Consider the following 108,082-nt stretch of genomic DNA (forward strand, 5'->3'; position numbering starts at 1 on the left):
CATGGTGCAAATCCCCGCTCAAGCCCTGCCCTTCTGCAGAAGCAGAAGCACAAGCCCCAGTACCCAGGCTGTGCAGAAGCCACCACCCTGCACTGGCGGGTTTTCTTTGGGGTCTCTGCAAACTTACTGCAAAAAACACATTTTTGCCCCATTTTTTCCTGATATAAAGCTATTTTCCAAAGAACATGTGTTGAGCTGGGAGGAGCTTGAGCAGGTTTGCTCCCACCATCCTGTGCTGAGGTCGTGCCGCCCGGCCCGGGAGCTGCATTTGGCTGCCCCCCGCTTTCTGCTATTAAATGCACCCTGATAAAGCACATGCCGTGAGGACATCCCCAACGCTGAGGTTTGCATTCACTCGCACATGGCAGTGCCAGCCTCACTGGCTGCCAAACAGACCACGAGCTTCCCCGGGCGAAGCAAGCAAGTAGGAAGGACCAGCCCACAGCGTCCGCTATTGCCAGCGACCCTGCTTCTGAGGGCTGTAAAAAAGCATCTACCCTCAGCAAAACCAAACTTTATATTTTCCTTTTGCCTTCCTAAAACTTAATGGTTCCTACATCACTTTAAAATAAAGTTTCGAGGGAAAAATTTTCTTCCGAAGCAAAGACTTGGACCGTCACAAGTCTGAGTAAATTTTTATGTCCGAGCTATAAAGTGCTGGTAATGGAAATGCTGACAATCCTTTAGCCACAGTGGTCCCAGCTGGCCACTCTGATAATAAATTACATGAAACGAGGAGTAAACAGAACTTTCTGATTCACCAGGGCTCTGTTCAACGGAGCGGTAAAAAGAAGTTGGATTTTCAGCACTGCTGTGTGTGGTTTTTTCCCCCAGCTTCTATTTTGACCCAATGGCTGGAATGTTTTAAATTAGTGTTGGGTGTGTGTTGAGATTTTATACTGTGAATATTTCAACATATATGAATCTTTAATATACCGCTGCTCAGCTTAGCTCAGGAAATTTGAAAATTATCGTGTAGCGACGATACAGCTTTCATAAAAACATTGTTTGTTATATGATGTACCAGCAAAATAACAAGCTTAAATTTGTCATAGTACTGGCTGCATGCTTGCAATCAATTTAGCTTTGTACAAATGCAAAAATGTTCCCCTTGGGAATGTGCTAGATATCAGATTTTTCCAGTGCCTATGGAACACTCTAAAGGGATCAAAAGTGACCCAAAACAGCATGCATATGGATGTTTCGCTGCACAGTCCATTAAAATGTTCCCAATTTAAAATACTTTTGGCCAAACAAGTAAAAATGCCTTAATACCCTCAGCACAAACTGGAAAAAATGGGGATCATCCAGCTTCGGAGCAGTGAATTCGCAGGTTACCTGGGTAGGGTCCGGCACAGCCAGGCACCGGCGCTCAGCCACGAGCATCTCAGCTGCACAGCATATGCTAATGAGTTTCATTATTTAATAATAAACAGCAACATTTAATTAGTGCAACCATTACTATGCATGAAATACTTTAATTACACTGAAGGCTGGTGGAAATAAGCCAGTTTGGGGTGAAGTTGAGTGGGAGGCTCAGCTGTCATCTGCGCACTGAAACGTGGCCATCAGCAAAGACAGAGACGGGGTTTTGCCTTTGGTGCCTTCACTCACAGGTTAATTATACACTGAAATCGCTTCGGTTTGGGTTTTAATTGGCCGAGGGGGGGCATTCTCAATTTCCTCTTGGTTGCGTCCACAAGAGGTTGTCGCTGCTGTTGGGCGAGGAAGGGTGTCATCGGCGGCTGGCTCCAGCTGCGCCCGTGCGAGCACGCCAGCGCACAAGCGTGCAAGGCGACGGCAGAAAGCCCCTCTCTGCGCGACCGTGGGTCCTCTCGGATGGTGCAGAGACACCGGAGTTTGGAGGAAAAGAATGAAGAGTTTTAGTGCACAAAATGTCAAGACTGATATTTCACCTATATTTTCAGGCTATCACAATGATTTCCAGCGATTGCCTGCCTTACTCTAGATTAAACTACCCAGACAATTAGCAAAGGTGTGTGTAAAAAAAGCAAAAGTAGTTGCGGTCGCAGCCATTGTTTTAAAACACGCTGGGTGAAGACAATCCATGGGTCCTTCTCCAATTAACCACCAGCTGCCATAGAAGCTGGCCGAGGCTGGCCCCGGCACCGTCTGCTCGGTGTGGCAGGTTCTGCACAGTGACGGTGCAGGCTGAATTCACGAGCCGGGACTTCAGCCCCGTCATTCTCTTGCACCCTGCATGCCAGAGCGTGCAGCCTCCCTGCAAACCATCCACATTGCCCCCAGTTCCTTCCTCTTCCCTGGCACTTTTTTTCCTCCAAGACGCATCTTCAGACCTGCCCCCATTTTTGGCCAGTTTTCCCTGGCCATCTGCAGGGCAGGGCATGGGGCTGTTCGCCGGCACAGGGCTGCGGACATCCCTGCGGCCACGCGGATGCATGGCTCCAGCCTTCATCTCCTCCAGCATCCCTTGCCCAAACAGTCACTCCCCATCCTTCAGCTCAGGAGGTGTCTAAGTGAGGGATTTGTAGCTTTCCAGAGCGGTCCATCTGCCGTGGTGGTTCCAGGAGGAACACGTGTGAATCCACACATAAATAATACCTTGTGTCATCACTGGTGGAGACATTAGTCCTTGGTACCCATGCGGCAGATGGGCTGGAGGAGTCTCATCAGCGTCCTCGGTGTTGCCAAGCGGCTAAGTGGCTGCATGTGTTGTCACTACGCAGGAGATTAATTTTGGGACACTGCATGTTGCCGGCTGAAAAAGCGGTGAAGCGGTCAAACTGGAGTGAAATTACAGCTCACGGTTTATCTCTGGCTGGATAAATTGAGGCAGGATGTGAACCCAGGATGGAGCCTGCCAGAAACCATCACTCGGGTTTTCCTTCCCTCTGAAGCCTGTGCTTGTACATCCACCTGCCCCAAAACCCAGAAGGAAGCTTTAGTGCACAAGAGTGAAAAGTATCTTCCAGCTTTGCCAATGTTAGATTTGCTCAGAAATTTTTCCAAAAATTTTTTGTCAGTTAATCAAATCTTTCATGGTTAATTTTATTCACTACATTGCTGTTCTCAAGACAGTATTTTGAAATCGCTTTACTTTTATTTTAGCCTTTTCTAAATCAGAAGTAGCCATTTAAAGAAAAAAAACCACCCCCAAACCAACCAAAACCACGTTTAGCAATAACATACATGTGAAAAAACAGATTACAATGAAAACACTTGAAAGAAATTGAATTTTTTTAACTTTCTGGCATGGGTCAGGGACATTTCAAGACCTTAAAAATGTTCGTGGAAGGAGAAAAGTACCACCTGCCCAACTCCCTTATGATGCCGGTGTCTAGAAATGGGTGATATAGTGAGAAATGTCTATGATAGCCACTCCCAATGTGTCGGGTCCAAGGGTACCACCCAGCTGTGGGCTGGGCATGGTGCTGGCACCGAGGTCCATAGGTTTGTATAATACCTCCCACGTAGCCAGGAATCCACAGCTTTGCTGGTGGACGCAAGAAGAGGTCCCACCAGCTCTTCTGGTTCCTGCCTGGATGGAGCCTGGGGAGGGGAGGACACGAATAGCTCATCATTGTTGCACACCCATTAATTATAAAGAGCTTTTGACGTCCAGGCTGCACGTCCTGGTGCAAAGATGTGCTGGGCTGAGTGAGTTCGTGGAAGTCACCGCGGACGGCCGTGCTGGGAGCGGAGCGGCAGCAGCATCCGCCTTCTGCTCCTCCAGCCCGGGAGGGGAGGTATGGCTGCTAAAACCAGGCTAGCATCCCAGAAATGGGAATTTGCACATCCCAGCTGGCCACGCTTGCCCCGTCTGCCCTCTGCTCGGCTGTGGGACCGGATCTGCGGAGCAGAGGAGAGCTCAAAGTACGAGGCTGTATCTGTGTCCATTTCAACTCTGAGAAAATAGCACACGTAGCTTGAATTTCTTCAAAGCCTTCCCGGCTCTCATGGTTGCATTCAGCTGCCCAAGTCAATTGATAAAGGGGCATAAACAGCACTGGAAAAAAATCTGTCCTTTCCCTACTGACTCTGTTGTCAGTTGCCACATAAGTCGCAAAACCATTAAAATAAATTATAAATGTCTGGATTTATAACAAATTCATATTTTGCAAGTTTGAAAACTTCAGTTTCTTGTGGACCATATTTTCTTCCTGGAACTTTGTGCTTCTGCCTTTGTTCATCAGAAATGTTTTAGTCTTAATTTAACATTATTCTGTTGCTGCTTTGTGGACGAGAAACACATTGCTCTCTCCCCTGCTTGCATCTGCCACGAAAACAAAAAAGATGATATTCTGCACCTGTCCCTGCTTCACAACCAGCTGAAACGAAATTCGATTCAACAGTCGCTAAACAAAGTGCAAGCAATGACTCAGTATGGAAATAAGACTTATTTCTTTTTAACTCTATTATGTGACAGCACAAGAGAGCGGGCATGCTTTCTTGTGCGGTGGTATATATATGGTATGCCTATTTCAAAATCTTCTTCCAATGCTTTCTCAACAACTCTGAGACAAAAGGAAAAAATACTCTATTTCTCTCCTGCGCATGATACTGATGCACATCTGCTCTAGTCGCTATTTACATTTTTTAAACTTTAACTAGGCATGGTCAAAATACAAGAAAATGGAACAAAAATAGAGGAGAAGTCTCAAGTCCCAGGCTACAGCCAACCTGCACTTGAATTTTCCCAGTATCCACCAAACTTTTAACAGAAACTTATTTAATAGATGCCCAGAGGGGTGGCTTCCCCAGAGACTGTGAAGTCTCCATCCCTAAAGGTTGTCAAGACTTGGCTGAGCAAAGCCCCGGCTGACCTGGGCTGGCGCTGGCAATAGCCGGGGGCTCAGCAGGCTGCTGGACTGGATGAGCCCCACAGGTCCCTTCCAATCAACATTGCTAGGATTTTGATTTCCTGCTGCTGCTATTATTAATAAGGTTGACTCAAAATCATTGCTAACCATGGGGGTTATAAATACCGCAGTCTTTGTATGCCGCCGATGGTTATAATCTACCAAATCCCATCTGCATTGCAGATGCGGTGTGCTGAAGTGGCCTAGCCACTTAACTCTAATTGCAGGTTGGAGCTTTAGGCTTTATAAAGCCAAGGTTAATTTACTTATGATGACCAGATGATGGTGTTGCCTATTATTATCCGTGTTGTAAGGATATTCCAATGGTCCATTCAAAAGTGGGAGCCTGATGAGACGGGCACCTTCCAGACACACAGAATAAGTTTTTGCCTAAGGATGTTCACAGGAAAAAGAACCAACCCCAAAACTACTCCTTGCCTTCAAAAACAGACAAAGGAAGGGTGGAAGAAGCTAAAAACTATGTGGATACAGCAAACAGATCAGAGAGAGGCGTGATGTAAGGTACTTTGGTGATTTTCCATCTTCATTTGCCTCTGCTACAGAGTTTTCAGTGGAAAACAACCCTACTTTAAAAAAATTATAGAGAGAGACATTACTGGAAAAGAAATTGATGGTGGGCAAAGATAAAGCAGGACACAAGCAGGGAAGACAGCGAGGAGAAGAGAGGGCAGGAAAGGAGCATCTACTGGGGGCTGTTCATGGTCTTGGGGGTTATGGTGTAGGTGGGAGCCAGCAGAAGAACAAAGTGGGTCCCACTATTTCTGAGGAAACCCAACTGCCAGGGCTGGGTGACGGCTGAGTCCAGAGGACCAGGCAGCTCCCCAGAGGCTGATGCAAGAGTAGCAGAGATGCACAGGGGCCTTCCTTGCTCCATCCGACTCTACGTGCTTTGAGGAAGAAGCCGCTGGGAGATCAACTTGCCACGTGTCTATTTATCAGGCTTTTTTGACTAGAAGAGTAAGTATAGGGCTCTGCTGCTTTGGCCCTCCTCCAAGCGAGACCTTCAGTGATGGAAAGGTGAAGCGCCGTGCTGAATTTTCATTTCTGTTCTGATTTACTTCAACCATATTTCAGGCCACGTTTAAACCTGCATTTTGCTTTAACCATTCATATCTTCTCCTTGACCTTAGTCTCATGAGGGAACTTTCTCAGATGCTTTCTGGGAGTCCTGACTGCTGTGTTATACCCATTGACTATGTATAGTTCTAGTAGGAAGCGCACCTATATGTACCACATGTCCGCCACCTGTGAAATGACGATGGGTGCAACATATTGAAATAGTGCTCCTGGAAACATTTCAACTCTGAGGATGCTGGGGCAAGAACTGTGGAAACTTTAAAAAAATGTGGAAACTTCTGTAGCAAACTTACTAATATCTGCTGTCCACCTTAACCATTTTAGTTTCCTTCTTCACTCGGATTTCCACATTCACTAACTTTCAACAGAAGTTTGGTTTTCGAGTCTTTTATCTGTTCCCTGTATTAACCAAAATCCATTTTGTTACAGTGAATAAACCTAATACATTCCCAACCGCGGTAAACACAGCAATTTTTTTTTTACTGCATAATATAGCTATTTAAAAAGTGCTAATTACTTCTTTTGGAAAAAGTGCCTGAATGTTCCCGTTCCAGCACAGAACAAGCAGCATATGTACGGTGCTATCAAGATTGTTTATCTTCCCTGCTCCTCTATTCTTTATATTCTCCACTTCAGTTACTCTGAAGCCTGGCAGGCTCCATATAAAAAATAGGGTAAAGGATTTAAAAAGTAGCCCTTTCACAGCTGAGCTGAGTGTAAAATAGCAAGCAAAATAGTCTTTTTACTGCACAGTTACACCATCCTAGCGTGGAAAGCCATGGAAAGCCTTCCCACTTGCTGCCCTCACTGACAGGTCACCTTCATCCCTCAGAGAGGCGCTAACACAATTATTTCTCTTCCCATTTGCACAACATCAGAATTAAATGCATAAATATCCATGTTCTGAAGAGTATAGCTTGCAGGCAAAAAGACGGCGAAGGTCTAAGGACCTGGCTTTGGTTTACACCGTGTCATCCAAGCACACATGAAAGGAGGAAGAGGACTGCTTTTGGAAACCAGTCTTCCAGTTTCCCAACTTCATGTTTGAGTCACATCTCATAAGCTCTTAACTGCCTGTCAAAAATTAAATACGAGTAAAAAGTGTTCTTTGTGGCCCATGGAATGATGTACTTCAATAATCATGCTTTACAATATCAACTGGTCCTGTTTTGCTGCTTTCTGCCCATAATTTCATCTGAGAGCCCCCAACAGAAGTTCACTAGCCATCAGCCAGTGCCTCCAAAGCTTTCTATGGGTCTCAGGTTTATTGCTGTCCTAATGTTTTAGAAATAGGATTCTCTATTGAGAAATATAAGGGATATGGTGGCACTCACTTGCCCTAATTTTGTGAAGAATGAAAAATACAGGGACTTTCCTGGAGGACAGAGAGGCCACCTCCTTTTCCCATAAAATGCGAACGCTGCAGGGTACCTCCCAGAGACAGAGTCCTCCAATCCAGACAGCACGCTTGAGCCATAAAATAGCCTTGCCTTTCACTAGAAATGGCTTTGTGTCATTACAAATGGGAGGTAAAATCCACTCTAAAGTCTATTTGTTACAATAAAGTTCAGCTTGACCCGTTAGCCTTTTTTGAAGTGAAAAAATTATGCGTATTTTAAGTCAAAATGAGGCCATGGAAATGGCTCTGGACTTTTCAATAAAGACCAAGGAAAGGTCTTCAACGTTTTCCAGCCCATGTTCATAAACACATTGTGAGGAGCCACTGTTGGAGCAAACCAAGAGGTCACAACGGCAAACTGTCCCAGATTTGGAAGCCACTCAATCCTAAAGAACTGGCGTCAGGATACATTTCCATATGCTGCAAGGAGAGAAACTGCTAAAATAAGAAAACCTGGATTAACAGCTTGCAGTCTTGTGGCCAGGCCATGGACCGTGGTGACAGGTCAGGGACCCAGACCTCACCATGGGGAAGATGGGCACCGGGCGGAGACAGCCACCCCTGGGGAGACCCCATGTTGCATCGGTGCCTCTCCTTGTGTGGGGGAAGGCTGGGTTGGACGGGGGGCGATGCAAGGATGCTCGCTGCTCCTGACCAAACTCTAGAGAGGGCCAGTAACAAAAGGTGAGTTTCTCTTATGTTTGGGGACAAGTTCTAAAGGGCAACTCCAGCAGCTATGTCAGCTGCCACCGCAGCTCTGCATTCAGGGCAAAAGCCCGCGTTTCACCGGGATGTGCGCACAGCTGGCGGGCACATCTGCAGTCCGTTAGAAAATGCGTATGTTGAGCTCTGCCCTACCCACACGCTGAAGTCAGTGCGGTGATACACGGGACGAATATGTCTATTGTGCTCAACGAAGGAAGCAGGGACTGTTACCACTCGAGGGAGGACACGCTGCCTCCATCACCGACCGCGTTGTTATTGTGTTCCTCCCCGCAAACAGGACATGCAGGTATGAGTCAGGATGAATCAACTCACGCTGGTAGCAGGGGACAGCTTGCTCTGATTACGACCGGGCTGGCAGCTGGCCGAAGGACGGGCGGGCTGAAAAGCAGGTCTTGCTGGAGGCAGTGCTCCCCCATCACAGCTTTCTGCAACTCGGACAATGCCACAAGGCTAAGCAAAAGTCATGCGCACCCCTTGCTGCGTGGTTGCTCCGTAAAAAGGGCGACAAAGTCCCAGAAATTCACATTAGCACCCATAAGCTACCCCTTCCCTCTTTAGCAGGACACAAAACCGCCCCGAGCCTGTGGCTCTCTTTAAACTGTAAGCGAATTTCCAGATTTTTGCCTTCTGAAATAATAATTAAAACAACAACAAGGATACGGAAAGAGAGAGAAAACAGCCTGAGGTCTCAAGATCCGGTGGGCTCTCTTAAAAGACGTGTTTTGAGAATGAATGCTAATGTGCACATCTGTAAAAGCAAAAACCAAAAGACTCCCCTAATAAAAAACCCTGCAACATCCTGCTCACATTTGAATGCGCCAAGGATAAATGAAAGTCCATACAAATGTCATTCAAATTCATTTTGTTATAGTGGGTTTTAACCATTCTCTGTTTTGAAAAAGTATTATGTAGGTGCCCTTGCCACTTCAATGTGGGTTTTAATATCAAGGTGAAGTAGCTGGTAATTATTCTGTGCAATGAGACTACCTGCTGCTCAGGCTGAAAAGCATATTGAGATGTCAGACCAACGCCGATACCCCCCTCACCGCGCCATAGGTGGCAAGCCCAGCAGCTCCCAGCCAGTGCCTATACGGAAGTCAGCCCCCCACCAGAACAGCAATGCACCCAAAAAGACGCATACATCAAGGTATTAAAAAAAAAGCTTGCAAGTGCTCCAGGCGTAATTTTTTTTATACATTACACAGCTGTAAATAAGCGTTGGTAGCAAGAATAAATCATTGAAATGGGGTGTAAGTTGGAATTACAGAATCACAAAATCACTAAGTTTGGAAAAGACCTGTAAGATCATCAAGTCCAACCATCAACCCAACCCCACCATGCCCATTAAACCATGTCCCACAGTGCCACGTCCACACGTGACGTAGGGAGCAAGGCTCTTCCCTGCGGCCGAGGACGGCGAGCCATGGGCCGCCCATACCCTCTGCTATGGTACCACCATCCCCTGCTGCCTCACCGCGGCCTGAAATACTCATGTTTCACACACAGCTGCAACAAATATTGTCTATTTGTGCCACAGCTCAGAGGGGGTTTATGGTCAACATTTTAGGGGGGATTTTTTAAAAAAAGCATAATTTGTTATGGTTTTGAAGCAGCATACATAGCGAAGAAGTCAACGGAGCTACATTATTTCACATCACGTTGGGATTTGAAAATATTACTGGAAAACTTTATTTATTCCTGTGTCAACTATCTTTCTTAGGAAATGCACCTATGGAAAGTAGCGTGGCTAAATAAAGTAACAATGATAGAAAAAAGACGGCGAGTTTCCGAGTAGCCCAGTACCAGGTAGTTTTCTCCCATCCCGCTGGCTGGTAACAGCTCTCCTGCCCAGCGCCTGAAGTGACTCATGCCTTCGCTTGGCTCTATTTTAAGGCACCGGAATATCCAGCCTCTGCCTGAGATGGGCAATGGTTTTCTGTGATGTAGATCATTTGTACCTGTCAGCTCCAGCCGCTTTCCTGTTTGCTTTCACTAATAAAACGCCGACGTCAAGAGCGAGTTGTTCTGGTACTTGGATTTCAACATACGCCCTCGATGGGACCTCTTTATTGAGGTTTTTGTCTGTTCTGTGTCTGCTGTACCTTATTAGCCTCCTCCCCTTAAATAAAATCTGCCTTTGAAGCTGCTGGTGATCCTTTACAGTGAAAACCACCGTGGCACTTGATGTTCTCTTTCAGCTTCTGCCAACCTTATTTCCCGTGCCCGTGCTCCCGCGAACTTGTTTTCCCACGAGCTATAGAAGGAGCTTAATCTGCGTTATAAAACAGTATAGAAAAATACATATTAAATGGATGGAAATATTCAAGGATGAGCTGCGAGCCATTCGTGCAGCTCCTGTATACTTCAAAAAAAGGGCTCAGACGGAAAGCAGCTCTGATCCTTTAATTAACCCCAAAAAGCAACTGATGCAATGCAGCTCCTCCAGCAAACATCGCGTGTTAGAGGTTTTTTCTTCTGCTCACACCGCTCCAGCACACAGCGTATCGTGAATAAATAGGAATTCTTTTCAATAATGTTTTGCAACGAGTTACAATGGCAAATCACCGCGGGTTCAGCCGAGAACCGTGGCATTTACTCGGCTTTGTCTGCGCTTGATTTATACCCGTCAAAGACAAAAAGCAGGTTGTGTACGAACAGTGACGAGCAAAGCCGAGGAAGGTTTCAAGGAGAAATAAGCCAGGAGTGACGCACTGAATCTGAATTCTCTTCAGAGCAGCAAGGAACCCGGGCAGAAACGGGGAGATACCTCAGAAAGGATAATTTCCAAAGGCCGACAGGCAGCGGGTGCCTGGCCCCGTCGGAGGGGGCAGAACCGCGTCCCCTCGAGCTGGGAGCCTCACTCATGCAGCCAATGCCATGGGCTGAGGCCATTTCGGGGGTACCAGGGATGCAGCCCCGCCGGCGATCAGCTGCGCTGAAGAGATGATGCTTGCCGTTACTTTGCTCCGGCAAGAAGCGTCCGCACGCTGGGAGCGGACACAGCGGCTCTGGGTTACCTGCCCGGACGCTTGTGCAGTTGAATGTCAGGGTCTGGGAACACAATTTTCTAAAGGAAATTCATATTCAATTTTTTTTTCTCTCACTGTTTATCCAACTTGATAAATTACTTATTCAGAGTGAGTGAAAGGCTTTGTTTAAGACTTCCATCATTAATGGAAATTTTGTAGTGGTTGGCTACCCGTACTGCATATTGATTGACAAAACTCCTGAAACAAACCCCATTTTCAGAGAACCAGACATCGATCCAAATTACAAAGCCCAGAGGGGTGGCTTTGTCACGAAACGCCGAGTGAAAAACTACCTGTGAAGTTAGGATTGCACCAAAACTTTAATTTAGGGGCTATTTAAAGCCTTGGTTAATACTGTGCACACCCTGGGCAGCAAGGGCAGCTCTGGGCCCGGTTTCAAAGGAAAGCCATGGCGATGCCATCGCGTGTACGTCACACCACGGCCACTGTCCCGTCCCGGTGCGTGACTCACTCCCCAGCCCCCACGGGCTTCCATAATGCAGATTGCTGGTGACAATATCAAACTGTCCTCTGGATCTGTCTTGAAGCTTTAGCAAGAGCAGTTAAGAAGCAAATCATCCCCAGAGAAGCTATTATCTACTCATCTCATCATCCGACACTAATGTGAGATCCTGGCAGACTGCGACGCGCATCCGTCCTTTCCATTCAGAAGTGGCATGATGGGAGAGTTGCGAGTATAATAAATTGTTATGAATCCCTTTTCTCTCTCCCTCATCATGAGTACTTTGCCCTCCCGGCCGAGCAAAGGCTGTAAATCAACCCCACTGAAGAACTTCTTAGGTCTCTGCTCGGTAAAACAAAAAGATTTGTGGGAACAAGGCTTCAAGCTCTGGTAAACAGGAATTTCCAGTCTGAGCTGCCCATCGTGCTGTTTGCATGATGGTTTGACGCTGGCCGAGCCAAGCAGGGCTGAGCTGGTGCACACCTCTGGTCCTCCTTGGAATCTACATGTCCCCAATACTGCATCGCCCCATTGAAATCCCAGATTTGATTTATTCCCCTGATGTTACAAAGAAGCAGAAGGATTGGAAGCAGAAGGCTGTTGGTTTTTATATATATATATATATATATATATTTATGCCTTGCATTATTGCCTGTGGGAGCTACCTTCTTGTTAACATAGGCAACACCCTTTTAGATGAAGAACCGCAAAATACAGAATTTTAAATGTACACATTCCTATGAGAAGTATGGATCAAGTAACTTGAACAGAAGTCACTGCCTTCAGTATTAAAAAAAAATCTGTCCAGCCTCCTCACTGTTAATAAGAGATTTTAGAGTTTCACCTTACCTTAAACCAAAAATAAGTCTTGCCATAAATTCAAGACTTGTTTTTACTGCTTAAAATTACTCGGCGACACAACCATTTCAAGCCAGTGTAGGAAATTAAGGAAAAATTGTGTCTTCTTTAGTGAACAGTTTGAAAGATTTCAGTTCATCATTTATGTCAGTGGAGTTGTGGAGATATTTTTTCCCTAAGAAATAGTAAAATGTATGTTCTTGACACAGCCTCGCTCAAGAAAATGGTAAAACAACACACAAAAGGAAATGCTCAACATGGAAGAAAACAAGAATAAAGAAAAATTCCCCTATTTTGATTTTGTAATAGGTAATAAATGGATTTATTGGGGAGCTCAGGAAGCACCAAGCATCTCTCCTTGGGAACAACCACATCCGAGCCGTAGAGTTGGGCATGTTTGGGAGCGCAGGGTGGGCAGGGACCTCGGGAGACCTCCCGGACCTGGGTGGAGGCAGGCTCAGCCCCGGGGTCCCCCGGCCCCCGCCCCGCATGGGGACCATCTCCTGCAGCCTGGGCTTACAGAGCGGGGCAAAGCTCCCCCCGTTTCAGGGCTTAACTGCACAAGAAGAACCTGTGAGGACCCTGGTCTCCACGTGTCCATTTTTTCCCGACTTGGCACCTGAATTCAGCGCTCGCAAGATGATTATTCCGTGACTCCTTTCACAACAGCTCATCGTGCATCTTTCTCAGGCAAAGCTGCTCAGGCTCTGACAGTGCAATTTTCCCAAATGAATGGGAAGAGGTTCATTGTTAATGAAAAAAGAAGCCGACAAGGCACTGAATACAAAGAAAATCACAAAAAAAATACAATTGTTTTGGTCTCATCGGGAAGAGGCAGAGGGTAGCTATCAATCACCCACATGTACCCCCATCACTACCTTAGGGACCCCTGTAAAAAACATGAGCTGCTTCGTCCTGAACTATTTCTGGTAGATTTTGCAGGAAGAGGCATGGAGATGAAACTTCATCCCTGCCAGGGAAATCCAATAGCAATATTATAACACTGGAAAACACAATTTATTTCAAGCCTGTTAGAGAAACGCCCTTAAAAAGGATCTAAAATTGAGATGCGACCTGCTCCATGCTGTCCACGCGGATCAGGCTGCTGGGACACCCAAGTTGAAGTCAGCACCAAAATGACACTGAAATGAGCCCAATTTGCCAATAAAAACCAAGGATGGAGTTTCCAACCTGCTGCCAGAAAGACAAGAAGTGGCTCCCCTGAATTTCTTGGCAGTGATCCCTATTCCTGCAGAAAGGCTTGTGAGCCAGAGCTCCGCATTTTTCAAAGACAGGCAGCAGCAGCAGATATTTGATGAGCTCTATGAATAGAGTTGTTGATTCACTGGAAAATACAGGAAAAACTGGGGAAAAACAAATCAAATCAATTTAAACTGCTGACACATTTTTGTGTTGGTGAATGAAATGTAAAAAGTGTTTTGAAGCATCGCAATAACTTGGTGGCCCACACAGAAGAATAAATTTCTGATTTGATGTTAAGTATACTCAGAATAAAAATACCAAGTGTGATTTGGTACACAAAGCCTTTTTGAACAAAAAAACCCCCCCACTTTCTGGAAAATTTTTGGAAATGGAAATACTGAGTGATGGTTTTCAATGGGAATAGTTTGAGGAAAATGAAAATACAATTCATTAATTCTCTCATCTTGAATTAAAATATAGAAATATTTTGAATTAAGAATTTATCCTTACTCTTGTGCCAGGGTGTGTTATTCAAGGGCAACTGGACTACAGCAAAATGGAATTACAGTCCTAAACACTGATGCAACTTTCCCTTCCACTTTTGCCAATAAATGTGTATGTCTAGAGGTTTGGCCCAACAGATGCTGCAAATTGAACAGAACTCAGGGAACTCAGCTCCTGTTCAACCTTCAGGAGGCTTTTAAAGCTGCATTCACAAGAAATTATTCTGTTTGGGGGGTTTTCATTGTGAGATGAAAAACCAACACTGTTGAAGGGATAAAAATTCAGGTTTTGAACTGGAGTGCACGAGTCCTCCCGGGTCTCTGAGCAGGAATGACAGACTGTTAAGCTGCAGTAATCTACCTAAAAAAAAGTCTTGTAGGGAGATTACATTGTGCTGGAGTGATTTCCTTGCCTAAATGTCAGGAAAAGATTTTGTACTCTTCTAAAGATATATTTTCAGTGGCGTTTCTTCAACTGAAAGACTTTGCCAGTGAAAACCCGTGCGTGCTGCCAGCACACTTATAAACTCTCTGTACTTTTAAGCCAGCTCCTTTTAACGCATTTTACTAAAAGGTTCCTCTTTTAATGAATCTTATTCTGAGCATCCATTTGCAGTCGAGTTAATATAGAAATCAACTTTTTGATGCCGATGAGCAGCCGTCAGAGGTATCGCCGGGTCTCAGCCCATCAGGTCCGGTGTCCCACCGGCAGCGACCCACCAGGAGCCCGCAGCGGGCATCGCAGCGACCAAGGAAGGTTGGGGCAGGGCTCATCTTCTTCATGCGGAACAGGACAAGATAAGAGCATCATTTTCAGAATACCATTGTCAGGGTATTCTTCCCTAATGATCTCTAGGTGGAAAGAAAGGCAAAGAAAGTATAATCTGATCCGCAGTGAGAAACATTAAAATATCTTAGGCATAACTGTGGTCTTAGCATGTGGTTACCAAACAGAGCTAAGGGGTTTGGGTAGCCTGATTTTAACTTCACATGTTTGGCTTTCTCTTAATTTTACCCTTAAATGTGAACTTCCTAAATTTATGATGCTCATTTGGGAAATAATTAAAACAGCCGCCTCATGTATATTCTTTGAATCATTAAAGCAGGTCCTCCACCTCGGCTTCATCATCCCCAGGAATATTCATAAAGCAAACATACCCCAAACGAAGTCCCAACCTTTACTTAGAAGAGAAAGGAAACTTCCCCATCCTGTCGAATGTTCATGCCCACACTATTATTAATTACTTTTCTATACAGTAATCAGTCTCCATCTGAGGCCAATATTTAATGAAAGGCAACTAAGCATCAGAAAAAAAACCTGAAAATAAGTCTCATAAACCGCTGAAGCCATCGGTGGAAAGATCTGCTCCGAGGTGCAAGGTTTCTCCTCTTTTTCTCCTACTTCTTTCACTTCTCACCTGTCCTCGTAACACAAATCAGAGCTATTTTCTTGTTAATCCTGTAGGTGAGAAAGAGCGTGCCGCCGGTGGCTGCTGCCGGCGGAGAAGGCTGCAGCCCCACCAGCGAAGGAGCCAGCGCCCAGGGACCATCGCCTCCGCGACGGGCTCCGGAGGAGGTTGTGCTCCATGAAAACCCCTGTGAATATGCCCTGGCTGAAAGCACTGACGATAACACAGGGGTTTTTTTTCCTGTGCTTTATGCATACTCGTTCACTGAGCAGCTCAACCGGTTCCGCAGGGCTGCCGGCGCTGGGTGCTGCCCGGTGACCCAAGCCAGGGCTCAGCCAGGGCTCTCCCGAGGCTGGCGCTCGCTCTACAGAGAGGTTGTTTGCACGGGGCCGTGCTGGTGTTGTGTAAAGCGTGGTTACATGTAAGTTACGCTGCATTTGGATTTGCCACCTCCCCTTCCTCACTGAGGTTTTTTTTTTCCCCTTCTCTGTATGTCCCGGGAGTCTGTAAATAGTCTTCAGTCCTTCCCAGGAGGCTGCCTTTGCAACTGCACATAAAATGCGTTCTTTAGTATAAGATGTAGAGGGGGTTTCCCAGGGTCTGGCTGCACGAGATGGGACAGGGCAGGCAGTCCCTGCCCCGCACCGGCGAGGCTGGTTGGGAGCAGGAGCCACCGTGGCACCGCGCTGTAACACGGCAAGAGTGAATAAAGCTCGTCCTTCTGCTTGCTGCCTGTATTTGATTTCCACTTTGGGAAGCTTCCTCTGGGGTTGCTGGACAAACAGGAGAGAAATGAGCCAAGAGAAGGCCACTTCTCCTTGAAGCTTTGTTGACAAAATCGTTATTCCCATCTTCGTCCCATCGAACGCCTTTCAGGATGCTGAGCCCAAACTCAGTGCTTAGGAAATGGCATAATTAAGGTTGCATTTGCTCCCCTCAGATGTTTGCATTTTCATGTCATCTTTAATTACATGACTGCACCTAGTTTTTAGCAACGAACACAATCTCTGGCCTCCTTCAGTGCCCATACAGCCCATCTTCACTTCCAGGGTTCCCCTTCTTCCCCACCGCACGGTGCTCGGAGCGTGCTCCAGGCCGTGCGGTTACGGCAGCTCAGCCCTGAGCCAGGCACGTCCCCAGCCTCAGCACCGGGAAGGAACACCAAAGTCATGGCCCTTTCTTAGCGCTGCCAGGGAATGACGTGTTGGGGAAAGGGGGATGCAGCTCTCAGGGCACTGGGGCAGTGAAAGCATCCCGGGATGTGGGCATGTCCCAGCTACATCCTTCCATCACCCGCACGCGTGCCTCCCGATGCTCCCACAGCAGCGGTGCTGTTGACTCGTGCTTTCTACAAATTCCAGGGAAGAGAGAACCACAAAATTCAGGTGTCTAAATCACAAACCCTTGCTCTGTGTGCCATCCTGGATTTCCATTATGGTTCGTTTTGTATAGAAAAAAGACCATTACTTCTCTCAGATACAAAGTTATGGGGTTTTTTAAATGAAAATTAAATGAAGAGGTCTCTTCCATTCATCAAGTTTTGAAAGAAAAAGTAATATTCATTTAGACCTCACAAGCAAAGAAAAGAAAGGAAAAGCAGGCAGGAGCAGAGACGGCTCAGCCTGGCTCCCCAGGGCACCACTGCTCTCACAAGGGGTGACATTCCTGTTGCTGGGAGTCTTCCAGGTCAACAGAAAATATCCGTATAGGGAAAAGAGGCACACTCATCAGCGTGAAAATTACGTTTTCTAGATTCATAAGAATTACACCCAACAGACACACCAAGAAGTCATTCCGTTTCCGCTCTTCCTTAGCTTTGGGCAAAGAAATAACTCACCCATCCACACTCAAGAGGTTACTGAGAAGCTGTTTTATTAAGGCTCAGCCAGAAGATGGAAATAAACCTAAGGGTGGCTGAGAGAGCTGGGACCCGACCCCAGAAACTGCCAGGACGCAAAGCGACCTTCCGCAAAGGGTTCCCAGGAAACTTAACCAGGCCCTGGTTCTGCTGCCGTGCCTCTAATTTGAGAGGCTTTGGGAAATTCGGACGGTATCGCGGGGACCGGAGGAAATGGTCACACCAAGTTTCCAGCACACATGTGAGATTGGCTGGTTTGGCAATGCGCAGGTTGAAGTAAGAGTCCATCTCCTGCGGTCCCCTCAAAACTGCATCGATTGCATAAACCCTTCTGGTGTCACACCATGGGGTGGGCCAAGTAGGACACCCAACCACGCGGCCCAAACCTGACCACCTGTTTGCAAACCAACAATCTTGAAAACGTGACATTAATGCATATAAAAAACACCCAGGACGTAGAAATTGGAGAAAGTGAGGAGAATAAAGATTCAGATGTGGTGGAGGAGCCTTCACGCTGCTCTGTGGTGGCACTGAGCCATCGGGTCCCCTCGCACATAGCAACAAACGTGCCAAAAGCTTCAACAGGCTTTTTTTTTTTTTTGTCTCCTTTATATATATATAAAAAGAAACATTAAAGTTTTTAAGTTAAGCTTCATAGTATTAAAAATGCTTTTCCTTGTTGGGCGCTGCAGTGCCCTGGGGGCCTGTCCTGCGGTGCAAGCATGGTCTCCGTGCCGTTACGCAAGGTCTGCATGGTCCCCATGCTGCCATGCACGGTGTGCATGGTCCCCGGGCCATCGTGCAAGGCGTGTGTGGTCCCCACGCCACCGTGCAAGTCGTGCACGGTCCACGTGCTGCCGTGCAAAGTGTGTACAGTCCCTGCACAGGGCGTGCATGGTCCCTGCACCGCCATGCAAGAAGCGCAAGACAGCGGCAGCCTCTCGTGGCACCGTTTCTTGCACAGGGGGAAATCCCTGAGAGCTGCTGTAAAATCCTGCCGGTGCAGCTCCGGCTCAGCGGACGGTCCCGCCGAGGCAGGGCAGGCAGGTGCAGCAGGCGCAGAGGCCGAGCACAGCTGTCAACAGGGCCGAGAGCCGCGACGGCCGCTGGTACTTGAAGGCTTTCTTCACCTCGCCGCCGGTCTGGGCGACGTAGTCGAGGGTGCGCAGGACGTAGTGCTCCACGCTGTCAGCAGCCCCGTGCTGCTCGGCCAGCAGCCCCTCCAGCTGCAAGAAGAGCCCGTGCAGCTCCGCCATCTGCGCTTCCAGGTCAAGGAGCTGCCGCTGGCGCGCCTGGGCCAAGGCCAGGTGCTGCTTGGCCTTGAGCTCCTCCAGGTCCCGGCCCACGATGCGGGGCGCCTCGGGGCTCTCGGCCAGCCGGTCCAAGTCCTCGGCCCCCAGGGCGATGCCCGCCAGCTCCGCCTGCCTCCCGATCTGCTCCTTCAGCCTCTGCCGGTAGCGGCTCTCCCGGGCGTAGTGGCGGGCGAGGACGGTGCGGTACCGCCGCAGCAGCAGCCACAGCTGGGTCTGGCGGACGCGGGGGCCCGCTCGCCCCGTCCCCCCCTCCGGCACTGCCAGGAGGGCGCCCAGCTGGGGCTGCAGGGCCATGGCCTCACGGGCGAAGGCGGCTCTGGCAGCGCCAAGCCCCTGCTTCTCCCGGGCAATGCTCTCCTCGGAGGTGCAGCACAGCACCGTCTGCTGCGTCCTGTGGATGCTCTCGGAGAGCTGCTCCAGCCGGTCCAGCGCTCGCCAGAGCTCGGCTGCCTCCCGCAGCGCCCGGCCGACGGGGCTGGCATCATCCCCAGCGAAGGCCGGGTTGTCGAAGCACTGGGCATCCTCGTGCGGGTCCCCCTCGGCTGCGGCTCGCTGCCGCAGCTCCGCCAGCCGGTCCCTCATGCTCCGCACCAGCTGCCGGCACCATCCGTGGGACGGCGGCACATCAGCCCCGGGAGGGGAGGCGTGAAGCCGGAGCTCCCTGCGTCAGCGGGAGCTGTTAAAACCTTCCCTCCCAGTGCCCGAGCAAATATTGGAAGAGGAGGGCAGGCCGCCCTGCGTCAGCCGCCGGGCCGGACCCCACCGCACCGCGCCACCGGCGGGGAGGGGAAAGGGGTTTCGCTGAGAGGCAGAGCGGGAGGAAGGCGGCCTGGGGTGGGATGGCTGCCAGCACCGCCAGCGCCTGCGTCACGGGAGAGGCTCTCCTGGCTCAACTTCCGATCCTCCACGTCTTAAGACAAAGGGCTTTTATTCACTGACAAACAAAGAAACCCAAAAGTCCGGGCTCCCAGGGGCAGAGGAGGGGGCCGCCTGCCCGGCGCTCCCCCCGGCCTCCCCGCCTGCCACGGGGCCCCGTGGCGGCATCTCTGTCCTGCACCCCAAAACCAGCCTTCGAACAGCTTCAAAGGAAGAAAGGGCATGTATGCAAACATACGTTGCACTCCTTTTCAGACCTCATTGAGCCTTGCAAAGCAGCTTCAATGAGGATTTAATTATCGAAGGGCAAATCATCCCATTGCAGTGCCTATTTTGAATGGAAAAGATGGGATGGAGGCAAAGCTTGGCTTCCCCCTTCCCGTGAAGGTCGAGAAGGCTCCGAGAGCCGGAGGGTGCCCCACGGCCACCGACATGGCGGGCAGAGCCCTGCACGCGTGAAGCATTGCGCGAGCAGCTGACGGGTGGACGGAGGAGGGTGCTGCGGTGTTTTCCAGGCTGGAAATGAGCGTCAGGGTGACGCAGCTGTCCTGCACGTCAGGGCAAGGTTGTATTTAGTCCACACACTGCTGAAATGCATAAAAATCACAATTTAATTCTAAAACATCTGCAAAAAGTACCGTTAAAAAAAAAATACTTCTACAGAATGCCTTTCCAAAGTGCATTGGAAGAATAATTGAATTGTTCGCTACCACATCGACATTTTGTATCGTGTATTTTATAATATCTATTATCATCTATGACCTAAACACACGATGATATAAAGTATATGATATAACACCTGTGATATAACATCTGTGGGAGCGACCGCGAAGGGTGGCTTGATGAGGTAAAGCAGCTCTGAAGAGAGTGTAATTTCTTCTCGCTGATGCTGTTTGATGGATGTACTTAGCAGGGGGGGCTTCGGCATCTGTGCAGTCCCAGTTTAATTTTGTTCTCTGCAACTAACACGGCCAAGAAAAAAAAGTCCGTCTGTTCCTGGGGCCTGCAGTATGAGCATTGCGTTAAAAAGAAGATATTCATTCACGTCTGAAAGGAATTTCCATTTGGCCCTTTTGAATCGGCGCAACCGAATGAAATGTCAAATAAGTCAGGAGATTAAAGAGGGGAAAAGCCAAAATACTGTATTGCGAGAGCTGTACGGGGCAGGATAGGCTGTCCTTACCCAAATGCCTTGGAACAGCTATTTTTGAGCATTAAATCGTCTGCACGGGGTGGGATGCAAGGGCTTCAAAGCCTCCGGGCAGCGTCCGTGGGCAACGCAGCCCCCGAGGGTCCCCAACCCCTCCCCTATTTGGGACAGCGCGGGGTCAGCCTTATCGGACCTGGCAATTGAACCGCTTGCAGGTGACGGTCAGCATCTGCCCCCGGCCGAGGCGGAAGACCCCCGGGGCAGTGCCCAGCCTGCGCCGGCCACGACCCCCAGGCGGCTTTAAGCCAAACCCAGTGCCGTCCACCCCCGGCCGCAGGCGCTGCTTGCGTAGGAAAAGCCCTGTTTAAACGGTATTATCGCTGCTGTTTAACCAAAGGGCATGAACAGTGATGAAAAAGGAGTAGTTCTTTGGTTTGCGTTAAATACCCCTTAAAACTAGGTACGACCTCCTCCTCGAGCTGAATCTCACCGCCTGAACCGGCCTGTGTCCCGCTCCGGCGCTGCGCGGGGAGGCTCTGCACAGACCTGTCGCCCCCGACAGCACTTTTCACACAGTTTCCCAAGAAAAGCCTTAGCTGTTCCTCTCCTTTTGCCCAGGAAAACAGTATTTTGGAGCCAGGTCGGATGACAATTTGGGTGAGAGACCCCCAGCCCTTGCCTTGGGCCAAGGTGGGGGTCTCCGTCCCATCCTGCTTGAGATCTGCACGGCCTATAAAAGTTTCTATATCCAGTTTATAAAAGTTTCCTTTTTTCTAACTACAAAATTATCTAGTCGAATCAAAAAGTGATTTTCTTTTTACATCGAAAACTCAAAATTTTTTTGGGGGGTCTTTTTAATGTCTAAACTATTTAGTAAGTAATGCAAAGCCAACGTAAGAGTTTATCTTTTTTTTTATTAAGACAATCCCACAGCTGGAAAATGAAACATCCTAGATTACATCAGTGACTTCAAAAAAACTCTAGAAAAAAATCTTTACAAATTTACATTTGTACAATACAAAAACTAACAGCTCATTGCATATAAATATTACATTTGGTCTGCCAACAAGTGGCATCAAAATCCCTGAAGTATTCATTTAAAGGGACCTGAGATAGCGGATGTGAAGATATGGGCATAAATATCACCTGTTAAAAAAAAAAAAAAATCAATATAGAAAGTAGACATCACTCTAATAGATTTGTGCATTTTTGGAGTATTTTAAATCATCCAGAACATGAACTGGAGAGCCTAAATCACGTGAATTTCATCGCTCCAACATCAGCTGGTATTTCTAAATGAAGTCTGCTCTAATGACTCATGGAGGAATGAATAGCCTATAGTAGTATTTCTACGGAAAAATAATCATCAGACTTTGATTTCTGAGAATATCTGAGCAGCCACCACTCTCTGAGGAGACATTTTTAGGAGGAGAAACGGAGGATTTTGATTTTATCTGCCGAAGCGCGGTGCAGGCGCGAGGCCGGTGGGAAGAGCAACCCCTCCTGCGAATATTCCGGCAGGACCTCGGCTCCCCCGGCCTGCGGAGCGGCTCCTCTCGCCATCCCCTCTGCCTCTCACAGACCCAGAAACCGGGAAGAGATGCAGTGCTTGCCAATTAAGAAACCTAAAACGGAGGAACTGCTCTTAACTGTCCACCGGTTTAAGTATTTCCCAAATATTCACACATTTGTCAGTTCCCAAATGTGGCTGCAGTTATCTATCAGGAGTATTCACTCGTAAGCGCAGCACTGAGCTGCTCGGTTTTACTGTAAATTATTCTCACAAACTCTTACCAGGTACCCACATCCATGCACATAAATGTATTTAAGCACCATTTTTCTAATACTAGAGTTAAGGCTGTGACAGCAATTCCACTGGAAATCTAATTTTTCAGGGATTCATAGCACAGTTGTGTAAGTTTGCTGTGGGCTGAACATGACATATTAAAAATGTACAAGCTTCCAACAGGTCTTTGCATTTCTAATACTAAAAAAAGACAACTTTTAGACTAAATTTTGCAGGCTGTTACTTACTGTACATAAAGGAGGTTTGTTTTTTTTTTTTTTCCACTGTGTAAACCTCTGATATACTAATATTTGAAAATTATCTATCGCACATGCGCAGTAATTTTCTATAATACATACTTGTAAGAACACAATGACAGCTCCCTACAATACTAAATATAGATTTATCCGTGGATTGTTAACTGCTCCTTCAGTCTATCATGTAAATAATTAGCATTTTATAAAACTTTGCATGACGGTTTTTAAAAAAAAAAAAAAGAAGAAAAGGAAATCAAGAAGTGTAAACACACAAATACAGTTTTAAAACACTGAATTCATGACACAGACCGACGATAGCAGGACACTCCAAGTCAGGGCTGACAAGACATCCTTAACCCAACAGCTATTCAGTTTTCCCTCTCATTCACTGCTCAGGTGGAAGATGAAATATTAATCAAGTTCATATCAAAAATTAGCGATTTAAACTTGTTTTCTCATGTTAATACTCCGTGATTTTGAACGGCCGTCAAAACCATTGCTGAGACACCCAGGAGCGGCCTTTTCGCACGCTCGCCAAGGTTCATCTGGCTTTTTGCGGGCAAGAGAGCCTCAAACATTGTCAAAAGCAATACACTGTCGTTGGCCTTTCCACATTTTTTAAATTACTTGAAAACTCTCTGTACTATGCACCCGGCGTCGGCTCTTTTCAGTGCTCTGTGTACTACACAGTCCTTCCGCTTCTGTGCGGGAGAAGCGGCTGAGGTGTACGTTTAAGAAAACATTGAGGGAGAATTAAAATACGCAACAGGACGCAAAATTTTAAGCAGCCAAAAATCCTCCACAAATTATTTCTTCATGATTATATTTAGCTTGTTTATCTGCAGGGTGGGGTTGATTGGGGTAAGGGGGGTGGGTGGCCTCTGCTTAATTTATGGAGAAAGGAGTGATAGAAAGATAGAGAGGAGTGATAAAACCGCCCAGACCCTCCTAAGTTCAAGACCAACATAAAGGTTTCACGGGTTATTTAAAACAGAAACACCTCGCGAGGCTGGAAGCACACGACTTCTACAAGGGTTACATTAACCGCAATTCACATCGCAAGGGAAGACAGGAGTCGTGCAGTAGACATGGAGCACCCGCGTTAAGGGGTAGCAGGTGGAACTAAGTGTTGGTTTACGTCGCTGCGTGTAAGGCAGCAGAATGGGAGCAGTCCTGCCACCGTGCCTCCCCGCAACCACCGACATCAGAGCAAGGGAAGGCACGTGCTGCCCCGTCCGATCCGGCAGCATCTCCACGCGGGGTATGGGTGGCCACAGAGGTGCCGAGCAGCCGAGAAGCCAGCCCTCAAACTTTCCATCTTCATTAAATCCACCTCCAGCAATTTGGGAGTGTTGCTAGCAAGCAAAGTAAGGCAGAAATAAAAAATATGGAAAGTCTTGGGGAAAAAGAGGGATAGAGAGAATTAAATCTTACAGTCTAGCCAAAATAAAATCCATCAAGATACTGTAAGTTTCCAAAAAGGCGTCCTAAATAACCTACAGAGGCAATAAAGGGAAGCTGAAGAAGAGAGGTGGAGCATGGCAAAGAGAAAAACAAAAGGTGGTAAGAGAAAATAAAAAGCAGGCAAAGTTTGGGCTGAACTGAGTCAACAGCACATCACTACTGCAAAATACGCTTCGTCGTTCATGCCCTGGTCCGGGAAGAAATGGGAACGCTACAGAGACAGCCGATTTGCAGCCAGGAAAAATCTGAGAAGGAAGATGCACGCAAGACCTTCAGCTCCATCTCCACAGAGGACAGAGCGTGTGGGGCTCACGCTCCGCTGCAGGTAAAGCCCCTCCGGGCACGAGCCCTGTTTTCCAAGGTGTCTCCAAATGCCCTCAAGTGCCCCGGCAACTCAGGAGAGGGATCATGCAAGACTGCACATCTAGGGAAAACCCTGAAGCACCGATGCCCGAGAATTAAGCCTACGGCAGCAGAGGAACCCCTGGCCTGCCTGCACGCCTTGTTAGCCTTCAGGAGTCTGATACATCATCAGACCTTCAAACCCTTTTCTTAGGCAGACTCCGGGAGTATTTTTGTTGAAAGTGCACGGAGAGAGACTTTGCTCCTGGCTCTGCAACACACACTGAGCAGCGCAGCCTACTAGGAGCTCAGCAAGTTCATGAGATGCTGGCTGAGCACCCAGGTTTTGGATCAGGGAGCGAGATGGTACAAGGTTTAAAATCATTTTACTGCTTCTACTGCACCTCTTGGGTTGATACTATGTGTTCTGCAACCGTAAGTGGCTCTGGATAGGATCTGGGTTTTGAGAGAGAGCATCCAAGTGTACTACGAAATTATAATTATTCCACAGAAGGAGGCTATGAGAAATCAATTGCCTAACTCAGAGAAAGAATCCCGATACAAAACCAAGTTAAAATAACATTTCTAAAACCAAGTTATTTCTTTCATGCTTATCAAAAGGTTCTCATGCACAAAAAAAAGCTTTTTTTTTTTTTTTACAATAAGCAATAGTTCTGTTGTTCTAGCACACCCTGCTGTCTAGCTCTTAATCATGTAACACATTTGATTAATACTTACGCCACAGCAAAGTGATGCTTCACTGTCATCTTCACAGTACTTCATTACATAGAAAAGATACATTTAAGAACATATTTAATATCATTCTAATTGCTGCTAAAATACACAAACTTATAAAATGATTTCTCTGGAATCCACGTGTTTTATCTCTCCCCAACCCCTACACAAAATAAATAAGTAAGTGGATCTTCGGCTAGTCAGAAATATATGAAAAGCATTTCTTCTGCATTTCAAGGTTTTCAGGCTTTCGAACAGAAACCATAGTGTTTACATTAGCTCAACAGGACTGATCGAAAAGGGCTATGATTCTGACTATGAACTGATGCATACATGCTATTCCTGGTTACCATATGTAGAAGGACCCATCAGTCAAAGAAATAATACATTTCTTATAAATATATTTGTGTGTATATATATACATATACATGAGAGAGATGATAGGACAGGTGTTTATATTTTAAAGCCCAATACAGAACTAGGAGAGCCTCTGCACTTTCTTTTTTCCCCATCAAAACCCAACTGAATCAAGTCCAGAAATGGATTACGACCGATTCAAAACATTCCTTAAAAAATTAAAAGTGTGATTTTTGTACTGTACCATAAACTCGTATTAATGCTCTGAGCAATTTAGGATATACTCTCCTCCATCACAAAACTAAACCTCTGCATTTTTTCAAGTCATTTTGCATCTAACTAGAATTTTTGGAAAGCGAGAGAAAATAGCTAGTGCTTAATATAGAAAGTCAAAAATTAAATTCCTTCTGCATCTGAGAATATACATCGGTCACTCTTTGCTGCCTGAGGTTTTCCAGAATTATTGACCAAGCTGTGCACAGAAGAACCTAAGGATATTGGATGAAAGTTTAAAAAAAAAAAAAAAACAAACCAAAACCAACCTTGCAAAACTCCACCAAAACTTTGTAGTCTCTTTTTTCGTTTGTTCTCTCTGTGTAATCTAACTCGCTCTCTTAACCAAGCTAGAACTGTCAGAGTCATTCAGACAAGGGGAGAAAATTGCAGTCCCATATATATTCCAGCCAGACCCTACGACGTCAGAGGCTGCTCGCCTCCAGCTCAGCCCGCGCCAAACACCCGTTTCTGTTCACCGAGGAGCAAGACTACAAATGTCGTCATGTACTGTACTATCACTACCAAAATGATTTCTGTTTTCAAGTCAGCATTTTTCAGGATAACAAGAGTACAGTGCAACACGAATTCTCTTCTGGAAGCTTGAGATACAAGAGTCTGTCTGGAGGACGTGAACAGGAGCTTATCTGTACTGCCAGAGGTACCAGAGCTCCGTTCAGCTCCCTCATCACCTTCGAGGGGCAAATTAAACCAAACACAGATTTGCACCGAGCAAGTGGCAGCAGAAATGCGTGGGAGACAGTCGGCCTATCTGCACAAACAAATCACCATCTGCTGAAAACATTATGCTGCTGAAAACTCTGAGAATTACTTAGATTTGTTTTCATTGTGTCAGTATAATGAAGACATAGTTACTCTACAACTTCACGAGCAATTCCATCCCTCTACGCTCCTTCTTGCCTCTTCTTCAACACGTACTGAATAATAGCATCTATTTTCTTTTAAGTTTCCAGTAGTTGTAAATAGAGGTAGCTGAGCTACTATTAAAAATCACGTCATGCTTTGACGAGGAGGAACCTTTCAAATGTTGAAGTTACCCCTTAGCTGCACAATCTCTATTAATACTATAAAAATATGAGAGGACAAAAAGAAAATAGATGCAAGTAACTTTTGCATTTGGCACCTTTTGTCTAGATATTCATACTTCTCAAGTATTCTCTTTTTAATAAAGTTAATGCACACATAGGACACACCACATCAAAGGTTTGCTACATATTTACAAGGCACCAACCCTTTGTCACTTTTTACATGAATAAAGAACCGATAGAAAGCACATCAGGACCCCGTAACTGTAGTATAGACATACTTCAGTTCAGCACAATTCATGAACGTTTGGCCTGGGAAGATTAAAATAATCCAGATCCTTCTTACAATATAGAAACTGTAAACATTTTATAGCTGCCTTTAGGATTGGTGTATTGTGCAAAAGTTATAATTATTACTGTGTATAAGGATTTATGGCAGAAACCACATAAAAACTCTGTAAGAAGGTGCTATTTCTATAATACAAAAACAAAACAAGGGAGAGAAGTCATAATCGTGACGCAAAATGTCATGTTCTTATTGAGAAGCTGGAAGCCTCTTTAATGTGATGAACTCGTAGTGTGTGGGGAAGAATTTCTGTAATTTAAGGCCTAATGAATAAGGCTTGTTCTGACCAATGAAGTGTGGCGATCTGAAGTTTTAAAACAAACGCAAACTGACATAATGGAAAAGCACCACTGTGAAACGTGAGTGGAGTCCCCGCACAACTTGCTTGGTAGATTTTCTGGTAAAATCCCTGCAGTAGAAGGCCATTGAAGTTCTTTTAAAATTGTTCCAAAGTTTTTCATCTGTCAATAATTCCATCCCATGAGATGGCTGACCCTGGCTTTTTCTGTCATTTTCCGCACCCTGCCTGACCTGGAAGTACCAAGGTTCAAAGGATCCTCGGTGTGCACAAAATTGTCATTATCAGAATCGTCGTTGTACAAGACAGTTCTCCTGCCCTCGTTCCTTGTTTTGATTCGAGGCGGTCTGCTGAATCGCCCTCCAAACACGTTTTCGCCAAATTGTCCTCCAAACAGATTTTCAAATTCATCATCTGTAATTCGGGCACGTTTTGCCCTGGTGGCTCCTCGCGAGGCTCCTCTGCCTCCTCGGCCTCTTCTTCCTCCCCTGCCACCACCTCTTCCTCTGCCACAGCCTCTTCCGCCTCTACCACCTCTTCCCCCTCTACTCCATCTCCCCCACCTCCCCCATCTACCTCTCCTCCCTGTCCCTCTGCCCTGCCAATTCCGCTTCCCACCGGTGAGTTTTCTTTTGATTTTTCTTTTGGGTTTTTTGGATTGCACAACTTTGCTGTAGTCATGGTCTCCGTCAATGTAATCCTGATCTGTTCTAGATGTTGATTCAGAGTCTGAATCAGAGCCACTTCTGCTTTCGGAACTTGAACTAGATCCCGATTCCCCACTTTCTGATGAAGATAAAGCAGATTTTTCCTTTAATTCTCTCTTCTTCTTTTCCTCTTCCTCCGCCTCCTCCAGATGCTCATCTTCTTCTGATGCACTTATTAACTTCCTCTTGACTCCCGCCCGAGGTTCTCTGCCGTCACCATTTGTAAGTGGTCCATCAGGAGAGTGATCTAAGCAAACACAAAATAACCCTGTCGGTTATCATCATCACGCCTGAGCCCAACAGGATACAAGAAGTTGGATTCGCCTCATCTGCCTTTGAGGTGTGCTCTGGGGATGATCCAGCTCTGAACTACTCACCACAGACGACCTTTAAATGCTGTGGAGACAAACAGGTGCTCTAAGGGGAAAATTTATCAGACAAAGTAAACACGGGTCATCTGATCTGGAAGCAAGGACTGCAAACTCTCTTGACTCAGAGTTCAGTGAAGATCCAGTCAATAAAAGGAACTCAGAGTGACTAGGTTAGACACAAACATCTAACATTTAGTCACATGAATCCTACCTAGGGTGCCAAGGCAGAAAAAACTCTAAAATCCATTTCAAACCGATGTACATTAAGTAACACTCTGCAAGCAGTATTTATTCCCCATCAAATGCATGTTCTCAAAAGGCTTAGTCCAGGGAACGCTTGTGGCAAGCACAATCTCAAGACAGTAAGTAACCCAAGAAAGCTCACGAGGATTGCGGAACACCTTAACTTAAAAATATATAAAATATCTTGCTGGCTTGGGACCCAAAATATTACAGGTTTTCAGAGTTACGAATCTGACAATGAAGATTAAATATCTTCTTTAACATGGGATACAAAAAGCTCACCTGCAACACTGCTACAGCACAGTAGTACGGACTTGACAAAGGCTTCAGGGTTTCAGCCAATGCTCATTCAATGCCTACCTCAGTGGAAAGTCTGATTAACATGTCCCAGAAACAAAATACCAGTTTTCAAACAGTGTTTCCCTTCTAATCACAACCACTTAGTCTTGATTATGACAAAAATATTTAAAATTTTTTTTAAACTTTTTTTCGTCTTTGGTTTCAACTTGATTAATAAAAGGACAAGGTTTTGGGGTGGGGATTCTTTTGGTTTGGTTTGTCTTTTTGTAGCTCCTGAAGTAACTGTAATTCTCAAGAAATTTAAGAGCAATCAAGCTTTTCCATCTGGGGAAATTTTAAAGGACTTCACTGAAGTGCATGTGGCATCTTGTGCATGCCACACTTCAGACAAGAGACGACAGAACTGTAAAGTAAGGTAAATTCAATTCTTTAGTATGGTTTGGGATACAGCGTAATGCTAAACTCGGGCAAGAATATCATGAGCATCAGACAGAAGCAACATCTTCCATTTCTAGTGAAACCAGTCATTCAAAGAATGGAATACCTATTATTTCTCACCTTGTTTCACTGGTGTAGATTTACTCCTGATTGGTCTACTTTTCCCTGGATCAATGGTATTTCCACTTCGGTTCTGTGCATTTGAGCCTGAGGAAGATGGCTGGCCTTCCATCTCTTCACCTGTGGCTGATCCCAGAGGTTCTTCTGCTGTATCTGAAACTTTAGACAGGACACCACCAATGTGACACAGTAATTTTTATCCTCTATTTATAGGGTTGGAATGCAAGGCATTTTTGGGAAGTGTTGTGTCACCTGAGTTAATAGCCCAAGTCAGCAGGTTAATCTCACCAAGCTGCCTCTGCAGTCATGAAGAGACAGATTCCTCTGGGGTATAATCCAAAGTAAGCTTAATGTATTTGTAATCGCTGTGCGAGAGAAGCCCGTATACAGGAAGTCCAGACTCTTATCACTAGATTAATTCTTACCAAGGACAGACCCGGGTTCCCTATTCTCTAACCCTTACTATAACTTACCAACAGCTGGAGGGCCAAGTTCAGCTAACACAATCTGCAGGCAACGTATTCACATGACCTTGCTACTTGCTCTTTCAACAGGTGGGTTTTGCACGTGTCTCACAAATATAAGATTTAAACTGAACATTAAATATCCCTCAGCTTTTTCATCATTCTGCACATACAAGTTGCTGCAAGAGAAAGGATGCATTTTAGAAAATGTCTCCTCACCGTGAGATGAAACTGAAGAACTAGTCCTAGTCAAAGGCAGTGAGGTATTCTGGTTGGGTTTAAGTTGAATCTTCATTTGCTTCTGTTTCCCTTTTGGGCTGAAGACACAAAATATCCCAAAGAGATGAAACTGTTAGTACCAAAAGACCCAAACACAAAACCAATTTCCCCTGCAAAGTGTCTGGGTTTTTTGCAGCAAATGCATAACACAAATGATCTCTTCCCAGTACTTACACAGATGTAGTAATACTAAAAATAGTGACAATATCATTCTGTTTGATAAAGGGATATGAGTTTGCAAGAACAAGATTTTATCTCACCTTCTAAAACAAATACTCAGTTTACTTAGGTAATGTATCATAAAGAAGTCAGAAAAGTATTATACAACACTTTTTTCAACAGTTACTAAGCAAAGGCAAAAAGAAACTTGCTCTTCCATTTTCTCCAGAGGGAATATTTCTAATTATATAGTCTTTCACTTACCAGAATTATGCACAAACTACAATCGAGCATGGAATTTGAGCTCATGATTTTATCACCCAAAAGAGCAACTGCATCAGGAAATGAGCAATACTGTTACTGACTGCTTACTCACAAAGGCATGTCTACCACTGTCATCTCAAATGACACTGATAGCAAGTCTCGCTATCATTATGTTACCTAGATGCTCTGCTTGTTGACGGTGAACTGCTACTGCTTCTTAGCCGTTTTCGGTACCGTGGCCTTTTCCTCTTCTGACATTGCATTGCTGACTTGTACTCAGAGATGATATTTTTCATATGATTTTCAAATAAGGCAGATAGTCGAAGTGTCATGCTGTAAATCTGAAGTGAGAAAGCACGGTCATACTTATTAGAAGTTGAATAACTAGAAGATCAGCAAAAAATATCATACAGATGCCCAGACTTTGTAGCACAAAAGAAAAATTCACGGTGACATTCAGCTATGAGGTTCTTTACAGATAATTTCCCTCTGTGGTACATGCATATTCTCGCAACAGAAAAGAGTTTTCATAAAAGGATTTAATTACTTACAGTACAAAATTTCTCCAGAGTTGAAGGAAAATGGATGTTGAAGGAAAATGGATATCTAGATGACTGAAATACAGTCTCCTTTTTTGATCTCCATGAAGCATGGAAACACACCATAAGGTAACTTGAAGTACCAAGGGAAAAACAATTGAACTTTGCTGCCCCCTCACCTTTGTTTTTTGCTTTAATTCCCTAGTGACGAGTCCTTACACCACCCCTACAGAGCTGCACACAGAAGCCAACTAAAATGTCCTCATTCCTAACTTCTGTAAGCCAGACGTCAAAATCTTTAATCCATTTTCCTGTCCTCTTTCTAGGCCTTGCCTCTGTGTAGCCTCATCCACAAATTCACTCATGGCTATTTCTCCATATTTCAGGCTGTATTTACTTCTGTTCAAGATTTTACCTTGGATGTGTATGAGTTATAACAAATAGTTCAAACCAGCATAAATAAACCGAAGTTCTTGATTCCTTCCCCATACCCATACCCTTCTGCTGCATCCAGTCTTCTGAAAATTGTGTAAACACCATCAAGAAGATGCTATCATAATCTTATACTCTGATCTCTTCCCATTTCTTGCAGTCTGTCTGAATATAAAGTCTCTTTGGTATACAGCTTTCTTTACCTTCATGTAACTTAATTTTTGCCCAGACCCTTATATTTTAGCAATGTCTCTTTCTTCAGCTCTGATACGTAGCACCCTGCCCTTCTCGCCTCCATTCAGGATGCTGTTGCAAAGATGGTAAAATGGGCTAGAAAACCTCAGGCTGTTACACGCATGTGGCAGTAGACGAACCTGCAGTGGCAGAAGGCCCAGATGAGTGCCCCAGCCCTCCAGCAAGGATCATCTCACTGAGGCACTTCACAATATTTAGGCAAATGGATATTGATGGGCCACTCTATTAAAGTAATTTGGGAGTTGGCTCACAAGCTGTTCAGTTATTAATACACAGGGAAGTTCCCAGGGAGCGTGCAGCAGTAACTAACTCACCAAGTTTACTCTGATATCAAACACACATAAAACACCCTCAAATCACCCGTCTTCTTGCAATCCTCTACATACTTCCTTTCTAATAAAGTAAGCAAAAGTTACTGATCTTTATCTTCAGACCTTACCCGCAGCCCACCTTTCAGCCCTTATTCAACACCAAGAGTTCAATCTACCTTCAGCGGTGGCAACTTTCTGCTTTCTCTCACGCTCGCTAACACTCGGCTGGAGGTCCCCTCTCCCACAGCATCATCCTACTTCAAGCTTACTCTCATCACCCTGCTTACACAAAACAGAGTAGTAGTTATTCCACTGATGAGCTAAGACTACTACTCCTCAAGCGATGAGGAAGGTCGCACAACCTCCTGCTTCCTCCCATCCAGCACCGTTCACACGTGCACTGAAAGCTCTTTGCAGCACACTCCGCTCTTTCTCCTGCTTGACAGCGCCTAGTGTAATAAAATCTTGTGTCACACCATGTCAGGTGCCACATGAAAATTTTACAGAAATATTAAAATTCTATGTATTGTTGTGCTTTAAGTAACAGTAGCTCAGTCTAGCCCCAAATGGTATGCATTTCTCAATAGTTTATAAGTGCTCCTGTTCCTACATACGAATATTAGGCAACTTTGTAACCAGCACTCTTATCTATGCTAAATAATGTGTTTCATCACAACTTAAGCATCTTATTTAATATGCAGCTTTTCCTTATAATAATAAGGTCATTACAACACCAATTCTCTTTAGCGTCTGGAAGTACAGGCAAAATTCTTTCGGCTTTTATATTATGAAGACATCAACCACTTGAATTCTATTTTGCATCAACAGTGGTAAAAACTGCATCTGTGTCCTCCTGCCACTTGTGATTTTTTTAAGCATAAACAAAATATCACTAAAAACCACTGGAAAACTCTAGAATCATTTGATCATTTAGCAGCTTAGGAAAAGCTGACAGGCAATACACCACACAGGAACACATATCAAACATAGCCATGTTTACATGATCAGTCATACACTTAGTCACTTTACCTAGCTCATATAAAAAATACCTATATTCTAACATTTTGATCTCCCCTTTCCCTCTTGCCATATCTTGTTTAGGGCTCCAACCCAATACATCTTTTCTGCCTACACAGATTCCTATTCCTGCATGCAGAAAAAAAAAAGATTAGCACCTAGACACACAGGCAACACCATACGAAAATCTTGCCAAGTATACTAAGTAAACTAGAAAAAAGTTAAGTATCATAATGCACTCAGTAGAAATATTGCATAATACTTGCATTAACAGTAGATTAAAAAAAGATCCTACTCTCTATATATGCAGTTATTAAGCTGATAGCCTTGTTTCCAGCAATAAATTATTGAAAAAATAAAAGCAACTGGTGATCAGTTTTCTGCTACAAATATTCAAAGAAATAGTTGCAACAATAACCACACAATTTCTCAGAAGCTTTCAGTTCTGAAAGTTCAGATGAAAATGAAATTCAGAAGTGATCTGCATGAGCAGAACAAAGCAAATTTATAACCATAGGTCCCAGAATTGCCATATACTACTTATTTTTATTTCACAATGGAGTGTTTTGCTCTCCAGATACAGACCTTATTTCATGCACTGTATTCACCATGTAGGGTCAGGGTCTTTGTAAAGAAGGGATTAAAATTTATTACTTACTCGAGACTTTTTATTAGGAGTGTAAGCTTTAGAGTTGCAGAATATTAAACGAATATCTTTGTAGAATTCCAAGGGACTAGTGTAGTTTCCTGCCTCCAAGGTTTCTTTCACAGTGCTGAAGTCCATAGGAGTGTCTACAATATCTCGATAATCCTGTAAGAATATACAAGAAAATAATAAAGGCTGTCAAATCCTACAGCAATAAAAACACCTAAGTGTTCGTCCACAACAGTGGCTCTCAAGTAATTATTTCTTCTTGAGAGTTACTGCAGATAATTCTCTGAAAACATCAGTGCACAGAACGTGGTGCATTCCAGCTCAGAAAAGGAGAGGTTAGAAACATGCCCAGCATGGATGTTTTGCCAAAGGATGAACAATAGGCTTTTTTAATTTTGAATATGGAAGTTGTACTTACAGGATAGGAGAAGAGATCAACGGGCTGTCTAAAAGGTTCTGAGTCCTCTCTTTCATAAATCAGGTTTAACAACTGCTTGCATTGCTCTTTCCAAGCATCAGGACTTGTTTTCATGGGCTGCCTTTTTAGTCGCCGTCTTACCTGCAGGGGAAAAGACGTATTTCATAATTTTTCAGAATATTCGGATTTTTCACTTTAAGTTCCTATTAATTTACTAGTGTTATGATTCAAAGCAGGTTTCCACAATTAAAAACAATATTGTAGTAAGATTAAAGCATAGGTGATGGCACAACAATATGCATTATGCAAAATGCAGAAACATGCCTTTTCTGGTAATATATAAACACTGAAACCCATGAGAGACATGCAATATTTCAGATCCAGGCTTGCTGGTTTTCAGAGAATCACAGAATCATTAAGGTTGGGAAAGACCTGTAAGATCATCAAGTCCAACCATCACCCCAACCCCCCCATGCCCATTAAACCATGTCCCACAGTGCCATGTCCACATGTGTTTTGAACGCCTCCAGTGATGGTGCCTCCACCACCTCCCTGGGCAGTCTCTTCCAATGCTTCACCACTCCCTCAGGAAAGAAATTTTTCCTCCTATGCAGCCTAAACCTCCCCTGGTGCAACTTGTGGCCATTTCCTCTTGTCCTGTCACTTCAGAGAAGAGACCAACACCCACCTCACCACAACCCCCTTTCAGGTAATTGTTGAGAGTTTTGTCAGCTTTCATCCAATTTTGATTGAAAATTGAATCTTTCAAATCAAATTAAAAAAAAGATTCTTCAGCGTTTAAGTAAATTTTCCTGCACAGTAACTTCCTTAGTCTGCCAACACTTAAATACACATGCAACTGTATTCACACACTTAGTTCTACAGACTATCGGCTATGACAAATTTAAACCATTTCAGACCTAAAAGAGCATTTCAGTACCTGGTCTGTCTCCCTTCACAACCTAGACCAAGCAGAAATGTTTACTCACTCGTCTTTTTCCAGAGGAAGTTCCTGGAGCGTCTGAATCTACATCTACTTCTGCCACCTAAAGGCAAAGGTAGTGATTACACACACGCATGCTTGTATGCGCCCTCAGCAATGGAAAAAGGGTTTAAAACCAAACACCCAACAACAAACACAATTTTGAACGACTCAAATGCAATGAATGGTTCAAGCAAAACAGAAACTAGCTTCAAACTAGAACTTACATAACCTAAAAATAAAATATTAGGTGGGTAAGCTGTTTCATCTCTTTTCCAAGTTTGCTTCCATAGAAATTCTATATGAACATGCAAGAAATACGAATGGTTTATTTTCAGTCCTTAAGATCCAGCTAAGTCGCAGTCTTGCAGACCTGGATTCCCCTGCGTAAATGTTCACGCCCTGAGCAGCTATACTGAGTTTATTCAGGTTTCATGCAGTATCTTACTTACATTAAGTATATATAATATTCTTTTCAGAATCTGGATTTAGAAGTTACAACAAAAACTCCTTTGTACACAGCTTTCTACCACTAATTAAAAATAAAGAGGAGAAGTGGTTGCTTGAAAGTTCCTACAAAGAATCTGACAGTAATTTCTCTCTTGCTTTAAAACATATTATAGACCAAGATATACTCTTAGAAAGACTAGAGAGAAAGGAAGGTGATATCATAGCAGTTTTGGACCCTTCTGATCACTGCTTGACACGGAACAGATGAGATTCACAACTGGCACAAGAAGGCTGAGTTGGGAAAGGAAGGTCTGCTATTTAAGTCAGGGAAATCCCCCATTTTCTTCGAAACACTGTTTTAATAGTCTGTGAAAATAGATGCCGTTGTTATATCTTCAGTTTTACAAAAGTAATTAAATTATTACATTGTAGTGTAGACTTTAAGTTTCAATACAAATCCAAGGAAATAGCACCAGCCATATGCATATAGGTGTTCAAGCAGCATCAGGTTTAACTTAAATATTTCAAAACCACAACAATAGAGTACGTCTTGGGGAAGGGAGAAAGGAAGAAACCTCCTAACTAAACTTATATTAGCTCATGTATTAGAAAGCAACACCGAAAAAGTAAAACAAAACCAGTGACTTAGGTTATAACAGGTCACTTCTTTGCAACAGAAACAACACATTTCAAAATGTTTACAAACTGTGTTTAAGGGAGGAAGGTGTAAGGAGAGAGAAAAAGTTAAAGGAAGTGATATCTAACCTGGTTTCTACCTGTCATTTCACTCCACGGTACAACTGATGGGAAACGACACAGAATTACGTAAGAAAACCAGCTCTGCTGCCTCGCTGACAATAGGAGAGCTGTTGTCCTTCTGGTTCGGCAGACTGAGTAAGAGCCCCAGTTCATATTCCCCTTACTTACTAATACTTCCTCACACAACAAACCCTCATGTACTGAGAAAAGATTAAAGATAGGCAGTTCCAAGAACCATTTTTACTTACTTAAGGGAGCTTATTGCCCCAGGTGAGCATCACAAATGGCCTTAATAGGATCAGTGCAACTACCCATAAAATAAAACACTCAACAAAAAAATCTTTACTCAAACTTCTTCCAGGTGCTGAATTTAAAAAAGGCCAGAAGTTCTGACAATCAGACTTAACGGTCTTACCTCCTCTTCTTCATCAGTACTGCTTAGGTCTTCTGCTTTCACCTTGTTATATATTTCTAATATATCAGTACAACTCTGATCCCTGCAGGACAGTAACAAAAGCCAAAAATACATAATCAAGTATCTCAGAAACTCAAGATGTCAGGTCTATAAAGTAAAAAACATGCCTACCCAATGAAGCGAAGTAAGACATCTGTTACAATTTTGGCTGCTTTGACTATAGGACTGTCTGGCTCATTGAAAGTCCTGGCATTATGTTCGATGTATCGTACCTCCCACATCAGTGCAGAGATTCTCCTTAAAAAAAAAAAAAAAAAAGGAAAGTGATGGAGAGGAAGGTGTGCATTATTTTCCTTTTGAGTTCAGTAGGATTCCTCAGTAAAAAAAAGAGAATCAGGTAATCGAGGTCCAAGGTAAGCAGGTTGCCAGAGACCGAGGTAAGTGGTTTCTGTTCGCATACTGCTGGCTGCCCCAATGTGCCAGGCTGCGACAGCTTTGTGGAAAAAAAGATGTCCCTCTTCAAATCAGCAATGAATGGAATAAAAAGAGGAAACAAACTTACTGAAGGAGACGGCTGACTGCTCCCACTTAGAGAAAGCCTTAAAGTGGTCCTCAGAGGGGAAAAAAAGAGCAGGACATTTTTTATACCCAGGTTAACTGGAAAAACTGAGACTTCCAGTTTACAGCCCTATTGAGCCCACTTCTGGCAACTGCAATCCAAGCAAAGCATCTGCTTCAAAGGCAGTAGGGATACAGATGAGGCAAATATGCTCTGCCTACAATGCATCCAGAGAGTAAGGCTCAGTATGTTAAACAAAAACGGCACTCTAGATCCAGACATACCAGCTTTTGCCTTAACGACGTAGCCAAAAGAAATTATTAGTCAGGAAGACTCACTTTGCCCAATGCCAAATAGAATCTGATCTTATGCTGTTGGATCATCAAAGAAATATATCGCTGAAGTGGCATTACACGGTATTCAGCTAAACATAGTGCCCTCAGCAAGGCTACAGTAAATGTAGATTACAAACAAATAAAAATCCAACTGACCTATAAAACCTGTTTTCAAGTCTCCTTCTGATCGTGGTGAGGTCGGTTGGATAAGCAACAACAGTGCAATACATGGGATAGGCACTAAGGTCCACCGGAACAGCAAAGGGATTAGAAATGTCTGAAAGGCAAAAGATCAAAATAATTTAGATGCCTCGGAAGATACCAGAAGGGGAGTTATAAGATAACTTGATTTCTTATAATGGTTTCTGGGTTTTCTTTAAGAATTCAGCAAAACCAATACAGATCTACAGCTGGATGCATCATTAGCCAAAGAGTAGGATTCTTCCTCTTGTACCATCTGTTAACTACCATTCAAAGAGCATTTTTTAAGTATCACATCTGAGATTTGCATGCCAGCAGCCACCTGTATGGCTGAAAAGCAACATGGCATATGCCCTTACAACAGGAATACCACAACAAGCAACATAAACTAAGAATACAGGCATGTCCTGTGTATAAATATAGGATAGAATTTAAATCATAGCGTGCTATTAAACTGCTACAAACTAGTTACAAGGTATTTGTTGGTGAGGATGGTTGGTGAGGACTTCTTGGCTGTTTTTTGAGGGGTTTGATTCAATGTTTTGCTCATTCGTATTTAGACATGACCCACTGAGAATCCCCATTAAGTTGAAAGGAAACAGGTCAAGCCCCAGAAAAAAGGGAGTATAACTGAAAAGGACACCACATGAAATTTAAAAGGCTCTTTTCAATGATTTAGTTCAGCACATTTCAAACACTCCACACCAACTCCATCCTATCTACTCTTCAGTCATGTGCTGCCATGCCGATACTCTTAATCCTTCCACCTCTTCCCTCCAGACATACCAAGGGAAAGAAGTTGCTCAATCCCCCGGATTACTCGTTCACATTCTTCATCTCTGGAATGGGCCCCCCATTCTCCTTCCTGGGGTTTGTAGAGAAGTGCTGTCAGCTCATCTGGAGTCACAGGAACTCCAGCACCAACCTCCTCTGGATAAGCAGCTAAATATGAAGAATTCAACAATAGTAAGTACTAGCAGTGGCAAAAAGCTATTTACTTTGTATACGGACATGCATTCAACACACACTTACTTCCTTCTGGAATTGGTTCCATGTCCCACGGACTCATCCTCTCTCTTTCATTATTGTCCCAGCTATTAAAAAAAATACATTCAAATGTATCGTTATATTCAGCTCTAACTTATACAACTTTTCTCTACCAGACTTAAAACAAAAAGCTCACACCTATTAGAAACAAGACATGTCACTAGCTACATGCCAACTCCTTATTTTTCTCTGCTATCTCCTATACATTCACTGCACTGCTGTTTACACTAAAAGCATTGTTTTATGAATAAGTTCATAATTAAATAAATAAAACCAAAGTGGCTGATTATGTATTTAAATGGGAAAAATTATCCTAGTTCTTAAGGTACATATATAAGTTGCATGTAAACATCTATAAGACCCAGAGCATGTAAACACGTGTGACACATTACAGCTACATAAATACTTACTGAACAGAGTAGCACTGGAAGGAACTATCGGGATACTCTGCCTGGAAAGGCTGCTGACTCTCCACAGTTCCAAACCACCAAGCGTCATCTATTATACTGCGAAATCTATCCCCTACAAGGAAAAAGATTGCATTCAGCGAAAGAACAACATAAATAATTGTTAAATACTTCTTTTTAGAGAACCCACTTCATCCTTCATAAATGCACTACTTCGATTCTTACATTTTGCACTACAGGAATCAAGGCCCTTCCTCTAAAGCGAGGACTTTCACATCTCTAGTAATTAGTCACAGCTGCCTCCATGCCTCAGATCACAATATAACAGTAGATCCTTCTGCTATCACAGGCCTCGTAACAGTTTCTCTCATTTCTCTTTTTTTTCTGCTACAGGAATTGCAGCAAACATGATCACTATAGTATCATGTGTGCTATGGTCCTTTACATCGTGTAATAGAGACGCTGTATCCTATTAAACAGATGCAGAAATGTTGTAAAACATATGGAAGTGGAAATGAAGTAGTCACCTATTTGCCAGTTCCTTTCTTTGGCTTCATTATAAAACTGATGCAGCACAAGGAAGTCAATAACATCTGGCATATCATGGTACCTTCATGAAACAGACAAAAAAAATTGCTTCTGTTACCCATAAACATAGTTCCACATGTACAACACAGACTGTCTCCAAACACAAAATTTCATGCATTTTGTTTTCAAGTTTGGCGTAATAACTAACTAATGCCTTCATCATGCCTTGCAAGAGAAAAACAGAAAGGAGGAAGGGGAAGCTTCTAAACTGCAAGAAAATCTCTTGAAGAATGTCATCAGCATTTCAGTTACTTACTTTATGGAAAATGATTCTCCTGTCATTTTGCCAGTGATTGGATCTAGGAATGCAAGCTTCAAGCAGCAGAGTGTAGGAGGCCCAACTTCATATTTAATTCCTACAGTCTTCACAAATTCTTGTTCCTATTTATCAATAAGCATGGAACAGTATTATTTTAACTTGCTAACAACAAAAACATCCATGATAAAGTACTAAATATATTAATAAAAACCAAATATTTTTCCATTCTACAGCCCAGGTAATTTCAGCCACAGACGTTTTCTTTTCCAAATACTAAAAATCAATCACAGTCACCCTAAAAAGTAAAATGAAGAAGATGTAAATGCTCATTCGCTTGTACATTTGTGACAGGATAGCCACAAATTATTTAACTTCTGTAATAAGGTTCTAAGGAACATACCCACTCTGGTTTTAACCACACTGACGGCACCAAAGGTTATACCTGACCAAACCCAGGGCCTCTCACCCTTGCTACAACATACAGGGGAAATAAGAGGAAATTCTTCCTCTTAAAGCGGAAATTCAACAATAGGCTTTCTATTCACGTCCTGTCAAACAATCAGCCAGTGGTAAGATCTCTGTCCTAAGTGAAACGCTATTTCCTTTTCCTTACAAACTGATGATGCCTTTGAAGATTACAGCTGGAATCACTGAATACCTAGGACTATTAACTGGATATTTTTCCAGTAAAGCAATTATTTTCATTAATAGAACCACTGGCATACACATATATGAATATTAGCATATATATGCGCTCTTATCTTGATATGAAATCTAAGTAAAGCAGAAAAAATATGGCGACACTGTGAATTAAGTATTAAGGGACTCAGCGGTTCAAACAAAAGGATAAGAAAAATCCACAGAGCTATGTGAATCTAGTATCTACCCAAGCAATCCATAATACTTTTATTTTGTAAAAATATGTTGTAAGATATTGCCTTGCCCTTCCAAGAATTTGAGAACACAGACAATTATATGCTTAGCTAGATCCACTGTTTAACAGAGCTTGTGCATACATTTAGGTCTTTACACCATGATGTCTGTCTTCTTACCATAGCGTTTAAAACAACAAATAGAACCTAGATGTTCAGGTCATTGCAGAGTGTCAATATAACCATAAACAGCTTTTGAGTGGTGAGTTCTGCATGAGTTAGCGTTAAGGAAAAAAAAAAATAGAGTCATAAAATAATTTGGGTTGAAAGTGACCCCTGAGAATCATCAAGTCCAACATCCTGCTTGCAGCAGGGCTAACGTCTAAGTTAGATCAAGCCACTAAGAGCTTGCCCTGCTGAGCTTTGAGAAGTCTTTGAGAATGGAGATCCCATGCTCTCCTTGGACAACCCTTAGTAGTGCTTAACTACTCTCACTCTTTTTTTTTTAATTTAATATTCTACCTTTTTTAATCTATCAGGCAAGAATACCACACTAGATGAACTTTCACATTCTTTAATAACCTTCTGGCTTTCTATTATGAGGAACTGAACAGATGTAAAGGCTTTGTGTTAATGAAAACACTAATTTTAAGATTTACAATTTTAATTTTGATATCAACATTTTAAAGTAATGCTTTCTTCATATTTTTCATACTGGTTTTTAATGTCAATTTAACACTACAGAGACAGTCAGCTCTTTGAAGTATTTGTTTAACTTACCCTGAGTTCCATTTTGTTCCATGGTTGTTTTTGCATGTTAATACTGTAAATTTTTGCTTTCCTTACTGCCCGCACATAAGCTTCATGGCCTTGCCTGAAGTATATGATCTTAAAAGAAAATTAAAAAAAACCCAACCAAGTTTATTTTATTTTACTGATAGTTCTCTTCCTGTTTATTCTAAAATTTCTACAAACACATCAGGCATCATCCCTTTCAGAACATACTGTACTCTTCTTTATTTCATTATAAAACACTCTTCTCCTGAAAAATATTTATATCAGCCCCCAAAGCAGCACCTGCTATGTGCTTTCAAACTTGGGATCATTAAGAAGTATGCAGGTTTCTCTGAAGAAGCACAATCTATTCTTACTGCTACTCATAAGTTACATGTGCACAAAAAGAGACATAGGACAGCTATCTGTAAGCAACTGGTTTCCAAGAAAAAAAAAAGTTATCAAAACTTAGCCTATCTTGAGCACCATTCACTGCAAATATCACTAAATTTAATAGCCCTGACCAAAACAAGTTCATCAGCCTAGGTGGGAATTTCAGCATCAATACACTCATTACCTCATCTCCCATTTGTGGGACAAAAGGTGAGCGGCGGGGTATAGTATCCAAGATCCACTGTGGGGCAAGCCATTCTTCACTGGGTTCACCTTCCATCGAAAGCAGTCCACTTGGTTTCTTAAATATATTACATTAAATTTAGAGTACAAGTTGTAATTACTATGGCAAAGCATATGAACAGAACTGATCATACAGCACTTACTAAAGATAACTAGATGTAAGGGCAAAGCACATGCTGGAATGGCAACTTCCCAAAAACCTCAACTAAATAATAGGCAGTAAGACATGTTTGTTATCAATATAATGGAAGATTAAAAGGTTCACGAACAAAGAGATTACACATTTCTTTCCTTAGAAATATTCTAAACGTCTTCTTTAAAAAATACTAGGAAAAATAAATCTGACAATGTAGATACAATACAGATGCATTATAATTTTACACCAAAGCCACCTGGAGTCAATCTACCTGCAGTGAAGAGCATAAACCTAGGAGAAAACATCCCACCTGTAATGGAGAGCTACCTGCACGAAAATGGAAGTACATCTACGTCACCACAGCACCAAATCAAAACAAAATTACTCTGGTGTTACAATTATTGTGCTACCTATAGCATCTTTCTTACTGTATATTTGTTTGTGAAAAATTTTACTCTGAAAACAACCACTCCAAAAAAATGTATATTCATAAGGTCAAAAAGACCCTCAAAAATTAAAAATGCTGACCTTTTTTCTAGGCTGTTTAAGTTTCCTTCGTTTTGGCTCCAGTCCTTTTGTTCCCTTCACATTTTCATCTTCAGAACTACTACAGATTTTCCGAGCTGCCTGCCTGGTTTGTCTCTTTGGAGGCTGGAGATTAATTCCAGCATCTGCTGTCCAGTCAGAATATTCACTCGATGAATCACTGTAGATAATAAAAAGTTGTAAGAGAGAAAACAGCACTTCAGTTTTCACACAATGGAGTGAAAGGTCCAAACAATCAACCTGTTCTTCTGGTTATGTGGAACAGATGTCAGGATCAGCACATTCTCATTTGACTTTAAAGAAAACCTAAGTGCTATCTAGTTTGTGTATTTCAGCAAATTATTTTATCAATTGCAAACTCACGGTAAAACCACAGTTATGGTTGATACCTATTTTCATACTAATTATCTCACTGATTCATAGACTGACTTCCTAAGAACTGACTTCACAAAATGCATGAAAAATTTAGAAAACTAGAGCAATCTTCTAAAAATACAGTTCTGTCTTCTTTAATATCCAAATAACACACATACAGAATTTATATTAGCTCACGGCCCTTCCAGCCATAAAAGCGTAACATTAAAAATAAGAAAAGAGACTGTAGAAATTGTGCACAAATACATATTGACAACAGAAAAATTAGGAAATACTGAAGTATGAACAGAAGATACGTATGCACTTCTATCAATATTTCTATTGCATATGACTAACTGGCATTGATTTTTTTCAAGCAGTTCTTAAATAAAGGCAACATTTTCTTACAAATGGTCTTTCAAAATTGTTCTTGACTTTCCAAGGAAAAAAACCACAAAAAAATACAATACAAAATGCTTCACGAAGAACTGGAAAAAAAAGTCAAGTCTTCAAAATTAAGAATTTTTCACACTGGTTTTCTGTTAAATACTGTTATAAAGTTTTCTACAATTACTTAGTCACTCAACTACATAAAAGCATTTTTCCGTTCACAGACTCCACAAATTTTGTTGGTTACTTAAGCGTACACTTTGCCTCAATCTGTCACAAGGTGTAACAAATCTATACTGACTTGTAGTCACAGTACCACAATATCAATTGTCTTACCTAAATTATATAATCAACCAATGTTAACAATTAAGAGAGCAGTAAAGGTACCTGGAACTGCTTTCACTTTGCCATGCTGCCACAGGATCATCCATAGATGCATCACTTGTGCCAACAGTCTCGTCTTCCTGTATTAAAAACAAAAGGTTTCACTTTTGGGCCAAGTTTAAAACGTATCATTTTTGTTTGCATGCAGGTTGTATGACTTGTCGCACCTGAGGAAAGCTGTGTATTTAAGGACTGGTTTAGCTTAAAGTCAGTCGATGATTTCTTTCGGTATCTTAATTAATATTATACTATATGCTTATATAACTTCTATAGAAAGGTATGTGAATTTTAATGGTATTAGAACCTCAGAATGAGTTCTTATTAATAAATTTTAGTGCCAAGTGACCAGCTTTACAGTTATTCTCTATGTTCAATGCATTTACAAAGTGACAATGTTCAGTCTCTTTTTACTTTGCATGCTTCCTTAACGAGAACAAGTTATATTTAATCTGGTATATTTTGAGTTCTTCCCTCGCCGATATCCATTATTAATACCAATACTCAATCTCTTTCAATAGCAGTCTACAGATGCAGACAAAATCAAAGTACTGACTGTGACCTAGAATATATGTGCAGTGTGAAATCCCAAAAGAGCAAGTGGTTTAACACAACCCAGTTAAATTTACTTGAAAATGTTTCAGATTTCCGGAAATACACAGCCTGTTTGAAGCTAGTTTTGAATACTGTACTGGCATTGAGGTAAATGATCCTCCTCTCTCCAAGATCAACTTACTACACTAACACCACAAATCCAAATGACTCAATGATTTGAGTGTTTCTTCCGAGGTGGAGAAACTCAGCGCCTTAATGGTAACAGTGCTCTCAGCACATCTGTTGTCAAACCACCCTCTTTGTGAGCAGGGAACCTATTGAAAGAATCACTTGACGTATCAGACCTCTGAGGAGCTGTCTGATTCTTCCCGTGCACGTGCATTTTGACTTGCTCCTTGCTGATTGTGTTCTATCGTGGAGCGTGTTTGGTAGGCGTGCTGGCGTTTGCGTTGGTTTCTTCTCAAAGACCTTCCACTTCCTGGTTGGTAATCGTTCTTTTATCACAGGACAGAAGGGACAAAAAGAAAAAGATTAGAGATTTAATAATGAATTACACAGTTAAAAACTCCCTTATTAAAGTGACTGTATATTGTATCACATTTACAAATGACAACTAGGGAATCTAGAATTAGAAAAGATATTTTTTTTTACACACTTGTGGTTCATTTCAGTGCACACACAGATGGGTGGTTTTGGTTCAACATCAACATCTACTTTTTAAAGTAGCAGCCCTTAGAAAGGAAGTTATGGAGAAACAGAATTTTTTCTAAAAAATACCTGCAGTCTCTGGATAAGATAAAAGCTAGCCACTTAAAAATAACTGTGGCACGTCTAATAATTCTCCTAGTTTCCACAAGTCAAACTGAACATCCACTGTGGCTCTGCTCGTTTCCTTTCCCAGCATCTCCCCACTACTGAAGCCTTAAAGATAAGAGATTTACCACTGCCATTTGCATATTACAATATAAAGACAGACAAATTACAGTTACAGAAGGAAGAGAGAGAGCCAGAGAACCAATTAGTACTATTGATCTTCTAAACCATTCAATAAAATTGGTTTGGGGCTTTTTTGTTTCTCTTTTTTTTGCTCAGTGCTCAGAACTGCTTCACACCCAGGTTCTTTCTTCTACTGAATTAACTCACCCGTTGTAAGGTGTGGGATGGCTTTCTCTTCTTTTCAACAGTGTATAAATTAATTTCAATTTCACCTTTGGCAGCTCGACATTCTTCCTGGACCCTAATTATACATAGGAAACATCCATTTTATTCAATAAATCATCATGTAAGTTGACAGTTTCGTTAATATACACATTAAAATACTTCTGGTTCCCTTGCCATAAGAAATCTGTGCACAAGTCCTCCTAGCAGCATCCACACATACTTCACTCCTGGAACCACAACTTAAGGAAGCAAACTTGTTACTTAGGCATGCATAATTATTTTCAAGAAAATTAACATGTATTAAAATTATTTTTCTGTTTTTTTAAATAAAGCTTCAGGAAAAATGTAGTATGTGAACAACTGAAGAAAAATTCAATTGTGAAGAGAAGGAATTACTATTCACAACTCTCCGGCTGAGGCTACCACTCTAATCCTAATATCCGGATTTCAAAATAATCAAACCAACCAACCAACGCCCAAAAGCCAACACATTTCTGAAAAATAATTTTTTAAAACTCATCACAGGTGCATGGAAGAATCATTAAATGTTATACAATTTAATCTTTTTCCCCTGCCTCACTTAGCATCTTACTTGCTGATGCCTGGAGGAAGCTCATTCACCACTACTCTCCTGCTCCACGCCATGAGATCTCTCTCGGTTGCCATTTGACTTCGGGGAGCATTGTGATGCATTTGCCGGACCCCTTCAATCTGACCGCTTCTCCGGAGACCAACGTTTGGTGGAGATGTAACATCCAAACCTGGACTTCGAAGTGCTAAGGATGAAAAAGGGTTTTCTTCACTTCTATGAACATCAATAAAATCTAGAATTTAAAGCTTAAGGATTGCATGGAGCTTCTTTTTGGCAACAAACAACACTTACTCTATGTTAAGTGGCTTTGTCTTTTGCTTCAGATGAACATTTTTGTGTATTGGCCTTGGACTACTGGAGATGAGTGTGCTACTGTAACATCACTGTGGCTTGCTATATCTCAGAGACATCTGAGGCAAGCAAAGAATATAATCTACGAGAAAACTTTTAAAGGCACTTAAGTGACCTTCAAATCAAAGTCCTGTCAACTGTTTAAGGGTTCTGAAATCATGAATCTTAAATTCTATGGTACAAGAAGAGATGAAGTTGACATGTAAAATAATAGACTGCTGCAAGGTTTAAGGTTTCTGTTGTACCTCCATTTGTTCTGTATTTGTAATGCTTATCTACTGTGCCACAGGCACTGCTCCTTCTCTGGGCTTTTCATCACAACAAAGCAGTGCTACATACTCAGGAGAAAACAGACGCTTTAGGTAGCAAAGTGAGACAAAAAGGCCGATAATATCAGACTCACTGCCATCATTGCCTTAATTTATCTCATCATTTGGGAATGCATCAACACAATTTCCACATGCATAAATATGGTTAAGCGCATGAATAAATTGCATTCACGGTTGTGCAAACCTATATAAAATATCTGGCTATTTAAATATCAGTTACTTTATACATACCCTAATTAACTCACACAAATGGGCATTTCACGTAGCAAAGTCACTGATCAGCGCAAGTTCTGTGAGGTAACTACCTTAATTTCTATACCACTCATATCTGGAAATTCCCTTTCACACAACTACAGGGACATAGAAATAAAACTGAGAACTGGGATTGCACAACGCATCAACCCATCACAAGAAGCACAAAAGACTTCTTGTGAGTTGAAGCTGGCTTCTAGGCCACTTTCTTGACAATACCAATTTAGATCAAAGCAAAAGTGTATTTTCAGCATTTTTCACTAATATTTTTCCTACTTCTTGAATTTAAAGACAAGCAACTCCAAATCTAGCAATCCTAATGAGCTGTGCCAGGAAATCTAATTCAAACATGTGTAATCAGTCATTTAACCCAGAACTAATTTATTAGCGGATGTAAATGTTTTAAAAGCTCAGGATGACTTGCAGCACAAGTCCACAGCATCTGCTCTCTTACATCAACTGCACTCAGTCAGCTGCCTCACAGTCAGCTGTTCGCATCTGATTGAGTTTGTTTTAAATTTTTAATCACTTTGTGTATTAAAAATAAAATCACAGGAGCAGAACACTTACCAGGAGCATAATCTCAGGCTTTCTAAGGAAACACCGAGACAGAGCAGACATGTTTATTTTATAAACACTGATGCTCAGCCCTAGCATTTATGCTGCAACAGGAAGCCATTAGTCTGTCACAACATTGTATTCCATTGACATTCTCTAATTATATACTATTATCTTGACATTATGCAGTTACAAAAGTATCATCTCTGCAGTGACTGAGTGACATCAAGACAATGCAGTGAACTTTATTTTTTAGGAAAGTTTTATAACAGAAATAATTACAGTCTAATAATTCTAGGTAAGCAGATACAGCCCAGTTAGTCCATTGTGTGCCCTCAAGCTGCACCTTAAACTTGTAATTCCTCTGCTAGCATCAGCAGAATGTGCAACTGCTCCACACAGGTTAACAATGTGTATAAGAACAAGAGAGAAAAGCATCCTCAAAGACATAGTCCCAGAACTTACATTAACACATTTTGATTAGTACCTTACTGTGCTTTAGGAAAAGAAATGATGGAGGTAAAGAAGGGACGCTTACCTCCATTAACAGAGTGGGATCTATTGAGTGGAGGGTTTGGAAGAGTTTCTCCTTCATTAATGAGCCTCAGATCTTGTTCCCTCTGTAGCTCTCTGATCATTCCATCAAGGATACTCTCATCTTGGTCATTAGTTTGCTGCCCAATGACTTGTTCAACTACTTCACCATCACCTTGACAAGAACAAAGCCACGACTGCTTATAAAATGATTAATTTCTGTTTTACTAAATACCATAGAAAAAAATCAAATTTAAAATTGTGCACAATTATTTGCCTGCTCTGCAAAACATCTGATCACCAGCTGGCCTTCTGCTCTCATGTAATAAACGGAGGCAAAGTTTAAAAGAGAAGTTACAATAAAAACCTGAAATTACAGACCACACATAAAATACAAACATAAACCCCTAGAAACAGCAGAAAGAAATTATGCTTCAGTAGGTAATAACGGAAGATCTCTTTTTGCAAAAGTTTATATCCACAAGAAAAAAAATCTGCTTTAAAAAACAAAAGCTGTTTCTTCAATGTCTTTCTTACCTTCCTGCTTCCTTACTCACATCCATAGTTACATAGAGGTTTATGGGACAATTCTTTAAGCATGCTGTCATAGAAGCCCACAGATTTCGGCATACTGCAGTCTCCTCATCTTGCCTCCAGTCAAGTTGATTCCATACACTTCCTTTATGCCATAAAGCCACCCCATCTCCTCTTCTACCTCTACACTGAATTTAAACCACTAGTTTCAGAAGACAACTGAGACAAACAAATCCTTATAGTACCGTCCTACTGAGCTGGTGCCCAATACTGTGCAATACATGTATTATGCACAAGTTTTAGACAGCATACCATTAGCTACATATCCCAGCTGAGGAATAAGTTGTTCATCCTTGCAGTTTTCCCTCCCTGGCACCAGCCGCTGGAATCTTGTGGGATGAGGATTTCCATCAACATCCACCAAGAATGGTGGAGGCATAAGATGTGGAGCCTGTTGAGTCTGTTCATCCAACACATAGTTATTTGCATCACGGATCAGTGGCCGGTAATCCGTATGGAAGAACATCTGATCTGGAATCTGCAAGAAAAGCAATTCAGTAAATAAATCAATGGCCATTTGCAGCTGTTTTGCTGCTTTGGAATGGCTCCCATAGCCATAAACCACAACTCCTACACTTAGGATCAGCAGAAGAAATGTTATGACAGAGAACAGATTCCTACCACAAATGTATTTTATTACCAAGGCCTGATGCAAAAATTCAATAGTAAAATATGACAACAAAGGTGAATAGATAGAAGTTAATGCTTTGTTCCCCTGTCTAGAGATTCTCTTGTCTAAATCTTTTTGATTTAGGTAAACAGCAACTGCTTCATGATCTAATTACTATTTTGTCTGGGACAGGGCAAGCGAATAAACTGTAACACAAATATTTCTAAGACAAAATCAGGCCAAGACACAGATGAGTTTAAAATTCATTCAACCTACCTTTTCATAATACTTATTGCATCCAAAACCAAATAGTAGCAGATGTCCATGAGAGTCTGTGCAGGCAAAATGCTGTCCATCTGGTGAGAACTTGCAATCAAAAACAGCTCCATGGCCTTGGCCCTCAATCTGTACAGAAGCACAGATCATTCCTTTCACAATTGTGCATTCTCTATAAAAGCATTTTTACGAAAATTGCACCTGTGCTTCATGAAGCATTTAATCCTAATTCTGTGTAAATTCTCATCTCACTCAAGACTGATTTACACTAACATTTTTTTCCACTTATTTATTAAAGTTTCACTGAACAAAGAAGTCAAAACCTTGTATTTTCTCTTCGCAAGTGCAACTTTTAATGTATGTTCTGAAACAACCACCTAGAAGTCTACATTTTACATTAATGGAAGACACAAGGCAAGCCTACACCAAAGGTCTCAGACATGTATTGGCTTCGTACAAGCAGGTTTCACAGCCCCACGTGCCAGGAGGCTAGCTCAGGTCCTGAAGCAGTACAGCTGCGTTTGCTCAGCACTGGAATCAAACCAACAAACCTGGCACTGCGCATGTTAAGATCAATGCAGCACCGAGCCAACCATACCGTTTCCCAGACCACTGCGCTACAACACACAGGCTTACTGGTTTTCATTGCTCTACCTTGGGAGTCACTATAATCTTTTGCATGGTATAACCATACCCATACACATGAATAATATTCAGATGTAACAGATCCATTAAAAACTTGTTGCTACACTTAAAATATGCAAAAACATACTTTGGTATTGCTTACTGAAGAGTACAGGGTTTTGTTTTTAATATGCAGAAGTTTTCCCCTAACCCTGTTGTAACATTGATCACAATAGATACATACTGAAATCTGTTTTTGTCTCACGACCAGTTTTATACGAATGTGAAAAAAACCCCACCCTTCCCTCATCATTCTTACCATGTTAAAGTAATTGCGAATTTTTGTTCCTTTGTCTATATCCCAAACAAAAATATTTCCATCATGACCCGCTGAAAGTACAATCCTTTGGTCAAATGGATGGGCCTCCAGAACAAAAACTTCATCATCGTGACCCTGCAATGAAAGCAGGGTGAAAAAGAAAGTAATGTTTCTCCATGTAATGTCTCCAAACGTGCGAGTATTTAGTGTGAGGACATCTCAGTCCAGGTAGTCATCCATGACAGCTCAATTTACCAGATCTTAGACTAGAACTCTGTCTGTGCTTAGTCAACATTTCTGTCAGAGGCTTGGCATTATCACTGCCCACTTTGTAAGTGCCTCAGACTGTAGCTCAGAACAGCTGCGATGGAGAGGGATGGGGAGGAAGGAGAAAGCAGCAGCAAGGACAGCTGCAGCCCTCTAATCCGGGCACAACCGGTGGCCTCCAAAGGGCTCCCTTGTCAGCCAGCGATCACCAGCAGCATTTTGGTCATCAGCTCCCTTCCCCACGACATATACTCCTCCCAGTAAGCATAAGACAGGTGGCATACTTCAGGACAAAATGCTTCTTGTCAGGGGGAATGATGATGCAGCTTAGCCTCAAATCAATTTCAGAGTTGAACTCTAACGATTTGGGATTACCCACTTGAATTTTACTCACAGATAAGCTATGAAGAAGCTGCCCTGTGGATGAGTTCCACACTTTGAGAAGGAAATTGTTGACTGCAGTGATGACAGTGGCATCGTATCTATCCCAAGCCACCATAGTAACCTTCAGTTTAGTCACCTTGTCCTCCCCAGATGCTACATTGTTTCTAAGGAAATCAATAATTTAAAGAAGAAATAAATCAGTAACTACATACGGAAATATTTAACAGCATTAATTCAGTATGAAAATAGGGAGAGCATGGCTGCCACCACTGTGGCTACTGGCTGATGCAGAATGAAGGATGGCTTCTGCAGCAGTAAAAACCGGATACAGAAAATATTCAGTACCACTAAGATTTATAGAGTTTTATTTTCTTAAAAAGGACAAGTTTCTCTTCTGTTCTTCTTAAGTGATCATCCTCGCCTAGCTCAATTCTTTCTTTCAAGCTATTCAGTTAGTTCTATTAAGTTTTTTCCTACAAGGCATTTTTCTTATCAGTCATCAATACGAGTAAACTCTATAATGAGCAAGAACCTGCTAAATAAATCCAAATCATACTTCGACAGCTAACATTAAAAATGTTACCATATGAGATATACAGAATTCTGCAAAGCAAAATGCCTAATGGATTCCTCCATTTCTGCTTGTTGCTATTGTGCGTATTCAATTACAAGGCCACTTACAAAAGTCACATGAGGATCTCAAAAAGAAAAACTCGAAACCCTAATTGAACCTGAGAACCAAATCACCAAATCCCACCTCTTACTTGAAAACTTAAGGAAAAATACAATGTTAAGAAACATGCTGGATAAATATATTAGCATAAGATCAATGACACTCTACTAAAACCTCTTTCCACGAGATGAACTCTACTTGACATTCTTACTTTGTGTGTAAAATACTAAATATTCCCCAACCATTAGAGTAGGGAACTACCCATGTAGTAATATTTTCTTTTGGGGGCTGATTAACTGTGTATCTTAACAGACAGAGCCATGGCATTTTCAATACACAAAAGACATGCACTGAAATTAACTCAAAATGGAAGTAAATAAATAGTTTTCAGTATGATGGAAGATTTTGTTTTGCATGTAAATGTTGCTATGAAGTGTGTTCTGGTTCAGTTTGCTTTACCCTGTCATTTTAGTAGCCATATCCAGGACTACACTCTTCCAATCTTGCTGCTGATAGTGCCATATTCTTGCTGTTCCATCTCTGCTTCCACTGACAAATCTTAAGCTATGGAGAGGGAAAAAAAAAAAAAGTCATGAAATCCTGAATAAGCTTAAGTCACTGCTGGCTTTGGTCTAATATCCACATGACCATCTTAGGATCTTATTTTCTCGCCATTCAGTAGCTTCGCTATGGATTTTTCCATCCTCAGCAGCGGTGTGGACATGCTAAATCCTGTGGCTAGAGTATTTAGGAGCTTGGCAGAGGACCGTCATTCGCCTTAGGAAAGGTCACTACAAGCATTTACTTTTATGTTACTCTGCAACAAACACGCACACACACACATTTACACAAGTTACATATACCTGGAAGCGTATACTTGTGTGTATATACTTGTCTTACTCTATATATGCCCATACACAGGCGTGTTTAACAACTCATAAAATACCCATGAACTACTGCCACAGGAAACAGGCAGCTACAAAACGCTGCAAAGCCAAGAGTACACCGGTTCACACCAGCACAGAAGCTAGAATGTATTTAATCTTTTTTCCACACTTATTCTTTATATTGTTTGTGCATCTCTGATCTAGAAAATGTAATTAAGAGACAGTGAGGTTACAATTTTCATATCAGATACTGTACGGTACAAAAGAGTTTATATCCCACAACATTAATTACATTTGGCTACAGCTAGCAGATGGCCTTGGAATGACTTCAATGTCGTAATTCATACAAGCTGCACATTCCCTTTTTAATGACATCAGCAAATCCCTTGAGCAGTTCATAGTGGCAGCAAAGAAAAAGAAACTGCGTGCCGGGAGTCTAGCATAAATTATAATACATTAACTTAGGGAGAGGGTGAAGACAGAGAAGGGAAATGCCCAAATGGAACACAAGTAGGTAGCCCTGCCTGTGAAGTCGAACACGAGTATTTTCATTTTTAAACTCCTCCTTGTTTAAAAAATTCAAGCATCCAGCAAATGCATTTAACTACATCATAATGCTTTGGCTATCAATGTCACAGAAAGTCACAGAAGTTTAAAAAAGGTCCTCAAGTAATACATTTTCACAGGATGGCCAACACCTTTAAAAGTATATTCCATTTATATACAAAATTACACGTAAAAAGGCAAGCCTATGCAATTTTATTTTAATAAGTCATTTTTTCACCTTTTCAGTTTCCCTGAGCTAAATTTTTTCATCATTATGAAAAAGGGTTTAAAAATGCTTTTGACAAGTTTATTTTCTTTTTATTTTTTCTTCTTTATATTAAAATAAAAAGGAAGCTATCAGTTTTCCATTAAAAGCATTCCTGGAGCATATACTTTTCAGTGACTATGTGACCTAATACCCCCAGTGAGACCTGTGCCCTCACATCCTTTGGAAGGAACTGTTAGCACAATTACACCAGTACCTTCCCCCATAATTTTACATGACAAAGATCTCCAAGTACAGGTGCAGTTCCACTGGCAAAGCTACAGTTTTGCTTGGAACGCACATCCCTTAAACCTCCTGCCAAGCAAAATAAGGAATATGAGCAAAAGCTGGCATAAAACCATTTACATTAAGATGTTGATCACTAATCAAAGCTTGTCACCACCACTCTCCAACACAGCTGTGCTCCAGAAGTTTGACACACGAAAATGCCTATAGGCACCTCTGTACATCTTACCATGAGCATCCTGACTTTAATTCTTACATAAGAGACAGCATCCTGACTTAGCAGTTTTAAAAACTGAAAGCTCTGCAGGTTGGAATGATGCACTTCATAAATTTTAAGACTGCAGGATTACTGTTAGCATCTAAACTAATTAACTGGCAATTCATATATTTGCCTAGAAATTCACATATTTGCCAGGTATGTGGTCAGAGATAAGTAAATTATTACGAATAATAAAGCAGACCAATTAAATGATCATCAAGACCCAAAGGTGTTAGGACTGTGCCTCTGTAACTGTCCCACATACTCAGTTCCATCAACTGGTGAAAGAAAGTACTGTAGCTCATCATTAGTGACATAAACGAACGCAGACTCACACCATCTTCACTCCAGGAAATGTTAAGATTAGCCCATTTAATATCGCACTTGGTGATGTTAAGCTATCCAGATGTACCGGTGACTCAGTGAAGACTAAAGATAGTGGGTTGCAAGGAGACACCACAAAAATATGGTAGGACACTACTGCAGTATTACTTAAAACATCCAAATCCTTGTGAAAAGCCAAACAGTTGTAATGAGAAGAACATGCGTAAAGTTTTAATCTCAAATGCAGACAAATTAAGCAGAGGAATTTTATCTACTAAGTAGACTGGATCCAAATTTGGGATGTGAGGATCAACTGCACCTTTACGTGCCATTGAAGAGCTGTTTTTTGCTTATTCCCCCTTGGAAATAAATCAGGTTTTTTGTGGTCGTTTTTTTCTGGTAATTTCAGAGTTACAAAAATACAAGATGAGGGCCTGGTTATTCATCGTATCACTCTAGAACCTCACAAAAGTTGAGGTCTTATGAATTGTGAGTGTGTTTATGAAAACAAACACTCTTCCCACATTTTTCAGAACTCTAAGCACCAGAAGAGACAACATGCTTATTCAATGCGCTCAGAGAGGGACTGGCAGAAGAAATCATTCACCAAAGAATTAAATGAGACAGATAGTAAAGGCTGGATGGCCTTATGTTTCAGCAACATATCAGCAATGTCATATTATTTGGAAAATGTTTTCAAATTATGCTAATCATTGGCTGCTTTCTGGTCCCCAGCTGGTATAAATGATACAGATAGCATACGCAAGAGAAGTAAATTTAAAAAAAAATCCCAAATGTATACATGATCTATCAACAACACTATCAGCTTAAACATGATTCTCATACGGATCATAAATAAGAGCACAGTCAAGTAATGAAAAAAAACCAAAAAACCACAAGATACAAAATAGTTCTACAGTTCCTTGTTTTCATTATGCACGATGCTCATCACTTGGATGCCATTATTTCCTTGCTTTCCTTCCATTTCATTTCTGACACAACTCTTATTTCCCCTTTCATGTTTACATTCTTTTCATAAACGACTGCACCGAGTTTGCACATCCTTTCGGTCAGTGCAGGCAGCATTGCTCAGACGTTAATCTAAGAGCATAGTGTCGCATTCCCATGCTACCTACTAAAGAGAGGACAGGGCAAGAGCAGTTGATAAAGAGGTAAAGTCACCTCCTCATCTGTGCCCCAGTGTAGAAAAATATATCTCCTTTGGGAAGTGTATCTCCTTTGAATGCAACAGCTACCGAAAGTGCTACTGTCATTGGTAGCTTGGCCTCCCCTTCACCTCTAACTTGGCCATCTGCACTGGCTATGGCTGGCAAACAGACATGTGGCACAGTCACCGTGCTACTGCTTTGCCTCCTGCAGCTCCAGAAAAAGGATGCTCAAAAGTCACCAACTCAAACAAGAGCCACACAGATAAATAAGTATGTATATGTCCTTATTTTTCATCTTGCTCTAACAGGACTGAAATGATAAAAACCAGCAAGCTTTCCCCCCCCCCCCCCCCCCATTTAACCTGCTATTCTATTTGAGAAAAAATAAGAAAGAAAAGTAATTGAGAAACCAAATCCCTGATCCCACTATAAAGAATGAATATACTCAGATGTTATTGCCATCTTACCAGGTAAAAGCAACTTGCAAGAGAGCCTCCTTTAATGAAGATCAGACCACAGCTCCTTGCAGACTTACTTGTCTGACCATCTGTGTATGTGTAACCATGCTACTTTTTGCTTAGAACTACATTTATTATAATGCCCTTAGTCCAGAAGTAACCCCTTCTGTACTTAACAAGGCTACCTGTGAAGTAAGACACTCTTACACAGAAAGGATACAAAAATCGGTTTCCCATTTGCTCAGTTTAAAAAAATAAAAAGCAAAGCACAGTTACAGAAAGTTTTTGTTGTTACAGCAGAGGACAGCAAATCCAAGCTCGTGGACATGACACACATCTTGCAACATGCTTTAAATAATTTCTCTAAGATTAATCAGAGCCCATGTGTAGTCTTCCTGTTGCACCAAATTTTCTCTGAAATGTTATTTGGAAAATTAAATACCATACTTCTCATGTCAGAATCCCAGGACAGCCACTCACCTGTCGCCATTGTTACAGAACTGGACTGCAACCACTTTGTCCTAAATAGGAGGGAGGAAAAAAATAGGAGTTAAGTGCTTTGTAACCTGAAACACTCATCCAAAAAGATCTTAATGATGAGCTTTTATTTAGCAAATTGCATCTTCCCATACGTCTCCTACAACATACTACCTTACAAATTCAAGAACAGAAAAGTCGCATTTGAAGTTAAAACTTCCCCAGACATCTTGTGTTAGACATTGACATAGAAAACTTCAGCGTGGTGATGGTTTCATGTTGCTCCAGAGTAGCTCAGAGACAGAAACGATTTCCGACTCAGACTCCCTGACACTGAGACGTTCAGGAGGAAGAAGCTGCAGCAGCTCTACTCTTGCCGGAGCAGTGTCTTCCTGCACAGTGCCACAGGACCAGACACTCCCTGGGGTAAGCGCTGCCTGGGAAGCCCTGCACCGTTCACACTCCACAGAGTCAGCAGGAATAAGGAACCCCTGGACCTCACAAGGCCTGGTAGGTGCAGCACTCAACAAGATGGAGAAAGAACCGCTCAACCAAATAAATGATCACAGCAGGTTTGCAATTTTTAGACTGAACATTAAGGCGCCTCAAAATATTTCATCAAAAAAATGCAAACCTTGGCTTCATTTCCACTTTTAAATTGTTGAGAAACAAATGTTATGTTTTAGACATAGTTCTGCCTTTCTTTATTTTGCTAAATACTTGTGTTGGCTACAGGCCCTTGCTATCTTTACTCCCACTGACATCTCTAGCTCCTGATAACCAAGTGTCCAATTTGGGATTTTTTTCAGCGGCGGGCTGCCAGCAGTCTGTAGTATTAGGAAGAGCAGACTTTAAAAAAATTAAAGGATTTACAGTTTCTTCCAAACCTGAACTGCTGAATATAGACAACATTTTTTTCTCTTGTGAGCAAAATACTTGTTACATTTGTCAGCTTGGAGCTCTGAGACTTAAATGTGAGACCCATGACTCCCACTGAAGTTCAGTGAATCAATTTAGACCTCAGCCTTAATCTGTAAAATATCGTTAAGGTGGGCAGCTGGGCTATTAAGGTTCAAAGATAAATGCTCCAAACTCCTCACAAGTGACAGCCCTATCAGTGTTGCTATAAGCTTGCCCTTCTGATATATTTTTTACCATGCACATAGTAAATACTGTAATCATCACCTGCTCTCGGTAACAACTAAGAAATGAAGAAAGATTTGATACTGGTTTAGCCATGCTTCTTTATGGGGTTTCATTAAAATTGAGACATTCAACGGTTTTAATAAAAGCTATCAAGACTCAAACTTGAAAACTAACATTGAAAGTCATCGGACAGATATTTAAAACCATTTGAATTTTTACGAGAACCCTTCCGCATTACCTGAGAAAGGACGCTTTTAAGCTTGCTTTATTTTCTGAATGAAATTACCGTCATGATCCAAAGTTTGACTGCACACTCTAAAACCAGAATTACCTTGTTTTTTCTTGTTATGTGGATTTGTGGTCACAACTGAAGTTAAATACTCAACAGTAAATTTAATAGGAAAAATGACACTGTGCATGAAAACTGCTTTAATTCCTCATTCCAACACAGACTTTCTTCAAGAATATGGGAAAATCACCTAGTCCCTCAGTTTCCTGGGGGAATGAAATACATAAAGCATATTTTGCACACATCTCCTGCCTCAGAGGAATTTAAAAATAAACATACCACAAATTTCCAGGCATTTAAATACCACAGTGTTGAAAGCTAAGTGAACTCTAAAGACAGAAAATAAGTCACAAAAGTACAAAACCTAAGTTCCTGAAATAAGGTAAAGCAGGGGAAAAAAAGATTTGCTTTCTGATTTGTCTCTTACCGTATGAGATTCTAACTCAGCCATTTTCTCTGGAGATTCTGAGCCCAAATAATAAATTCTTATCACGTGGTCAGTACTACCTGTTGCAATGAACATGCCACCTAAGAAAGACAGTGTTTTCCGTGAGAAGAAAAGCCGTCCAAGGAACAACTTCTTTTAATTACTGCTTTATTGTCAAAGCAGCAAACTAGAGTTTTAAACAGAAAATTTCAATGTAATCAAAACATAGGTCCTGAACAAAGAAGTTAACTCTGACAGCTTCTGCTTTGATCTGTATTTTCTCAGACCATATCAGCTTTAGCATAACTATGAGCTCTACAATATTTTCCAGTTGCCAACCTTTCTGACCAAAGGAAGAGAACATTGCAAGTTACAACATTCATCCAACAAACTATTCTGCTTTCCCTCAGAAATTACCACAGTGCTCTCCGTCAGCCTATGTGGAAAATTAGATGGGGAATAGTTGGTAAATATGGTAAATATTGGTAAAAATGGTAAATATCAAAGAAAATATTTAAGCGCATCTCAATATCTATTTGAAGCACATCAGAGAAATTACTGCTGAATCGGGAGTCAGCGATTAAGCTATTTTCTTGTAATGTTTGTTTGTTCTATTTACAATATCGCACAAAAAGGGCACTATCATGTAGTTTACTGCATTGAAATGGTTTTCGTAATTTCAGGATTTCTGGTTTTAAAAAAGGAACATGGGCAAGGCTCACATGGCTCTAGAGCAGCTCTCAATTTCAGGTAACAAAAATTAATGAAACATTACATAATTTTGCTTGTAAAAATCACTGGTTTTGAGAATTCAAAGCTGCAACAAAGGATGTCAGTCAAGCTCGTGTTTTCAAACATATTGAACTGATCCTCCTAGAACTTAGCCGAATTTGGAAGATTCGCAAAAGCGTAACCTCAGCAGAGGCCAGCTGTCTGCCAGATTTCAAGAGCTTTTCACTCAAAAACTTCACAAGATAAAACCTAAAAAGGATGTTACAAAGAAAAAGCTCTAATGTGCAGAACAACAGACTGAAAGCATCGTCTTCCTTGGAAGTGGTCAAGACATTTTAGCTTAAATTATAAAGATAAAAGATAAAAAGTAGCAGACGCTTAGCATGGAAAATCTCAAACAATCACAATTCGACAGTGCTGTAATTAACTGAAAAAGGGTTTAATACCATTTGTATTTAAAAAGAAGTAACAATCTTGTCACCAAAGGAATTATAGTGCATAAAATACTTTCAGTTGCCTTACAATGCATACGTACCGGAACTGAAAGATGAACAAGATATCTGAACACCAGGCCTGGACCTCTCTGCAAATTTTACAGGGCGATCCCTATATGCAACAACACAACATTTTTACTCTTCATTACTTCATTCCAATGCCATTCAACAGGAATAGTGCACAGCTCAGCAGGTTAAGGTCACTATGCTCATCCTAAATCTCTTTATTTCAGAATTCTCACCTAAGTTTGCTAGAACTTATTTTTCATATTAGAAATTTTCTACCTTATTTTAGTAAGAAAACCACCATTTTCTAAACTGAAAAGACTATTTAAACTTATTTATCATGATACTCACCAATTCAAATCTATTTAAAAGAGAACCTGGTAAACCATTAGTCTAATTAATAGCATTTACTCCCTATTAAGTATGGGTTTGATGCCACCTACATATGTGTGTTCTTCTGATTAAAAGCAAAGAAATTCTTCTGCCTGTACATTTTGGACAAGGATTCAGTCCTAAACATAAAAGCTGAAAGTTCTTTGACAACGCCGGCTTGCAAAGCACAAAATTCATAAATAATAGCCCTGATCTCTCCCTCCCCACTGGGTCATGATGCCGTAGACTCCCCAACACACATAAGAAAGCCCTCCCTGCCCCACATACTGGAATGGCACTCATGCACAGTCTGTGGGAGAACATATCCCAAGAAACTTGTTCGCTGAGAAGGAACACACCCTTATTTAATTATCCCAGCATTCCTCTCCACACTAAAACTCAAAATGAATTTGTCCTTTATTTAAGATAATTATAATTATCTAAACAGGCTTACTTAAATTTCATGGTGTTAGCATGCCACTGCCAGAAACAGATTGTTCCGTCAGCACCAGTAGAAGTGAGGTATCGTGTTGTTCCTTTCCTTGCTGGAGAGAACTAAAAATAAAGTTGTAACAGTTAAACCAGCTAGTTTCTTTCTCCCCTTACATGCTGGAGATTTGTAAATGAATGTTGACAAGAATCTTTTTGACAAACATATTAGCTTTCTCCCCGGGAGTACAGAGAACAGTATCAGGGGTAAGCACAGAATCTGAATTTCCATAAAAATAAAGCTGAGGAATGGAAAATACCTACATTTTGACTAGCAAGTCTTTGTTTCTACCACACAAAAGTTAGCAAATTGGAGAAATGAAACAAGCCTAGACCCTTTTAACGGGGCAACAAGATGAGGAAATACTTCTTTCTAGCATAGAACCAGATCAAACATGGTAACAAAGACAAAAATGATTCCTGCATCCAAGCCCAACGAAGAACAGCAGCACAGTAGGACCCCCACTCCCTCCCTCTTCCTCTGCCTCTCTGAGTAGGAAAGCTTTTCATTCTGAAGTCTCTCGCTTTAATTTCATAACTGCAGCAATACCTTTAATCCTCTGGCTACCTGGTAATTTGATAAAGGAATCAAGCACTATTTCCTCAAAAAGCCATGACTGATTATTTTCTAAATTACCAGAATTTTACAAAAACCTTGTGAGGAATGTATATATGTGTAAACAAATAATATACAAAACACAAAAGCAGGTTGTAAAATATGTTTCCAAAACAATCACCTTAAAGCAAGTAACTTGCAACACAACTGAAATCAGACAAAATTGAAAGCATAGGCAAGAGGGGGAGAAATGAGACTCCCAGGGACTACTGGCATATTGGAGAAGGCTGTGATGAACCAAGGGGAACAAGGCTCCAGAAGAGAGGGATTCCGAGCCACACATTCCCACACGTTCTCCCCTCTACATGCATAACCTGCCAAATTGCAGGGATTGCCTTTTTTATCCTGGAATTTTGTTTTGTTGGAGGTTTCTGCCTGGCTGTTGTGGGGTTTTTTTTAAAGCAAATGAACTGCAAATTACTAGCCATTATTGACTGTGCCACCACTAGAGAAGTGAGTGCTGGCAGTTGAGTAATTTTTTTCCTGCTCTGCTATTGCTCACTGGACACTTGCCACCAACTGAAACTGCCTGGGCACAAGCGCAGATTCTCTGCGAACCCTGATCTGTGCTGTACTGTGGCTGCTGCAGCATTTATGTATGCTACAACATCCAGAACAGCTCCTTACAATACAGGCTAAGATAACGAGCAAATAAGAAATGTGGAATAAGGATTTTTAGCTGACAGTATTCCTCTGAAAAATAAACGTTATCTATGAACAGACGACTGCTGGTCAGTCGCTGTTCAAGGACTACCACCAAAGATGCCAGCCATGTCTCCCTGACTCAGCTAGTTGATTCGATGCTCGCGGTGACCATGCATTTGCTAGATCTAAGGAAGAAGCAATGGGACCATATAGTTAAAGGCAGCTGGAAGAAGCAGGATCATCCCCTCAGGCAGCATTGGCCACTGCGCAGGAGTGAGTTTGCCAAGAAACAACACCCTCGAGTCAGGGCAAATCTACACTGCCAAACAGAGATGAAAAGGTAAGTTTTATCCCTGATTGCTAATCCACATCTCTTATTACCATTTTAATTCAAGGGTTTAGGAAAAAACATCATTCCTTACCTGTATGGAAGTAATGGAAGCTGAATGGCCCTGCAGCACTGCGACTGGGGCACAGGTTCGAAGACACCATACTCGGACTACTTTATCACAACTGCCTGCAGCAAGCAGCGTGTTCTCGTAGTTAACAGCCATGTCAGAAATTTCAGCCGAGTGTCCTCGCAATGTTGAGAGCAGGCGCCCATCATCTGTAGCCCAGATTTTGACCAAACAGTCATCTGACCCCTAATACCACACAAAAATTTACTAAGATATGATTACCGCTGCTAATGTAACTCCTCTCAGTACAGTTCAGTAATAATTAAGGTAAATTTAAGAAGATAAAATGTTTCATTACATACTACCAACGGTCATAGTTATCTGTGAGCCAGATCAAAACAGTAGTAAAATCAAAGTGATCATAAGACTTAAGCTCTAAGAAAAAAGAGCACTTAAGCATCTGAGGGATCTCAGAGCCTCTGCTGTGCTCCTGGAGCTGTAACGCAGCTGTAACATGAGGTTCAGTGTTTGTGAATGGAAGAAAGTTGAACCACTCAAAGAGAGAAACCATGCAGGATCATGTGCAACTGAAATGCTGTGTCAGTGAGATTTCAGTTCAGGACAGAATTCAAAAGCAAATCCAGTGCAGATCACTGTAAAATACTTTTACCTATAGTAGCAGCTACATAATTTCATACTCAGTCCCAATATCACCAAGAATTTTCAGACAGTTCACAGACCTTTTCACTATTCAAGTACTACACAGAATACTAATACTAGTGGCTAGGATTGCCACTATACATTCAGGAACATAACACAACAAAAACTGCAATATCAACATCATTTGACTTTAAATTACATTTTATTAACTGCAGCTAAATTCGAACACAAATCACTTGCAGTTCTTCACATAACTGCAGATGAGAAAGATTTCTTGATTGCCTAAACAAAAACGGAAAGGCCCTCACTATGACCCAGAGTAATTATCATTAAAAACATCTCTATTTGACCAATTTATAATGAGTGAAGAAGCTAGCAAGAACACAAAGACAACAATTAGCCTGCCAGGTAATCTGTTTCTGAACACCTATTAATAAGAGACAAGGGCAAAGACAAGACAAGACAGGGATTAACATTAACAGTTAAAAGATGCATTATTAATTTGAAAAATCTGTTCGTTTTTAAATATGCACAACAAAAAGCAAGGGTGGTATCACAGAAATGTTTGTTAATATATTCTGGAGAAAAACCTAAAATAATATTCATATATTCACTAACATACTACAAATTCTAGAAAGAAAATTTAGTAGTGAAGTAAATTGCAGATGAAGTAATGAGGTCTTCTATTCATCGTCAAGTTTTTACTGAAATGTAAGGAAAGGATTGCCAGCATTTCCAAGGTTACCAAAAGGTAAAATGTAGTTTTAAAAAAAGTGTTAAGATTTAACCCAGCAAGCAGCATGCAAATTAATTCCAAATCCCAGAATACTGCAGGTGCCATTCAGGAAGAAAGATGGTAAATAAAGAAAAATGAGCACGTGTTTCAAGTGAGAGTTGCAAGCTCTGGACCAGAACAACCCTGCTGTAAGGTTCTACATGGGGAAGCAAATAGCTGACTAAGTTTCAGTCTACCGCAGCCGTAAGCAATTTTAAAACACCAAGTCAAGTGAAAAGTGACAATTAACATAGAAAGAGATGGATTTTCTGTACATTTCAAGATTTTTCTTCCCTTCTCCTTCTGGAAGCCATGTCTGCATCTCGATCAGTAACTAAGAGGCTGTTGAGGGACTCAGGAAAGAAGGAAATCAAACCAAGCAAAGCCATCTTCCCAGAAAAGTACAATTTTTAAACTTACTGTAAAAATTCTTCTCCCACTGCGATCAAAGGCTATACAATAAACAGATGACAGATGCCCCAAAATCCTCTTATGCATTTTCATGTGTTGGTAGGTGGATGTTGGGAACAAGTGGCTGAAACGTCCACATCCAGTTAATTGCCTGGCAGAAATTATATTTACTGGGAGAGAAAAACAAAACAAAAGGAAAACTAAGACATTAATTTTGTCCAGAACTCAAAGTAAATAAATATTAAATCAAATATAATGTTTGGTAACAACTTTATTATTATAATCCACTAATCTGAACCTCTTCCGCTTTATCAGAACATTCTGTACCATCTTGTAAAAAGAAAGCCCACGCCTGATGAAGCCTTTCAATACCTACCACACCACACACTGCACCTGGTTGCTTAACAAAAAGTGAAGCAAAATACAGAGTTCCCATCACAACTGGAAGTTATTCCAAGTGTTCAATTCATGAACAGGCAACAGATAAATTTATTCTATATGGATTTGGAAAACCTGATTTTAGTAACATACAATTTCCTTATAACGATTACAAGAAATTTATTTTTGGAGTATAATAATAGTTTATTTCAAGTGCTTTTTTTGTGATAAAAATCTTTCTCTGGAATGGGTTCCAGATTATACGCGAGGGTCAGTGGTCTTCCATATTCCCCACAAAATCTCTCTCATTACAAGCAGTAGCAGCAGTATAATTTCATTTCTTTGACAAAGAAATTGAAGAATATGAAATACGTGGCACTGGTGGAAAAAGCCCCAGCCAAAACAATGGCAGGCACAAGAAAAAACTGCAACAACAAATTATTTCATATTGCTAAACCTAGGAGTCCTTACGAGAACAGTCTGAAATCTAAATGCACAAAAACACCATGTAAAAAAAGCACTGTTAGCAGTTTCACTGATGATAACTATGAATCTTTCCACTAGACAAGGAAAGAAGGAAAGAGGCATGTATGCGCCTTTGCCAGGACACACCACCAAATGAAGATCATTATGGCTGTAGAACACAGAAAGATCCTAATTGTAATCTTTGATTTGATGCATAATTTGAGATCATTTTGGGTATTTAATTTTACCTATCCTAATGTATACCACTTGAACTGCTGATTTTAAAGTTTTGAGAGGGTTTTTTCAATGGTACTTAAAGATCTAACATTGCTATATTGGTGGGTTTTGTTGAGTCCTTGCGATAGCAGGCTCCCTGAAGAAACCCCTTATCTTCTCTCCTGCACATTGAAGTAGGCAGGGCTTCACAGGAGCAGCATGAAGCTCTTAGTGCCTTTCAATCCTTTAGTTTAAAAGTATAGTGAACAACCTGACCTATTTTCTTAATTGTATCATTGTATCGTTGCCTATCTACACAAAAAAAGGTTATGGAATATGTTTTAAAAAAATCTACAGTCAAGAAGCATCATTTCGAAGGGCCACTAACCCATAACTCACTTTTGTACATTTGTAAGCTTGAAGCATTTATAGACAAACAGAGAGATAAACGGGCAAGGAAAATAAATTGTTTCGAGATCTACAGAAAGTATTTTTGTTTCTCAGCTTTATGCTCTGAAATTTGGACTATTTTTCATCACTCAATGCAATTGAAACACTACATTCTATAAAAAAAAGGTACATAAAAGATGTAGATGCTTGCAAAAGTCATCAGGCCCCCAGTGTGACCTCGTCTTCAGTCAGGATTTGTTTTTCATGTAAAAACACATATTCAGCAGTACCAAAAATGCGAAATACACTAAACCGAATTAATTTACTACCTACCCACTATTCAGTTGATACCTGATAGTACACAGGAACTGTTAGATGGAAACTGTCTCCCCTAGCAAAGTAAAAATAAGTCTTTAACCCTTTTTCCCCCACCTCTTACAGGAGGGCACAGAGATCCCGTAGTGATAAATGCTGTACAAAGGCACTGTCAGGCTTGCCTTCACATTATTTTATTTACTGTTAAAGTATGCCACCTTAAAAGACAAGTTCTTAAAAATATTACACCTCCCTTTCCCCCACACTGTGGACAATGTTATGCCAACACAGAGATGTAGTCATTTAGCAATATGGTAATTCTGCTGTGCCTTTCAGTGCTGAAATCATTTAAATACATAATAATAGTGTATCTGCCTTTAAACAATTTCAAATGCCTTTGAACATTTTTTTTTAACCACACCAAGAACTGTGTGAATCAAAAAGGTATACTCGCATTTCAAAAATATCCCAAATAATCACAATACCTTCTGTGTACTACAGCGTTCCCATGCAATCCTTCTGAAAATCTACCACTGCTGTTTGTTGTAAATTACACGACGGAAACACTAAAAGGTATAACGAACAGTCAGGCACCTAACTCACGCACCCTTTCATTTGGCACTCGGCACCTAACTTTTCCGGTCGATTCCCAGACTTGCAAACAGTTCAGCTTCGGAGGATGTGAAAGTTATTTCACTTTTTTGTGTCCACTTCCCTAGTTGCACAATGAGGACAAGACTCCTCAATCTCCCATGGATAATTAAAAAATAAAAAGCACTGCTTATGAAATGCTTCAATCACGAGTTTCAGAGAAATACAGAACTATTGTTGTGCCAGAAGGAGCACCATCTTTATCAAAGCAACAGCACCTTTAAACAAAAAGTGGCAAGTATTCAATGTATCTGATCCTCACTATAAAAATACTTAGGGTATACCACAAACGTATGCCACACACACAAAGCTGATTGAGATCTTTGTCTTCCCACACTTTATAAACTATCACCACCTTCAAAGGAACTGCAAAGTAAAAAACCCTCACGAAACAAAACAAACATCCCCAATTCCAGCTATCATATTTTTCGGTAGATACACAATATCTAAACAGGGAATTACCCATACATGACAAAAAGCCTCGTGAAGTTTGGTTTCTTCAGTACAAAGAAGTTATTGTACTCATAAAAGCCTAAAAGCATTAAAAAACCCTGATTCCCACAGAGAATTAGCAACATAGTAGCCCTAAAATCTTTTAGCAACCTATCTAATTAGCTGCTCTACTTTATGACATACCGGGCACAACAGCTGCCAAGTCTACTCTCTCACTATTTCCTGCCAGGAAAACACTTTCAAAACTGTACTGATGTTATTTCACAAAAAAAGTGAGCGTAGCTAGTCTTCTTGTTAAGAAAAGTAAGTTAGTTTTGTCCACAAATGAAAAGGCCGCCTTCTCAGATGAAGTTCTTCACTTTTAGCTGCTGAAATGACTGCTCCCTCGGTGCAGAGATGCCGCTGATGCTGCCCTGAGAGGTGGGCTTTCTCTCCCTTAGCCTGTGCTGGGAGCAACCTGCTCCAGCCTCAGCACCAGCTCAGCCAGCTCCCGGCACGCTGGGCAAAGCCCTGGCTTACAGACGCACACTAGTGCCTCCTCGAACTACCAACCTCTAGTACAAACTGAGGGTGACATGGTAAAATGCATGCATTTTTCTGTTTCTTTCTCACAGACCTTGGTCCTTGAAGATCACACCTTCAGAAAATTACAGTCCTTAGTGCAAGTACGGACAGGGTTGCAGGGGGCAGAGGGGAGTCACGTACGCCTTACCACAGTAATTCTTAAATCACAATCCATTCTGCTAGGGATAACAGCATAAACGTAAAAACCCTTGCAAGAAAGCTCAACTAGGAAGGATAAAACCAAAACCCTACAACAATAACCCACCAGTGAATGAAGTTTTAAAAACAATCATCAGACACCACAAATTTCAAAAAGTTAAGTCACAACTTCAGAAGGAATTAAAACATTTCGGTGTGGACAAAGTCACCTAGCTGCAGCAGTTTTCAAACTGCTTGAATTCTTCCTCTCCCTATAAACCTGTGCCTCATGCCGTTTTTTGCAAGCAAAAATGGAAAACAGAATACTGCTACAAAGGTTTGGTTTAAAAATAGTCTCTCTAGTATTAAGGGTGATTACGTCACGTCATACTATTTTATCCTCTGAAATAAGCACTATAACTTCATAATGAGGACATAATATTTTACACAGCCAGGACGTGTGGCGAGTGAGCTGTGACCTCATTGTAGGGCCTGATCAAGCATGAAGATTGGGTACCACTCGCAGCATGCAGAAGAAACACAAGTCTGGATTTCATAAGAACACTGGGAAATAAACACAGTTGGCTCACACATGCGAAATATCTTCTCAGAGCGTGGATGTGTGGCCACAAAGACAGCTAGACCCAGTAAAAGCACCAAAAGAACAAAGTGTTCCAGCTTTCATAGCTGCTGACCTCACGGAACTCCTTTACAGCAGAGAAACATCATTGATTTTCTGACCTCATCAGAGCACTGCTATTTGGCAGGCCTAAGGTAGCTGGATCACCTTGACTGTAAATTTCCATACAGCTGAATTGCTTGTTCATTGAGACTATGCTATGAACTTTCTAGTTCCAAATTTTGTGTTGTTTTCACTAACAACAGTTACGCACGTAAAGATTTTCATACTCAGGATAAAATAGCTCTAGTAATCAACAGAAGATGAAAAACAATCTTCTTTCTAATCTGCTTTGTGTTGCCTACAAAAAAAAAGTCTTTGAAAATCGAAGTAGTGTTCAAAAGCAGGTTTATCGTATGTGAATAAATCCCATTGCTGAGGTACTGCATGACCCATCTTTCCATTTTCTGACTGGAAGAGCACAAAGGGCGTCCTGAACATACCCCTACTCCAAGACCTGCAAACAGTCTAAAAGACCATCCTCACCATATTCACTGTGTTATCCTGTCAGCAGCAGAAAGCTATGACAGCATTTTCCCTTCCTCTCCCCCCCCCCGAAGATCACCACAGACCACCGAGACAACACACAAACAACACGTTCCCGAGAAGGACTTCCACAGGTCAGCACTTTCTCAGACTCCCCTGGCCAGAAGATTCCCAGCTCTGCACAAACATTCCAGGAAAAGGCAACACTGATTTCTTGCTCCAGTTCCACTGTGCATGACCTTTTATTTTGGTGTGCAGATCACAAGGTCCCACCCCAACCCCATCCAGACGGGAAGGCAAACCACTGCAGCTACCGACTCTTCCAGCTGGGACAGCAACCACAAGCAATCCCATTCTCACAGCAGGAAAACACACTTACGGTGGCAAGCTTAAATCTTTATCACTGGAAGAGAAATTATAGAAGAATACTTTTAGCTGCTGGTTCTACACCTTATTTACCTGTCTACTCAGGCAATTACACAATCATTTCATCTCACTCATGGGTGTCTATTACTTCAGCCCAACTACTTCAGCAAGTAATTCCAGAAAACTCAATCTGACTAAGCCAGCATAGTATGGGAATTCACAATTATGCTGAAATATTAAAGAGGTTGGGCATACTTCATCTTGTATTTTAAAACAAGACACACACAGAGCAGCATCTGTGGCTGTCACTACTCACCAGAAAAACACACCCATTTTGCACAAATAGACACAGAAGAATTTTGTGACTTCCACTTCAGGATTAACAATGGGGAATCCTAAAACCAAACTCCTGCCTCCTGTACAGCTTAAGTATAGTCAACTTCTTATTTTAATCTTTACACACATCTTCCTCTCTTACTAGTAGTTCATGCAACTACACCAGGGAGGACTGTATTCCTCCAGGAAGCAATACTTATAAAAATTAATTCCTGGCTATAAAAGACCCTTTTCCATGTAACACCTTAGCATTTCTTAAATAACAATTCACAGGAAAACATCAAAACCAACAAATCATTCTGTTCTCTAAGTAACTAAATAGTCACCAAGCAAGCAGCACAAACCTTTGTCATGAAAGCATGACAAATGCTGAAGTCCAATCTGCTCATATGGTTCATTAATAACACTGCATATTGCAAAACCACGCAGCCTGATTCTCCTCTTATGAAAGAACTGATCCAGGAGCCCTTATACAACTATACAACTACAGAAGTTGAGCATGTGCAATAAATCTATAGTCTAGCCTATTAGCAATCCATCAGCCCAACTGCTAACAAAAAAGTAACTGCAGAATGAGCCTAAAAGAATAAATACATAGATCTGCACAGAAGGAACCATACTAATATATGGAAATAGTTTTCTTTTTTAATGTCCAAAGTATGACTCATAAATTATCTGACAAAAGCAGGAAAAGTACTAATGTAATAGTTCCCTGTGCACTAGTTCCAGGCAAATATCCCTTTCTTTTTCATACAGAAGACCCGTAATTAACTTTGCTATTCCGTCACACTGCTGCCACAACACCGCAGGCCTCATGCAAAGCACGCTATCGATTTCAACCACAAACAGCCCAGGCTTTGTCACTTTTGCGGCTCAAAGATTAATTTTTAGTAACGAGAGAGAAAGTGCAGAAGCACAAACAGAGGAACAGACATGGTAGAAGCAGAAGCCCGTCATCATCATCTGCATCTCCAGAGGGATGGGAGAAACGTAGGTGGATGCATCTCCTAACAAACCAGGAAAAGCCTACACATTTGCAGACACATAAAAACAGATAAAATACCCTAATAAGAAAACAAATCATGACCGACAGGATTTATATTTATGCCTGCAAGAATCAAATTTGTTTGCTATAAAAACGGTTAATGAAAGTTCAGACCGTACAAGGAGAATAGCTTTCAGTTTAAGCAAAACAGAGCAGCTCTCTGGTGATATGTAAGCTGAATGCCTACATGTATCTGAGTTTTACATAAGTTCTTTATCTAACTGTGTGGACAACTGAAACTGAAGTAACACAAACGTTTGTTTGGTCATTATTTCCTTTTTGGAGAGGGATGTTGCAAGCAGTCTGTTTTCTGTCATAATCGAACTAAAAAGAATTCTTGAGTCAAAAAAGTTCTCTGGGAGCCAGGCACTTTGTTCTGCCTAAGACTGCTGAATGAAAAGATTGTCTATATGCTCCTGTGACCATGTCTATTCAATCCTACAAGCATACATACATACTACGTAAGTGTAGCATAAAAAGATACTCAAGCACATTGCCCTCCAAACAGGAAGTTGACATGCAAAGCTTTTCAACGTGGCCACAATGTTTTAATATGTGTACACACATTATGGAAGATCCCAGCCTGAATAATACAAAAAGGGTTATTCTATTGTCAGTGACAAACCTTTTTTTAGATTCATTCATGGTAAAATGTCAAAAAAAGCCATTAATGCAAACCCATAGTAGTGTTTCAGTCAGTAAGAGTAACTTTCAGCTGGAACAGTAATAAAAATACAGAGAAGAAAAAAAAACCCAGCTTATATATGTTTCAAAACTCACCCACGTTTGGTGGTTTCCCATAATTTACAGGGAGTTCGGGAGGCCGGCCTCTGTGAAGAGCCGCAAATGCAGATCCTTTCCATAGCGTATGTCTGAAGTCTGTACCGGCAAGATTAACAGCAGGTTAGTGAAACAATCAGCCAAACCAGGTCCAGCTGACCCATTCTTCTTAGAATCAAGAGCATCAAGCACCACTCCCAGCATCCCAAAATAAGATTTGTCTTTTTAAACAGTTTGTCGGAGATCTAACACTTAAAGACGATTGCTACTCTGATTTCTTAAGCAATATGGCTGTAAATGGTTTGAGCTTGTTTTTGCTTCATTTTGGTGAGTAGGGAGTCTAAATTGATGGAAAGAAAAAGAGAATGAAAAAAGTGGGTGCACTTTGTATCGAGGCAAGATTGAACTTTGGTATGTTTTTAGTCCTTCTGCAATCCCAGCACATACGGGACCTCTTCTTATGAACCATACATTTGTGAACATGCATGCACATACACATTTGCTCCCCGAAAGGGGGAGAAGTGAGATTTTTTTTTTTTTTTCAATAAATCTGTTTTCCTGCAATTGGTGGCAACATGCCCTCCTTTCAGACTCTCCTCTGCACCCCACCCCCCAAAAAAACATTGTTTTTAAAATGAAGACTGTTTTCTTTAAAGACTCTCCAGCTATCTGCTGCCAACTGGCCTCAGAGAGCCTTCTCTCTAGAACAATAGTGATTTTTCTGAGACTGTTTAGAGTGCCTCAGAAATTAGACCTGGACTTCTTCCATTTCTGGCCATCTGGAAGAAGAGAAATGAGCTTCCACGGTGAATAAGGACTGAAACAGAAGGATAGTGCCACAGATTGGTGGATCTGCGTATCACCATTTAGATCTCTGAATACAAAGGGCACAAGCTTACGCGACTCAGAGAGACTCAAGAGCACCTTCTGATTAAAACCCAAACTGTTCCACAGATTATTACAATGATACACACTAAAACCAGCACTCATACTTTCTAAAATAGATCAAATTGGCTATAAATACTTTCAGTAAATGGAAACTTCACACTGATACACAACTAGGGGGAGCAGAAGTCCACGTATGTCAGCTTTGAAAAAGGTACACCGTTTCATATTAGCGAGTGCAGTTTACACACCAAATGGTGCAATGTCACAGCACCTTTTTCTGAAGGGCAAAAAACCCCACCATAAATCTAGTAGAAATCTCTTTGCAATAAATTTATCACACAGCTTAGGAAGCACTACATCTTTTAGTGATTCATCTAGCCTCTGTCCCCTAATTCACCTAAGAAACTTCTGTATCCCCGCACAAAAATATTTATTTTCTTTTTACATTTTTGTTGCTGCTTTCTTCTAAGATGCAAACTGAATGTGAAACAAAGAAATGTTTCTCTGCAAGCCCCCCTGCAAGCCTGAAATTCTCCACCCCACTATAGCAAAGCATAGGCAAAACAAGACTCAGTCCCAAAACTTTGCGTAAGGAAACGTGTTTGCAAACAGCACATCCCTCCAGGTGATATCCAGTAGATCTGCAGAATGCTGCAGTCCTTGTCAGCACCACATGTGTGACTTCACAGGATGCAGTAAATTAAGCGCTCAACTGCCACTGAAACAGGAAGGTCCTGCTCTCCCATCCCTGCTCCTCTCCCAGAACGATGCTCCTGCTGCCTGTGTCACCTCCAGCACTCTGATCCTTCCATGAGTTAATTTAATTCACTAAAACAGCAATAACAAACTTTGCAACATTTTAGCTCTCTGAATCAGCGCATCACAGGATCAAATAAGTTCTGGTTCCTACAGGGGAGAAGTGGCAGGGGCACGAAGTGAGGAGCGAAGGGAGGAATGACTCTTTTCGATAGCAGATAGCTTTCAGATCTTAGTTATAACACAAAACTGTGCTCTCAGGACCATTATCTCAAGCAGAGCAGTTTTTCAAAAGGAGTAGGACTGGTGCTCTATTCATGAAAGGAATGGGGACTTTCGTTCAAATTAACTTTAAGCAAGGACAAGCAGGAATTATCACTGAAGAATCAGTCTCACCTTCTCCCACCCTCTAAATGCTGCCCCAAGTGCCACCCTGGCCATCAAACTGACACATCTGCCTGCATAGCCAGGGAATCAAATAATGGAACAAATGGAACAAATCAGCCTGAAAAATAGCCCAGCAAAATATATAGACTGCTGGGTTATTTTACACACAGGCATGTGTATATGTGTGTCAAAGAAAATGGCTTGTTTTTCAGATGGATCAAACCTCTAATCCAGTTCATCACATCATTGACACAAACACCGGTCCAACACGCTGAGAAGGGAAGGTAGGGGAAGCAAGTAACAAGATCAGGCAACTGTAAGCAAGAGTGGCTTAAGATGGCATTTTCAACCAAAGAAAGATATATGTAACAAGGCAAGCAATAACTGCACTTCGGCAAGACTGCAACAAGAAAGCAAGAGCTGACAAGCACAGGAGACAAAGCAGGGTTCATGCAAACACAAACAGATACCACAATATGAATCAAAACAAAATTAAAACAATAAAATTCACACATAAATTGAGAATCTTACCTTTTGCTGCCCTTAATAGAGACTGGCGCCCGACACCTAGCAAAGTCTGCACACCTAGGACGCTCTGTGGAATTTCCTTGTCTAAAAGGGGTCCAAGCCTCTCACAGATCCTAAGAAGATAATCCGGAGGGATGTGTGCATTGACAGCCACCTAAACATATAAATAACACAGACGTTTGAAAATTGCTTTTATTCTTGCTTCTACTGGTATTTGTTTGGTTCATATTCAAGTGTTAAAGTTAAATAAAGTCACTGAAATCAAGTCTAAAACCCCTGAAAACCCCTCAAAATTAATTATACCCAAGATGTCTTTTCAAGTGACATGGAGTGTTGAAAAAGTCCGACCAGAAATTCCAGGTGGTAGTAGCTACAGCTGTAATTTAGGATACCCCTTAATAACAAACAAAAAACCCCTGAAACTCAAGAGTTCCCAGTGCAGTACTCTGATCAAACAAAGTATTGCCTGGGGACTTTTTTTTAAGCCTGTTTTACCCTTCAGTTCATTCTTTTTATATACAGAATATCTTGTTTAGCTACAACACCCTTGCCAGACACTCACATTACTGTAAGAAGTGTATGTGCTAAAGCCTGAAAACCCTAAATATTATCCTAAAAGCAATACCCAGTCTCTGGTTTCTAGCTACTGGGAATAGGTGTCTTTAAGACCCACACATGTAGGCTCCGCTCCTAATTGGTCATCTTGAGAAAACATTCTTCTTTTTCCTCTTTAGACAGAGACTGTTTTCTATGGAGAGACAATAGTTTTTCCGACAGTCTGTTCAAATAGCAAATAAATTGTGCCTCGTTATCCAGAATGCCCTGCACTTGCCTGACTTCTACTATATTTACTAGCTGGCAGCACAAACTCAACGTCAGAGCTTATTTAGGTCCTTCAACACAGGACATACAGCCACATCCATCTCTTTTTTAAAGATCAACAGTAAGAGGTCACTCAGCTCTAAAGTACCTGTGATTGACGATGGAAAAAATAGTTGTATTAGAACTATTTACAACTTTTGTATCTGTTGCGATATTACGAAGAAAGAGATTGTCATAAACCACTTTTTGTTTTACCAAGCCAGAAACTAATGCCAAATAATACTAAAGCTGACCTGAAAGGGCCAGAACAGTGCTCATTGTAAAGAAATAATAGCAGGCATGTGCCTGCACACACCCCTCTCTCCTACATGACCACTTCAAATGTGTCCAGTCGCAGGCCAATACTGATGACAGGGCTGTGAGTGCTCACCACCCATGCAGTTCCCTCCCGGCAGGGCAGGATAAGTTTTTGTGCAGCTGCAGTGAGCCAGAATGATTCCTCAGCCTGGCTAAAACCACGACCAAGCTCCCTTCTGCATCAGCTCCTGTGCTCATCTACTGCAGAGGGAGCGGTTCCAGCTCCCTGGCTAGGAACGCTCACCCGTCAAAAGGAGGGAAAGGTTTTCTGCCAGGTTTAGCAAAGCTGACTGTGATTCAGAGAAGTGTCAGGGCTGGTGGAAAGCAAGGAACAGGGCCACTTCTTTCAACAGCAGAGCATCATCGGATAGGCCCAGCTATCCTGCCTACCCAGACCCCAGGGATATGCCCAGCTCCTGCCCCGGCACACCGGAGGGAGCGGCTCGCATCGGGAAGGAGGAAAAGGTAAGTACTTCGCTCAGACCTGCTGCCAAAACATTGTTCGCTGAACTATGTCATCAAACAGATTATTACTATATGTCATTGGGAAATCATTCGTTCCAATGTTCCAATTGGGCAACAGCAGCGGTGCTACGGGGCTCAACGCAGTGAGTCATGTGTTGTATAATGTAATCACCTGCATCACAAGCAGGATCAACACCATCCCACGAACAAGATTTTAACACAAAAAAAAAAAAAAAAAAAAGGAAAGGCTTTTCTAATGATATGTATAAATTAGCATTTAACTAAACCCAACCAAAACCTCTTCCAATCTGAATGGAAACTCTTAGAGAAGAGAGACGGGCTTTTCCACACATCCCCTTCAGTCACTGCATGTTACAGAAGTTTAAGAATAGAAGATTAAAAAAAAAAAAGAAGAACCAATCCAGAAGCCGTGAAATTTTACATTTTACTGCTAGGGTAGGAAAAAAACCAACCCATACCACTATCTCTGGAAATACAAAATTTCACAGAAAGCCCAAACCATTCTCATAGTGTGATGCAGCAAAATGCTTCCCTTTTCACTCAGGTTTTGAAGTATCGCCGCTATTCTACGTCTAGAGAGAGGTGTTGAATTAAGCCTGGCAGCAAATATCCTACCATGGAGACAGAGCACAAGTTATTCAACAAGCAGTCCTGACTAACTCAGTGCATCTACCCAGAAATGGAAAGGGACTTTGTTGCTTAAAGATCCGCAGATTAAGCCACAGCTTTACAAAGAATAGCAAAGGGAGCGAACGTCACCACATGTGCGGACCGGCCAAGATTCAAAGATGAAAGATGGCTGCGCCAGACTCCCGGAGCATGTGGCAGTTATCTGCACATGCCTGGTGGTAATTTGCCTGGGACATCCAGACGTTAAGCAGCTCAGGATACCAGACATGTGCTTGATCGCTGCCCAGACCAGGAAAGTTGGCAAATCCGTCACGGAGCCAGAGTTAAATAGGCCCAAGTTTGCTGCTGAAGCATCTAGATTTTAGTGCACAGTTTTATTAGACTGTAAACTTTTCTAAGCAACATTTAATGTGGAGCATATTGCACAGACTAGGCACATATCCAAGTGACCACTCACTTTATTAACAGCCCTACTCACCAGATTTGCCACCTGCGATCAGAACCATGCCATACTAAAGGAGAAAGGCTGCATGACGCTCCTTTCCCTGAACATTTTCATGTTCCTACAAGCCAGAACAGCCAAAATAAGTGGCCCTTAATCTGAATATTATCACTGTTGTTATTACCAAACAGCCACATAGGCAGGGAGCAATAGCAGCAAATTCTCCTGCAGATTTTTTTCAGTAATACCTTCCAGATAAAATGCTTAAACCGCAGCTCGGAGCAAATCAAGCAATTCTATTTTCAGGTTCCCAAAAGAACTTGAAACAAAAATCCTTCCTTTCACCTCTGCGTGAGATAGCTGTAAATGGATTTTAAGTATCTTTCCAAAACGTGAAGCTGCAAACATACAGCTGAGAAAAACAAAGTCTCCCAAATCAGATTTTCATTAAAAGAAGGAAGGAAGAAGGCCAAGCTCAGCATCAGTTACAGCCACACCTTAGTGTATGCTAGTCCAAACCCCATACGGCAAAATTAAACAACGGCAAATACATTAGAAAATATTTTTCAAAGATTAGAAAATATTTTAGAAAATAATTAGAAAATTAGGAAAAAAATCGGAGACGAGTAATACAGGCCGAAAACGTGCTTAACAAGAGCTTTTGAAGGAGCATGTTAAAATAATGCAGAAGAGCTGAAAACGTGCTAAGCGAGAGCAAGTTCTGCACCCTGGGATAAATTATAAAGAGAAAAATGTTTTGTTGCCTTAAGATGTGAAAGACCCTATGAAGGTTAAATCGTGAGAGCACAAGAATGCCACAGTACCGCAGACGAGTTCTCCGAGTTCTCTGACTCAGTAACCACATAGGTCTCGTGGATCTAAAAACTTTCAAGAATTGGGTAAAGTGAATCCGTCCTTTTAAAGAAATCTACGTAAACAACCACAGGTGAATGTAACACAGTCATGACTGCTTGAACCAGTATGCAAATAAGTTGCTGCAGTGATAAGCAGCTGCAAGTAAAGAACTATTAGTGAAGTCACGTCAGGGCTAGGAGAGAGTCATACCCCTAAACCTCTTTATGCTTCTGTTGTTGGAAGCGTTACCACGTAATCTCAAAGACTACTGAGCAAAGGGTCCTCACCGGACAGCTAAGAAGACAGGCAAGAAGCTTGTTCATCCCTGAAACAAACAAACCAACCAAATCCCCTGGTATGAATGCTGACAAGTTCTCCTCCAAGGAAGGTTTCAATAAACAGGAAACAAACAAAAAAAGACTCTTTGTGATTACGACTTATAATAAGAAGTCTGTCTTCCCAGGGATCGGAACCAGATAGCTCTGAAACATCTCTTTTGGGAAGCCCAGCGAAACATTGCTTCAAAGCACTGACTAAATTTGACGCAAGAGCTGCATAATGGAAGCAACACAGGCAGCAACGCAGACCTTCGAAGGCTCCTTCGTACCCAGTCCCCTGTGGGCAGGCAGGCAGGCAGCTGTGCATCAGCAGCAGATTTCTAACCTCTAAGCAGCCGTACGACACTTCTCTCATTTGCCAAAATAACGATCAATTAAGAATCAATTGACAACTGTATCAAAAAGCAGCAGAGGAGACCAAGAGGACCAAGGCAGCTAAGCAAGCAGGAAATTACTCAAGACCTTAAACATGGAATCTCAGCAAAAGGAAGCTCAGATACTGGACTTGCAGAAGATGTCAACAGTATGCAAGTACACATGGATTTAAAAAGCCATTATCCACTCAGTTTCCCCAGAGAGAACGGGTTGGAACTACCATGCTACCAGATGACGCGTTCCTGAGGTGACAAAACCGTAACACCTCTCCGCTGCTAAAGCTGGGATTGCAACTATCTATAAATAACAGCACCTCAGACTCATGGCTAGTTTTAAATCAATGCAGATGGGCAAGGCAGAAACTCAAAGCCAAATCCCATAAGCTGTTCCATACCAGCACAGCCATTCACGGATGCAGATTCTCCACTGTCCAACAATAGCTGATTTTGTCTTTGTCCTGAAATTATACATACCTTCAGCACAAAGACCAAAATGGGCTGAGCCAGAGGAGACAGCCCATCAAAAAGTTTTTGAAAACCGGACCAGAGCCAGTCATCTTTATCAGGAATAAACAAAGGTAATTTTGAACAGCAGTCCACAAGAGACCCTTCTGATAATCTGAGTCAGTTCAGCTTGACTTGTCTGTACAACAGCTGACTCCACATCGAACTGCTACAGTTAATTTAAAATAGGAGTACTAACTGCGTGCAAGTTTGACATACCTCAGGCCTTCATAAGGAGAGCGAGGACCCTCCCCTTCACAAACACATTTCACGTCTGAAGACCACCAGCAGTCAGTAACAAAGTAAAAACCGCTTTGGAGTACACCTGGACGATTACCTAGGCAGGCAGCCACATGTTGCACATAAAAAATACTCCGAAGTGGAAATAAGCAGAAAAGACAAAGGGAACACAAATGCACAAACGTAAGCTAGTATTCTCTGCGTGGTTTTACTCGCTAGGTACGATTCTTGTTAGTGTGTCTTAAATTACTCTTCTGCCTTGCCATACCTGACTTTTAAAGTAAAAGACCAAGTTCAAATAAAAAAGAAATCTCAACAGAGTTTTCAGATCTTGACTAAAAGCTTGAGTGAAGTGGGAGTAAACATTCCCTAGATAAAAGTCACCTAGTAGGCAATTTGGTTGTTACATCTTTACTGTTTCCAAAAGCCCTCAGAGCAGTAAGAACATACTCAATGGCAAGAGTATCGGCATAGTTTCTGAAAAATACCAACGCTAACCCGAACAGTCAAACTGAGAACGGAAAACAAAGTTGAAACCTCAGCAATTAGAACAAGAGATACTTTGTCAGATTTGCCAAAGCAGAATATTGGGCAAACAAAGAAAAAAATCAGACTTCTCTGGGTTTATAAACTCTCATTGGGTTCGATTATCTCAGGCCTGCCTGACCAGTCTAGTTGCAACACTAGGCAGGGATTGTAACTGAATTTGGTTTTCTGTCTGTAAGCGTTCAAAAAGGAGAAACGGGTAGAAAAAACTTTATCTCCAGTTGCTAGCATCTATAATTTATTTTTGGTTCATTATGTGACTGAGGTAATTAGAATGAAGGTCCGAATTATTTGTGTTCTTCACAACCCTGGTTTTGTTCCCAACAGGACATTCAGACATCTAGCTAGCCCTGAAGTCGAGTCGTTCAGGTTAATATACAATCATATGCAACCCAAGGTCCAAATTCCAAACACATCAGACCCTAAGCACTGAGAGGAAAAAAGGCCTTTCATCAACATCCTCAACAGTGAAAGCTGCAGTCTGAGGATCAAGACAGAGAAGCTCAGTTCATCCTAACTAGCACCAACCTGTCTCGCTGTAATGATTCATTTATAGTCCTGTTCCTTACTGTAAATCATGATAAAGAGTTAGATAATACTAGATAAAAAGGCAATCTAAAAAGATTGATTACTGCTGACTAGTTTAAGACAGAGGAAAAAATCTTATACTTTTTTGATAATTCTATACAGTGAGAAGGCATTTCCCATTAATTCCAAGCGTCACTTTACAACGGTTTGTCGCCTGTTTCTGAAATTTTAGAGAAAAGTACACGGTTTCAACAACGCCATCTAATACACAAAAAAAGGGTTTAAGGCTTTGCTCTTTGTGCCCCATAGAATGAGAGGAAAAAATGTGTACGTTAATGTAGCTGATTAAGCAAAACCAGTATGTCTGAAATCAGACTTCATACTGCCACTGCTAATATTCCTCTCGGGTACCGGGTGCAGTCACAGGCTAAACCTGAAACAGCCTACAGTTAGATTTCAGGTTCTCTAGGAAGACCGTACAGCATTAAAATTTATTGAATGCAGTACTTACTCCGTGTCCGTTCACTCAATATACAGTCCCAGAATTATCCACAAGAGGCATGATGAAGCATAACATTAATCTTAAATTCTTAATACACTTTGGAAAGGGAAAGCCGGCAGGTACAAATGCCTCATCTCAACGCAAGGAGCTCTCCCATCTGCATCTGAGCTTCTACAATGTTGCTAAAGTGGAAAACTAACTCTTGAGCAAGCTACAAAGCAGTTTGAGCAACAGTCATGTCAAAATCCCACATCACCATTGCACTGTGCGAGATGGGAAAGGCAAGGATGTACTTTCAATTCCTTCCAGGTGAGGAGACAGCGATGATCACATGTATGCAGTATATCAATATCATAAAAGCTATTAGTAAGTTTACAGCATTCCAACCGCAAAGTGCTAAATCAGCGCTATACATTATTACCCAGCGCTCCTAGAAGTGAAAATAAGGCCATTTGCACCCGTTGGAAACAAATCGAAATGACTTCTCAGTTTCGCTGCTTTCACGCGGAGGCCGGTAAGAACGCGGGCAGCTCACGGCCGCCAAGGGAAAACGGCCATCCCCGCGCACCCGGCCCCTTGGCAGTGCAGAGGGAAGCTGACCTTTCTCAATGACAGATCCTCATACGGTGTGTATCTAGCAGAAGCAGCCGCTCCAATATATTTCATAGGCGGTTAATACTTGCAACCCCGCGCTTCCTAAAAATCCCTTTTTTTGGGCCAAAGCAGGCCCAGCCGCCCCGGTGAGGAGCACGGCCTGCCGCCGCGGGCCGGGAATCCCTGAGCCAGACCGGCAGCTCTGCCCGGCGGCACGTCGCCGTGTAATCCCCCTCGCTCGGCCAGCCCCGGCCGCCGCGCTGCCCGCCGCCCCCCGGGGCCGGGCCATGACAGGAACCTGCTGCCGGCGGCCTCCTCCAGCCCACGGGTGCCCGCGGACCGCCGCGTTTTGGCCAGGCCGAGGCTTCCCCGCGGCGGGGGGGCCCAGGCCCTGTCAGCCCCGCTCGCCGGCAGCCCGGGGGGGTGGGGGGGGGGCTGCCAAACCGCCACCCCGCGAGGCGGCGGGGGCACGGGGGCCGCCGCGTTGCCAGAAGCCGGCGGAAGCCCACCGACGTCCCCGGGCGGGGGAGGCCCGGCAGGCCGCGGGGGAGCCGCCCCCGCCCCGGCTGAGCGGCGGCGGCCGGCGAGGGGCGCGCAGGGCGGCGGGGGGGGGGGGGAAAGGGGGGGACCGGCACCCCGCGCCCCCCGCCCCATCCCGCCCTCCCTGCCAGTTCCTCCGCGGCGCCGCAGCCAATCAGCTGCCGCCTTCCATCACCGTCCGCCGCTCTACGGCTTGTAAGGCGCGGCGCCATTCGCCGGGCTGGGCCCCGGTACGTGCCCTCAGATAACCCTCCCGGCCCCACAATAGCACGTCGCAGTCAGTCAGCACCAAGCAGCCCTCGCCGCCCCGGTGTGTGTGTGTGTGTCCCCGGCCCGGCCCGGCCCGGCCGCGCCGCGCCTCCCCTTCCCTCCCCTCCCCTCCGCACCGCCCGCGGCCCGGCAGCGGCCTCGGCGGGGCGCAGCCCGCAGCCCCGTGAGAAGGGGGGGGGGGGGGGGGGGGGGGAACGACGGGGAGCGGCGCCCGGGGGGGGGAAACTTGCCGGGGAAGTCGGGAGTGAAACTTGGCTCACCAGGTCCTCGAAGCTCCGGCGGTGCTCCTTGCCCTGCCAGTCCAGACGCCGCGGGATCAGCTGCGGGAGGGAGACGGGGAGGGGGAGGAGGGACGGGGACGGAGGCGGCCGTCAGACCCCGGCCAGCCCCGCGCGGAGCGACCCCTCCCCGGGCGGGCGAGGGGAGCCCCCGCCGGTGCCAGCCCGCCCCGGGGAGGAGCCCCTCCGCCGCTGCCCCCGGGCCCGCCGCCCGCAGCGGGGGCACCCGCGCCTCCCGCAGGGTCTCCCGCCGCCCCGGGAGGAGGTGGGCTGGGTCGGACGCGGCAGGGCAACCCCCGGCCCCCGGGCTTCCCCCGTCCCGCCGGGGCAGGCGCCTTACCTGGTGCTCCTCCAGCTCCTCCACCAGCACCTGGGGAGAGACGGACAGACGGACACACAAAGGACGTGAGCCCGGCGCCCGCAGCGCAGCGGCTCCCCCGCCCGCCTGCCCCGGCCCGTCCCCGGCCCGCTCCCGTCCCCGCCCGCCCCGGCCCGGCCGGAGCCCCCGGCTCCCCGCTCACCTGGGCGGATTTCTTGCAGGGTCCGGACTGCAGGAACCGGGCGATCAGGTAGTAGAGCTCTGCGGAGGGGCGGGGAGGGGGGGAGAAGGGGACACGGTTACAACGGGGGGCGGCCGGCGGGGCGGAGGGCAGCCCCCGCCGCCAGCGATACCCACCGGCTTCGAGCTGGGTCGGGGCGGCCGCCGTCGCCATCCTCCTCAGGAGGCCCGAGGGGGAGGGGAGGTGGCGGATCGCGCCCCGGGGAAACGCCGCTCCTACTGCGGCCGAGCCCCCATGGAGGAGCCCCGCTGCCCGTGCGCGGCGCTGGCCCCGGTCCGGCTCCCGCCCGGGCTCATCGCATCGCCGTTCGCCCCATAGATATCCCGGCCCGAGAGGCAGCCGCCGAGCGGGGTGCAGGGCGCGCCGCCCGCCGCACGGGGGCGGTGCGCGGCTTCGCGCGAGGGGGAAGCGGCGCCGGGAGGCGCGGGGAGGGGACGGGGCGGAAGCGCCCGGCCGGAAGGGACGGGCGGTGACGCACCGGGGGTGGTGCTCGCGCGTCAGGCCGCACTTCCGGCCGGCGGCGCGGTGAGGCGGTGGCGGCGGCGGCCCGGGCCGCGCCGCGCCCGGGCCGCCGCCGTGACGGGAGGGGGCGAGCCTGGCTGCCCCGCAGCGCGGCCTGGCCGCCCTCCCGGCCTCAGCCCTCCCGGCCTCAGCCCTCCCGGCCTCAGCCCTCCCGGCCTCAGCCCTCCCGGCCTCAGCCCTCCCGGCCTCAGCCCTCCCGGCCTCAGCCCTCCCGGCCTCAGCCCTCCCGGCCTCAGCCGCGGAGCCGCAGGGCCTCGAGGCGGCCTCCTGCCCGGTAGCGGCTGGGAAATGGAGACCCGCGGAGGCCTGGAAATCAGTGGTTTTTAAAAAAAAAAAAACAAACCAAAACGCGCAGGGATTCGGGAATCTTTAGGTTCTTGTCAGGACAGCGGCAAGCGTGGAGCCCAGGGGTGTTTTGTGGAGGGGGGCACAGGGATGGAGAGGTGAAGGCGGAGAGCTGGTGACCCTCCCTGGCTCCCGTTAAAGGCCTAGCTGTAGGCGAAGGTCAGAGGAGGCACTTTATGTGTGGAACAGCTCTATGGCAACATCCTGGAGGTACAGAAAAATACATTTCTTGGGCTGTGTGCCTGAAATGGTTTAATCCACGGTAAATGTAGTCAAAGGTGCTCAAGGCAAAGTGTTGGGATACAGCTACCTGGTGTTTGGCAACTTGAGAAGCGCCTCAATATTTAGAGGAGCTGTCGCACATCTCACACGAAGCGGGCTGTTCCCAGCGTGGCCTCGCCTCGGCTCGCACAGTCAACGGTACACCCCAAGGGGCATAGTCCTGCCAAGGTTACAGAATGGAGGGCGTTGGGTGGCTTTAGCAGCCAAATTCAAATTGTTCGCTCCCAGTGTTCAGGAAATGAAAATATGATTGATATGGCACCAGTTCTCATCAAGGAAAAGAGGGTTAAATATCAGTCACTGTAGACATTCTTAAGGGAAACAATTATTTTTTCCATGGGAAGCATCCTGTCAAAGCTCCAGAAATTTATGTCACTTTAGCAATAAGTTGCTAAAACATATTAAGTGAATTGACAGCATTCTTTAGTGTAAAATTGTGTTTTGCCACCATAAATACCTGGCATTTGGTATTAGAACTCCCCGAGCCTTGGCAGCTAACAATCGCTGTCATAACTGGAAAATAAAAAAAGACAACTCATCTTCATGCTTTGAATACCAAGAGCTGAATCATCGTAAGTCGATGCTGTTGAAACATTAAGAATAAACTCATTTTTAGCATATATTTATAGCGTCTACTCATGAGTAGGCTTGCTGTTTCAGAGTTCCTCCTGCTGTTACCATCAGGATGCAGTCCTTCCTGCTGGCAGCCTCTTCTCAGGATGCCTTAGGGTACCCGACCAAACGCCGGTAGCTCTCTGGAGAAGGAGTCGGGTACTTGACATTCAGCTGCTCCGCATAATTCACTTGTATTCACCTTGATACAGCTGCGAAAGTTGTTTATTTTGTGCCAGGAGCTCGGATTAACTGGCTGATGTGTAGACCTCATTTCTTCTTCAGCCTCGGAAGTTCTCAAGCTGCTAATGAGAGTTTAAATATAAAAAAAATAAATGGCTCACCGTGGTGGCTCTTGGAATCTTCTTTTTAAGGCAGGTGCATTGATCAGCTCGTTACTAGGAGAGCCGTGAGGTGCCACCTTACCAAGCTGCAAACCCCAGTTTTAGTGGCTTTCCAGTAGTAACAACTCTCCCACCTTTCCAGCATTACGCCAGAGCCTCTGACATTACAGCGCTGGCCCTTCCTGTGAGAGAGAGAGTGTAAAACTGCAGTCCTCAAATTACCAGCTAGGAAAAGAGCATGCCGATATTCACTGTCTTTAGAGGTAATCTTTCTCCCACCTGTCTTAAGAACTGAGAACTGCAAGCTCATCTTTGTATGCATGCCGAGAATGCAAAGAGAAAAACAGGGATGATGTTTTATCATATGCCCTGAAAGTACATATCAATCTTTCTGAGCTAAATACAATTCTATGTCAAGAGAAAACACAGACCCATAAATACTGTATAGCACCACATCCTGGTGCATTCTAGTGCTAACAGTTACCTAATATATTTCTTTCTGAATATGGTGAGTTTCTCTGGCACCTTTTGGTAGGTGTCTTACTGAACCTCTCTACTCGTAATTTGCTTTTATTTGAGCTTGGGGGTGGCAACACGTGAAGCTGCATCACCACAACAGGCAGGATTATTCTTTTAGGGCCTGTTTAGAGCCGATGGGAATTTCTACAGTAACTAAAGTGGGCTCTCAAATTGAAAGCCTGAGACAGAAAATGCTCCCAAAGTAAGCTCATCTGTGCCTCGCTCGTGTCCTTCCCACACCATTCAGGTTGGAAGCCTCGCCACACGCTGTTTGCCTAAGCGCCTATAAATACACGACCTCGCAGCTCAACGCTCAGAAGTGCTCCGTGGTACACCGTCATCGCAGCTCCAACAGATTCATGCATCAACAAGAGAGGAGCGCGTTAGTAATCACCCAACTATTTGTTATGTATGCGTTGCAGAGTACAGGTATGCAGACCACAGCATCCTGCATTTGGGTCAAGAAAAAAACAGAGCATTAGTCATGCCCGAAACAGCCGTTGCGTAACTTGGCCAGAGTCCTTCAGCGCGATCGCGGCTGTGGTTTACTGCTCTGCAGTGACTCCCAAGCCTCTTCCCATATTGCTGGTTCCCTGGCACCTCAGCTTCTTATCGTTAACATTTTCCCAGTTGCTTTATTATTCCCTAAGGCTGCTATAAGGATTGTGATCGATACCTCTTCCCACTTCTCCTGGGTTTTCCCCTTAAGGAGTCATGTGTCTGGTGAGTAATGCCCATACTCAAGCGTAGCTTTCATTCCCCGGGAGCTCCATTTCCACAGCACACCGCAGCCACACGCCGATCTTGCAGCTCCGTGACTCATCATCTCTTTCTGGATCCTCTGCATCCAAGAAGGAGTGTGCTGGGGGATGATAGTAAATCTCCTAGTGAAAGCAAGATTTTATGGTTGTGCTTATTCATCTTTCTCCAAAGCAGAACTCTGTTACATAAATGCCAACAGCAGCAGTGGCACTGAGTAGCGAAGAAGACCGTGTTAACTAGCGTGGTAATCTTCGCTAATGAACAACAGAGGTATTCAGAAGCAGAGATGCTTTAAGGGAGAAGCCGGATTGTAACGGTTTCTTTCCATACTGCTCTTTAAAAAAAAAATAAATGAAAGCCTTTAAAGGATTTTAGGAGTAGGAACCTTTAGATAAATGCATGCTCACACACCGTCCCCCGGAGTGGAACTGATCCCATTCTGCCGTGGCCAGACTTGTCAGACTTTGCAGGGTTACCTGCCTCTCCCCCATGCCTCCTGCCAAGGCAGGGTGCAGATTATGAGAAACCTGTCTGATCCGTAGAAAGCCTGAGAGGGTGGATGAGAAGTGCTGAACGTGTCCCGGGAGAATATCTCGGAGAATATCGCTCTGAAAGAGGTCTTGCTGAGGTTATAGAGGTGGGTTACAGGTGAGGCTGATTTCTGAGGTTTTCATTTCATGCATGTATATGCATTTTTCATACTTCCATAGGCTCACTTAATTCTACCTTATTGCTATCTCTTGTTACTAGTAAGTCCCTGGTTCCCTGGCGTAGCACCTCTGTGTATGCATGTTACTCCAAGCAAAAACCTGTGTGGAAAAAAGCCCTCGGAAAAGTTGCTTCATACTTCTGCCGTTGCACTTTTCATACCTTGGCCGCTGGCAGCCTGTACCTCCTCTGCAAAACGGTCTATCACATCCTATAGCTGTAGTTGAGAGTAAATGCAAGCCAGCAGAGTTTACCCCTGTTTAATTTGACTACACAATGAAATTAACTTCCCCATAGTCAGCTTAACACCAGGTAAATGTGTCTCTCTCTTGTTTTATTTACCATTATACTGTCCCAATGAATCAAATTCTGACTTCTCGTTTAACATAGTGTGAAAAGTGATTGCAGTTTTTCACAAGCAGACAGAAACGTACAGTTGCAAATCAAAAAAAGAAAGTTTAGAGTGGAATCCTGCAGAGTGCTGGGTTGTACCTGGATTGTACCTTTCCTTTGCAGTAAATGTAGATGGGAATGCATATGTCTGAATCTGTTTGAATTTAAAGACTACAGCAAGTTAAGCTATTTTCAGCTTTTTTTTGAGTATTTTCCAGGCACATTTCTATGTTAATCCTGCTCATCTTGGGCCTTTCATATGCAGCTAAATGGTACACAAGGATACTAACCGTTGCAGAAATTAAATCCAAGGTTTTGTTTAACTGATACAAAAGTAAGTGCTATTTAGAAGGAACTTAGGAATTGGTGCCTTGTACTATGCAGTTGTAAGCAAATATGGATATTGAAAAGTCAAGGTTTACTTTAAGATAATCTCTAAATGCAGCAACCTCAAAATTAAATTTTGGTATCATAGCTTATTTATTCTAAAAAGAGTATGAGGTGCAAAATAATCAGCAATAATTACAGTCATGGGTTTTGCTTGTGTGCCGAGGTCCTTTCTGCAAATCAGCATCCTGTCTTGCAAAAGACATCTCCAAATTTCCACTCCCTCATACAGTTTTTCCCTTGATAACAGCTGTTAAATAATAATTAAAGAGCTGTTAGATATTGTGCAAGATCTGCTGTAGGTTTTTTGCTGTTTTAAAAAAATTAATTATTTCATTTCCCTGCTGCATCATACCAATCTTTCCTCTAGATGGTGCCCGATACCCAAGAGTCAGGTGTAATACTATCCCATATGAAAGGCTATTGAGAAATATTCAGGACGCCACTCTCCTTTGTTTCTAAATTCTATCTTATAATAGTCATCTAAGTTGATAGATTACTTGTTCTGCATGATCTAAATATGGTGCTTCTTCCTCTTGCGTATCTTCAAATCCATTCCTTAGAGCCTAAAATGCCACCTGCCTGGAACAGTTTCATCTGTTACTCCGTGGACCGATCCATATCTCATATTTCTTATGGCAGCCATTAACTGCTGTTAGCTGTTGATCGGCTAGACGGTATGTACAGCACTGCTGCAATTGTGGGAACTTACTATTTGCCTAGTTTTCAAATAAATTCATTCTCTCTCAATACTACGTTAACATTTATCTGTGTCTCTATTTTACATACAAATGCAAAATTTCAAATATGGATGAAATGCATAGGCAAATGGGCAACAGTGATCTGTGTGCCTATATGCTCATAGCTCTGTAAGCAGAAGGACTGGGTAAATAATGTCAGTATTCCAGTATATATTCAGCATCACTGAATTTCAACATTATACCTGAAACCGCCTGTAACCCCGCAAGCTTTATAAGCAGGAAAATTAATATTAGTTGTAAGTGACCAGGTAGTTTTTGTTATTGTCGGTATTACAATTGCAGTCAGCTACATCACTGTCTAAGGGCCTGATTCTGACCCTGTGTCCCCAGGAGCGCCCTGGCTGGGGTCGAGCCCCCTGTCCCCAACCCTTCCCAGCCTAACACAGCCCTTCTCGGGAGACGGCCACGGCCACTGCCAGGTCCGGGGGGTCGTGGTGCACAAAGGGGCTCTCACCCCAGAAATACCACCTGATACTTCCCGGTGGGGCTAACTCAGCAACTTCAGATCTTGCTAAATTTTTTTAAATAGTCCTTTGATGATTGGTTTGTGATTTGGGGGTTTTTTTAGGGCCCAATCCTGCATTTTTGACTTCTGGAAGCGCACGGGAGCCTTACAGTCTGGGCACACGGTGTCCGACTGCGACTGGGAATTCATCACCTCTCTCCCCGCAGAGCTGGACATGCAAACTTTACTGGAACTCCCTCAGCTAAGTATATAATTTAAATAGAATTTAAATAGAATTATAAATTTAAATATAATTATCCCTGTGTATCCCATACACTTTCTCTGTTAAGTTGTGAGGATTTTTATGTTTTAATTCTGTTTGTCAGTTTTACAAAATTATTAGCTATTTTTGTGAAGGGGCACGCAGGGTTCGCAAGAGTTTTTAAAAGCGCTGGGTTTTTGAAATAAAAAGAAGCTTAAAAATGGTTTGAGGTATTTTGGGATATTTATTGCTATCCATAACATGAAGACATTGTAAATAAGCTCATTAATACTTTTTAAATACAGTCCTGTAAAAAATAGAAATTAAATATGAATTACTGCATGAGGTGATGGATTAGAAAACTGCCTTGTATAAGTTTGCCCGCAAAGTTTATAATGTGAGTTTATAATGAACTTTCTGAGTCACTAATGAAACTAATGCTCCAGTTTGACAACGAGGAGATGAAAACAGGCTCTGTGAGTCCTGCAGTAACACCAAGATGACAAAACCAAATCAAGGAGCAGGCATCCCCCTTCGCCATGCTCTTTATGTACCCCTGTCATATTCTCCTTCAGGCATCTCTTCCAAATAAGAAAGCGCTACTCTATTGAACCCCACAAGGTGATTTTTGCAGACCACTGCTCCCTCCCCTTGTGTTTTTCCACCTTTTCTGGGTATCCATCCTGCGAAGAGAGGGCTGAAGCACATGGGCACATCACAGGCTCATGCAGTGCCATAACAACGCTTGTTTTCATTTGTTCTCCGTGTCTTCCCTAATAATTCCTTACGGTCCATTTGCTTTCCGGCTGCCTCTGAGCGCTGTGAAAATGCCAGCACAGCGATGCCAAGATCTCCTCAGCGAGTGATAGTAGGTCAGAGCCCGTTCCTATGTCTTTGTCGTTATTTACATGATTTTGCATTCATCAAAGTTTAGTTTCATTTGTCGTTCTAGTCCTTGCATCTCAGGCCTGATTTAGACCAACCAGAGTTAAGTAGTCAGATCATTGCATATCTGAGCACTTTTCTGGAACTCTCAAAATTCTGTCCCGTACAGGAATTTTGTCACCGTTAATTTTGTTTATTCAGTTTAATGCCTCTACTACTCATCTTTGCTTTGAGATGACTTCTCCATCTTACTCCTCATAAAGAAAGGCTTTAATGGGGAAACTTCCATAAATTCCTCTGTAGTAAAGAGTGACCCACATATTTCATTTAGTTCTCGTACTTCCATCCTTTAGTGGACAAATACATTCTCCTGTAGCCTTCCAGCTTCTTATCTTTGGGAAAAGTCTTTCCTTGATACCCTCAGGAGATTGATTTTCAGAATCTCCCATTTTTAAAAAAACTTTTTCTGGCCTTAACTTATGAGGGCTTGAGATACAACCCTCTAGAATGTATGTTTTCTCTGCCATCTCCATCTGGAGATGACTTACATTCTTGGAAGGTCCCTTAAAGCTTTTCTTGATAGAAGGACCAATTCGATTTAATCTCCGGGGAAGTGTTTCTCAACACCTGCAGTACTTGCCCTTTTGGCTGTTCCTTTTTGTTTCTTTTACACCAATAAAAAGAGCTTTTCTTCAGAGTTTGTGACGTCCCCAAGTTCTGTGTGGCTGAGTGCTGGGCTGGTATCCAACGGAAAATAACAGGCAAGGCCAGTAGATGTGAGGTGAAGCTGGGAAGGCAAATGGTGGCCCTAAAGACAGAATTCCGTCATCGGCCTTTATTTTCCTGAGGTGTTTCATTCTTATTGCTGCATTATAATGAGGTAAGAATGGAAGGCAATTGGACAGGCTGTAGAGGTGAAAAAAAGCATCTCCTGTTTATTCTCCACACTCTTGGGCAGTTCATTAAGTCTAAAGGATCCTGCTATTTTCCTGCTGAGGGTCCTCTTCTCTCCACTAGTTTTCTGATGTCTGTCTGCATGCCTTTCTCTCTTCTGTTTCTGTGGCAGTCTAGGAGACCTCAGTCTCTTAATCTTTTCCTTTCTTTGCTCCTTCCTCACGTTTGGGTGACTTAGTTTGCTACAGTTAACATCTTTCAGACCTTGACCTTTCCTCCAAACTCTTCTTCCCATCCTGACTTTGTTGCTGCTACCTATCGACTATATTTGCCCTTGTATTTGTGCTTTTTGTCTTTGCTACGACTCTTTCCCAGATGCCTCTCGAATGGCCGAGGAACATTTCCTTGGGAGATACAGTGCACCCGTAAACGGGGCATTGAGAAATCCCATCGAGAGCGCCGCTAACCTCTTGGCACAGGGTTTTATTCACTGCTGGCTGAATGCAGCTGCATCAGGTTGGAGTAAACACCAGAGAAATGCTGGAACCTGAGCAGCGGCAGAGGAGTTTAAGGAGAACAGAGGTTCGTGAGATGCTTTAAGAGTCTCATCTTGCCTTTCTTACGAGCATGTGGAAAAACAACCCATGCTGCAGCACTCCCTCCCTGTCGAGAGTGGAAAGCAACAGGACAAAAACTCTTGCTGGAACTTTCCTCCTGCAGCACTTTCATCCCGTCCACCCTGGAGGCAAACAGCGTGAGCCGCGGTGGTGTTTGGGGAGGGAGGAGGACCCCTCCTGATGCATCGGCACTGTCCCGGGGGGACGCAGGCATCCCCGAGCTGGGGACTTCGCTTTGTTCCCTGCAGCCCCACCCGCCTCCCCAGCCGAAAATGAGATTTTTTTTGTTGGCTGCAAAAGTCTCCTGCTTGTGGTTTAATATTAATTTTGGCAACTTGCACCCAGACTCTGCGCTACCTTGTCCAGGAATCAGTACGGCCGCCACATCTGGGCTGACAGAGTTTGTTTCGTTTGACAATATGGATTTAATGAACAAGCTGCCCAGCACTGGGAACCATTTCCCTCGGATAGCATCAAAATAAATGATGGGACATTTTCCAGTGCAATGCTGCAACCACCCAAAATACCACTATAAAATTCACAGACTCAAACCAGAGTGACTGCATTAAGCAAGGCTTAGGGGGATTATCGAATTAAATTGCTTGCCCCTTCCACCCTTCCCCCAGTCAAAGACATTAGGACTCTAAATACAAAAAAGGGTGTTAAAACAACACAATGGGCTTCGCTAAAACCTATAAAAGCAAAGAAACTCATTGTTAAGACTGTTGCTTTATTCTAGGCTGCTATTGTGTTTCGGCACAGCGTTGTGTTTCAGAGGGTTTTCTATCAGGGAGCTGGAGAGCCCTGGTTAATCTTAAGAACCACAGAAACTGCTGCGGCTCTAATGCTCCCGGAACAGCTCTGCTTCGGTGATTCCCCCGGCGAAAGAGAAATGCAACATAACCGTGTACGGCGCAGGACCGTTGCCTCCACGCCTCCGCCACCAAATCGTTCTGCCTGACTTGGGCCCTCGTTATTTACTGCCCGCTATTCCCGGCTCCGTCCTTTTCCTGGGGACAGCAGCGTCATGAGCATCCTGCTCGTTTCGGGGAGAGTTTGTGCAATGAAAGCTTTGCTTTAATCTGTGCTGGATTTATCCAGATGCATCAGTCTCTGGAAGGCTTACATGGGTCTCAGGTCTTCTATGTGCACGTAGCCTTGGTTTGTTAATCTGGAAATGGTTTATTCAAAATTAAAAAACAGAAAAAAAACCCCAAGCAATCCTTTCAAACTGCTCTGCTTGAACTGCTTTGACTGTGCAGCAAAACAAGCGTCCAGGCTCTCACTCATATATGTGGTCTGGCACCCATGTAATAGGTTTTAGGCTAATACATGGCACGCTGTGCCTGCTTTAATTAAATGAATTCTAGCAAAAAAAAGCATTTCCAATTTAAATTTCAATATTTTAATAGCTTAATGATATGATTTGTTTAAATATTTAATATATAAATATATAAAATTAATATTAATTTCCAATACATTTACAGAACCTGTTTCACCCAAATGACCACAGAAATATTCCCTTACCAGGGAACCCCTTTTCTTTGCATCGTTCTTATCACTACAGACCCTCGTATTTAAAGTCTTTATTTCAGTACAGTTTTCTTAGTAATAAAATAAATTTGTTAGGCTTGGGGTAAAGACATGAGACACCTGTGTAGCAACGGACAGTATTTACAGAGATTTTAAGCTCTTTGGGGCAAACACTGGTTTGTTCTTGACCGTGTCAGAGCCCGGAGGAGGGCACAACCGCACCACAGCCAGATGAGTGTTGTTAATAAAAGCTAATTAGTAAAGCCACCGGGTTATCTTTGACCTTCTCAAAGTCTTATTGCAAGGGCTGGGGAGAAAGGATAAGAAATGAGCAGAAGAGGGGGTTTTTTGCCTGAGTTTTGCCTTGGCCCCGGGATCCTCGCCCCGCGCAGCTCTCCCCTCTGACTTTCTGGGATCCCGTGTCCCCCCTGTGCCGTAGCAGAGATCCGTGATGCTTCGTCGCGCAGACTGGAGCTGAAGTTCCGAGGTATTTTGCACCACCATGGGAAGCTGCTCTCCGGGAAGGGGCTTGGGATGCTGACCGTTTGTGACAAGTCTAGCCTGGAAGAAAACCAAAAGGGCAGCAGTTCAAAACCTGGGTAATATTACTATGGCAACAAAATAACTCACCTTAAAATAAAATGTGCCTTGGAAAGCAACCTTACATGTTCAGGGAACAGAAGAAGAAAAATCCTATATTTTTTTATATTTTTTTGTAGCTTCCTGAACTCTTGACCTATTACCAGATGCTGATGCAGATTAAAAAAAAAAATCTATTTCTATCAGCAATGAAAAGAAACCGAACACAACCAGATCTCCAGCCCTCCAAGAAACTCCGGCAGGGATGCCACCAGTATGATCACAGAATCACTAAGGTTGGAAAAGATCTGTAAGATCATCAAGTCCAACCGTCAACCCAACACCACCATGCCCATTGAACCATGTCCTGCAGTGCCACGTCTTCGCGTTTTTTGAACACCTCCAGTCATGGTGACTCCATCTTATGAACTGGGTTAGTTTATAACCCCCCGACGCCTTCAGCTTTACGCTCATGGGGGGCGCGGGGTCCCGCCTCGGCTCAGCTCCTTCGCAGAGCGGGGCTGGGCACAAGCCCCGGGCATCCCTGAAGGGACAACGCGTTGCCTCGGCCGGGTCTTCTAATAAAGCACACACGAGCACGTTTCTGTGGGAGGTGGTTAACGGCCTTAGGTCGTCACTGGGCAATTACCAGGAGTAGTGTGTTGTTCTGGGCTGAAATAAAGCCAGAACGGGAGCAAACCCACTAATGATCTGTGCCGGCCTTTTTACCTTCCTTTTCCTCCCAGGCTGGGGTAGAAGATCAGATTGCTGATGTGGGTGATTTTCAATTGAGATGAAATGAAGGAAATCTCTATTTTTTTTTAACAAATGGTCACAAGAGTGTATCTGAGCACTTTCTTTTTTGTCTTTAAATGAAGTTTCCTTGCATATGGAGTAAGATAATATCTACTTCACCTGGCAATGATGGTCGTGGATCTTTCTTTTTGCTCTTTCCCTCACCTGAAGTTTTAAGGAGGTAATGGAGCGGGTCACAGTCTCACAGCAGAAGGGGAAGGATTTCCTGCGCAGGACGGGAAGCGGCCTCCGCACGTCTCCTGCGCTGAGCTGAGCCAAGCCCCGGGATCCCACCGCGGGTGGGAGAGAGCCACCAGCACGTCCCCGGATGCGCCCTCGTGCCAGTGCTGTGGACCAAACTGTAGTCTCCTGCGGACAATGTGCAGAAGATGTTTGGTTTTGAAGAGCAGCAGATAGACAAAGCAAACGCGTTCGCCAATGAACTTGTCCAGTTAGGAAGAAAGCCAAAATCGAATGAATTTTCTATCATTTAATATTTAATGTCAGTGGATTAAATGTAGCACGTGGAAATTCATGAAACAATCCGATTACTGCCAAAGACTATTTTAACAATGGCATGTGTGATACAGTTAAGACCCATTTTTTTGCTGGATAGAGTTCAAATGTCTCAAAAACTCTCTGGGAAACTGGTGTGGTACCAAGGCTCATCAGCACATACATGCCGTACAGCCGATAAGGGAAGGCGGTTGGTGTCCAGGAGATGGATCGTTCCTCCCTCTCATCAGGGGAACAAATTGTAAGTTAATTCAGAAACAGTGGATGCCTCAACAGCCAGGCACAAACAAATCCATACGTCCCATCTTTGCATCTGGTCAACCCTAGCTTTGGTCCCGTGCGTTTTGGTGTTCAACACGTGGTAGTGACTTGGTGTTTTTATGGCTCACAAGAGGCTGATCCTACTTGTGTAGAGCATGTTGTACAAAGCCAGCTTGCCAAAGGTACGTAAGCCAGAGAATAAAAGAGAGCAGATGTAAGGGGTTTTGCAAGTTCGTTGCAAAAGTGGTACAACGGAGAGGCATGCTCCTCTTCTGCAGTCATTCCCAGCCTGGCCTGGTTGGATACCCAGAACGGATGTTGGAAATCTTTGCCCAAGCGTTGCCCTCTCGAGTCCTGCCCGTTGCGCTCCACCATCGTGGTGCCACCGTGGCATCACTGTGGTGTCACCGCAGCATCACCACAGCGTCACCGCAGAGGCTCGGTCCGTGCCTCTTGCATTTCTCTTTGGGGAGAACCAATTCCAGTGATTTTCTCCTTCTTGACCTGTCACCTCTTTATAAATGTATGCCCTATGTATTTGTAAGATATGACCTATATATTTATATATAAATATGTGCTCTTTCTTTACTTTGCTTATCAGAATGCTGTATGAGATGCTGGCAGACGCCATTCAAAAGATGATACATTCACTGCTTCTCCCTTCCCTACTAGGACAACTATCCTGTCAAAAAATAAATTAGTTTGCTTTGACGGTATTTGTTCTTGACAAATCCATACTGGCTGCTTTTTTATCATTTCATTAATCTCCAGGATCTCTGTAAGTCAGTCAACTGTTTAATATTTTTGTCCCACTACCTTCCCAGATGTTGGAGTTAGGCTGACTGCTCTGTAATTCCTTGCTCCTTGTTTTTGAAGACGGGTGCTGTGTCCATCCTTCTAGGACCTCCCTGTCACCTTCGGGTTATCGTGGATGATCACCCATAGCAATGCCCGGGCGGCGATGCTCTCCATGACCCGTGTTCCTCGTCCCGCTGGTCCCAGTCAGAGACGTTGCAGCTGCATCTCCTGATTTGCCCTCACCTTTTGTAGTTTCTACTTCAGCTGAGATTTTAATCTCCCTCGTGGGACATCTCCCATCCCAGCTTGGGAAGCCTCCCCTGCGTTCTGCCTGGAAAGCAGCCAGCACGTGTTTCCCTGCATCTCGGCAGTCCTTCAGGTCATCCGTGCGTCCCCAGCGCTTGCCCGGCGTGCTCCGGTTTGCTGCCGTCGGACAGCTGGCTCGGCCGGTCCGCCCTGCAGATGGGATTCCCTTGCTGACACCAGCTGTGTCCCTTTTTGATGTCAGCAATCACGTCCCGAGGATTTCTTACATCAGGGGAAGAAAATGGGACAGACGCTGCGTGGGCTGCACGAGGTCCTATGCCCCAAGCCCGACGTCTCTCGACGCGTGTCTCTGCTAAGCATCTCTTTCCAAGCCCACAAGCATTTCTGCTTGCCTTTCCCTGGCTCTGCCTTTCTTCTGCGACTTCCCTGGCTCTCCCGGCCACCCTCCGCTCCATTCGAGCCCAGCCTGACCTCGGTGTGAGCCGGTCCCATAAAGAAACCCGATTGCCATTTTATGCCTTTCCTAGAGGAAAGGTGAGCGGTAGAAGCACCATGTTCAACAAAAAAGCGATACAATTGGTAGGAATTTAGCAGGGAACTGCCTCTGATCTCTAAACCCAAGAAGGGGATGATTAAGCTCATTACTCCCCTGGCTTCGCTGATGCAACTGCAAAACAGGAGAGCCAGGAGCAAGTGGTGGCTCCCCCCCGGCCGGCAGCATCCCGCCTGACCCACTGAAGCTTTCCTCTCTGTAGTGGAGATTTCTGCGGCGGATGCTGCCCGTGTTCGCGGGGGAGCCCGCCTGACCCGGCTCCGAGAGCAAGGCTGGCGGCTGAGCTCTGCCTCAGTTTTTTTGGGTCTTTTCTTATTTGTTTGGATTTTTTAAAAAAATAACCTCGTGCACATTACGATCACAGGGCAGTTTTTCCAATGTCAGGAGGGAAAAGAAATCAGCGACTTGGACTTGCACTGCATTTTATACCCATTTCTTAAGAGCGTGATGCTAGCGCCATTTTCATGTTTAGCATTAGCCTTAAATTGCGATGAAATTTGGAGTGAAATCCCCTTTGTACAGTAAATAGGCTTAGTGCGGTGGTGCCAATCAGCCTGCCTGCCCCCCTCCTTTTTTGGGGGGGTTATTTTTCAGGAAAAGAAAGAGCCCACTCATCTGACATAATTTACTAAGATTCCCCACTCTAGTAACTGAAATAAATCGGGCTGTTAAAAGCATCATTAGGAGCAGATGTAGGCTGCTTTGGGGAGAGCGAGGAGCTGCCGCTGGCTCCCCCGTCTGCCATACCACGCTCAGCCCCGGCCCTCGGTGCTGCTGCCCGTCAGCTCTGCCTTTATTCTCTTTTATTAAAAAGTCACTAACGCCATTAAGACAGAAGTTAATAGGCGTTTGCTACAGAGCAGGAAAACTCTGTAGTTGCTGATAATTAAAAGTTATTCTGACAGATGTGAGATCCGGAGTATTCACATCTGAAGCTCAAGGCAATGAGCGGGGACTAATTATTGCTGAATATTTTTCATGGACATAGTGTTAATCTCTTCCAAAGAGTCCCAAATGCCGTTCCCATGTTTGTTCCCTCCAGCCAGGTTTGTTTCGCCATCGTTTCCACATTAAATAGGAGCAACGGGTGGAAATTCAGTGGTTTATCTGGGAACACCCAGGCTTTTTTCACCCCGCGAGCATCCCAGCCGGGTTGGGACCATGGTGGCTTAGCCACAGCGCCGCTGGTGAAATGTTCCCCAGTTTTCTCATAATCCTGGCCGCTTTTTAAACTGGAGCGAATAACTTTGACCATCTCTAGGTCAGAAAAACCTTGATGGGGAACGCACCCTGGGGCGGGCAAGGCTGCGGGCCGTGCCGAGCTGGAGCAGCGCCGGCAGCTCCTTGGTGGGTCAAAGCCCGGCAGCAAACAGGAGTTGTCCTGTTGGGCTCCTCTCCTGCTTCTCAAAGATGAAGAGCATTTATGGGGTAGAACATAAGGCCACGGGAAAGCACAGCAGCCCTGTTTCTGCCCTGCAGCAAGCCTTGACTAATCCAGTACAAAAAAGAAATAAAAATCATCCGGCGATTCAGCTAGGAAGCAAAAATCTGGTGCCATTTGATTTTGAGATCATCCGGATGATACGCTGCAAGAGGTAGATGTTATTCGGAAAATCATACTTATCCCCAGGGACTTTGATAATGATTCAGATGGAGAGATGTACCCGGTGCTCCAGCAAGTGATGGGAGATCCAGAGCCAGAGCTATTTTAAGCCAAACAAAAAGGCCGCCGGCGTTACGCAAAACCCAGCCGTCCTCCGTGTGCTGGGTACAGAGTGGCTGACGGGAAATGCGTAAATAAGTGCTGAAGGCTCCGCAGAGCTGCGATTTTTCCCATTTGTTTGGGAAAGTTCAGCCCGTTCATAAAAACCGAGGAAAACCCAGCTCACCCGGCAGGAATCGCCGGCAGATGTGGCTGCGTGAGGGGGTCCGGGCTTCTAGTTTTTGCAGTGACGAGCTGCTGAAAAAATAATTACATTTAAAATAATAAAGCGCTTCCTCGATGCTCTGCTGCTTCACTCGGCTCCTCCCTTGGGAGAATAAGGAGGCTCCTACAGCCATCCCTCCCTCCCCATCGCTCTTTCCCGCTTTCCTGTCCCCCTCCCAAGGTAAATCCAGCTCCTTTCGCGGACCTCGCTGCGATCCTTCTCCTTCGTCACAGCCCCTCCGCCCTCCTCCCCTCCCGCCTCGCTGGGCTCTGTCCTCGCCGCTCCCCGGGCGCCAGCGCAGCGGGGCGGGTGCAGGATGCGTCCCATCGCCCTGAACCCCCCGGGGGTTCCCAACCCCGCAGGCGCTGGCTGGAGCAGCCCAGCTCCCGGCTTTCGAATGGGTGGTGTGACCTACGGGCAGGAGCATCTCCCAAGGTCGGACCACGATGGTGGGGGAAGAAGGACTAACCCAGAGAGGGAAATCGGAGCGACAGGCGTTTTCCCAGCGGGCGGTTAGGTCTCTCAAACAAGTCCTTCCTTTTCTTCCCCTCCCTTCGGTTCAGCCCCAAGGCTCGTGGGAGGGCAGCAGGGATGGAGGGGCTGCTCTATTCCCCAGCACCTACCCCGCTTCAAAAGCACAGCTGTAATTTCTGTAGAAAAGCCTTTTCCCACCCCAGACTGTGGACGCACAGCGGAAGGCAGCCCCAACAGCCCCAGCAGGATGCGGCCGCGGCGCCCAGCTCCCTGCGGGATCCCAGGGCTGTGTCCGGCGGCAGCCCCGGCCGCGCGTGCAGGACCTGCCCAGCTGGAGCGTCGCCCCTCCGCCAGCCTGGCCCCGGCTAAAAGCGGTGCTGATATCCAGCGACGCACAGCTACCGAGTTACGGATTTTTCCCTAAATACTCTTTGGATTACAGTGCATGAAGAACTTCCTAAATATTTTTTCATAGTACTCTGCGTACATTTTCCCCTATAAATCTCGCTTGGTGAGAACTTTGCACTCATTTCGACAGCAATGAAAATAATTTGCTTCCAACTACTTCTTCCATAGCAAACCGAGGAAAACAGATTAAAAGAAATGAGGTTATCTAGCATAAGAAAATACTCCAAAACAACTGATGAGGAGGACAGAAAAGGTACAGCTTTGACATCCAGCTAGTTCAAGTCGGTGTGCTGCATAGCTAGGTGCCGTCGTAATGCTAAATAATTGAGTATGTCACGTTTTAATGTCGTCGGCACAGAGTCCAGACACTGCCTCTCTCCTTTCCGTCGGTGTATCCTCGCGACGCCACGTTTTATTTCATTTTATGCAGCCTGTGGTCATTTGGAGAACCAGGAGGACCGGCTGGCATAGTGTCCCGGCTCCCCGGCAGCGCAGGAGGGCTGAGCGAGATGAAAATGATTTCCCAGCATTAACGTGGGGCCGGCTCCGGCTCCGGCTCCGGCTCCGGCTCCGGACGGCCCCATGCAGCCCCGCTCCTGCACCCCATCCCTGCCTGTCCCTCCCCTGCAAGTGCCTGCCAAGGAAAAGTAATCACTTGTCTTACCTTCGGGTTTAATTACTCTCTGCTCCAGAGCTAATTAGGAGCAGGGTCTGTCCGGAGGTCGGGGACGGAGCCCTCCCTCCCGCTTCGTGCCATCTGCCATTGCCATGACACTGCCTTTGCTTTTCACGCCTGGCTGGGCGCGCTGGATGTGCGGGGTAATGGGGCTCTTCCCCCCCCCCAAGGTCTTTGGAAAGGAAATAATAATAAAAAAAAAAGAATGGTTCAAACTGCTGCACGCTGCCCCTTTCCTTCCCACTTTTTAAGCCTTTTAGCGTACAGTTTTCCATCAATTGGAAGGAAAATTGCCCTGAAAGAAAGAAACTAAAATCTGTCTTATTTTTTAAACAAAACCCCCCGCACCCCACAAGCAGCTGCAGAGAATTTCTCTTCCAAACTGATGATGTCATGGCCTTTGTCAGCCAATGCTGTAATGAATAAAAACTTAGACCCTAAAATCATCCAAGCTTTTGATGGAACTCGTGAGGTTCCTGGTACAAGCAATCGCCAAAATGAGCTCGAGACGGTGGTTTTGTCATGCAGATCTTGACTGAAGCGAGGCGGCAAGTCGAGGAGCTTGAACTGGGCGAGAACCGAAACTAATAACCGGCCTCACCGAGGGAGAGGAGAACCGGCGCAGCAGCGGGGGCACCCGGGGGCACCCGCACCAAGGGATGCCCCAGCCGGGTGCTGGGACATCAAACAGGGCTTTCAGCATCCACTGTGGAGTCACTCTTCTTTTAAAAATGACTACAACCACGTTATAGATGTATTTTAATATATATAACATATATTAATTTTAATATATATAACATATATAAAAATATATATATAAAAATATATATATATAAAATATATATATATAAAAATATATATATATATATATAATATTCTTATGTATTTGTATTTGTATTTGTATTAAAATATATATGGCTATAAATAAAGTATTGTAAATAACAGGCATTGCTGCACCGCTGGGCACATTGCTGCTCTCCCAAGGACATCCCGCGATGCCGAGGTCGGGAGACTTTGGAGCTGGCACTGGGTGTCCCGGCTTGGCTCCGGTCCCAGCTGGGGAGGGGATGGGTGCCGGCCGCAGGGAGCGAGGGCAGCGCCCAGCAAGTCACAGCGGGATATTACGGACGGGGCTGGGAATGAGAGCCAGGGCTGGGAGCCCGCCTGGCTGGGGGGGGGTTTGCTCTTCCCACAGCACTGATGCTCCTGGTGGGATGAGCCAAGGCCAAGCAGGGAACATGGAAACCTGGTGCTCCGCAACATGGGAGGGGAAATTGAAAAGGCTATTTTTTTTGCCCCAACAAAAAGTCTGCCCAAACAACTTCGATGGAAGATGGTCGGTGAGCGCCGAACTCAGCTGCTCCCCAGGACAAGGTGCGGGCGCAGCACAGCCGCTGCAGCCCCCCGGGAGCAGGCGCATCCCTCCCGGCCGGGCACGCACGCAGCCGAGGCGGCTCCCGACTTGTGCAGCGCGTGGGCACTTCTCCTGGATTAAAACCGGGGTGGTAGCGCAGAATCATGTTTATAAAGTAATTTTAAGTTATGCGTGGAGCTTTCTATGGATGAAAGGCGAAGCATTGCCAATCTACGTAACGCTGAGGGGTTAGTGACCCACGCGAGGCTCTCCGGGCTGAAGGCACGGCTCCGTCTCTAGCGTAAACCCCGCTGCAAAGCCGGAGCCACTGGAAACGAGGTGTGTTGGCCCCGTAGATTACAACCGCTCGCTCTCACCAACACGTGCACTAATCAGGGAGCTTCTACAGCACGGATTCCTCACCTGACGTCCTGCGACGGCTCGAAGCCAATTCGCGCTGCTGGCTCTCCAACCGTGCTTTTTAAGATGCGCATAGCCTACCCCATGGGCTGTAAAAGATATATGGAGCAATTATTATCCACTCCATAAATACATTTGGCTTTTAGAAAATGCGCTGGTGAGATGCCTTCGCAGAGCCCTCTTAATTTATCAATTGGCACCACGGCCACCGCCGACGTCTCCGGGAGCTGAGCACGGCACGCACGCAACCGGCGCCGACCTCAGGGCAAACCAGAGCCCCTGCTGCAAATACCAAGCAAGACCTCTTCCAGTCACCGGCGCGTGTGTGTCCCCCCCGCCCAACACCTTGAAACCAGTTGTTTCTGCGTAACGTTTCCACACCACCTTCGTACAGACGGCAGCAGCGGGTCGGACCCGGCTCACGGCAGCCCAGCGCCGGCGGGACGCCATCTGCCCCGAATTCACCGCCGGGCTCGCAGCTGCACGCTGAGAGAGAGTTATGAAAGCAAGCTGGTTGTTTTGTTTCGCTTGTTCGTAGCTAACAGCGCTAGGACTCCCAGCGCTTACCGCTCTGGGTTTCATTAGGCTGTTCTTGCAGGACCTCCTTCTCGTGGTATTTCGGCGCAGATCATTTCCAGCCCCGTTTACGTAACGTCAGGCTCTTCTCCGTGCAAGAAAACCCATTAATTACAGCTTTGAATGCTCGGACACCAGACTGCGCCTCTCAAATCACAGAGCCGAGTGCCCGCGTGCTCGTGTGCGTCCCAAGTGGTCACCGTGGACGTGAAAATAGGGGCTCCTTCTCCGGAAAACGGGACAAAGCTGACTCCCGAGACCAAAGGACAGCTCGGCAAGTTGGCACCTGCAGTTCATTCAAGGCCAAGTTGGGGATCTTTAAAATAAGCCTCTAATGAAAGATGAGCTATATCCTCTTCTTTGAATGATTCCAACCCTGTTTTCATGTCAGACGGACGAATTTCCCGTGATGTGCGACGCAGCGGGGCTGGACATGCAAAAGACCCTTCTACAACAGCCTTTTTTCTTACGTTTTTCTCTTCCAGCTCCTGTATGGGTCACTCTCTTGCCTTAAAACAGTTTCTTTTATGTAAATCCAAAACGACAAATGTGAGTTATACTAAATAAGTATAAATCAGTGAGTGCTGTAATGGCTGCGTTATAATGAACCGAGCCAGAGCCCTGGGGAAGGCAGAGGGTTTGGCAATACCGAGGTTTAACCAGCCAGGGCAAGACCGAGTTTTCTGCCTTGACGCTGTTGGTTCCAGCTGCCCATTGACTGGAAAGTCCAAGAAAGAAATTAAAAGAAAACACATCTATTTATGAGACCTGAACCATAGGAGAGGTATTAGATTTCAATTGAAAAAGGGAGCTGAGCCAAACCGGCAGACTTGAAGCAGAACTGGTAGATCTAGGATGATCCCGCATGAGCCTGCCTAGATTTCAACTTATAGCAACTTATAGGTGCTGCTTTCCACCTGCTATAGGTGGAAAACCTCTGGAAGAAGAGCGGGGCACCGGGAGGGCTTTGCTCTGCTTTCATTCCATATCCCCCACGGAGGACCCTGCCGCCTCGCTGGTCAGCTGGCCTGGTTTGCCATAGTTCTCATTATGAATAATTAACTATCACCATTTATCCAGCGCATTCAATTTATGCAAAGATTTAGAGAATGAAATCCTCACCTTATTAAACCTGGTGGAGAAACCTCTGTTGACTGCAACAGAGCGATGACCTCATCTTCACAGCCGCTTGGATTTTGACAACTGCTGGTTCTTTTCCTCCAAGCTGACGTATTTCAGTAAGTGGGATGTGCAAAACGAAACAAGAGTACTTGCTTGCTTCTTACCCACCGCAGGACTGGCACAAGCCACTGTCCCCGTCGCCGGGGCAGCAGGAAAGCGTGGGCATCCCGCCAGGCACTCACCAGCCAGTGCCCGCAGGTTCCGCTGCATCCCGAGGGAAAGCAGGCTGGCTGCCCAAAACTCGGCTTCTGGTCCCTGACGGTGGGGACTGGAGGATGGGGATGCGCAGACCCCAAGTTCCCGCAGGGCAGGGAGGAGCGCCCGTCACCCCGGGGGGTTCAGGCTCTCGCAGGGACGTTGCGCTTCCGACTGATGGGGGAGAATCGCGATGTGTTTTGCCTTGCAGCCCCGGCTCACGCCATGGCTGGCCCCGTGGTCTCTGCCGCCCTTGTGCAGCCTCACCGGGTGTTTCTGCTGCGGGAGCTGGGACACACAGGTGCTCCCACCACGTCACCCAGCCCTGTGGAGCAGCCCCCCCGGTGAGACGGTGCCAAATACACCGATGCCCCGGCGGCAGACGGCGGGAGCTGTGGTACGTGCTCCTGCTCACGGTGCCGTCAACCTCCCAACCAGCTGATTAACCTCAGACGCTCAGGGTCCTCCCTGGTGATCCTTACATTTGCGGTGCAGTTGTACAAGAATACTCAGACATGACCACCACCTAGAGGCTAGAGCACTAAATGAAGCTAGAAAGATTTATAGTCAAGATGGGCCAAAAAGGGGGTTGGAAATATTTCACGAGCCCAAATTGAGCAACCATGAGAGCCGGGGATCTGGAGCACCTTCCTCCAACCCAGTGGTGGTCCTCACCTCAACTTCAGCCCACGCAAGAGGAGCTGGTGGCAGCACCAGGCAGACCTGCCAGCCTGGGGGAATGCGTTTAGGGAAGGAGTTTTGCAAAGAGCAGAAAAATGGGGTGCCCTTTTCCTCCCGTGCATCCTCTCCTGCATGAGGGGGGTTAAAGAGGAGCCCGTGACGCAGCTCCAACGGAGGATGATTCCTGGGCACACGCTTGCACGGGGGGATGTTCGCGGTGGCTGCATTCCTCGCCCTCAGCTGCAGAGAAGCCGAGGTCCCGCAGCACGGGGCTCGGCAGGGACACACACAGCAGCTCGCCAGTCTGCAGCACCTTGGTTGCGTCCGCGCTGAAGTCTCTGCTGTGCGTCTGTCCCCACCATCAGCCAGAGACATGCGCAGTTTGACAGCAGGCAAGTTTTTCTCCTTTCGAGGTGCCAGGAGCGCGGCCGGCGGGGCTCAGACCAAAGGTGTGTACCAGCCTGTGTCCCCTTGCCTCCAGCGCTGGCCGCGGGTGACGGGGAAGGGCAGAGCCAGGGGACAGCTCCAGGTCCTCGCCCATCCTGCTGCGGTTTGCGACTTCGGCTCGTCCTGCACTGGGGACGCGTCTTTGCGTTCGACAGCCCCGCTGAGTCGTCTTCCAAGAATTTGTCTAATCACTTACTAGACCATTATGATTTTTGGGCTCCATTTGGGCAACGAGTTCCGTGGCTTAATTACACATTGTGTGAAATATGTTCGTTTTGCATCTGCCACTTGGTAATTTCATTTGGTGCCTCTTTGTTCGCTTTGTCTTCCAACACAAGCGCCATCGACCCCTATTCACTTTCTCCGTGCCACTGCATGAGTCTATACATCTCCCTCCTCCTTTTTTCCCCCGTCTGTCAATTCTTTGCAAGACAAAAAGGGTAATTTATGTAATTGTTGCTGATATAATGCGCTAAAACTCTCCTTTACCCTCCAACAGTTAATTACACTTGTTAATTATTTTAATTACTCCCAGGGTAATGGTCCAGGTATAGAGGAGGACCCATCGGGCTACACAGGTGTAAACACTGAGCAGAAAAGTCAGTCTTTACTCCAGAGAGCTACGTTGACATACCGGGTCTGTAACACCATGGGTGGTGAAACCGGAGCAGGGAATTTAGCCTAGATTTGCAAATTTCTGTTTGCAGCATGGAAAGATTTATAGGAGGCGGCCTTAGGGGAAGGCAGATCCTGCAGGATTTCCCTCGGACTGGGCTGTTGAGGCTTGGAGCGGCGACTCCAGCCTCTCCCTCCTTAGCAGAGACGATGCTTTCAGTGCAAAATGGAAGCGCGACTTGGCGACGTAGTTATGGCCGGCACCTCTGTGATGATAGACAGGGTTATCTGAAGGAAGAAAGCAAATCAAGCAAACTTTCAGCCCGGCTGGAAAGCTGTGGCTCAGTCCGAGGCTTAGCGACGGCCTCCCGCTAACTACAAGACGTGTGCCTTGGGGAATGGCAGCCCCTGTATCGGTAAAAGCAAGAAGATCATCCGTGGTCTCACAGAGCAGCATCTGGCAGCACCCTTGTAGCCAGGGTGAAATCCGAGAGTTGCCGCAATCTAAACCTTCTCTGCAGTTTCTTTTATCTTAACCGGGGGGACAAAACAAACAGAAGAGAACCAGAAAGCTTTGTGGCTAAGATGTCTCACATCTGGTTTTAGCTCCAAGAAATGTACTCCCACCCCTCCCCGAACCGTTAAACAAACAAAACCCTAGCGATTTTTCTGGATTTCGGCTCTCAGATAACTTACAAGCAGCTTTGACTGCGAATTCCAGGCTTGTGCTAGCCTTCATCCCTAATGAAAGCAACGCACTTCGCTTGGCCGGGGGGGAGGCAAACCGAACGGCCGTGCCCTGGGACTGCACGCGGGTACCGGCACCCACCGGCTGCGCGCCGGGGACGCCGACGCTGGGAGGGGGAAGCCGTCTTGACCACGCTATTTTTAGGTTTCAATACAGCATTTTTGCCTGTGTTATTTATGCTCCCCCCCCCCCTTTTTTTAAGAACGTCTGGAAATGTTTAAGATGTGTCCAATTGTATTAACATGCCTTTGAGAGCATTATGGTGTCACTTTGATTTCCTCTCTTTTAGAAACAGAGCTTTCTAATTTGCAATTTTATTCCTTTTACATCACATAGGCTCCTACTTCATTTAACTGCTTTCAGGTGTTACGTCAATCTGAAGTTCACACTAATGCACTCAGACATCACTTGCGTGTTTCCATTTGACACCTTTCGAGCAATTCCCTCGCTGGTGCCACAGGAGGAAGGCAGCGTTTCATTCCTCCGAGATCCTCTCCCGCTGGCCCCTCACCGTCCTCTTCCAGCAGCGTTGGCAGAAGTAGCTAAATGGGGGCAGATGGAGGGTGCGGGAGCAGCACAGTGGTCCTCTCCCCATCCCCTCCTTGAGTCGCCCCAAGCCCAATCCTAGTCAGACTCCTTCAGAAACAGGGGACGGTGGCCAAACGAGACACCGATGACTTCTGTCACCCACCTCCGCGCTTGCTTGTGACCAGCTCCCCTCTCCTCCGGGCGCTGGGACGGTCGCTGGCCAGAAGCCACGTTAACATTGTTCTCTGAAAATGAGAGAG

At 44.0% G+C, this 108,082-nt stretch overlaps 2 protein-coding genes across 2 annotated transcripts; both read right to left on the reverse strand.

Annotated features, from left to right (window-relative positions):
* Nucleotides 1–18,400: 18,400 nt before the first annotated feature.
* LOC132318136 (syntaxin-1B-like) lies at nt 18,401–19,282 on the reverse strand. The gene has a single exon (XM_059824323.1). It carries the CDS (start codon nt 19,280–19,282, stop codon nt 18,401–18,403), a length of 882 nt encoding a protein of 293 aa, XP_059680306.1.
* Nucleotides 19,283–27,158: 7,876 nt separating this feature from the next.
* On the reverse strand, nt 27,159–83,703 carry BRWD3 (bromodomain and WD repeat domain containing 3). Its single transcript, XM_059824622.1, has 40 exons — nt 83,667–83,703; nt 83,512–83,570; nt 83,331–83,360; nt 82,973–83,032; nt 74,688–74,838; nt 72,126–72,224; nt 64,873–65,033; nt 63,042–63,263; nt 61,324–61,424; nt 60,533–60,603; nt 59,266–59,366; nt 57,407–57,447; nt 53,232–53,336; nt 52,110–52,263; nt 51,449–51,583; nt 50,506–50,634; nt 49,872–50,097; nt 49,030–49,200; nt 47,002–47,185; nt 46,392–46,485; nt 45,593–45,742; nt 44,700–44,776; nt 43,551–43,728; nt 42,828–42,944; nt 42,257–42,364; nt 40,602–40,726; nt 40,285–40,367; nt 39,761–39,872; nt 39,336–39,397; nt 39,090–39,245; nt 38,259–38,379; nt 37,380–37,505; nt 37,209–37,290; nt 35,592–35,648; nt 34,603–34,743; nt 34,188–34,340; nt 31,153–31,316; nt 30,493–30,590; nt 29,810–29,968; nt 27,159–28,584 (listed from the first exon to the last, which is right to left on the reverse strand). Exons 1-40 carry the CDS (start codon nt 83,701–83,703, stop codon nt 27,797–27,799), a joined length of 5,388 nt encoding a protein of 1,795 aa, XP_059680605.1. The 3' UTR covers nt 27,159–27,796.
* Nucleotides 83,704–108,082: the final 24,379 nt, after the last annotated feature.

This window comes from Gavia stellata, chromosome 14 (genome assembly GCF_030936135.1).
Source record: "Gavia stellata isolate bGavSte3 chromosome 14, bGavSte3.hap2, whole genome shotgun sequence".
Taxonomy (NCBI): domain Eukaryota; kingdom Metazoa; phylum Chordata; class Aves; order Gaviiformes; family Gaviidae; genus Gavia; species Gavia stellata.

Excerpts from the sequence above, each read along its gene's own strand:
- LOC132318136 (XM_059824323.1), bottom strand. The coding sequence starts at position 19,282 with ATGAGGGACCGGCTGGCGGAGCTGCGGCAGCGAGCCGCAGCCGAGGGG.
- BRWD3 (XM_059824622.1), bottom strand. The coding sequence starts at position 83,703 with ATGGCGACGGCGGCCGCCCCGACCCAGCTCGAAGCCG. Across the intron at positions 83,361-83,511 it reads CCTGCAAGAAATCCGCCCAG|GTGCTGGTGGAGGAGCTGGA; the intron begins GTGAGCGGGGAG and ends GTCTCTCCCCAG. Across the intron at positions 83,033-83,330 it reads AGGAGCTGGAGGAGCACCAG|CTGATCCCGCGGCGTCTGGA; the intron begins GTAAGGCGCCTG and ends TCCCTCCCGCAG.